At 49.9% G+C, this 125,891-nt stretch overlaps 3 protein-coding genes across 5 annotated transcripts; 2 read left to right on the top strand and 1 right to left on the bottom strand.

The window, feature by feature from the left end:
* Positions 1–21,419: 21,419 nt before the first annotated feature.
* On the top strand, positions 21,420–25,518 carry LOC119861760 (receptor-transporting protein 3-like). Its single transcript, XM_038417274.2, has 2 exons — positions 21,420–21,717; positions 24,381–25,518. The coding sequence occupies exons 1-2, from the start codon at positions 21,560–21,562 to the stop codon at positions 24,934–24,936; spliced, it is 714 nt and encodes a 237-aa protein (XP_038273202.1). The 5' UTR covers positions 21,420–21,559; the 3' UTR covers positions 24,937–25,518.
* A 2,598-nt stretch (positions 25,519–28,116) lies between these two features.
* Positions 28,117–35,586, top strand: LOC119861342 (receptor-transporting protein 2-like). The gene is given in 3 exon segments (XM_043491744.1): positions 28,117–28,416; positions 34,358–34,459; positions 34,461–35,586. Coding segments are annotated over 3 exon segments (702 nt in total). The 5' UTR covers positions 28,117–28,255; the 3' UTR covers positions 34,900–35,586.
* Positions 35,587–44,795: 9,209 nt separating this feature from the next.
* On the bottom strand, positions 44,796–111,287 carry MASP1 (MBL associated serine protease 1). 3 transcript variants are annotated; one of them, XM_038416917.2, is made up of 16 exons: positions 110,872–111,264; positions 104,841–105,066; positions 89,131–89,308; positions 87,097–87,228; positions 86,406–86,602; positions 85,535–85,682; positions 83,776–83,894; positions 82,639–82,717; positions 72,472–72,609; positions 69,158–69,232; positions 54,384–54,518; positions 51,308–51,421; positions 50,616–50,801; positions 49,354–49,421; positions 46,802–46,901; positions 44,796–45,101 (listed from the first exon to the last, which is right to left on the bottom strand). In XM_038416917.2, the coding sequence occupies exons 1-16, from the start codon at positions 110,874–110,876 to the stop codon at positions 44,911–44,913; spliced, it is 2,091 nt and encodes a 696-aa protein (XP_038272845.1). In that variant the 5' UTR covers positions 110,877–111,264; the 3' UTR covers positions 44,796–44,910. The 3 variants fall into 3 exon arrangements, with proteins under 3 accessions (XP_038272845.1, XP_038272844.1, XP_038272847.1); XM_038416916.2 differs by lacking the exons at positions 44,796–45,101; positions 46,802–46,901; positions 49,354–49,421; ... (1 more) ...; positions 51,308–51,421; positions 54,384–54,518 and adding an exon at positions 58,938–61,641 and having other exon boundaries at positions 110,872–111,287; XM_038416919.2 differs by lacking the exons at positions 44,796–45,101; positions 46,802–46,901; positions 49,354–49,421; ... (3 more) ...; positions 69,158–69,232; positions 72,472–72,609 and adding an exon at positions 77,799–77,964 and having other exon boundaries at positions 110,872–111,259.
* Between the last annotated feature and the right edge of the window lie 14,604 nt (positions 111,288–125,891).

The raw sequence follows: 125,891 nt of genomic DNA, 5'->3' as shown, positions 1-125,891 counted from the left end.
TGACCTGCAGCACTGATATTTCAGTCCTTGGGCTCCCCAGTCATGTCAAACGGAGCACAAACCTGCCTCTTTTGACTTCCTGCTGGGTTTGACCCGACTAAGAAATCTTAACATTGGGAGAAATTAGTGAAAGCATGCCACTGGCTGCAGTGTAAAAGGATACTACGAAACAGATTGCAGCTCTGATGGGTTCTAATTGCCATAGGAGCTGCAGCACCCAGCTGAAGTCAGTGGGTCTTCTTGGGTGCAGCAGACTGGAGCAGGTTGCTCCTTCTGTATTATACCGAGCTAGGGGCTTCTCCTAGCTTTGTGTGAGAAGCTGCGTTGCATGTAACTGTTTATTTAAAAAGACTAGTGGGAAATGTACTGTAATGTGTTTTTTCTTTTCTGTAGTTTTTGTCACATATTTGCACTTGAAATTTAAGAGCTCCGGGTGGATGGAGCTGGATTGGCACCAAATCAGGTAGAAATCTGATCAGTGCACGGGCAGAGGACATGGCAAGAATGCCGAGCGATTCTAGTAAGGCACAGAGATTGTGAAGCTCTCAGGAACACCTTACTTCTCGACCAGCCCTGCCGGAATCAATGGGGCTGTTAGAGCAGTAAGGTGTCACTCCTGGGGTTCACAGTCAACCTGGGGGCTTGATCCTGTTGAGTGGGTGCTTTGCCCTTAGCTTCGGCAACAGGGGGATCAGGCCCCAGGAATTTACACTGAAGTGGTCGACGGTCTTTGTGAATAAAAAGAAGCGTTCACTTTACCTTCAGTTTTGTTCCTTGCTTCCGGACTAATAAGTGGTGAGGTAAAGGCTGGAGATTGGGCTGGGGCTGGGGCTGGGGCTGGGGCTGTCTTTTTGTCCTGTGTCTGTACAGCACTTAGGACAAGGGCGTCCGCAAAAAGGGTACAGAAACCAACACTGGAAGACAAAAGATATTCCAAGGAACGGACATGCCTGTGATCTAAACTGACTACACATCGCTAGAAACAGGGGTGGCAGATTTGTATAATTTTTGGTGATGCCCAGAATGGTCCAAGTCCCGCCCCCCTCCCTCCACAGCTGCCCAAGGCTCTGGGAGGGAGTTTGGATGCGGAAGGGGGCTTGGGGTGCAGGCTCTGGGAGGAAGTTTGGTTGTGGGAGGAGTGCGGGCTCTGGGATGGAGTTTGGGTGCTGGGTGAAGGCTCTGGGCTGGGGCAGAGGGTTGGGGTGCAGGAGGAGGAGTGGTGTTTGGGCTCTGGGAGGGAGTTTGGGTGTGGGAGGGGTGCGGGCTCTGGGAGGGAGTTTGGGTGTGGGAGGGGTGCAGGCTCTGGGATGGAGTCTGGGTGCTGGGTGCAGGCTCTGGGCTGGGGCAGAGGGTTGGGGTGCAGGAGGAGGAGCGGGGTGCAGGCTCTGGGAGGGAGTTTGGGTGTGGGACGGATGCGGGCTCTGGGACGGAGTTTGGGTGCTCGGTGCAGGCTCTGGGCTGGGACCGAGGGTTGGGGTGCGGGGCGTGGAGCTGGGCCAGGGATGAGGAGTTTGGAGTGCAGCAGAAAGGCTGCCCTGGGGCTGGGGCAGGGGGCCAGAGAGGAGGACTCCCCCCAGTCTTCTCCCTGCCAGCAGCAGCAAGCTCTGGAGGAGAGGGGGACGGGGGGCCCCCTCCCCGGCACGACACTCACCCAAGCCCCCCCAGGCTGCTGCTCAGGAGGTCCAGTCAGGCTAAGCCCCCCCTCCTTGGAGTCAACTCGGAGTCGCTTGCTGCGGGGGGCGGTGGGGGCTGCCGTGCACCTGCTCCCTTCCTCTCTCTGCAGGCGAAGCAGCCACCTAAGCCTGCCCCTGGCGCAGTGGCCAGCGAGGGAGCGCAGTGCAGAGCTGCAGGGGGCAGCTGCCCGCTGCCCAGGGCAGGCAGGGACGCTCAGGGGAGGCACGCAGGGGCGGCAGGCGGGGCCAGGGGAGAGACCAGACCCTGAACATTGGTGGAGCCGGGCCCCCGGGGCCCTGAATTTCCTGGAGCCCAGGCACCACGGGCCCATATAACTCACTGCGCCTGCCTAGGAAACGATCAGTAATAACCAATCTCTCATGCACACTGAGTGCTGCCCATCGGTTTCTTTTTCTTACCACTGACTGAGTTACCTCATGGAATCTCAAATTCCCAGAGAGGGTTACATCCTACAAATCCTTCGCTCACATGAGTGGCCCTGGAGGGCAGGTTTTGGGATCCACCCAGTGCGGGGTGTCTGTGGATGTGAGGTCTATCAGAACTGGTCAGCTGGTAGGATTAGGGCCACAGAGCCCACTTGGACATTCATCGACTCATAGAAATGTTGGCTGGAAGGGCTCTCGAGAAGTCATCAAATCCAGCTCCCTGTGCCGAGGCAGGACCAAGTAACCCTAGACTGTCCCTGGCAGGGGTTTGTCCGACCTGTTCATAAACACCTCCAACGATGGGGATTCCACAACCTCCCTTGGAAGCTTGTTCTGGAGCTTAACTACCCTGCGGGTTAGAAAGCTTTTCCTAATATCTAACCTACATCTCTCTTGCTGTAGATTAAGCCCAGTATGTCTTATGCGACCTTCAGTGGGCATGGAGAACCATTGATCACAGTCCTCTTTAAAACAGCCCTTAGTATATTTGAAGACTGTTATCAGGTCCCCCCTCAGTCTTCTTTTCTCAAGACTAAACATGCCGTTTTCTTAACCTTTCCTCATACTTCAGCTTTTCTAAATCTTTTATGGTTTTTGTTGCTCTTCTCTGGACTCTCTCCAATTTATCCACATCTTTCTGAAAGTGGGGCACCCAGAAATGGAAACAGTACCCCAGCTGGGACCTCCCCAGTGCTGAGTAGAGCGGGACAATTACCTCCTGTGTCTTAAATACAACACTCCAGTTAATACACCTTAGAATGACATTAGTCTTTTTCACGACTGCATCACACCGTTGACTCATATCCAATCTGTGATCCACTAGAACCCCAGATCCTCTTCTGCAGTACTATCACCTAGCCAGTTATTCCCCGTTTTTAGCTGTGCATTTGCTTTTTCCTTCCTAAGTGAATTCCTTTGCACTTGTCTCCGCTGAATTCCATCTAGTTGAATTCAGACCAATTCTCTAATTTGTCAAGGTCATTTTGACTCCTAAGCCTGTCCTCCAAAGTGCTTGCAACATTGTGCGGTCTGGTCTCAAACCGGACTGAGGACACCTGCGTGTGTGTGAACAACCTCCCTGGAGCCAAGTCGTGAAGGGCTTTTTGCATGAGCTAAGCTCTGTCGCCTCAGACCCGAAGACTGTACAGCAAGTGGGCTGGGGACAAGTCACCAAACTGAAAGAGTTCTGATAAGCATCTGCCATTTGCTTTTAATAGCGAGCCCAGGCGATATTTGCTGAGTGCATCAGAAAAGCACAGAAGACATGGAGGCCGCGGGGGTGGAGTGCTAACTCAGTCAGCAGTTTTGTTTTTCGCTTTCCCGTAAGACCTGACACTTTCTAGATGCAGCCCTGGGACTAGTTCCACTCTTTTTCCACTCTGCCTCCAGAGCAGAGAGAGGAATTGGAGCTTCAGGGTGCTGCTGGCCATGCGGTTGCAGGTCGTGTGCTGTGGTCTGCTGAGCACACACGCGTATTTGTTGATGGACCCTGCCAGGTGCTGGTTTACTTCTCCCTGCGCTTTCCACCTGCCAAGGAAACAAAGTTTGGGGCTGTAGTGTGTGTGTGGGGGGGCAGGGGCCAGGAATAAATGGCCTCCTGGAAAACAAGGGTGTTTGGCAAGGGTAGTTTAAGGAAGTTTGAGACATATTCTGGGCACATGGAATGAAGTGCTAGTATCATGGCTCCCCTGGCACTAAAAGCACAAGTCTCAACCACTTTAGCTAAAGGAGAAACTCCATTAGTAATAGCAGTAGTAGGCTCTTATCCTCTTTACAGACAAGCCACTAGCATGGGACAGGACACAGACACTGGGCTAGTGTGGCTTTCAGCAGTAGCTGAACAGGGGGTTCCTCAGCCAACCTGCTTGCACAGGGCAGGATGGCATAGGACAGCCAGGGAGGTAAAGTCCTGCAGTGCTCCTTGCTGTCGTTCAGAGCAGCGTTCGCTCCTTTCCGGAACCTGCCGCCGGTAACAGCATCTTTGCTGGAGGTCTGGCCCACTTTCTGGCTATGGATAAATGGAGCATTGGGAGGTGCAGAGCCAGATACCCCACCCCACCCCAGGATTCTGCTCTGCCAAAGCCAACGGTATAATTCCCAGTGATGTCACAGGCAGCACGGGGGTTAAACCCGTGGGTTCTTCGTTGTCCCTGCTCTGTGCCATTGCCCTGGGTAGGGGTGGGGAAGGGTCTTTCCCCCCATTTTTGCCCCATCACACCTGTAGGAGGCTGGCCAGGATTTTGCCCATCAGCTGGGCACCACCTTCTTGCTGAGGAAGGGCGGATGCAGCGGGGGGTGGGGGCATGGCAGGCAGCGGCATTGGGAGCCAGGTGTCAGCAAACGATGCACGTCCTAGCAGTGCCTCTGAAACAGTTCCCAGCGGGCCGGGCCCAGCGGGGTGTGGCATGGAGAGGAGGGAGCCCCCCGTGAGGCTGCAAAACAATGAACAGATAGGGGAAGCAGAGAGGAGGGGACAGACCATGCGTGGGGAGTGCACAAAGAACTTTCCCCTCTTGTGCCCCCAATACCGGAGCCAGGCACAATTGCAGCCCTGAGCTCAGGGAATGGTCCTTCTTAGTGGGGGAAGGAGCCAGGTCTGTCCAGCACCCGGCATAACATGGCCGCCCATCCCAACTGGCACCCAGAAGTGCCACAGTCATAGAAATAGGAAAACATAAGGAAAGGGCAGGGAAGAGGCAAGACCACGGGCCCCTCCCATCCGCACCAGCCAGCAGAGCCTACAGGATGTGCTGTGGAGAGCAGGTGGGGTCCTCCTCAAGGCGCATTGGTGGGTGAGCTCATGGCGTGTCAGGAGGGACACCAGCGGGGTAATCTCTCCTAGAGCTCCCTTGGGCCGGTGCGGCTCTGCGTCCAACGCAGGCCACAATCTGATCCTCTTCCTTCACCCAGACTTGCTCTCCACTCAGGCTGAGCGCGGGCGTGCGTTGAGCGTATAATCTTTCTTCCCAGACCATGGGCTGCGACCGCCGTTGGGCGTTGAGGCTGTGAAGGAAACAAGAGAAAGAGGAAGGGAAGGAAGGGCTGAGGCGGTGGAAGGGGATTGTGGGGATGGGGCTTTGCTCATTCTCAGAACAGGAGCAGGCCCCCTCGTTGGCTCCCCCTCCAGCAGGAGATCATGGAGAGGATGTTAGTGCAGGCAGCTCCAGTTCCACTTCACACAAAACCAAGAAAATCAGTGCACAGTGTAGGTTCAGGCACATTGTCATTTTCCACACGGGCTCCCCAGGGCCAGGGGCCATTCGCCTGCAGAGCTGCTGGTCGTTCAGCAGGAGGTTCCACAACAAACATCTCTCTGGAGAGCCTGCCAGTGCAGCACAGGTGGGGCACCCGAAAGACAAGGAGCTTGGCCTCCCTCCCACAGAACTCTGCCGATGCTCCTCAGCACCCCCTGCTGGACCAATCCTGGCCCTCTCCAGCTCTGCCCTGGCCCGATGGGCCAGCAGCCCCCAGTGCTATCGCAGTCCTGTGGTCCCCTGCACACAGCTCTGCTGACATCCTCACGCCTGACCTGCAGCGCCCTTGCTGCTCCAGTTCCGCAGGTCTTTAGAGGACAGGCTGGCAACGGTATTGAATTGCCAGGTAAGAGTTGCAGTGTCCACCCTGCAATAAGCTGAACCCCAACAAACTCATTTTCACTTATGATCCTAAGGCAAGCTTGGTCGTGGATCCTCCAGAGGGGAAAGGCTAATGCTGCAAGGACACCTCCCCACCCCCGTTTATCAGCTTGGCTTTCCCAGCGGACAGAAGTTGCCTACAGGCCATGCAAAGGTCGAAGATGCCAGAAGGCTGCAGTTTGGTCGCAGGGAGAGCTCTGCAGGAACGTTCACTTTGCTAAACTGGCTGGTTGGTCTTTCTAGGAACAGAGATAAGACAGGGTGGGCTCTGTGGTTTTGGTGGGATTAGGTTTCGGCTGTGGAGAAAGAGTTTTGCCTCTAGAATGACTAACCTGAGTCACCACTGCACCGACCTCCAGCTCTGTGAGGTGTCACCGCCCAGATTGCAGCGGCGTTACAGCCGGGCCTGAGGCTGGCCTCACTGCGGCTTTACTGCAGTGTGGCTGCACTGCCTCCGGAGGAGTTACGCCCGATTCACGCTGCTGTAAGTGAGAGGAGACTCGGGCTCACCAACATTAAATGACAGGGAGCAATAGTGCAGAGGATTTGACTGTCCATTGTGCTAGTGTAAGAGTTCTCAAAGTTCATTGCTCCGCAACCCACTTCTGATAACAAAAATCACAGCGCGCCTGAGGCAACCCAAGCCCTGCCGCCCCGGGTAGGGGGGCCAAGGCCAACGCTTGAGCCCCTCTGCCCCGGGTAGGGGGGCCCAAAGCTGAAGCCTAAAGGCTTCGGCCCCAGGTAAGGGGCCTGTAACCTGAGCCCGCCACCCAGAGTTGACGCTCTTGGTAGGGAGGGATAACTCGGTGGTTTGAGCATTGGCCTGCTAAACCCAGAGTTGTGAGTTCAATCCCTGAGGGGGCCATTTAGGGATTAGAGGCAAAAATTGGGGATTGGTCCTGCTTTGAGCCGGGGGTTGGACTAGATGACCTCCTGAGGTCCCTTCCAACCCTGATATTCTATGATTCAGCTTTGGCCCTGGGTGGTGGGGGTTGGGCTTCAGCGCCGGGCCCCAGCAAGCCTAATAGCAGCCCTGGCAACCCCATTAAAATGGGGTTGTGACCTACTTTGAGGTCCTGACCCACAGTTTGAGAACCGCTGCCACTAGTGCCTTGGGTCAACATTTATACCTGGCACAGTCCAGTGTCTACCTCTGAGCCTGACAGTTCATAGCCCCGGCACCTCTGGGCTCGCCGTGTCAGTTATGAAAGTAAAACAATTGCTTGAGCCCCGGCAGCTCTTTCATGACAAATTAAGCGCTGCTCCTGGCAGTATGTTCTCCAGTGCTTGGCACAGGAGCAGATGGGATTCCACCACTTCCCAAGAGAGACCATGGCACAGTCTAATAACACAGTAGATCTCACTGCTGGGAAATGTTTCCTGATATTCCCACACTTGGACGTGCAGACACACACACATACTATTCTCTGAAACTCTCACAGCCAAACTCAGTGGAGAGAAGGCTGCTGGTGTCCCTGTGCTGGAGAGCGCGCCACTGGAGCTATCCGTGGCTACTCGTGTTTCTCCCATACTCCACATATGGACATGACAGGCTTGGGTCTTCCTCTCGCTGATTGCCACACAGGCCTGCTACAAGTGAATGGTTTGCATCAGTGTGGTAAGTGTGGTCTCCAGAGCAGTTCTCCTTTTCCTGTGTACTTTGGGCTGTCAGTTAGAGCAACCACTTCCGACCACCAATACCTGGAGCCGCTCTGACAACTGGGCCAGGTCCAGGCACACTCAGTCTTGCTGCGTCATTCTCCCACCAGCTGGGGTAAACACTTTCCCCCAGCTAGGGCTGAACTCACTGGTTCACTGCAATGAAGTCCCCTTGAACCAGGGCTTTGGAGCGGAGCCCGGAGCTGAAGCATGGAGCAGCTCCGGAGCAGTGGAGCTGCAGGTTTTTGCTTGGAGCTGAAGCGGAGCCGGAGCACAGCTTCAAAGCCCTGCCTTGAACCTCCCTCTACTCCTTGGCCAAACATGAGCTGAGACTTTGTTAAGAGACTTCCCCCCGCACCGCCAACCTTCCCAACATGACCCCAGTCTCCTCCCCCATTTCCGCCACCTTCAGTTTTGCCTACATTGGTAGGTCTCAGGAGGAGCCATCACACCCATCTCCAGCATAGGGGGTCTCCTCCAGGGGTGACCAAATTGCCTGCTCCCTTCCTTTGGCTCTTGTTTGAATGGGTGACCCGTCTCTGACTTCAGTGGAGTTACTCCAGATTAGAGGTGTCTGACACCAGGGGATTTTGGTTTGTTTAGAAGTTTCCGTGTTTTCCAAATTTGCTTTCATCCCAATTGGGAATATGCTGCCATGTGCCAGTGAACAGGGGTGATCATGAGATGTCCCTGCTCAAGTGGGTACTGTGAGACTTCATTAATGTTTCTAAAGGGGCTTTGAGATCCGTGGATGGAAGGTGCTGCTACAGAAGGACAAAGCAGGCACCCTGGGACCATTTGGATCCAGAGCTGGGCCTGTCCCTAGGTGGCTAAGCATGAGCCATGGACTGGAGGCTCTCACTGGGATAATGGCTGATGGCCACTCTGGGGCTTATGCTGATGACCTAGAGTTGAGAAATAAGGCTTCCATCCCTGCATCCGGACAAGCAGTAAACTGGAAGGCCCTATTCAGTAATAATCAGTGGATCTATGGATACGTTCATAAACACCTGCATGCTGTCAGCTGGCACCTCCTAATCCAGGGGTCGGCAACCTATGGCACGCGTGCCAAAGACGGCACACGAGCCGATTTTTAATGGCACGCTGTGCCTGTCGGGTCCCAGCCACCGGCCCCGCTCAGCCCGCTGCCGAACCTAGGCCGGGACCCCGGCAGGCAGCAGCGAGCCATTAATAATCCTGCCCGCCCCGGCCCGCTCTACCCCATCTCTCCACCCCCTCCCCACCGTGGGGGCAGGGTGAAGAAGCTTGGCCCTGCCGGCTGCTGTTGCAGGGCAGGCAAGGTCCCCCCCCGCCTCTTCCCCCGCCATACTGTTCCTGCCCCTCCTCCTCTCCCTCCTTGCCACCGATCAGCTGATGGCCCTTGCCAGGGAGGGGGAGAAGCGGAGCCGCAGCGCGCTCGCTGCTCCGGGGAGGAGGGGGAGAAGAGGTGGGGTCGGGGCCTTGGGGAAGGGGGGAGGGGAAAATCAGGGCATATCCCCTCCAGCCCCCTGCGTGAGCCGCTCTGGGCAGGGGACTGGGAGCACCCCCATGACCCTAGCCCACACCCACATCCCCAGCCCTCTGCCCTGACCCCCCCCACCCCAGCCCCCTGCCCTGACCTCTGCACCTCCTCCACGACCCCAGCCCTCTGCTCTGACTCCTGCATCCCCCACACATACCCAGCCCCCCATGCCCTGACTCCTGCACACCCCACACAGCCCAGCCCTCTGCCCTGATTCCTGCATCCCTCTCATACACCCCCAGCCCTCTGCCCTGACATCTGCACCTCCCCACAACCCCAGCCTTGACTCCAGCACCCCCCCACACCCCATGCCCTGACTCTTGCATCCCCCACATTCTCACCCCCACCCTGAATACCAAAAGGGAGCTCCTGCACACCCCCCCCCATTCCTGCCTGCACCCCTCGCACCAAATGGGAGCTTTCCAGGTAAGCACTCCACACCCAAACCTCCTGCCCCAACCCTGAGCCCCCTCGCTCATTCTAGCTCCTGGCCAGACCCTACACCCCAACCCTCAGCCTGCTCCTTCACCCCCAGCCCTGTGCTCAGTGCACTCCCACCCTCAGCTCAGCGCAGAGAGAGGAAGAGAATGGGCTAGAACCAGGGAGAAGGTAGGTACCCACTCTATGTGGGCAGGGCCGGGATCCCAGACCAGCAGCGGGCTGAGCAGGGCTGGCAGCCGGGACCCGGGCTGGCAGGAGCCGGCGGACGGAACCCCAGACTGGCAGCGGGTTGAGTGTCAGCGGGCTGAGCCGCTCAGCCCACTGCCGGTCTGGGGTCCTAGCCACCAGCACCGCTCAGCCCACTGCCGGTCTGGGGTTCTGGCTGCCGGCCCCTTGCCAGCCAGGGTCCTGGCCGCAGGCCCCACTCAGCCTGTTGCCGGCCTAAGTGAATGGAACCCCAGGCTGGCAGCGGGCTGAGCTGGCCAGCGGCGTAAAATCAGCATTTTAATTTAATTTTAAATGACGCTTCTTAAACATTTTGAAAATCTTGTTTACTTTACATATGACAATAGTTTAGTTATATACTATAAAGACTTATACAGAGAGACCTTCTAAAAAATGTTAAAATGTATTACTGGCACTCGAAACCTTAAATTAAAGTGAATAAATGAAGACTCGGCACACCACTTCTGAAAGATTGTCGACTCCTGTCCTAACTAGTTTCTCTCTCTCAAATTTCCCTCTGTCAGAAAGTCTCCTCCATCTTCCTCCACTTGAGAACTTTGGCTGCCTTTCACTGAGCAAGCTTCAGGGCTATATTCAATCTGCATTTCCTCCCTGTTGACTAGTTTTGCTTTCTCTAGTTTTGCTTTGAGTTTGCTCTGGCATCTCGTTGTTCTGTGGCTTCCTTCTTTCCTTCCTAAGTACTGAGGAATCAGCCCTGCACGTGGCTGGATTGAACTGGCTCAGCAGTATCCTGTCCTGGAAATACACCAGCTTCCAGGGGTTGGAAAGGAAGCACGTCTCAGTGGGGTGTCCTCCAGGGAGGGAGCATCTCACTGGGGTGCTGCCATTCAGAGAACAGCCAGATCCCTACTTTCCTAGAGGAGGCGCCGATGTTTGTCTTTGTGGGTATCGCTTTTAGGGTTTCCATACCAGCAGTGCACAGCTTTCTATCCCCCCTTGACATCAGTTCCCCCCTTCCCCCCACTTCTGTTTCCCTTCTAGAACCTCAAGGATCCCTGGGCTGACATTTCATCTCTGCAGTTCAGTGAGTGTCTGGGACTAATTTCCATCCCCTACCTCCTTTAGAGTTCAAATCCCACACAGTTTGGGGGAAGTGGATGGCTTACAAGGTTGGCAGAACCTTTCTCCATGGTCACAAATATGAATTTAGCCTAGCTCAGGGGTGAGCTGGTAGCTATTCACTGCTCTACGTTACATGAAGCTGGCGTTCCTGTTCCGGTGTCTACATCCCAGCTGGCACTTCTAGTACCTTACCCAGGAGGACTGAAGGACCATGCAGATCTAGCTACTTAATGGGCCCCCTCTGGGCTCTTCACAGTCACTAACATACTTATCCTCCCGATGCCCCTGGGAGGCGGGGGTGGGGGCAGGGAACCAAGGCACAGAGAGGCTAAAGGACTTGCCCAAGGTCACACAGGCATCAGTGGCAGAGCAGGGAATTGAGCCCAGGCCCCCTTTACCCCAGCCCAGTGCCATCACCACTCGACCAGCCTTCCTCTCAAGTACAGCTACGATTAGGGCAGCATGCAGAGTACAGACACTGCCTGCCCAGCCAGCGTGGGTGGAAATAGCAGTGTAGATGGGGAGGCATTGCATAAGTGGGTAGAGTGCCGTACCTGTCTGAATGCCAGGGTATGTACCCTACCCGGCTCTCTACATGCCCAAGCCGTGCTTTCCATGTCTACGCTGCTATTTTTAGCAGCGTATTGTCCGGTGGTTGCCTCCCCTGTGCCTTTCCCCACTACCGGAGCCTTTCACTGTGGCATGTAGCTACACGAGTACTGCGGGCTCTCTACACCCCCACCATAAGTGTAGACATCGCTTCCGATGGAGACATAGAGGGGGGATCCTTGAAAACTGGATGTGAGGGGTAGCCAGGGGCAGAGGGTGTACGCAGGGAGCCTGCAGTTCATACCACAGCGCCCGAGAGGGTGGGCGGTGTGATCTGTGTGTCTGGGACAGGGAAAAGAGAACGACTGGGTGCTGCAGGGCAGGGGGTGGGTCACTGAGAGAGAGAGGGAGCCGGAGGTGACCCGGAGAGGGGAAGATTGTTGGAGGCCGTGGGCTGCTCTACCCCGCAGCCAAGGGGAGGACAGATAAGAGAGAAGGAAGAAATGGTGGGGTGAGCTGAAGAAGAGAGGCCTAGCTCCACCCAGTCAGCTAGGAAGCCTGCCTCATTAATAGAGATGAGGTTAGATTAACGTGGACGCTTGGTTTAAGCACAAACAGCTCCAGGGGGTGTGAATGAGGCAGGGGAGCTACACACTGGGCTGTGCCTGGTGTTTGCCGCCTTAAAAATCTCTCTTTATTCTGATGAGCAGCCATCACGGAGGTGTCAGCGTGGCATCCTACCAACCAAGGCGCTGGTACTGCAGGGCACGCTTTCGTTTCCACGGTGACTGCTGGGAAGAGGCAGGGTGCCCAGGCAGGGCTGGTAGGTGTGTGTATGTGTTGGACTAGGACGCCAGCGCACTTTCAGCCTCAGGGGCGGTAATGGGAAAGTCCCCTTTAGTAATAGCAAATCAGAGACTTTAATAAAGGGAGCAGAGCCCAGTGATGACTCCGGAGTCTCAGAACTGAGGAGTTGTGATCTGAGTATTGTTACCGTGATACAGTGAGGGCTGATTTCCATGACACTAGCTTTTCTAAGGCGGGGCGCATTTCACATGCTGGGGCTAGAAAGAGATGCTGGTTTACTTTACATCTGCTACAGTCACATTTCTCATAATCGGTTTGGAGATGAGAGGGCGTTCGGGACCAGCTAGCTACCCGAGGGGGAAAATAATAGACTTGATTACCAGGCTCCTTCCTCCATGGCTGTAGCAGATGGTAGGAGGAAAAGCTATTCTGCTTGTACCACAATTGCTCCTGCTGAAGGGGCTGGTTTGTATGGGCACAAGGAAGAAAAGTTACAATGTACTCATGACAGGCTAACTTCACAGATGTTTTACTACCATTCAAACTGGACTGAGATTTTTAGTCCATCCTAGAGGATTTGGGCACATCTGCCATTAAAATAAATGGAAGGTATGTGTCTAAATCCCCTAGCCTTCTCTGAAAATCTCAACCAGTAACGCTGAAGGAAGATGGGCAGGTACCATAACTAAGTGACCACATGCTCTGAGTGCTGGACCCCATGTCCTTATCCATCCTCTCCTCCCGTTAATGACACCAACTCACATCTGCATCGGACACAATGGGGCCCCAAGCCATAATCGGGGTTCCCAGGTGCACTGCTAACATAATAATAACAATAATAATAATATTAATTAAAACAACAATAATAATTAATAATGAATAATAATTAATAAATAATGTTGTGTATAAAGTTAGCCTGCAAGCACTCTGGGGCAGGGACTATGCCTTTGTTCAGCAGTGTCCAGCACACTATACAGCACCATATACACGTTATATAAATAAATACTAATGCTAATCTATAGCAGTCTAAAATCCTGTATGTGACTGATCAGCAAGAGAAATTCAAAGAACAGGTGACTGGTGCTTTAATGTTGCCAGTTTTCTCTTCTCATCCTTATGGGGCCGGGGCTTTCATTCCCCATGATGGGATCGCTTCATGGTTCACTAGGAGACCATTGGCCCATGATTCTGCTACTGGGATCAGGAGTGGAAATTCATGTCCCGGGCTTGACCCTTGCTGAGTTGTGGGTTCTGCTCTGGGCACAACTGAAGGCAGGCTCTGTTCACTAGGAGAGGGGCTCTGTGTGGGGCTTCCACATAGACCATGGATAACCGGCCAGCGCTCTCCCTTCTCCTCATGCAATTTACTACTCATATTCTTATTATTGTACCCTGGGACCCCCAGACCCCACATCCAAATGCCTTTGAGCTAGATAAACCCATCCACCTGCAAAGGCAAGCCCATTCAGTATCTGCTTCCCTGGCACGTTCTCAGCATTAAAACTATGGCCTGGGTATTGCCTGGCTAAGCTCAGGCAGCTTGAGAGTGAGAGGTGACTAAAGTTCTCACCCAGACACAAGGAGTTTTAACTTCAAGAGAACATCAGTTTCCACTGTAGGAGGAAGAAGCGTCTGTCTGGGGCTCACATCCCGGCTGCAAAGGTCACAGTGCTTTGCTGATCAGCCGTGGATCCAGTGGGTAAGCGCTCACTAAGGCAGACACAGCCCATCTTTGCACCCAGTTCAGCATTTGGTAGTGGGGTCTGAGCTCCAATGGAAGAGTCCTCTGGGGGCTTGTGAAAATGACCTATCACCGGCACATCTGGTATTTTACACTCCGCTGTCCGGGCCATGTTCTCATCTCAGTGAAACGAATGTCCTGGTAACTCCAGAGTGATCCATGGAGTCTCCCCAGACCCTCGGGGTGGGGTGGAAGATGGGAATGTCACCCTATGTCATTGTGAATTCAAGGAACAGGCTGAGCAGCGGGAGTGGGGTGGGAGCTGTGTGTGTGTTTTGTCTGGCCTTTAGTGGAAACAAAGGGAGAAAGAAAGCAGCCCACAAACGGCTCTGCCCCTGCTATAAACATGGAAAGTCTGTTTCAGTGCAGCTCCCTCGAAAAACAGCTCAGGAACTAGATGTAACCACATGAAAAGGCTCTGGTAGCAAATGAGTCAGAGCATGGAGAGCTGGCAGCAGCAGATAATTGACACACAGGAGGTTAACAGCCTCTCCCTGAGCAGAGAAAACACTGCAGCTCCCTGCCCCTGCTATGGAGATGGCTAGGCTGATCGCTCAGCCAGGGAGACTGGGGTAGGCACAGGTGGAGCTGGTTACTGATCCCTACGGTGGTTAGCTTTTGCCCCATAGCAGTTGGGAAATGCCCTGAAGGAAGCAGTCTTCTACCGCTTCCCTCACCTTCACCTGAGAGATCCTCCAAAGAAGCCCTACTTCTGTGTCCCATAACAGCTCCCATGCTGCCAGACACAGCAATTTACTCTTATCCCAGGCCTCCAACCCTCAAAACAAAATCTCCAACCTTCTTTTCTTTTCCCCCAAGAACAGGGCGTTTCCCAACACGGAGCTCTCAAGAGAGAGTCAGAGAGGGGAGGGGATGTAGGTACCCCTGTATCATTCATTGGAGGTGGCTATAGCGATCCCAAAGCTGAGCATTAGGCAGGATTGGTCAGATAGTTTACTTGACAAATTCCCTCCACCAGTTTGAGTCAATAATTACTGGTTACAGTTTTTTCACTATGGATAGTTAAACATTATTTGTTGTTGTGATGCATGGCTAGAAAGGGTTACACATCCTGCAAAATAAATAACCCTCAAAAGACACATGGGCAGATAATCTTTGTGTTTTTGTGTATTTACATATGTATGAGTAGGGTTGACAATGTAATCAACAGTCCCTGTCTATGTTGTATTCTGATAATTCAGAGGTCAAAAGAAGATCCTAGCATTTAAATGAATTGTAAACATGGGATGTAAACACAAAGATGGACTACAAGCTGTCAGGAACAGTATTCCCGATAATGTCACGGCAAACCTGGTGGCTGAACTTTGTGACTTTGTCCTCACCCATAACTATTTCACATTTGGGGACAATTTATACCTTCAAATCAGCGGCACTGCGATGGGTACCCGCATGGCCCCATAGTATGCCAACATTTTTATGGCTGACTTAGAACAACGCTTCCTCAGCTCTCGTCCCCTAATGCCCCTACTCTACTTGTGCTACATTGATGACATCTTCATCATCTGGACCATGGAAAAGAAGCCCTTGAGGAATTCCACCAGGATTTCAACAATTTCCATCCCACCATCAACCTCAGCCTGGACCAGTGCACACAAGAGATCCACTTCCTGGACACTACGGTGCTAATAAGCGATGGTCACATAAACACCACCCTATACAGGAAACCTACTGACAGCTAAACTTACCTACATGCCTCCAGCTTTCATCCAGACCACACCACACGATCCATTGTCTACAGCCAAGCTCTACGATACAACCGCATTTGCTTCAACTCCTCAGACAGAGACAAACACCTACAAGATCTCTATCAAGCGTTCTTACAACTATAATACTCACCTGCTGAAGTGAAGAACCAGATTGATAGAGCCAGAAGAGTACCCAGAAGTCACCTACTACAGGACAGGCCCAACAAAGAAAATAACAGAACGCCACTAGCCATCACCTTCAGCCCCCAACTAAAACCTCTCCAGCACATCATCAAGGATCTACAGCCCATCCTGAAGGACGACCCATCACTCTCACAGATCTTGGGAGACAGGCCAGTCCTTGCTTACAGACAGCCCTTCAACCTGAAGCAAATACTCACCAGCAACCACACACCACACAACAAAAACACTAACCCAGGAACCTATCCTTGCAACAAAGCCCGTTGCCAACTGTGTTCACATATCTATTCAGGGGACACCATCATAGGGCCTTATCACATCAGCCACACTATCAGAGGCTCGTTCACCTGCGCATCTACCAATGTGATATATGCCATCATGTGCCAGCGATGCCCCTCTGCCATGTAAATTGGCCAAACCGGACAGTCTCTACGTAAAAGAATAAATGGACACAAATCAGACGTCAAGAATTACAACATTCAAAAACCAGTCGGAGAACACTTCAATCTCTCTGGTCACTCAGTTACAGACCTAAAAGTTGCACATCTTCAACAAAAAAACTTCAAAAACAGACTCCAATGAGAGACTGCTGAATTGGAATTAATTTGCAAACTAGACACCATTAAATTAGGCTTGAATAAAGACTGGGAGTGGATGTGTCATTACACAAAGTAAAACTATTTCCCCATGTTTATTCCCCCCCGCTCCCCACTGTTCCTCACATGTCCTTGTCAACTGCTGGAAATGGCCCCCCTTGATTATCACTACAAAAGGTTTTTTTTTCTCTCCTGCTGGTAATAGCTCACCTTACCTGATCACTCTCTTTAAAGTGTGTATGGTAACACCCATTGTTTCATGTTCTCTGTGTATACAAAATCTCTGCCCTGTATTTTCTACTGCATGCATCCGATGAAGTGAGCTGTAGCTCACGAAATCTTATGCTCAAATAAATTTGTTGGTCTCTAAGGTGCCACAAGTACTCCTTTTCTTACTACAGCTGAAATCACTGATAATCAGGACTAAGTGCTTAGATCTGCTGTGGGACAGTGTTTCTGTGGAAGAGATGGCCCTGCCTGCACTAGCAGTGAGATTCCCCCACTGAGAGCTCCATTGAAATCACTGAGAGCTGGGTAGAACTTCAAGAGACCAACTCACGGAAGTCACAGCGGCAGGTGGCAGCAGAAGGTGATGGTGCAGGGCCTTTGGCAACAGAGCGATGGAGTGAACAGTGGCACAATGAACAACAGTGGCCAGAGCGAACAGTGATCAGCTGGAGGAACGAGCAAAATGCCTTCTTGCTCCCGACCTGGGAGGTGAACCCATGTGAAAGCACTTCTAAACTCTGAGTCTCCACTGACCAAGGACAACACCGGTGAGTGTTAATGAGGCTGTTAAGAATGCTGGAGACACAACACAGTTCATGAGAACAAACATGGTTGTGGCATCATACTTTCTATTTAAGCAAGAGATACCACACACTACAAACTGGAGGCCAATGTTAAGTGCACTGTCACTTGTTCATCCTGAAGTTGAACACTGGTTCTGAACAAGACCAACAAATGCTCACTATCTTTCTGCAAGAAACTCAGCTGGCTGGCTAGAAGCATGTGGTGCAACAGTGAAAGACTCAACAATTGAAAAAGTGAAGAACTCTCTCACCACATTCAAAAAATGTGTATACATGGCTGATGAATGCACCGATGCAAATGGGCATCAAGTATTGTCACTGTGTACATTATCTTGATGTCAGTGGTAGGCCAGTAGATGCATTTCTAGATGTTCAAGTTATAGAAGACACATTGGCTGCATCTGTGACAACCCACATCTTAGAAGAGTTAAGTGCTTGTCAGTTGGACCCCAAAGAGATGGCTGCTTGTGCATCTGATGGAGCTGCAAACTTCTCTGGAAGACATGGTAGAGCACAAGCTTTGCTCAGAGAAAAGCGTAACCCTCGTCTCTCCTATACACACTGCAGAGGCCATCTTCTCCAACTAGCGCTAGTACGAGCTGCAGACTCTTCAAAAGACATTAAAAATCTATACATTTAGTGTCTTCATTATATTCTTTTTTCAGCAAGTGTCCAAAAAGACTGAAATATCTTGGAAAATATTGAAGATACACTGGGACTGAAGTTCAAATTAGTCCAACCTGGGAAAACCCTCTGGCTTTCTCATGAGCGATCCTTGGCTATCTTAAAATTACTCCAGCCATTATTACTGGCTTCGGAAAGTATCTACCAAGATGGGATGGATCTAAGTAGTGAGGCTGGTGGATTACTTTTACTACTATGTTCAGAGAAGACTATTGCCCTTCTCTCATGTAAGTCTACTGTTGACACCATTTGGGTCACTAAACAATGCCGTCCAGGCATCTGCTACAACAGTGGTAGATCTTTGTCCAGCAATAGAAGCTACATTTGGCTCAATCAGAGAGCTATCCATTGAAAAAGTACTGGAAGAAGCAAAGACTTCAGTCCAGAAGTTGACTAATGAAGGCATTTATATTGAATCCTTAAGTGAAGAGGACAAGAAGTGTTTGTTAAGACAACTGAAAAAGTACACAGACTTGATTCTTAAAAATCTACAACAGCAGCTTCTAGATTCTACTCAACCTCTGCGTAGCTTTTACAGATCCCTGTCCTATAAAACACCGACAATAGAGTGGAGTGAGGCACTACCAGCAATGGGGCTGCCATGTGCTCAGGACAGAATAGAGGATTTGAACACAGAGTGGAATATCATACGACGAATGAATGAAGATTTGACTTCAACTTCTTTTTTATCATTACTGGCTCAACCCGATCTTTGTGTCTATTTCCTGGGATGAAAGAAATAAGAATTCATCACTTGCTACTCCCAGTCACAACAGCTACAGCTGAGTGTTCTTTTTCATCATTGAATAGAATTTTGTGTTCTGAAAGAAGTCACCTTCTGCCTGATCATGTGAATGAACTAATGAGCATATCAATTGAAGGAATGGAAGTACCGGACACATGAGAAGCCACTGAAGATGAACACATTGCAGTCAAGAAGTGCATTTACAGAGATGTGCAAAATTATAACAAGAAACCAAGAAGGATGTAGACGTCGTGCTTCATAGAAGGCTTGAGTAGCCAACTTTAATTTGTGTGATGATTTTAAAACATGAGTTAAATCTAATAAAATAGTCATGAAACATTTTTCAGTTTTTACTATGGTGCCATACAGCCTCCCTTCGCCCTCACGGTCTCACCCCTCATCGGCCCTGACCTCACCCCCTGTAAAGTCAAACACCCCCCCTAATTTCAATTCCTTGGGAAAACACTGCTGAGATGTGAAGTCACAAGCAGTGGCGGATGTAGAGTAGCGGGGCCCTGTTCGCAGCTTCATTTTTGCCCCCCGCCCCCCGGGACCCAGCCAAGAAAAAAAAACATTCTCTCTTATCTCCCCCCCCACCCATTTTTCATTCTTTTTTTCTTCATCCTCCTCCTATATTATAAGTAATAGGAAGTAAATGACAATAAAGTGAGGTACCTTGATTGGGGCAGGGGGTTGGGGTGCAGGAGGGAGTGCGGGGATCAGACTCTGGGAGGGAGTTTGGGTGCTGGGTGCAAGCTTTGGGCTGAGGCAAAGGGTTGGCACTTACCTTGTGGGGCACAGCTCCCAAAGAGACTGGCACACCCCTCTGGCAGTGGCTCCTAGGTGGGGCGGGGGGGGGGCACGGGTTCTCTGCCCGCTGCTGCCCGCAGGCATCACTCCTGCAACTCCCATTGGTCGCAGTTCCTGACCAGTTCCCAGAACAGGGTTAGCAAAGGGCTTTGTGAGCAGCTGCATCTTCCTTCCATAGCACTACCATAGGCTGTTAAGAGCTGGTTGAATAATAAAGGAAGAATTAATTCACAAAGACTTGGGCTGGTGGCAAATCTTCCCCCTAAATGATTATTCAAAGGGAAATGGCTTTTTGGATCAAATGGAAATTTTCATGAAAAACAGCTGGTTTTTCAAAAAACTCTGGGGGTTTTCCCCCAAAGCCCCAAACGGAAAATGTTTTGGTTTTTCAACATTCCCTCAAAATTTTTCATGGGGAGGGAGTTCCCGGCCAATGGGAGCTGCAGAGTCAGGGCGGGGGCAACACACGGAGAGACACACACACACACATAAACACCCCCGGGGGCCGCAGGGACATGCCAGCTGCTTCCAGGAGCGGTGTGCAGGGAGGGAGGCAACGTGGGCAGGGAGCTGCCTTAGTCCTGCTGCTGGCCTGTCTCTGTGTGCCCCTTGTGGGGAGGGGGACAGTGGGTCTCCATAAGCTGTCTGAGGCGGGGACAGCGCATGGAGCTGCCTCCCCCGCCCCAGGGGTACGCAGAGACGTTCCAGCAGCTGGCCGCTTCTGGGAGCGGCGTGGGGCCACCAGCCACGGAGCCCTGCTGCACCGCTGGCCGGGACTCAGGGACAGGTTGTCAGATGAGATTTGTCCTGCATTTTGGGGGCCCCCTGTCATTCAGGGACCCGTGCCACTGCACGGTTTGTTATATGGTAAATCCGCCGCTGGTCACAAGTTGCAGTGGGGGAGGTTTAGGTTGGATATTAGGAAAAAACTTTTTCACTAGGAGGGTGGTGAAACACTAGAATGGGTTACCTAGGGAAGTGGTGGAATCTCCTTCCTTAGAGGTTTTTAAGGTCAAGCTTGACAAAGCCCTGGCTGGGATGATTTAGTTGGGGATTGGTCCTGCTTTGAGCAGGGGGTTGGACTAGATGACCTCCTGAGGTCCCTTCCAACCCTGATATTTTATGATTCTATGAAGAGTTTACAACCTAAGAAACAATCTGGCTCAAGATGGCCATAACTGAGCAGGGGTAAGGGAATTCTCTCCTCTGTAACTAAAGGAGGCATTGCTTGGTTTACTGCCTTGCTTTAAGCTGCCTTGGCTGGCTAAGAGATGGGCAAGATCAAAACTGTGGCATGGGGAGGAGAGGGGCTGGTGAAATGAACATGAGATGCAAACAACATTCTTATAAGAAACTTTGCAATGCATTTTTGGTGGGCATGGGACAAGATCCTAAGAAGCTGTGGGAGGAAGACTGTGGATATAGGGAGCGGAGGTCATAGGGGGAAGTGGTGAGAGATGGACCCAAATGGCTAGTATTTGCCTATGGACACACTATAAACCCTAGCTTGGGGTGAACAAATACATAGGAACTGGGTTAAAGCAAAATGAAAATAGCAAGGAATGCGGTAAATTGTGTTTCCTGAGTCCTCCCGTGTGTTGCCTATCTAGACTGCAAACGCTTTGGAGCAGAGAACTGTCTTTGCTATATGTTTGGGAGGCAGCCAGCTTCTTTGTGTGTGTGTGTGGGGGGGCTAGAAACATTCTGATATTAGAAACATCCTGATACTAGTTTAATCATTATCATTTGAACTCCCCAAATGACAACACTCCCTAGGACACTTCCCAAGCACACCCAGACTGGCCGGAGTGCTGGGTTGGCATGGGAGATGCACAGAGACACGGACAGACAGAGCACCAGCATTTTTGCACTGCCACTAATTTACCCCCCTACAGGTACAAAAACAGCAGGCTCCTTTGGGAGAGCTGCTCTGTATTGTGTTGTGGCCAAATTCTGCCCTGGCTGGCACCACATGGAGCGCCAGCAGTGTCAGCAAAATCATTCTGGGTGTGACTCAGTGCAGGGACTTTGTCTGGAAGCAAAGTCCCACCTTTGCAAACACAAAACTTGGTTCTGTGCCATGGGGAAAGGAAAAACAACCCACAAAGGTCTCCTCCCCCACCACAGAGATGGAAGTCATAAGTCAGGAGACTCAAATTTCAGTCCGGATCCCTTCAGCAGATCACGGTCACAGTCCAGAAACAAAACCAGCTCCAAAGGCAGATGATTGGGACCATGGAGATATGGCAGCAAATATTTTCTCAGAAGATTGGGCAGATGAAACCAGGAGACACATGGACTCTGAAGGCGGATTATAACCTTCAGTCCAATGACCTGGATCCTGGATGGAAGCAATTCCTTCAACAACATGCGTTTGCCAGGTGAGGGGTAGGTAGCAGAAGAACACGGTTAGCAAAGGGCTTTGTGAGCAGCTGCATCTTCCTTCCATAGCACTACCATAGGCTGTTAAGAGCTGATTGGATAGTAAAGGAAGAATTAATTCACAAAGACTCGGGCTGGTGGCAAATCTTCCCCCTAAATGATTATTCGAAGGGAAACAGCTTTTTGGATCAAATGGAAATTTTCATGAAAAACAGCTGTTTTTTCAAAAAACTTTGGGGGTTTTCCCCCAAAGCCCCAAACGGAAAATGTTTTGGTTTTTCGACATTCCCTCAAAAATTTTCATGGGGAGGGAGGACAGGAGGAATCACTTATCGGCTCTAACAAAGAGATGTTTACTGACAAATTTTGTGGATTTTTTGCGCTATTTTTGGTGACATTTTTGAACTTTCAGGCAAGCTCTATTCACTAATATTCTTGTGAATACAGACTCCAAGTTCTGTTTCCTGTGATAAGTGAGATCATATTATTCTATATTTGTACATGTCTGCACTGCTAGTGGGCATTTGTCAAAATGTTTGCGAAACCCAGGAGTTTCACGAAATGTAGCAGCAGAGATTGATTCATTGCCTGAAAATTCACACCTGAACTCCATCGTTTGTTATCCTCTGCTTTAGAATGCTCCTCATCCAATCAGGGAGCAGAAGCAATACCATGTGGCTCAGGTGACTAGTTAAAGAGCCAGCTTGGCAACAACAGAAGAAGGTGAAGGCTATTAGCCCAAAGTACTTGGTGAATCCTTACAAATTGCAAGCCCATGAACAAATGTAGGATCAGTTTATGAATGATTCACTAACCAGAAAATAGGGCTCAATCATTGCAAATAATCTTAAGGAATAATTTGACCAGTTCTAACAATGTCTAGTTACCTGAATATTTGCAGTGTGACCATCATTGCAGTATCTGGGTGCTGAATTTTTATGATAATAATCTAGTGCTCTGGAGCACGCTAGACCTGTCACAGACCACAGAAAGCCATGGGCGGGGAGGGAGAAGTGGCTGGAAAGTACCAGCAGGGAGGGAGAAGGTGACAGAGGGGAGGGCTAAGAAGGGGCAGAGGAAGAGCGGGTGGGGAGAGACCAAGAGGCTGACCTGGAAAGAGGGAGATGAGAAGGCCGAGGGGTAGAATGGGGGTGGGTGAGTGAGGCCAGGCAATGCAGGGGTGGCAGAGGGCTGGCTCAGGCACATGGACGGGGCTGGAGGAAGCAGTGAATTACACCCACCTCGACTCTTCTAGACATTGTCAGTGTCATCTCAAAATCTGACCCAGCCTACTCATTCTGCTGATTTTCATCCCCTTCATTTCCCCCTCCCCAGGGCTTCAGGTCTGAAGCTTTATTGCTGCTGAATTATGCTGAGCTCACTCTCCTTGTATGTGCCTATGGAGCCACCAAGCCCAAACTGGGTCAGCTTTGCTGCTGCGCTTTACTTCTCTAGGGTCACCTCTTTGTTCCTTGCCTGCATTTCCAGGCAGCGGGGCCCATCCTGGCTTGAGAAGGAGAGGAAGATTCTAAGGGTCAGCCTGGATCCATATAACAATGGAAAGATCAGCTGGAGCCAGGGGCTGGTTGCTGTGGACAGGCATCAGCCTAAGAGTGGCTTGCAGAAGGGATTCTGGGAGCAAATATGGATGCACGAGCAGCTAAATCTATACCTTGTTCTACTGAATGCTTGGATCATAGTTATATGTTACTTATGTAGCACTATGGGGCTGTACAATACAACGAAAGTGAGATTCCTGCCCCAAAGAGCTTACAATCTCAATTAAGGAGGAGAAGGAGGAACTGGGAAAGGGAGAGAAGAGGGAGAGGACATTATGAGCGTGTGGTCACTTGGGATGCTAACACATGCGATGTACAGTTATTTGTATGGTGATAAGACCCAAAGGCCTCTGTCAGCTTGCTCTTCCTTGGGCTAGGCATTCTCAGCCATATAGCAATGAATCTCTGCCCCTAGAAAGCTTAAACTCTCAATAGATGGGGCTAAAGAGGATTTTTATGACCACGACCATTATTATTTTTAAACCTCTGAGGGGCTACAGCTCCGAAGCCTTCTTGAAGCAGTAGGTTTGGAGGAGGGGTGTGAAGGTGACCAAGGGGAGCTGTGGTCTAAGATGCAGTGAGGGCATGACATGCAGGGGAGCTGGTAACGGACTGCTCTTTATTTCCTGGCCCTAGTCACCACACATGGGTCACTGCTTCAAAAATCTGTGTGTTGCGTCAGTATCCGATAGCTGCTGCTCCAGATCAGGAAGGAATTCTAGGCATCGGGGAAGCATGAGAGATGGTCTGGAGGCCACTAGAGTCCATAACTATTTGAATGTCAAACATCTGTAGCCAAAACCAGGTCTCAATATCCATCATACAGAGGAGCAGAAGCATCCTGTTTAGAGTGGACTCATGCTGGAAACCATTTGGAAGGCATAACGATGACAGCTGTATTGAACCTACTAACTAATAAACAGTGCTATACAATCCTCAGTGCTAGTAGATAGCGCTCCTTACACTGCTCGATCAACCCTTCCTGTGTACAGTGCTCCAGAATCCATCCTGCGGGACAGAGGCTGAGTTCTCAGATTAGCAGTTGCAGCTGGTTCAGGGCTTTGAATCTGGGTTAAGTTTTGTCTCCTGCTTTCTCCTGTTAGGTTTCAGTGCTCACAGTGCTGGCACATCTGGCACTCAGCTCAAGTGAACATTCTCTTCCACATGCACCTGGACCGGAAGCAGAGACGGGGCCAGGCGAAGATGAAAATCTTCAGACAGGAGTGCAAGAAGTGTCTCGTGCCGAAACTGGAACTGCCTGAATTCAGCCAGGAGAACGTCGAGAGAGTCCTGGAGAACCTGATGCTGAAGATTCGCGGGAAATGCTACAGAGAGGCCATCAGTCCCAACAACCTGTCCAAGATCATCGTGGAAGCTCAGATAATGGGGCCACATGACAGCTCCCACTGTGAAGCCTGCCGGCTGGGTATCTGTTACGTGAAATATGAAGTCCAAGCACCAGCCAACACCTTCTTTAGGACTGCTTCTCTATTTCCACGAAGCTTTCCTGCCCATGAGGAATGGAGCGAAGCAGAGATGGGGAGCAGCCGCAACGTGGGGAGCCGCTGTGACTGGCGGTGCTGCTGTTGCTACATTTGTTGTTTGGTCATTTTTTTGGCTGTGCTCATTTTTGTTTTGCTTTATCTCAAAACCAAGTAGTGGAAATTCGACACTCATACTTGTAATATAACTGAACTGTAATAACCTGAGTAATAATTGGGCTTGGAAAGATTACATTTTTATCTGCAAATGTCAGTGAATGTCAATTTCCACCACACACACATAAACCAATACAAAATATTTCCATCAGTAATTGAAATTTACCGATCAACAAAGTAAGACAAGTGCTGTTGGGGCCTTGTTAGCATTTGATCTCAGGATATTTACTTGGTATATTTTGACAGGTGATGTTGACAGTTTGCGCTTTAACGGTTATAAAGTGTTAATTTTTTGAATTGCAGCATTGTCTATCATGAAGTAATTATTGTCTGACCCCCCCCCGACTGCCTCATAATTTCCCACAATTATGAAAATTTAAATCAATAAACGTTTGGGGGGGAAAAAAGCCTAAGCCATTAGGTTTTGCAGCTATGAAAATTTACAAAGATAAAAATAAAATAAAAAAATGCTTAAAAATAACCGTGGATATTTCCTGCCAAAATTATATAATCAAATTCTGCCAAGCCTAGTAACAATAGATAATGTACCTGTCTATGTAGGGTGAATGCGTGCACTGGGCTGAGAGCTAGAAAAAATATTTTTATTGGCCAGCTGAGCAGATTTCCTCTAGGAGCCATTGAGGGATGGTAGCTAAAGACCCCTAAGTGGTCTTTTTACGTGGTCATTTTTCAGAGTAGAACTGCCCTTTAATTGTCGCATATGTAATCTTTCCCAGGATCCAGCCCTGGAGAAGCCGAGCAATAGAACAGAAAGAGGTACGTCAGGCAAAAGACCTTTGAATTAGCTCACTTGATCCTCAGAAGTTCAAAGGAGTTTTTAGGGCTTCATTGATTCTTGAGCCGGCAGAACCCCTGCCCCTAGATAGGATCTTGGGCATGATTTTCTAAGCTGCCTGAGGGCAGACAGCCTCCTGGTTAAATATCTATGTGGCTGCAATCGAGTCACGAGGCGTTTAGGTACTCTGCGTGGCTCCTGTAACTTCAGTGACTGTCAACACAATGTTTCCCACCCGCAATTGGGAGCTGTTTCACAACTTCAGGCCTTTTGTCTGTCAGGCTACTTGGCCCGGCCTTGAGCCCTTTCAATTCAACAAGGGTTTGATGCGTTCCCATGAAACGTCCTGGAAACTTCCCTGTCCCATGGGCCAGCTGGAAAGTCTGCTGCAACCCCCTGGCAAGTTCTCCTCTGCACCCTTTTCTTTAAAGGGCGATGTTACAAGTGGAACCTCCAAGGAGATGACTTAGATTTCTGGGGCTCGGTCTGCTGGCAGCTCAGGGGGAGGCGCACTGTCCCTGGTAGGGAGTGGGAGCCAAGACAGACTCAGAGTCTGCCTGGCATCAATAGGGAGTGAAAAGCCCTTCCCAGGGAGCTGAGGAAAGGGGAGAAGCCATTTTTGAGGCAGTCTGGAGCCAGCCAGGACAAGGACAGGACTGGCTGTGTGGGGAGCTGGTGAGTCCCAGGTCTGCATGCAGGGTTTCGCCTGAGAACTGGCCTCTAGGGACCTGACAGCAGATCCCTCCGCTGGGCTTTTCCCTCTCCACTGATGACTCCCAGTTTGTAGAGTTTTGCTCAGTGCTGGGTTTACAATGGCTCCAGTGGCTCCATGGAGCCGGGCCCATGCTCAAAAGGGGCCCTGGCCTGCTCTGCTTGCACTGCGCCCCAAGACCCCACATGCATAGCATGTGTCTGCCCATCATGCTCCACCAAACGTTGATCCAGAAACCATCTGCCCCGGCTGCAAGTCCCTCCCCTTTCTCCCTGAAGCAGCACCCCCTGGTGGCAGCAAAGTAGCAGCACCACCCTAGGAAAGGGAGGTAGATGCCTGCAGGAGGGAGTCAGTGCTGCAAAGTCAGCTGGGATACAGCGAGACGCAGAGCCCTGTCCAGGTGGGGAGCCCTGTCCCAATCTGCGGAGCCCTGTCCACGTCGGGTGGCTGTGTGTGCACGAGGGGGCGAGAAAGCTGTGGAGTTCCAGCAGGGATGTGTGGTCCCCTGGCTGAATCTGAAGTTGATTCTTGTGGGCAGGGCAGTCCTGCACAGAGGCAGCTCGTTAGCTCCCCTTTCAGTTTTGTTTCTCACAAGCCCTGAGCTTGGTTCCATACCCAGGGTCCTGAGTCTGTAGCAAGGAGGCAAAGGAGCTCGCCTGTGCGAGGCTGTTCCTCAGAGAGGGAGGGGAAGGTTGCAGACCCGGGAGCCCCCCCCATTCCCCCTTAAATAAGTCACATTCCTGGTTCAGACAATAAATGCTGCTGCTCCAGAGAGGCTGTAAAGGGGAAGGTGAGAACATGAAAGCCTGGCAGCGGATGTTTGATCAGAAGAGGGCCTGGGAGAAGCCAGACGACACCTGGTCTCTCACCGTGCAGGATAACCTCAGTCCTCAAAACCCAGAACGCGGATGGCGCCTATACCAGCAGGGTAAAGCATTTGCCAGGTGAGGGAGAGCGGTCAAACTGGGCAGTGAATGAGGCGCAAAGGCATGTGTGATGAGTGAAACCAGCCTTTGGGGAGGCTAGCCCCCTGTCTGGATCCAGTTTGCAAATTAATTCCAATTCAGCAGAGCAATGCCCCTCTGCCATGTACATTGGTCAAACTGGACAGTCTCTATGTAAAAGAATAAATGGACACAAATCAGACATCAAGAATTATAACATTCAAAAACCAGTCGGAGAACGCTTCAATCTCTCCGGTCACTCAATTACAGACCTGAGGGTGACAATCCTTCAACAAAAAAACTTCAGAAACAGACTCCAATGAGAGACTGCTGAATTGGAATTAATTTGCAAACTGGATACAATTAACTTAGGCTTGAATAGAGACTGGGAATGGATGAGTCATTACACAAAGTAAAACTATTTCCCCATGTTATTTCTCCCCCCCCACCGTTCCTCAGATGTTCTTGTTAACTGCTGGAAATAGCCTACCTTGCTTGTCACCATGAAAGGTTTTCCTCCTCCCCCCCTCCGCTGCTGGTGATGGCTCATCTTAAGTGATCACTCTCCTTACTGTGTGTATGATAAACCCATTGTTTCATGTTCTCTGTGTGTGTATATAAATCTCCCCACTGTATTTTCCACCAAAGGCATCCGATGAAGTGAGCTGTAGCTCACGAAAGCTTATGCTCAAATAAATTTGTTAGTCTCTAAGGTGCCACAAGTACTCCTTTTCTTCTAGTAGGGAAGGAACTCAAATCCCCACCCTGCCGCTCAGCAGGTGATGAGATAGAAGTGGGAAGTAAACAATTGCAACTCCATTTGTAACTCAGCACACTTTAGAGTGTCCCCACATGAACATCAGGAGAGATGGAGAAGCTGAACATGGATTCCTGGAGAGAAATGTTTTATGAGAAGATAGAGGAGGTGAAGCCATGAGACAACTGGGACCTAAAGATGCAACAGAACCTTGATTACAATGACTTTGGACCTGGTTGGAAACAATCACTGCAAGAACATGCATTTGCCTGGTGAGGAGCAGCGGCTGAGAGGGGCTGATACAGCAGCTGATACAACCACCTCCTTAGTCATTGACAAATGATCTATTTTTTGTGAGGGATGCAGTGTGTGTGGGGGGGCGTAGTAGCGTACGTGCAATTGCTTTAATTATGCCTTGGAATTAACTATGCCTTTAAATGCATCCCCCGCTTTCAAAAATGTTTCCTTTTTTTAGAGGCATTTGCTGTTTCAGCCACCACATGCCCCGGTTTCTGCAAAAGCTGCTGCTACTCTTCTTGTTTTAGAAGTTTAGTTTTTTGTTTGGGTTTTATAGTCTCTCTCTCTTACGCTATTTGAAAGTTGTTGGACACAGAGAGAGCACCAGGACAACAACCCATGCCAGTGCTTAATTTGCAATGAAAGAGGTGCTGGGGCTCTGCCTCGGCAAGCCCCAGCGCAAGTTAAGCACTGGTTGGGCGGTTGGAGAGCGGTGGCTGCTGGCCAGGTCCCCAGCTCTGAAGGCAGCGGCGCTGCCAGCAGCAGCGCAGAATAAGGATGGCCTGGCACGGCGTGTTGCCACCCATACTTCTGCACTGCTGCAGGCGGCGGTGCTGCCTTCAGAGCTGGGTGGCTGGAGAGCGTGGCCAGGAGCCCAGAGATGCAGGGGTTACGAATTACCGAGCCTAGAAGCACTGGGGCTCAACCGCAGCAAGGCCCGGCACAAATTAAGGACTGTCCCCAGGGCCTAGTGATGAGGTGCTCCTTCTAATGCTCCAGTAGTTATGGCACTATCAAAAGGTTGGGGGACCCGGGTTCAAGCCCCTGCCTGGCTAAATAGGTCTGAGGATCTGGGCCTTAGCCACTCTGTGCCTCAGTTTCCCATCTGTAAAATGGGGGTGAGAGCACTGCCCTGCCTCACAGTGGTGTCGTGAGTATAAATGCTTTAAATATTGTGAGGTGCCCAGTTACTATGGTGACGAGAGTCAGATAAGTACCTTAGGCCAGTGGTTTTCAAACTTTTTTTCTGGCGACCCAGTTGAAGAAAATTGTTGATGCCTGTGACCCAGCAGAGCTGGGGATGAGGGGTTTGGGGTGAGGGCTGGGGCAAAGGGTTAGAATGCAGCAGTGAGGGCTGCGGGATGGGCCTGGGGATGAGGGTTTGGGGTGCAGGATGGGGCTCTGGGTTTGGGGAGGGCTCAGGGCTGGGGCAGGGCTGCAGGAGGGGGTCAGGGCTCTGGGCTGGAGGTGCAGGCTTCAGGCTGGGGCTGGGGATGAGGGGTTTGGGGTGGAGGAGGGGGCTCTGGGTTTGGGGGTACTCAGGGCTGGGGCAGAGGGTTGGGGTGCAGGAGGGGATCAGGGCTCTGGGATGGGGGTGCAAGCTCTGGGGTGGGGCTGGGGATGAGGGGTTTGGGGTGCAGAAAGGGGCTCCAGGTTTGGGGGGGCTCAGGGCTAGGGCAGGCGATTGGGGCGCAGGTTGGGGCACGGACTTACCTTGGGCGACTCCTGGTCAGCAGCGCAGTGGCCTAAGGCAGGCTTCCTGCCTCTCCTGGCACCGTGGTTTGAAAACCACTGCCTTAGACAGAAATCAGGTTTCATAGTAGCAGCCGTGTTAGTGGAGGACTTGTGGCACCTTAGAGACTAACAAATTTATTAGAGCATAAGCTTTCGTGAGCTACAGCTCACTTCATCGGATGCATTTGGTGGAAAATACAGAGTGGAGATTGATATACACACACAGAGAACATGAAACAATTGGTTTATCATACACACTGTAAGGAGAGTGATCACTTAAGATAAGCCATCACCAGCAGTGGGGGGGGGGAAAGGAGGAAAACCTTTCATGGTGACAAGCAAGGTAGGCTAATTCCAACAGTTAACAAGTATATCTGAGGAACAGTGGGGGGTGGGGGGGGGAGAAATAACATGGGGAAATAGTTTTACTTTTTGTAATGACTCATCCATTCCCAGTCTCTATTCAAGCCTAAGTTAATCGTATCCAGTTTGCAAATTAATTCCAATTCAGCAGTCTCTCGTTGGAGTCTGTTTTTGAAGCTTTTTTGTTGAAGTATAGCCACTCTTAGGTCTGTAATCGAGTGACCAGAGAGATTGAAGTCTTCTCCAACTGGTTTTTAAATGTTATAATTCTGACATCATAATCAAAAAGGCTGACATGGGAGGTGCTGTCGTCATCATGAATAGGTCGGAGTATGAACAAGAGGCTACTAGGCAGCTCTCCAACACCACTTTCTACAAGCCATTACCCTCTGATCCCACTGAGAGTTACCAAAAGAAACTACAGCATTTGCTCAAGAAACTCCCTGAAAAAGCTCAAGAACAAATCCGCACAGACACACCCCTGGAGCCCCGACCTGGGGTATTCTATCTGCTACCCAAGATCCATAAACCTGGAAATCCTGGATGCCCCATCATCTCAGGCATTGGCACCCTGACAGCAGGATTGTCTGGCTATGTAGACTCCCTCTTCAGGCCCTACGTTACCAGCACGCCCAGCTATCTTCGAGACACCACTGACTTCCTGAGGAAACTACAGTCCATTGGTGATCTTCCTAAAAACACCATCCTGGCCACTATGGATGTAGAAGCCTCTACACCGACATTCCACACAAAGATGGACTACAAGCCGTCAGGAACAGTATCCCCGATAATGTCACGGCAAACCTGGTGGCTGAACTTTGTGACTTTGTCCTCACCCATAACTATTTCACATTTGGGGACAATGTATACCTTCAAATCAGCGGCACTGCGATGGGTACCCGCATGGCCCCACAGTATGCCAACATTTTTATGGCTGACTTAGAACAACGCTTCCTCAGCTCTCGTCCCCTAATGCCCCTACTCAACTTGCGCTACATTGATGACATCTTCATCATCTGGACCCATGGAAAAGAAGTCCTTGAGGAATTCCACCAGGATTTCAACAATTTCCATCCCACCATCAACCTCAGCCTGGACCAGTCCACACAAGAGATCCACTTCTTGGACACTACGGTGCTAATAAGTGATGATCACATAAACACCACCCTATATCGGAAACCTACTGACCGCTATTCCTACCTACATGCCTCTAGCTTTCATCCAGATCATACCACTCGATCCATTGTCTACAGCCAAGCGCTACGATATAACCGCATTTGCTCCAACCCCTCAGACAGAGACAAACACCTACAAGATCTCTATCATGCATTTCTACAACTACAATACCCACCTGCTGAAGTGAAGAACCAGATTGACAGAGCCAGAAGAGTACCCAGAAGTCACCTACTACAGGACAGGCCCAACAAAGAAAATAACAGAACGCCACGAGCCATCACCTTCAGCCCCCAAACTAAAACCTCTCCAACGCATCATCAAGGATCTACAACCTATCCTGTAGGACGACCCATCACTCTTACAGATCTTGGGAGACAGGCCAGTCCTTGCTTACAGACAGCCCCCCAATCTGTAGCAAATACTCACCAGCAACCACACACCACAAACAGAACCACTAACCCAGGAACCTATCCTTGCAACAAAGCCCATTGCCAACTCTGTCCACATATCTATTCAGGGGATACCATCATAGGGCCTAATCACATCAGCCACACTATCAGAGGCTCGTTCACCTACGCATCTACCAATGTGATACATGCCATCATGTGCCAGCAATGCCCCTCTACCATGTACATTGGCCAAACTGGACAGTCTCTACATAAAAGAATGAATGGACACAAATCAGACGTCAAGAATTATAACATTCAAAAACCAGTTGGAGAACACTTCAATCTCTCTGGTCACTCGATTACAGACCTAAGAGTGGCTATCCTTCAACAAAAAAGCTTCAAAAACAGACTCCAACGAGAGACTGTGGAATTGGAATTAATTTGCAAACTGGATACAATTAACTTAGGCTTGAATAGAGACTGGGAATGGATAAGTCATTACACAAAGTAAAACTATTTCCCCATGTTATTTCTCCCCCTCACCGACCCCCCACTGTTCCTCAGATGTTCTTGTTAACTGCTGGAAATAGCCTACCTTGCTTGTCACCATGAAAGGTTTTCCTCCTTTCCCCCCCTGCTGCTGGTGATGGCTCATCTTAAGTGATCACTCTCCTTACTGTCAGGTTTCAGAGTAGCAGCGGTGTTAGTCTGTATTCGCAAAAAGAAAAGGAGTACTTGTGGCACCTTAGAGACTAACAAATTTATTAGAGCATAAGCTTTCGTGAGCTACAGCTCACTTCATCGGATGCATCTCCTTACTGTGTGTATGATAAACCCATTGTTTCATGTTCTCTGTGTGTGTATATAAATCTCCCCTCTGTTTTTTCCACCAAATGCATCTGATGAAGTGAGCTGTAGCTCACGAAAGCTTATGCTCTAATAAATTTGTTAGTCTCTAAGGTGCCACAAGTACTCCTTTTCTTTAGACAGAAATCAGTAATTCCAAACACAGTCAGGTCTGATTCCTATCTATGCAGCATTTAGCGCTGCTAGACACAATGTGCAGCACTGACTGACTGTCAAAACCTTGGTGCAATGTTAAAGTTATGGCTTAAACGCCTCCAAGACGAATACATTTCATAGAACCCTGGGTCAATTCTCTCGTCAAATATAGCGAAACAAAGATAACCAGATCCTCAGCTGTTGTAAATCAGAGTAGTTCCTTTGGGTGTCCTGGAACTAGGTCAATTTACACCAGCTGAGGATTCGCTCATCAAGTAGATACAGTATGAATATGGATAGCTATATATCCAGTTGGCTGGCAGTCAGGCCAATACCGCCCCAAGGGTCTGTATTGTGAAAGCCTCTGGTACATTTAGTGCTGGTGGAAGGTGCTGGACTGACATTGATGGTGCTTGATACAAGGTGCTTCTTTGGTTTTACCTCATTGTAAAAAGATTTGGGAGCAGTGGTGGGTAATCTGCTGTATGTGAGCTCCCAGTGTGACACCGAGGCCAAAAGTGCTAATCCGATCCTGGGATGCATAAACAGGAGACTCTCACCTAGGAGCAGAGAGATTATTTCACCTCTGTATTTGGCACTGGTGTGACTGCTGCTGGAATCCTGTGTCCCGTTCTGGTGCCCACAATTCAAGAAGCATGCTGATAAATTGGAGAGGGTTCAAAGAAGAGCCATGAGAATGAATAAAGGATTAGAAACCATGTCTTATAGCGACAGACTGAAAGAGCTCCATCTGTTTAGCTTAACAGAGAGAAGGTTAAGAGATGACTTGATTACAGTCTATACTATCTACATGGGGAACAAATATTTAATAATGGGCTTTCAATCTAGAAGAGAAAGGTCTAAGAGGACCCAATGGCTAGAATTTGAAGCTAGAGAAATTCAGACTAGAAATAAGGTGTAAATTTTTAACTCTGAGAGTAATTAAGCATTGGAACAATTTACCAAGGGTCGTGGTGGATTCTTCCTCAGTGGCCATTTTAAAATCAGGACAGGATGTTTTTCTAAAAGCTCTGCTCTAGGAATTATTTTAGGGCAGTTCTCTGGCCTGAGTTACCCAGGAGGCCAGACAAGATGATAACAATGGTCCCTTTTGGCCTGAGAATCTATGAATCTGTAATTACATTGAAATGCGTTAAAAATAAGGCAAAGCAGTGGCGGACACAGCCCGGTGAGCATTACACCTACTTACACCAGATCCGAGGTTGGCCCCATGGCTTTGATTAGCTTAGAGTTTGGCAGCAGGCGTGCTGGTTGGTTGCTGTAATGGGATCTACAAACCCCATACTGAGCTTAGGAAGGGTGGGGAGTGGACCCTCTCCTGTCTGCAGGCAAGCAGCTCAACCACACCTACAGGCAACTGCTGGAGCTGCCAATCATGGAGACACTTTTTTTGGGGGTGGGGGAGGTAATAGTTGCCTACATAAGACAAAGCCTCTAATATCAGGATGGTCCCAATAATAGTGGGACATCTGGTCACGCTATGCATGCTATATCTCTTTCCTCTTTTTAGCTTCCAGTGCTCATGGTGCCAGCATTTCTGGTCATCAGTTCAAGTGGTTATTCTGTTCCACATGTACCTGGACCAGCACAGGAGAAAAGATTGTGTGAAGATGAGTCTTTAGACAAGAATGTTATGAGTGCTCCGAGGGTAAGTTAGAAGAGCCAAATTTCAAGGAGGAAAGCATCCAGAGGGCCTTGGAGAATGTGGTCATCAGCATTAGGGAGAAATGCTATGGAGAGTACGTGGACCACACCCAGTTATCTGAGGTTAAAGTGATAGGTCAGCACTATGGACCACATCGGAGTGACCATTGTGAGGATTGTTGGTTGGGAATATATCAGAGGCCCAAACACGCGATGTATTATGTAAGACCCAAAGACACAGTGTACCATGGGACATCCAAAGACACAATGCCACCAGTTCAGCTACCATCACACAATTTACCCCAGGATACGATTTGCCATGGTTTCAAGTTTTGCTGTGTTTTCTGTACTATTTGCATTTTGATTTTTATTTATATGAACAGTTGGATACCAAAGCTAGTCAAATAGTGGGGGTAGCCCCCCCAATTCATGAATAATTGCAAATCTAGTCAGCTAGTTTGGTTTGCTCTGATTGGTGCATTTGTATTACTTATTTTACCTGAGTGTGTAGATAATTGCTAGGTACTCAAGAATATTTTTGAAAGTCCCCAAAAACTTCATGAATTCTGGTGGGAGTGATTCTGCGTCTGAAAATTCCAACCAGAGCTACATCATTTATCCCTCTCTTTTCTCTAGTTATTGTTCTCCTGTTTGAAAACTTCCAGTTGGTTAATCAAGGAGCAGAAACACTACCATGTGACTTAGGTGACCAACCACACACCAGGAGTAACAAATGGCTAAAACGAACAATTTGTGAACAGCCCCAGAGACTGAAATTATTTGTCTGGACTATTTGGCAAATCCAAATAACCAACACGTTGGATCCATGAACCCAGAAAGGAGTTACGTTAATAATGAACATGATTTTTGATGACTGATTCAGCTGGCTCTATCTGTTACCTTCCCGCTTTTTAAGGCATTTGACATTGAAAACTGAACAACAGGAGAGAGACTGGATTTAGCAACTGAACTATTTGAGGAAAGATGAGCCAAAGGAGATAAACTAATTCAAAATAGAATCATAGCAATGTCATGCTGGAGGGGAAGTCAAGAGGTCATCTAGTCCACCCCCATCCCCTCTATGCTAAGGCAGGATAAAATAAACCTTGAGCATCGCGGATAGATGTTTGTCAACCCTACTTTTAAAAACCTTCAGTGATGGAGATTCCACAGCCTCACTTGGTAACCTGTTCCAGTGCCTAGCTGACCCTAAAGTTTTTCCTGATATCCAACCTAAATCACCATAGCTGCCAACAAAACCCATTACTTGTTGTCCTACCTTTGGTGAACATGGAGAACAACTGATCACCATCCTCTTGCCTTTGACATAGTTAAAGAGAATTATCACATCTTCCCTCAGTCTCCTCTTCTCTAGACTAAACATGCCCAAAATTGTGGATGCAACTTTTACAAAAATGATATGTATCCCCAATGCAACTCATAACACCGACTGCTTTGCTGCGATGCAGTCAATTACCTTTTGTGTTTGTCACCCTTTTTTCCTCTTGTGCAGGAAATGAATTGTTCCGTCAATAATTTTGTGTCTCTTTAAAAAAAAGTGAGTAACTGAAAAAGCCAAGGTGATGGGAAGCTCAATTGCTGTCTCTTTAAATGCCATAATGCAGGTTGGGTAGTCACAAAGCCACATGTGTAATGTTGTGGTTAACAGTGAAGCAACTCTTCGGTTTGCCCTTGAAACAGGTTGTTCCTGTTGACTAATATATGCTGACTAGCATACTTAAATTGTATGCTGGTAATACTACCCGCAATACATATTCCAAGCATTTAAGCATATATATATTATTAAGCATTAATACAGCAGTTATATAGCCCAGATTGGCCTGTAACTTTATTATGATCCTGTTTACTTATGCTAAGTGTCCCATAACACCTCTCATTAGCTGAAATTAACTTTGGCTTAAGTAGATGCGAAAACTGTCGGGATCAGGACATGTGAGCATTGCCTAATAGCTACGGAGAGGGAGTTTCCCTGACAAGCCTGTTTATCCTGGTACAGGCCTAAAGGGTGTCCTCATGCCGCTTAATACCTGGAATGCATGTGGTCAGAAGAACAAAAGACACACTATGGTACCAGGAACAAACAAGGCGAAAAGCTGATTAATGATATCCAGTTTCAGGTGATGTACATATTAGCTTTTCCTGGTAAATAAGTAGGGTATAAAAAGATGGCTTTAGGGATGTAACTTTGGGGCGCACACCTGGCATGAGGCTGCTCTGCGGAGACTGGTATCATATAGAACCTTTCTCTAGACCATCTTAATAAACCTGAGTGACATTGATTATTTAAAAAGAAAAGGAGTACTTGTGGCACCTTAGAGACTAACACATTTATTAGTGCATAAGCTTTCGTGAGCTACAGCTCACTTCATCGGATGCATATGCTCTAATAAATTTGTTAGTCTCTAAGGTGCCACAAGTACTCCTTTTCTTTTTGCGAATACAGACTAACACGGCTGCTACTCTGAAACCATTGATTATTTAGTCTCTTGAGTATATTTCATAATGAACCAAAGGGTGGTGAAGCAACTGACTAGACAATTTACCCACTATTCTAAGGATTCTTTTGTAGCCTGGGTTCAGTGGTTCCTCTCCCTTGGCTGAGGGGGGCGGGCATAGGCTCACCCATCACCAACTTCTGTACCAAATGAGGTAGGGGCTATCTAGCCTCATTTGCTTCTCAGGCCTGCTTCGTTCTCCGAGAACCACCTGTCTTGTGCACTGAAAGAAGCAGAGGTTCTGGGGAAAATATAGTGCCCGATCATGTAAATTACATTATCGTAATTCATAGGCACAAGGGAGCTGAATTAAAGCTGCACAGGCGACCTTAGCGCTGGCATTTCCGGAGTTCAGGATGTTGCAATCAATATTTTGAAGCTCCCGCTCTGGCCATCTCTCTTGTATCTGAAGTGCAGCGCTGACTCGGCTCAAGGAGGTGGGCATGGATAATCCTCACTTGTAACCATTCCCTGCTACAGGCAATCAGAGATGCTGCTGCATGGCCTTGCTTAGTGCAACTGTACGGCGCTCCCACAACGTGCTCTTCTGGTGAGTTTCCTGCCCTCCCCCTGGCAGGCCCCCATTCCCACCCTCCCACCCCCCTGTTAGGCAGGGTCTGAAAGCTAATCTCTGTCCTGAACCCAGAGGAGAGAGGCATCAACCAAAGTAAAAAAACCGAGGAGTCCTTGTGGCACCTTAGAGACTAACACATTTATTTGGGCATAAGCTTTCGTGGGCTAAAACTTAAAACTAAAGCTTATGCCCAAATAAATGTGTTAGTGTCTAAGGTGCCACAAGGACTTTGTGGTTTTTTTGCTTATACAGACTAACACGGCTGCTACTCTGAAACCTATCAACCAAAGTGTTGCCCTGAGCCTGTGCCTGCAGATGGCGCCCTGCGCCCTTAGCCTGAGATTTTATTCCTCCCAGACAACACTTTAAACCACCTATTGCCTTTGGGCTACGACTGACTCAGGGACACATTTAACCTAAAAAAAGGAGGACTTGTGGCACCTTAGAGACTAACAAATGTATTGAGCATAAGCTTTTGTGAGCTACAGCTCACTTCATCAGATGCATTCACTTATGCTCAAATAAATTTGTTAGTCTCTAAGGTGCCACAAGTCCTTTTCTTTTTGCGGATACAGACTAACTACTCTGTTACTCTGAGACTTAACCTAGAGAGGCCTGGTTCAGTTAAATCTCCATCCAGGGTCTGTGCTGTTGAAGTGCAAGGCAATGAATGTTCCTTCTCTCATCTCAGTTTTGCCCCTTCTGCCTAACTGACCCCTACCAACCAAAGCCAAATCGAAATTAGTAAAATCGAAACAAATGTTAACCCTATCCCTGAGTTTTTACCCTGAAAAGGGAGAAGTGCCATAAAATCCACTATGGACTTTGCTATTGCTATTGATGGTACTTGGAAAGTGATCGCATGCTGCGATGGTGGGCAGTAGTACAAAACTCTATTAGATAGATAGATCCTCAGAAATATTCCTCGGGCCTTGCACAGAATCCAGCCTGAAGCAACCGAGTCTGCTGTTAGTCAAACATATGGCTGGCCTAATGTAAAGGCTGCTGAAATCTCATCGGGGCAACCAGGGTAGAGTCCTGAGCTCCGTGCTCCTCTGTATTTTACGTACTAGCCAGCTAAGGTATTTGAAAATTTCTGCTGGACTCTTTCAGCTGTGAGAAAGTTACTGTGACTGAGAGTTAATTATCCTGCTTGCTTTATACTAAACCCAGTGCACACTGTTGGGAATTCAAACTAAGCTGAATTCTTTTGTGGCTCTATCTTTCAAGCCAAAGTGGCCTTTTGGCTGCTAAAACGTGGCTGGAGACTTCCCACGTTGCCTGTGTTTGTTGACGCTGTTTCTTAGCTATTGAGCTTCAAAAATACACATCCAGTGAAACATAACGGGCCAAAGTAACCCCGATGAAAGGCCACTGGCGCCAATGATTTCAGCTATTCCACTGCAAACAAGAGCACAAGCCAGCTCCATGCTGGCAGTGGGGACTTTTCTGAGGTTTTTTGTTAGGGAGGAGCAGCTATGTTCCTTGTTTCCATGAATAATGTGTTTCCCGTTGCGTTTGTGAGTGTGAATCGATGTCTCCTGAGCCCGTCCTGGTACATATGCACACTCACACAGACACTACCCTCTCTCTCGCACGTGGGCTGATTGTTCATGTACATGCAGATGAGACAGAAATGAAATGACACACTAAGAGCTCTGACGTAGGCCCCAGGCACCTGAGGCCCCTCTGGCTTTAGGAGACTCCCTGGGGTTCCTCAGTGGAAGAAGGGGCTTGGAGCGGGTGCTGATTTCAGCCACACTCATCTTCCATCCCCTCCTTTGCTGCACCAGGCACAGAGGGTGACCAAACACCCCACCACTTGTGCTCGAGTGTTCATTCCCACTGGCGGGTAAAGGCCAGGAAAGCCCCACTCCCCAAACCAGAGGTTTGGCTGCTGGAACAATGTCTGGGACTGAACGGCTCGGGGGGCCAGGCCCGGCCAACCCCCTCGCCCAGAACAATACCGGGTGGTGAGCCTGAGGTGCTCCATTCCAGTCAATAGGAGAGGGACATCCACAGTCCCCAGGCAAAGCAGACCGCCCAGGGTTTTGCTCCAGCTCCGATGTCGTGGGGTTTGTGCTGAATCCCATCCCCACCTTCTGAGGGGGCGGGGGTGGGGGGTGTTTGGTAATGACAGCATTGCCCAGCGCTAGTTGTGATGCTCCTTGTGTCCGTTTGGAACGCCCTGTCTGTTCCAAAGAAACACCCCGACTGTTGGTTTCCATTGTGCACCAGCCCCGAGTCTAATCACACCGTGCCCAATGGCATTCCTGGGATGAATGCTATAGAAACGTACCAAGCCTCATTTTCTTTGCTAAAAAAACGTTTCTTCAAGTAAAAAGGAGATTTAAAAAACCTCCCATTGTTGTAGCTTCTCTGCCACAGGCTCCTGGTGTGACCTTGGCATGTCACTTACTCTCTCTGGGGAAAGGATGAAGATTGTTGCTTTGTCCCACTCTTTGTCTGTCTAGACTGCAAGCTCTTCAGCACAGGGCCTGGCTCTTGCTATGTGTTTGGACAGTTCCTAACACAAACTGGAATACAGATGATTCAATTCTGAACTCAGTGGCAACAGTGGAAACCTAATCAACCCTTGCAGTGGTTTTCTGTCTAATTTAATCGGTCTGTCTGTAGGCATTTTTAGGGCAGTATCTCTGTGCCATTGACTTCATCTGAGTAACTCCGGTTTTATCCTGGTGTCCATGAGATCAGAATCTGGCTCTCAGTCCTTCCAACTCCCACTTTTAAGACTCAACTCCCTTTGGCAAATGTCCCAGGAAAGGAATTTGGTTTCTTTTGAAGTAAAGCTTTCATCCTGTCCTGCTCAAGAATCTCCCTTAGTCATTCGCCTTTCTTCTTCCTTGACTGAGTTTACACAATAATTGATTAGTGAAAGGAAAACTGCAGGGATTCATTGCAGTCTCTGATACTGCCGTTGGATAACGGCTGGCTCACTGACCACTAGGCATTACGAGAAATAGATCCGAGTTTAAAAAATAATACTATTGAGCAGTGCTACAGGGCTTGATATTTTTGGAGCACAGGGCAAGCATTCCTGGTCCGTTGTTACTTCCATTTTGCAGATGGAGAAACTGAGGCCCACAGCGGTGATGTGATATAGCACAGCCAGGCTGGGATTCAGCCTCAATTCTTTGCGGAGGTGGAGATCCAGAGCTGAATTTTGCAGCAGAGCCATGCTGTTACCCAGCTCCTCAGCTATGGCCGAGGAACACAGTTACAGCTCGTGTGTGTGTGTTACTCAGTCAGGGTCAGTCAGTTAGTAACTCAGTCAGTTACTGCCCCTGGAGATCAGCTGGCTATTCCCCCTAGGCCAGCAGCATGGCAGGGTGGGATAGCAAGCGCACACTGAGGTTCTCCTCCTGAGGCTAGGTCTGGAGTAGCCCAGCACAGTGCCCTGTATCCCAGCTTCTCTGGGCCAATATCTCTCTAGCAAGCAGGGGTGCCCCCCAGCAGTTTCTGTGTGGTACGCACAGCTGACCCATTCTCCCTTCCTTGTCCTTGTTGTAGCAGGTCTGGAGGCTGTCACTGAGTGAGTCCAGTGGGCAGAACACAGGGGCCTGCCCATGGTACGCACCGTGCGTAAGGAGAATACAGCTGCGGGTGCCTGACCCTTGTTGGTCGCAGGGTCAGCGAGTGGACATGCTCCATCCCAGTGATCTTGTCCTCGTCCCTGGATGGAGCAGCCAGACTCTGCCTGCCTCGTGCTCTCTGCAGAATCAGCTGGCCTCTGGCTGCAGAACAGGGCTTGTGCGCCGACAGGTCGAGAGGTGCCAGCAAAGGTGGCGTCTGTCATGGCTTTTCCTTTTCTCTTCTGCGCCCTGTTTTCTAGCCCTCCCCTGCAATGATCTGCTGTTTGGTGAACACAGAGGGACCAAAGCCCAGGACAGCACCTCTGTGCATTTAATGAACTAAGGGAAGTGGGCCAGATGGGCTCCATGTCCAGCATCAGTGATTAACTGCAGAGCTATCAAAGGAGAGAGGAAGAAACGTTTCTTGTAGCAGCAATTCATCAGCTCTGGCTGGGTGATAGCTATCCTGGAGCTGTCGAAGTGCAGATCCTGGAGCCCAGGGATTGATGCTACAGGAGCCAGACTTTCATTTTGCCCTTTCCTAAGAAAAAAAGTGTTCCATTTCCTGTGGCCTCCAAACTAAGATTTTTCAAACCTAAACCCTGTGAAATACACTCTGTGGGGCTATAGGCCACTGGCTCTCCTCTGCCCTTGTGTGAATCTGAAGTGACTCCACTGAAATCAGTGCGTTTATTTCAGATCTGGACTAGTGTGTACCTCTGTGTAAAATCTGGGCTCCTCTTGCTAGAGATGAATCTGGATCAACACCCCAGGTCTGGCCCCCTGGATCCAGGCATGGGTTTGGATGCCATTTTTGTAGCTCAAACCTCTCTCAGCAGGCTGAATCCACCCAGCCTGAAGTATGGCAAGGTTTGGGTGTAGACCTGGATTTTGAGCACTCCTCAGGGTCCTCAGGAGCCTTTGCTGCAGGGATTAGGGGAGATATGGGGCCTGATTCTGCTCTTGATCACCCCAGGGGAAAGCCAGTGCCAGTGAGATCAGGGTCAGGGTCGGGACATGTGGCGCCCGACTCAGAGCTCAGACTCAGATGCCTCTTTCCCTGCATCACAGACCCGAGTGGAGTATTGTAAAGGGGCGGGTGGGGGGGTGAGTCTCACCTGGCTTGGGGTTTTGCATGGCTGAGCTGGGATCTCTCACCCCACAACAGGTCACCCCATTCTTCCCTTCCACTGTCTTTTCTGGGAAGTGACCCAATGACCTTCTACTTGCAATTTCCCCCCCGCCCTGATATCTCCCCCATCCTGCCTTCTTCAGGGGAGAAAGACAGCCAGTTAAGGTTGTATCACCAGGGTCTCCCAGAGGTCAATGTCCAGCCCACTCCCCATTCTATGGCAGAGAGCTGACCCCTCAACTCAAGACTTAGCAGGAAAGTAGAGGAAGTGACTGGTTTTCAGCTAGTTTGATGTGAAATGTACTTTTCTGGGATGGTAGCTGCTTGCTACTTGCCCAGCCACAGTGTTAATTTCTGTTATTCTCTCTGTTCTCAGCCTATGTGCAGCTACCTCCCGGCTGGCTGCCGAGTGCTTCTTTAAGGCTGTTTCAAGGTTCTAAATAATCGACGTGCAAGGCGTAAGCCAGAGTCATTTTTAACAAATCCTATTCACGTGCAATCGCAGAGACCTGCTTCCGATCTTCCTTCCTGAGTGATGCTAGAAGAGCAATAGCTAAACGGCCGCCCTTATGGTAGCTCAAAGGCAAGAGAGAATACGAGCCCAAGTATTACACAGATTGCGTGGGAGTGCTGCACAAGCACTGTGTTTCCTATATGTTGCATACATCTTCTGTGTGCATGATATGTTTTTAGCACGTTACATGTTGCATCTTGCAAGAAGCATTGTGTGTTTGAGTTGCATACTGCAGATTGAGTCGACTGGGTCTGGTGGACCTTTCTGACCGTGCAAATGAAGCCAGGAAAAGCAGATGTGGAAGCTGGCAGAGCTGACAGAGTGGCGAGCTTTATTATGCATACTGTCACCATTGCAGCCTTTTGGTACCTGAATGTTGAGCATCACCCAGCAGAAGCAGTGGTGACCTAGGGCCTATTCAAAGCCCACGGAAATGGGTGCCTGTCTATTGAGTTCAGTGGGCTTTGGATCAGTCCTGTGGCTACCGTTTGTCTCAGCCTCACTTTATTTTAAGAGGCTTTAATTAGAGTATCAGACATGGACCGCCTCAAGTGCAAATGCTAAGTGCCACCAGCAGGCCTGTGTATTCCAGCAGGCCTGGGTCTGACCCCGCTGCTGTTCTGCTCAGGGGGAGCTTTGTTACTGATTTCGGGGGGGCAGAATCAGGGCATAGATTTGGACCAAGTTCCGCTTGCTGTAAACCCCTCCTCACCTTTCCTTTGGTATGAATACTGGGTGTGGAAAGAATAACATTGTTTAACCTGTGGGTTACTAAGACGCAGCTGCCTACTAGAGACAGCAAAGGCATTGGGAGAGGGACCGGAGAAGTCACACAGCAATCATTGGTTGTACGCTGCAGGAAGAACTTGAAACATCCAAGGGCAGGACGCTTTGGTCTGCAGATCCTGAATTTGGAGAGGCTGCATGTTTTGAAAGACATTCTTCTGCCTAGGTGAAATTCACCCCTGGGCAGAGCCGGACATGCCACCTAAGTCCCATTTTTGACTTAAATGTGATATAGATCTTGTGCTGGCTTTACACAGAGGGGTGAATTTTAACCACTCTATTCCCAGAGGCAGAGAAAGAGTATCCATCCGATGAAGTGAGCTGTAGCTCACGAAAGCTTATGCTCAAATAATTTGTTAGTCTCTAAGGTGCAACAAGTCCTCCTTTTCTTTTTTGCGAATCCAGACTAACACGGCTGCTACTCTGAAACCTTTTTCAGGCTTGTATGTGTAATTTTCACTCCATGCATCTGAAGAAGTGGTTTTTTTACCCATGAAAGCTTATGCCCAAATAAATCTGTTAGTCTTTAAGGTGCCAACAGACTCCTCATTGTTTTTGTGGATACAGACTAACATGGCTACCCCCTGATACTATCTTTCTCAGAGTTGATCCTGGAAATATTACCGGGCGTCGTACTTTGAATGCTCCCGTTAGCATCACAGTAGGGAATACTTAAGTATTTGCAGCATTGGGCCCTTTGTTTGTATAGCATAGGCTAACAATTAAGTCGAAGCACTTTTACAAATATTCAGTGGCCTTAAAAATAATGATTTGGTTTAAGTAGCAAACATTCCTTTGCCGTGTTTCATAACAGAGATGGTTTGTGAAACCCTGCTTTTTTTTTTTTTTTTTTTAAAGTCTCACGTGTTTTGTAAAATCCCAAACTCTGGCAGGGTTCCCCCTAGTCTAAATCAGCAGTATTGATCATGGCATCAGGTTTATCCTTTGCTTTCCTGGTCAATGAAGTTACAATGGAATTGCAGAATGGTCCATCCGTGGCTCTTGGTGCCTGGAAACCAAGAGGAAATTGGCTTATCCCCGCAGAACTGGCTGCAGAGATGGGCTCAGGTCAGAGGTCATTTTAGGTGGGTGCAGGAATCCAGTCTAGGCCTTTCCTGCCACTGTATCCTGAGGGAATTTATACTCTGAAGCAGGAAAGGCATCTCCCTGAGGTGGCTTTTTTGGCAGAAATTGGAACGACCCATTGATGTATCACCGACTTAATTGTCTGCTGCAGAACTGGCAAACTTGGTACTCCTCCCAGCTGTTCTCACCTAGCCAGGGTTGTGAGCAGGCCAGAGAATTCAATATTCCACCCCAGTGACCTGCTTAATCCAGGCCAAGCTCTTGGGCACACTGGAATACACTCCATACCGATCATTCTGCCCGCATCCATCTCCCCAGGACACTGTGCCAATCAGCTGCCAATGGTTATTCTGGTTGCTTAATGTGACCATGGGCCCCCCTGAATCTCCGCTACAAGCATCTTTTCCTCCTGTGGGAAGAAGAAAAGGGTGGTCATTTCCATGGCGTCCAAGGGACCCAAACGCGCTGCAGACTTTGCAAATTGCTACTCCAACTTTACGGACAGGGTTAGCTACGTGCCCCCACTAAAATGAAGCCAGTTCTGAGTGGAGAATGTGGCAACTCTATACCAGTGCACAGCAAGGCTGAGAAGTGATTTAAGATGGGAAGGGAGGAAGAATTCTGGACCTAGTTGAAACTAAAGGAGAAATAGAGGGAGGCAGAATGACCCAACCTAAAATTTGGCCAGGACACCAGCGTTAACACCCTGGAAAGTGATCATAGAATATCAGGGTTAGAAGGGACCTCAGGAGATCATCTAGTCCAACCCCCTGCTCAAAGCAGGGCCAATCCCCAATTTTTGCTCTAGATCCCTAAGTGGCCCCCTCAAGGATTGAACTCACAACCCTGGGTTTAGCAGGCCAATGCTCAAACCACTGAGCTATCCCTCCCCCCCACTGTACAGCCTTTAGTGACCACATGTGGCCAGGATCTAGGTTTGATGTTTCCTGCAAAGCAGGGTGACCAGATGTTCCGAATTTATAGGGACAGTTCCGATATTTGGGGCTTTGTCTTATATAGACACTTATTACTTCCCACCACCATCCCGATTTTTTACACTTGGTATCTGGTCACCCCAATCCAAAGACATCCAGCACAGGAGAAAAGATGGGTTAACTTCTCAAACTGGTTTCAAGGAGATGTGAAAACCAGATGTTAAGATGTGACCACAGCTTATCAGGAAACCGGGCCTGGCATGGTATAGGCGAATCTATCTGTCCGGAACCAAACCAGAAGCTGTGTCCCCTTTGAATCCCCTGCAGTAGTTGCACGGAGTGAACCTCTCTCCATAAGCCCATCCCCACTGCGGAACTTCCCAGCGTTCATGGCTGTAAGGCCAGACAGTGAGCATCCGTTCTGATGTCCCATCCGACGCAGGCCAGGGAAACTCACCCAGGGATTCCTGACAACAGCCCAATAACTTTTGGTTGCATTAGATCAGATATTTTCAAAGTGTGGGGCATGACCCTGTGGTGGGTGTAAGGACCGGACACGGCTGAGCTGAAGGGCCAGAGTCAGCAGCGGGATCTGTCCGGATGGGAAGCAGGAGGGGCTCTGTGGAGGCAGTCTCGGCTGCCAGGATCAGGCTCCCTCCCCCCACTGCTGCAGCTATGAAGTGGCAGATACCCTCCTCTTCTGGGGAGGCAGACATGGACTCTGAGTGGGGGGCTGCAGGCTGCACCCTGGGAGTACTGCCCTTTCCCTGACAGACTGAGATCCCTGCTGGCCCCAGCCCTTCAGCACAGCCTCAGGGCCCAGAGCCCCATCCACGTCCCCTGATGGATAGAGCCTGTGCAGGGGAAGCAGACGGGGGCTATGCTGAAGGGCCACACCCAGCGGCAGGTCAGCACAAGGGCTGTGCATCTCTTCAATCCACCGTAAGCTCTGCTGGGTGGCGCGTAAGCCTCGTGCTAGCCTCTGCACAAGGTTACGTGCCCCTTGCCCCCTCTTCGCACGAGGAGTTGGTAAAGACCTGTGACCCCCTTAGAATTCACCCCCTAGCCCCTAGACCCCAACCCTGTCTAACAGCATGAGGGTGAGACCTTCCCACTGGGGCGGATGGAAGGACACACTTGCACCAAAGCTGGTGTGGATAGAAGGGAGCTGCACCTTCTTTCTCTCCAGCACAGATCATATCATCCGTCACCTTTTTCTGCAGCCTCGCATAGGCTTCCTGGCACAACGCATGGTCCGTGAGCGGGATCTCAATCTGCAAGATGGGAAAAACACTTCGTTACCAGGTGCCCATTGGCTCGTGGGGGCCCCTGCTGTATCTATGCAGGCTTGGAAGGATCCGATCTGTAGTGGTAAATGTCACTAAATGTCACACACTGTACCCTGTAGACACACAAACTGCACACACACAAACCAACGGAAAAATATTTCTGTCGAGAGCAACTGAAATTCACACATTGCCCAAGTCAGAAGAATGCTGCTTGAGAACCTGTGAGCGTTTGAGTGAGGGGGTGGGGTGGGATGTTGGGCTTGAATGGAGACTGGGAATGGATGAATCATTACACAAAGTAAAACTATTTCCCCATGTTATTTCTCCCCCTCACCCCACCCCACCCCCCACTGTTCCTCAGATATTCTTGTTAACTGCTGGAAATAGCCTACCTTGCTTGTCATCATGAAAGGTTTTCCTCCTTTCCCCCCCCTGCTGCTGCTGATGGCTCATCTTAAGTCATCACTCTCCTTACAGTGTGTATGATAAACCCATTGTTTCATGTTCTCTGTGTGTGTATATCAATCTCCCCTCTGTTTTTTCCACCAAATACATCCGATGAAGTGAGCTGTAGCTCACGAAAGCTTATGCTCTAATAAATTTGTTAGTCTCTAAGGTGCCACAAGTACTCCTTTTCTTTTTGCGAATACAGACTAACACGGCTGCTACTCTGAAACCAGTTAACCTATAGAAATCAGAGATGGAGAAGACCCAGCTCCTTGTGTATACTGAAAGCTTCCTTATCTTGTTCTACTTGAAGAGGGCAGGAGTGGGCGTTCATGCCAAATGCCTTTATGCAAAGGGTCTAATTCTGCCCTCAGACACGTGTCTGCAGTTCCCGTTCACACTCGTGTGTTTGACGACAGAGTCTGGCCCAAAGCGCGATGGAACAGGAAGCCAGCTGGAAAAGCCACCGGCGTGAGTAAATCCAGCGACGGAAGAGACAAACACAGCTTAGGACTAGGAAGAGACACGAGGACACAGCTGCTCTCGCTAAGCAGAGGTGGTGGGATGAAGAGGTGGACATGGGGCTCCTACTTGCCAGGGGGGATGATTATGGGCTCTCCCAATATTTGCCAAAAGGTGTAATCTACCTATTTTTGATTGTCTCCCGCGCTCTTCCTGACTTTGTAGTTTATGTCTACACTGCGATCCCAGGTGTGACTCCAGATCAGGTCCAGATGCTAGCTTTGCCCATGCTAGCCTGGTGAAAAATATCAGTGTAGGTGCAGCGGCGTAGGCTACAGTGTGGGCTGTGTGAGCATGTCAGAAGCCCTGGGGACACGCTCACATTGCTGAATTCAAACTGGAGTTATTTGTGGGACGTCCGAGGGCCCATGTTATACAAGAGGTCTGACTAAGTGATGACAGGGGTTCCTTCAGGCCTTGAAAGCTAATCAATGACTGCACTCAGACCTCCGAGTGCTGTGGAGACATATTGTTAGATTTTAAGCTCTTCAAGGCAAGGATCACATGTTCCTGTGTGTGCGGAGAGCCCTTGACCACATTGTGGGCACTATCATCATCCAGACAAATAATAACTATGCTCTGGGGCTAAACTGGCACCAGGAGATCTGCCTGTAGGTCCCCCAGCACCTCCTGTTGGGGTTTGTCTGGGAAAAGGATAACTAGGACCAGCCATCTGGGCTGACCCGCAAACTAACATCACACTGAAGCAATAGGTGAAACCTTGGTGAGGTCTGGTGGGGCCATGTTCCCATTTGATGCAGCGTTCATGGACAGCCTGTTGTAAAGGGAGAGAAAGCCAAGCCATTTGGATTCCATTAGCACAGCTGATATTACACGTCTCCAGTTGATGCTGAAGGTTTGACCTGCTTCTCCTTTGGACTCTGCTGCTGGCAGCCTCATCCGCAATCGATATATTTCAAAGCCCCCGATGCCTCAGAGCCGAGTGAAGCAGTTGAGCGAAGCGCTCCTATTTGCTCATTGCTCAATGGTTGCATACGTGTCTGTTGGTTTCTCCCAGGTCGCCGGCCGCATGCAGCGATTTTGGAGAAATGATGCTATGCCCGAGAGGTGTGTTTACTCACGTTCAAGGCCCTGGTGGCTGTTTGCCAGCAGCAATGTACATAACAGGCATGGAGTTTGGATCCACTCTGGCTTTAGACAGGTGCATTTTTCTGCGAAGTTTTCCAGGCAAGGCACTACCAGGATTCCAGCAGCCCTTGCTGGCTTTCCTGCTGTGTTTGTGGTGCTGCTCAGCTCCCAGCACCGGACAAACCTGAACTCTCACTTGGCTACCGAGAAGGAGGCCAGAGCCAGCATCCTCATTTTACAGCTGCGGTAGCTGAGGCACAAAGAGGGGAAGTGACATGCCTGAGGTCACAGAGGAGGCTTGTGTCAGAGGCAGGACGCTGGACCCCACCCCTGTGCTCAGGCCCTTAGATCCTGCTATTCTCAGGTTAATAATTCTCACCTCCATCAAGGCTTCAGGGCGTTTTTGCAAGAATTGCTTCCCCCATCCGCTGACAATGACCATGGCATCTGAAAGCAAAATCAAGAAGAGTTTGCTAGCAAAGAGATACTCAGGTGTGGGAAGAGGATTCTGCTATCAACTGGACCCTGCTGAACATGGAAGTGAATCAGTCTATGTGTTAAAAGAAAAGGAGGACTTGTGGCACCTTAGAGACTAACAAATTACGTCCTCCTGTTCTTTTTGCGGATACAGACTAACACGGCTGCTACTCTGAAACCAGTCTACATGTTAGCATCTTTCTAAGCCATTCCTTCACTATCCCAGAATTGGCCTGTCCCCAGGCAACTGTTATCTCCCTTGAAGCAGATTTTGTATCCAACATGCCTGGTTTGTTGTTCAAGAGGAGTCCAGGGCAGGCATATAGATTGGTTTCATGCAGCCAGCTACATCCGTAATTGCCCTTCCACTTAGCTGCTCTGATATTGGTCTGAGGCACTGATCCTAGCTTGTAAGTCCCCTCTTCTGAAACTAGGTGCTGTGAAGATTACAAGCAAAGCAGGTCTTGGGAGGGACGGCTGCCTGGCAAGATGTGAGGCTCACACACATGGCAAGCGGTTCTTGAAAGAGCCTGTGTCTGACTGTCTCAGGCAGAGGAGATGCCTACTGGACCAGTCCTCTGTCCCCTTTGCGTAGAGGCAACGGGATAAAGAACATAGCAGCCAGGAGAACCAGAGAGAGAGAAAAAACTCTGGGGGTTGGATCAAAGAATCACATGGGTCAGAGCTGGGCACCTCTAGGTCATTTAGTCCGTCCTGATCCCAAGTCAAGATTGTCCCTATCGCGTATTTGCTAGCACTTTGTCCAGTGATTGACATGAAGGACCACCCTTGGGGAGATAATGCCATCACCCCATAACAAACTGCTCACAGCTAGGCTGGCTGTCATGAAAATCTTTCTAGCCTTTGGATCAGTTTTGCCCCATGGCCTCTCACTAATAGCCCCCTGAAGCACCATAAGCACTTCCTCTCCACCCTCCTTGGAGTCTCTGTCTTGCACATATCTTTTGGTTACGTATCCACCTTGGTCTGTGTTTAGCCCGGCAGTTGGGCTTTATGGTCTGCTTGCAGTGGGAGCTACCAGCTGATTGGCACCTCTGCAAGATCAGTTCCTGAATCTCAAGAGCTGTAGCCAGATTTGTTGCCCGTTTCAGAGCTGGCCCAGCTCTGTCCCTGGGTGGGCAAGGAGAAAGAGCCAGCTCTTGCCTTGGTGGTGTGAACCATCAGGAAAGCAAATCGGCATCACGTAGTCATTCAGCACCGCCTGCTCAGACAGCTCCACCAGGCCTATGTCATACTCAAAGGTGGCCGCCCTGTAGGAGGGATGGATGATGATGTTCTTCGGCTGCAGCTGCTGCTCAGTGTCATCTTGCTTTAAAGTCCGGTGTTTCCCTGTGAAGGAAGGAGGGCCAGGGAGAGGTGTCTACATGCAGTTATGGGAGGCCATCACCCTGCCTTCCCAAAGGGGCATGAATTCCCATTAAAGTCATTTGGGGGCTTGGAGAAGCAAATAGCTCAGAGCAGGACATGTCCTAGCAAATTTGTGCCTGGCAGACATAACGTATCATCGTGGCACAACTAGCTTGTGGGGCTCCCAGGGCAGGGAACCCAGTTCAGCAGGCAGGGGCAGAGAGGAGCCACAGAGAACATCAGAGACTGTATATTGAAGGGTTCATGGAGGAAGTGGTGAGCCAGTGTGTGAACCAAGGATACACACAGCAATTGCACAGGGGATTGGCATAAAGGGTGCTAGCCTGAGTCCACTTTGCCTTTAATTACCCAGGCCATGGGATCTTGGGAGACCTCTGCCCACCTGGAACGACTTGTAGTCAGTGACCTGTCTCTGCCCCATCACCACCCCTTGAGCCAGTGTGCAGTGCTGATTGCTGGTCACTCACCCAGGATTATTCTGAATGAGGAAGGGCTGAGAACATCCGAGCTGCGGAAAACTGGGTTCTCCAGTTCCAGTTCCTGGTGGAGGCAGTGAGCAGCAGTGACAATCCATTTGGTTCCTAGAACACAAAAGAGTCAGAACATCTGTCCAGTCCAGCTCAGTCCCCATGCATGGGATAGCTCACAACACCCACCCAGCCCTGTCCCCACACACGGGATAGCTCACAACACCCACCCAGCCCTGTCCCCATGCATGGGATAGCTCACAACACTCACCCAGCCCGGTCCCCATGCATGGGATAGCTCACAACACCCACCCAGCCCTGTCCCCACACACGGGATAGCTCACAACACCCACCCAGCTCTGTCCCCATGCATGGGATAGCTCACAATACCCATCCAGCCCAGTTCCCACCAGTGTTCCCTCTAATTTTTGGCAGACCGTCTGCGCAAAAAATTTCTTCTGTGCAAATTTTTGACAGGCCATGTGGGCAAAAAATTTCTTTTGTGCAAATTTTTGTGCACGCAGTGATTCACCATGCGCGCGGGGTTTAGGATCTATGTGTACGCCCACACACGCACAGCTTAGAGGGAACAGTGGTTCCCACCCACGGGATAGTTCACAACACCTGTCCAGCCCAGTTCCCATGCATGGGATAGCTCACAACACCCAACCTCCTCTCTAACAATAACCCTGCTTATAATGTACACGACACCTTTTATCTAAGGATCTGCAGGCACTTTACACAGATCAGTTACATCTCTCAACACCTCTGCTCCATGGGATGCACCACGCTGAGAAAACACTGGATGTCCTCCAGGCCATCTGCTGCTTTCAAAAGGTTTCTTGGTCCCCAGGGCTGGGCAGTTGTGGCACGTGAAATCCTTCCACTGGGGCAGGGTTGGGGGGATCATTCACACCTGTACGTGGGGTCTATACTAGGGCCAGGCACTGCTTACGCCCAAATGGGACCAAGAAACCATGTGCTGGACTCTTGGTTGAACTGGGGCTCACGGGGGGAGGTAGACCTTGTGCTGAATTTCACCCCATGTGCAGAGGGGCTACTCCACAGTCCTGGGGGCCCGGGGCTGAGCACAAGAGAGAGGCCAAAGCTCACTGACCCTAAGGGGAGTCCCAGCTCTCAGGGCCTTTCAGGAGGGGAGCCTTGAGACCCACTACTGGCTGGTCAAAAGAAACCGATGGCAAGAAGGTGGCCAAAGAGCCACTGATCCATCAATACAACCCAGGAGTCATTGTTGCTCAGCAGGAGACTCTCTCCTGTGCCCCACCACCTTGAGGTGGTACCCACCAAACCCAGCCACCCCGCTCCTGTCGGTATTTCATAGGGGGATTGTGAGTTCCATTAGTCTTTGCAAGGAAACCAGCAGGCAGCACTACGTCACTGTGCTCCCCCCGCCACTGGGGACAGAGCCCACGTGTGAGCTCCAGGCAGGGTAAGCAGTAGGCCGAGATTTCTGCACAGAGGGGCTCAGTCCCCCTCCATGCGCAGGCCTTGGCATGCAAGAGCTCAAGGTCTGCACAGGGGCTAGACATAGCGGACATGGTCCGACACTTGGGCATCCGCATGCTAATGTGGCTCAGAGGTGCTCATTCCCCTCCTAGGCCTCCCCACTTTCAGGTGGTAGGAGTGACTGTGCTACGCAGGATCGGGTCCCTGCAGCATAGGTTTAAAGCAGAGCATATCTTTGCTTTAAAAGTAGCATTTTTTTTACACAGCGCACAGTCAACCTGTGGAACTCCATGCCAGAGGATGTTGTGAAGGCCAAGACTATAACAGGGTTCAAAAAAGAACTTGGTAAGTTCATGAAGGATAGGTCCATCAATGGCTATTGGCCAGGATGGGCAGGGATGGTGTCCCTAGCCTCTGTTTGCCAGGGGCTGGGAATGGGTGACAGGGGGCGGATCACTTGATGATTACCTGTTCTGTTCAGTCCTGCTTGGGCACCTGGCGTTGGCCACTGTCGGAGAACAGGATACTGGGCTAGATGGACCTTTGGTCTGACCCAGTATAGCCATTCTTATGTTCTTATATCTCCTTTATAGCCAATCCCCCAGCAGTGTGTGTGATCAGACACCAGGGGCATGGCTCGCTTAACAGTTCTCTTGCCTAGTGGGCCTGTCACTGGTGGGTTCATGTCTTATGTGTGGACTCCAAACCACCCTGTTTCTGATCCAGGGCAGCATGAGTGGGTGTTAGAGATGCCTTTTTGGAATGAGGTATTAAATTGTCCCCTCTGCTGGCTGCCTGGTTGGAAGTTAAAGGTCGTGTTTCACCCACAGAAAAAAATTTGTGGGTGCCACTGGCAGCCAGCTCCCCCTTCTGCCCCCCCAGCGCCTCCCGCCCGCTTGCTGCCGCACCGATCAGAGCCTCCCCGTACCTCCCCCCTCCTAGCACCTATCGCCCGCCGTGATCAGCTGTTTCGTGGCATGCTGGAGGCTCTGGGAGGGAGGGGGAGGAGTGGGGATGGGGCACCCTGGGGGGAGGGGGCGGAACTGGGTGGGAAAGAGGCAGGGCAGGGGCAGGGCAGGGCAGGAAGAGACAGGGCGGGATGGGAGCTGGGGGAAGGGATGGGGTGGGGGAGGGGCCTGGAGCGGAGCGGGGGTGGAAAGAGATGGGACGGGGGTGGGAGCTTGGGGGAAGGGGTTGGGTGGGGGCAGGGCCTGGGGTGGAGTGGGGGGTTGAGCACCCCCCCGGGCCTGGAGGAAGCCGGCACCTATGTCGTGTCTGAAGAGATCAGGGGAGAACCCTTGTGTCTGAGCTGAATTTTCTTCTGGTAAAACAAACTCCGCTCTTCAAGGCTGTATGGGGTCTATTGTACGTAGTGATGGCTTCATAGCCCTCCACGGACACTGAGCATTCAGTGTCTAACTCATGCAATGCACTCCAGTGTCTCTGGATAGCATTGTGTCAAACCAGATTTGATTCCACTCTGCGCCATACGAATTGCCTGTCAACCCGGGCTTGCTCATTTTCCTCCGAATTCTTCGAGCTGTTGAATCAGAGCGTTATCACTCCAGTCATCAGCCCAGATGATGCCGAGTACCAAAGAAATTCTTACCTAGCAAAGAGCCTCCGCAGAAGGGCTGCCGTCCCCTATACAGCATGGCGATCCACGGAGATATTCCTCGCTGGGCATAGCGTCCGTTGGAAATCCGGGCCAGCAAACTCCTGGAAAACTTTGGCTTCCCACACACTGAAACCGCAAGGAGTAAGGTCAGATGCAAGAGAGACATATGCAAAACCCCACCTGAGACACCAAATTTTCTAGCATAGATGGAGGCAAATCCCCAGATCAGTTGTTTACACTGGTTTTATTGGGAATTTGAGTAAAACTGGAGTAAAGATTGCATCAGGACCTCAGGATTCGGCTTAGTCAGATGTTACTACAAGACAGCAACAAGAAATTATCTCCTGTTTAATTCTAAACAGTTCCTAAGACCCTTTCCCCCTCAGTTCACCTCCCCCACATCTGATGTCATTTCTCTAATTATATCCAGTGTAAGTGTGATGGAGTTACCTGGGAATTACTAGATTATCACGGAGCAAAATATGGCCCCTTAGCATCCCTGAGACCCAACCAATGGGGACCCCAAGCCTCCAGAGAGAAAAGGCTCATGGATCAACACACTTTGCAGCCTATATTCCATAGATTTTGAGGTTTTTTTTAAATGTAGCAGCACTTTGGGACAAGTCCCGAGTCCCTTGGCTCAGTTCTTATGCAGGCAAGTTGCCAAGGAAGCCAATGGCAGTAGGCGGTGAGAGTTCCAGAGGTGACCAAGTGACTTAGAAGCACAAATAACACTGAAAGTCAAGGGGACTTACACTCATAAATCATTAAAAGTTAGTCTTACATGGCATTGTAAACCAAGGTCTGTGGGACCCGGGCTTGTGGACTCGGTGTTTCCAAGACTATGCTGGAGTGTCCACACTGCACTGGAAACCTGGGTTTACAATTGCTGGACCTGGGTCTCACAGCCGTGCTAATGTGTCTCTATTGCACCATGCAGACCTTCTGACTCAGGCAAGCAACTCGGCCTGTGTCTGCCCTGCAGCATGACCAGGTGTGGACCTAAGTCATGGCATGACTTGGGTTCTGACCCATCCCGCAACCGGATCTAGGGCCTGGGTCCTGAGTGCTTGTTGACCTGAATCAGGCTGATTTGAGGGTGGACAGAGGAGCGGCTTGGGCTCAAACCAGAGGCCAGGCAGGACTTAGTGCGCAGTTTAGATACTCTGGAAAATCCTCCCTCGAATGAGCAAAATTGAGACAGGACTTTAGGATCTGGCTCTCTTAAAAAAGCTTGAGTAGCTCTTGAAAGAGAACTTGGAGTCATTGTGGGTAGTTCTCTGAAAACATCCACTCAATATGCAGCGGCAGTCAAAAAGTGAACAGAATGCTGGGAATCATTATAAGGAATAGGTAGTAAGACAGAAAATATCATGTTGCTTCTGTATAAATCCACGGTATGCCCATATCTTGAATACTACGTGCAGACGTGGTCGCCCCATCTCAAAAAATGTATATTGGAATTGGAAAAGGTTCAGAAAAGGGTGACAACAATGATTAGGAGTATGGAAAACCTTCCATATAAGGAGAGATTAATAAGACTGTGACTTTTTAGCTTGGAAAAGAGATGATAAGGGGGGGATATGATAGAGGTCTATAAAATCATGACTGATGTGGAGAAAGTAGATAAGGAAGTGTTACTTACTCCTTCTCATAACACAAGACCTAGGGGTCACCAAATGAAATTAACAGGCAGGAGGTTTAAAACAAACAAAAGGAAGTATTTCTTCACACAATGCACAGTCAACCTGTGGAACTCTTTGCCAGAGGATGTTGTGAAGGCCAAGACCATAACAGGGTTCAAAAAATAATTAGATAAATTTATGGAGGATAGGTCCATCAATGGCTATGAGCCAGGATAGGCAGGGATGGTGTCCCTAGCCTCTGTTTGCCAGAGGCTGGGAATGGGCGACAGAGGATAGATCACTTGCTTATTACCTGTTCCGTTCATTCCCTCTGGGGCACCTGGCACTGGCCACTGTTGGAAGACAGGATACTGGGCTGGATGGACTTTTGTCTGACCCAGTGTGGCTGTTCTTATGTTCTTATAGCCTAGCACATTCAGTGTCGCACTGATCATAAATCCTGTATGTGCATGGTCCATGGTCTCCCATGGTATGACTCTGAAGCATGTAGGTTAGTCTTTCTAAAGGAAGGCACTATTCACTGACAATGATGGGATGGGAATCAAAGGCCTGTGTAGTGGGGCAGTCACCCTGCTCCGCCCCTGAAAGGGTTAAAAGCCAGCCGTTGGAGCAGGCTGGGGCTGAAAGCCAAAAAGGAAAGGTTGAGAGGCGGCCAATCAGAGCCAGGCCGGGCCCTATAAAAGAGCTGCAGGGCCAGAAGACACTCAGTCTCTCTCTAGCTTTGGAGTGAGAAGGGCCTAGCTGCCTAGGAGGGCAGGGCAGGGCAGGGCAGGGCAGGGCAGGGCAGGGCAGGGCAGGGCAGGAGGAGGAGCTGGGGAGCTCCAGCCTGGCAACTCCCCAGGCTGAGGCCTTGTTAAAGGCCTAAGGAGGTACTGGGGCTGCAGAGATACAGCCTGGGGATAGGCAGAGGCAGCTGGTCCACCCCCCTTGCCCATGATGAGTGACCATTACAGACTGCAGTCTGCCCTAGAGAAAGGGGGCTAGATGATGACTGGCAGTAACCACTGAGGCAAGGTGGGCCTAGGGGGAGGGGGTTCCCCTGGGAGGGGAGACCCAGAGTGTGGGGGTGTTGCTGTGGGGCAGCACCCCAAAGTAACGGGCACCAGGGTCTGGGAGGGACACGGGGGGGCCAGCGGCAGGCAAGACACTGGCCAGCAGGAGGCGCTCTGAGACTGGAAAGAGCTAATTCCTGGACTGACCAGCAGGAGGCGCCCCAGCGATGAGTGTTTGATCTGCTATAGACTGGCACTGGGGAGGCAGTTGGGGGGCAGGAGGGGTGCCCTGCACTCAAAGAATTAGCCCTGCTGGAAGATGGACCAGCACTCAAAGAGCTAGGACTGGGGTGGTGTAGTGGCCTGGTGCATGCCAGCAGCTGGGGATGATGGGTTGGCATGGCATGAAAAGCTGTCAAACCACTTAAAAACTTTGAAAGCAGCCTTCTAGTTAGCCCCAGGTTTGATACTCTATAGTCCCTCTCTCTCCTTTATTAGAAGGATGTTTGCATGGAAGTATTTGCTTGTTTCATATGCATTCCTCTGCTCCTTCCTCTCTGCCTGAAGACACCTCAAAGATGGTCTTGATGCAGAGGAGCGTGTTCCCTGATTTGCAGTCTTCAGCAAGGAGAGGACACTTGGTCATTAGTAGGTTGAATCCACTGATGCACGCAGGGCTAAACTGATCATGGGTCAGGAAGGAATTCCCCACCCAGGGGCACACTGGCAGGACCCGGGAGTGATGTTTCACTTCCCTTTGGGAGCAGGGATTGTCTGCTGGGATCAAATAGGTGTATCCACATATGGCTAGTTGCCCATGGCCCCAGGGGTTGGATGTTGGTGAGCCTCGCCCTTCCCATTATTCCCCATACTTTGGTGCATTATTTTTGTGATTGGATTAAGAAGAGGAAAAAGCTAGTGGTGCCAGTGCATTGGGAGGGGATGCACATAAAGAAGAAGCCCCAAGTTGTGGAAGTGGGAGGAGCACAACACAGCAGGGTGAATGCAGGGTGCAGGCCCATGAACTTCACTCAGGCTGCAGTCTCCTGGTTAGAACAGTGGATTGCCAGGACACATGCTTTGTTCATACCAGGGCTTTATTTTCTTCCCAGTAAGAATGATACAGACAGTCCATACACAGCGTTCGACAGCTGACAGAATAGAGTACAAAAAATATAATATCTTCTAGCTACGTGGCGTAGTCGGGATTACAGGCCGTAGCATGTGTGTACAATAGACATGTTCCTTTGGTCTCCGGAGGATCTCGCTCCTCTTGCTGCTATCTGCATTGCTTAAATGATTGTGGGTCAAAGCCTGAGGGTCTAGTTCAGTGTTTGCTCACCCCATACCCAGGTAAAACTCCCCAGGTCTGAGTAAAAACAAGCCAGAATAGTAAGGTTCAGCCCAACAGAAGCCACATGCAGGTATCCATCAGAGAGCAGCTACCCTTCCGTGTTTTACTAACCGGCATCACTATGTGAGTGTACGTGGGGGGTTCACAAGTACACAGAGGAGAGAGTTTAAACACCTGGCGAGCTAGACATGCACAGAGTGTGGTTTTTTTGGTTTGTAACAGCCGCTTTCGCTGAAATGCTTTTGCTGTAGATAAACAATACTTTGCTTTAAGGAGGCATCTGGTCACTGGGTACCACCGTCACGCTCCATTGCAGGAGCTGAATGTAATGGGACTGTAGTCCAGACCCAGTCTGAGAGAGGGAGAATCGCATGATTCCACCCTATGCCAGCTGATGACTCGAGGCTTGAGGTTCAGGATGGGGGAGGCACTCAGAGAGACCAGGAGGGGTCAGCAGTGCCGTTTGCCCGGTAGCTGTGACATGCACCATACCCAGAAACAAGTCTCCAGTGAGCCTGGGGTTGACTTCTGCCCAAATCTGGGTCAGTTTATAGAGTCATGCTGAAGGTATCCAAACTCTGAAGCCACATAAAACTCCTATGTGCAACCAAGGGAAACATGGGAGGTTTGACTCAATTTGGCTTTGGGAATCCTCCAACTCAAAGAGAACTCACATGGGGCATACCCCACTGGAAATGAAGTGCAAGGAAAGGATTGCAAATGCCTGCCAAGCCACACGGCTCTGGAAGAGAGGGAAGACTATATTGCAGTGCACGTGCGCGTGTGCGCGTAGCGTGGAAACTCCTTTGCCTGGCTTTATTCTGCTTTATCCTCTGCCCGTCTCACTCTCGGAACAAGCTGGGTTTGCCAGCAAGAGGGATTCGTCCTCTCACCAGGCACTGATGGTGTTAAACTCCAACGCACATGCTGCAAGTCACAGCATCACATGCTCAGCGCGGACAATGTGGCCCATTTAACTCTAGAGCAGGGAAAGGGTCATGCATAGTAAGTGCCCTGAAATGCACCCGGACTCTCCCCATCTGGGATAAAGCTCAGGCCATTGCTTGGCAGTCTGCGCTTTGTAGGGGGAAGAAGGAAAAGCCCGGGCGTAGTGCAGTTCAGAGGTCTCTCAATTGCTGCACCTCCGTGTACTGTGCCAATAGGCTTCTCATGGCACAGGTGTAGCGGGCGTATCCTTATCATTGCTGAAGAACTGATGCTATCCTAGCAAAGGGAACAAGGAAACCTCCTCCCAGACCCCAGCCTAGGGCACCAATGGAAGGGAGCGGGATGGATTTCACACCCTTTGCTCCTGTGCGTCCACACTGAAAAGCCAGCTCCAAGTTTAGCAGCTGTGGAGTCTCAGTGCAGAGAAGATGGAGGCGGGAACAGCTGGGAAAGCATGTACCGGGGCTTTCTTGCTAACCAGTGGGCTCGATTTGGAGCTGATAGTGAACATCAATCCAGGGGTTGCTGAAGTCAATGGAGTGACTCTGGATCTACACCAGTGTAAACGATATCAGGATCTGGCCTCAGAGGACAGAGCTGGGATATCTTGTTTCACTCTGAATTCTGGTCAGTGACCCCCCCCCCCTTGACCCCCAAATACATGTCAGTTAAGGGCCTGATTCCAGATTCTGGTGCCTTGACCTAGCCAGAAGCCCTGGTGGAACCATGGCCTTTATTCTGGGCTGATGTTAGGACACCACCGACTGCCTGGTGCTGAAGGGAGCTTGGTTTGAAGATAAAGCAGGATAAAGAGATCAGCAAGAACCCCCTCCCCTCCCCTGTTATCGCTACCAAGGAGGTGAGCTCTTTGTCTAGAGTCAGAATGAGGGGCTTTGTGGGCCCTGTGTTGCTACAGCTGGGTTTTCCTGTATCTCCCCGCCCCGGGGGAATTTCAGAAGTGGGTGTAGTGCTGGTGGAATGTGCTGGCTTGACAGCCCTGGGTGCTGATGGCCTCTCTGCACAGCGCGGAGTGCGGGGCAGGCAGCAGCAGGGCATGGCTTTCCCCGTGAGGGTACATCAACCCTGACCTGAAGGAACCATCCCCCAGCAAGCGTGAGGGTGCAGGTCAGTCTCCACAGCCCCACCCAGTCCTTGGCCTCTCTGCGCAGACGCCGGCACAGGGGCCAGGTAGCCACGGTGGTATCTTCTGGTTGACGTGGATGCCTGTCCTGCTAAGGAACCTGGCTGAGGTCCACCAGCTCATATCCCATGAGCCGCTGAGCGGACGTTTCCTACGACCGCACATGAAGGAATGTGATGCCAAGCAAACCTTGTGAAATAAGGCTTAGGGGATTGAGTGTTGCTGCTACCGGTTGCAGAAGACCAGAGTTGTGCCTGCTGGCTGGGGCAAGCTCATCTCTTCAGTTCAGGATCCAGGAATGTCCACCTGTGTGAGGATCCCATCTTCTCCCCCACCCAGTCCACGTAGTTAGACACTTTGGTGTACACCCCGTACACTTGCTTGCTTCCACACTCTTCTGGCCCACCCCATGAGACCAGGCCTTGGGCCACCCACCTCTGGGTCCCAGGGTCCTGAATGACAAAGGCTCCTCCGCTGTCTCCCAGGCAGGTGTCCTTCCCCCCTTCGTAATAGCCAGCACAGAACATGTTCTCGGTCACGCTGTAGTTGCCTGAGCGGGACTCGTAGCTGGTCTTGCACTCGGCATGCAGCACCACCGGCAGCTTGACGTACTGCAGGATGTCGGACAGCGTCCTCATCCCCGAGCTGATGATCTCATCCACGGTGATGTTGGGGTTGGAGATGCCCCAGCCGGCCACCAGGCCCAAGGTGTTGGGGTGAGGCCCTTCCAGCTCGTGCTCAAACTGGGGCAGGCAGACAGGCATTACGTAGGCATCCATGGTCACCTTCTCCTTCAGCTTGACCAGGGCGATGTCGTGGTTGTAGTTCTGGATGTCGAATCCCCCGTGCAGGATGATCTCCTCCACCGTCCGGTTGACGGCATCCTTCTTGTTCCTCACGTCATGTAGGCCCAGGTAGACGGTGACGTGCTCCTTGGACACGGGGATGACGGTGTTGTCCCGGCGCTGGGAGCGGAGGACGTGAGCCGCCGTCAGCACCCAGGAGTCAGAGAGGAGGGCCCCGCTGCCGAACCACTTGTCGTTGGGGACCCTGGATGTGTCCTCCACCACGATCAGGGCCTGCCAAGGGAAGAAGCCGGGCTCTGCGTTCCGCCCTCCAATGATGCGCTTGATTATCCCAGGCAGAGGGCGAACTGGCTGGCCACACACTGGTGAGAGAAAGGACAGGACAGTTAATCTAATGGGGTGAGCACTTCCACAGGAAACAGCAGAAAGGCGATTCTCCAGTAGATTATGCCAGTTTGGATTGGTCTCTTAAGAACCAAATACTCTTATTGCTGTCCCCAGGGGCCAATCCTTGTTCTCATGGACATCTGTGCTGGAAAAGACCCAACCCCGTCTGCCTCTGCAGGTTTGGTTCCTACAATATATATATACCAGGGCGTGGAGCAGGATGATTTTAAATGACATGGGCACCCCAATTCCATGTCCTGAATGGGCCGTCTCTGTTATGTCTGGAAAATGGGTACATACATTTTTCTACCTTGTTTGAGTGTCTAAAGATAGTCACTCGCTCCGTAGCTTGGTGGAAGGTGGAATGGCTTGGGTTGGGAAGGACCCCCTAGTGGAGTACCATGGTCCATTACTCTAGTGTTGTGGCAGGGATGATGGTGGTGGTAGTAGTGATAATAACCATAATTGATTAGCCTTATTCTGCTCCTGTTAATGTCAATCAGGGCCTATATGGGCTGCCCCAGAGTCTGCTGAAGACGCTGGGTCTGTCCATTGATTTCAATAGGCTTTGGAGTAGGGCCAGATTACTGAGCAGTCCAGTAGACAGGGCATTGGAATGTGCCTCAGGAGACCTAGGTTCTAGTCCTACCTCTACCATTGATCTCCTGGGTGACCCTGGACAAGTCGGTTTATGCCTCAGTTTTACCTCCCCCTATTTTTCTGTCTGTCTAGTTAGACAGTGAATTAGTGGCAGAGCCAGAATTAGAATCAGGTCTTCTGCCTATGTCCTTCCTCTAGGTCATCCTACTTTCCCTTGGTGACCTCTGTCCTGTGCTGTCACTGATGTATTTAATTAAATGAATTACCAGTGCATGTGTTACCCCTGAAGGTTGCTGGCAGGGTTTCCTCTTGGATTTCTGATCACACATTTTAGGAAGGACGTGCTATAAGAAGGCAATGTGCCATATTATCAGCATCACTTAGGCGGAAAAGATAGGTCCATGGCATAATCTACCAGCAATGATGCATGCATGCTGCCTAGCACCATCCATCATTGCACCTTTGAAGCCCAGAATACCTTCATGGGGAAGGGGGAGGGGGGGAAGAGTTTGATCTCTCTCCGTCCCCCCCCAACACATACACTGAAACGAGGCTGCAAGGGTCCCACCGCCAGTGCACCTCGCCCAGAATTGGAAGATCTTCGGTTCTAGCCTAGGCTGGCAATGAAACAGAACAAAAACAAGTTGCACCATCCCTGCCCCGCCCTGGAGCTGGGATGGAGGGATCCATGGAACTTGACCCCACCCCCGATTTTCCATCAACGTGCTGTGCAAGTAAAGCTGGAATTTAATGCCTGTGTAGATGAAGTTGAATTGATCCCAAGACCTGTGGTTCAGTTTATGGGATGGACTCCCTTATACCCAGGACCCCGTATCCTTTCTTCTGCCCCATCATAGGCCTTGTGGCCATCTTCTCTCCCCACAAGAGACATCACTGCTTTTCTTGCAGGTCTCAAAGGAAAAGCATTTGGTTTCCTAATACATTTTGTATATTACTAGGCTGATGCTGGAAGCACCTCAGAAACCGGGAGCTGAGCCCTATCTCACTGGCACCAATTTTGCACTGATGTAACTCAGCTGATTTAGAAGGAGTTAGGCTCTGATCCAGCAAAGCAACTAAGCCTGTGTGTAACCTTAAGCGTGCAAGGAGTCCGTTGACTTGAATCAGGCCTTGCTCCTGTGTCACTGAGAACAGCATCAGGCCTCAAGTATTTATCAGTGGACCATGTAGGTGGGTATCATCCCACTTATGCTAAGGCCACAAAATACCAGGCCCGGGTTACATGTCTTCTGCAGTGTCCTAGATCTGCAGGGCCATCCCTTGTGTTTCAGTGACAAACTGGGTTGCAATTTAAATGGCCATTCAAAACCAATGCTTTAATCGATGCTATTAACAAGACAGGTGCAAACTGATGCTAAATAAAGACCTGATCCAGCGAAATAAATACAGAAATAAAAGAGAGAAATAATAAATATTAACAACAAGAAACCAAAGGTTTGCTGATCTAGTGGATGGGTGGGGGGAAATAATAGATATGATATATCTTGACTTAAGTGAAACTATAGTAAGGCTTTTGACACAATCCCACATGACATTCTCATAAGCAAACTAGGGAGATATGGTCTAGATGGATGCCCAGGTGGCTGAGAGACCGTGCCCAATGGTTCACCCTCAGACTGGGAGGACGTACCTAGTGGAGTCCTGCAAGGGTCAGTCTTGGGTCTGGTACTGGTCAATATTTTCATTAGTGACTTGGATAGTGGAATAGAGAGTGTGACTTTAAAATCTGCAGATGACACCAAGCTTGGGAGGGGTTGCAAGCACTTTGGAGGCAAGGATCGGACTTTAAAATGACCTTGACAAATTGGAGAATTGGTCTGAAACCAGCCAAATGAAATTCAGTAAAGCAGAGTGCTACACTTAGAAAGGAAAACTCAAAGGTGCAACTACAAAACAGGGAATAACTGGCTAGGTGGTAGCACTACTGAAAAGGATCTGGGGGCTATAGTGGATCACACACGGACTGAGTCTACAATGGGATGCAATTGCGAAAAAGGCTAATGTCATTCTGGGGGGTATTAACAGGAGTGTAATATGTAAATACGGGAGGTAGTTGTCCTGCTCCATGTGGCACTGGTGAGGCCTCCGTTGCAGTACTGCATCCAGTTCTGGGTGCCACCCTTTAGAAAAGATGTGGACAAATTGGAGAGAGTCCAAAGGACAGCAGCAAATATGAGAAAGGGTTTAGAAACCCTGACCTGTGAGGGAAGGTTAAAAAAACGGGGCATATTTAGTGTTGAGAAAAGACGGAGGCCTGACCTGATCAGTCTCCAAATACATGAAGGGCTGGTCTAAAAAGGACGGGGATCAATGGTTCTCCATGGCCACTGAAGGCAGGACAAGAAGTAATGGGCTTAAACTGCAGCAAGGGAGACGTAGGTTAGATATTAGGAAAAGCTTTCTAACTCTACAGGCAGTGAAGCTCTGGACCAGGCTTCCAGGGGAGGTTGTGGAATCCCCGTCAGTGGAGGATTTTAAGAACAGGTGGGACAAACACCTGCTGGGGCTGGTGAAGGTTTACTTGGTCTTGTCTCAGCACAGGGGGCTGGACTAGCCGACCTCTCGAGGTCCCTTCCAGCTTCACACGTCTGATTCCGCGGAAGCCTGACGTTCTTGTGCAATTTCGACTCCGTCCTTACTCATGTGACACCCCCATCCAGCCACTTCCTGCTCTCCGGGAAGCCGGTGGAACTGCAGACTTGCAGCAGCGTAGCTGAACTCCAGCTCTCTCTCAGTGCACCCACTTTGGGTGGAAATGTTCTCACCACTGGCTCAACTCCTTGTCCCAAGGTCTGTTCGATACAAGGGTTTTTTAAGAAAACCCTGCTGCTAGGTCAGCTCTCGCCAGAGCATGGTGTCTGGAGGGTACACAGTGTTCTGGTGCGTCTAGCACAGCTGTCTTCCCTTAATGACTCCACTGGCAGTTATTCCTCTCCAGCCCCTACCACTTTTCTGGCTACCAAACAACCTTCCCCTTTTCCAGGCTCATGCAAGCAAATCAGTTTGGCTGCCAAGCGGCACAGTCTTGGCTTTAAGAGCCTGATCCATAGCCCACTGTAGTCAATAGGCCCCAAATTAGTCTGCCAAGAGCCCTAATATGCTACACACAGGCCTGTGAATTATCCCCTTAACTGTTTATCCAGTTCATTTCACTCCGCTTGGGAAGGAAAGATGCCCGCTAGAGGAAGACAGTTGGCAATTCTGATTTCTAGCCAGGCATTCCGAGGGAGGCTGGCGTGGTGTGGGGCAGAGTGGAGAAAATAAAGGAAAGCAACAGGACAGATTGCTGCGGTTCTGTCTGGTGCCTGAGAAAGTGGGTCACAGAGCAAGCCAGTGACAGATTCAGACACTCACAGACTTCAGTGAGGGGGGCCACATAAGTAGATGATTAGGTTGATTCATGGTTCACAGCTACATGCTCAATCCAGTAGACTGCTCGGCCTCTCCGGGAGAGGGCCCCGGCGATTAAGGAAGTACAATAATGCTGAGCTCCATAATACGGAGCAGGGACGTGAACAGCTTCATTCCTCTGTGCTGCCAATTTTGTTACACCAGCGTGACACTGCTGTGTCTGAAATCTAGCACTGGGGAAAGCTTGACTTGAAAAGCTGAAACCTCCCGGAAATGTGTACATGTGTGTGCATACATGTGTGTATGCATGTGCAATGTGTACGTTTATGTGTGTGTATGATACGTGTGTGTGTACATATGCATGTGTACCTGTGTACGTGTAGGTGTGTGTATATACATATACATCTGTACGTGTATGTGTACATGGGTGTTTACATGTATGTTTGTGTGCATGTATATATCTGCATATGAGTGCACATGTGCATATGTGTACGTGTGTGTGTGTACGTGTGCATGTGTGTGTGTGTGTGTACATGTACATTTACTTATGTGTGTGTGTGTTTAGGTTCCCTGCCATGTCAAATACTGTCAGGAATATAAAATGCACCTAGCCAAACATTTCCTGTATCCCAGCTGTCAGGCTGCCGGGAAGCTGCTTTTCCTCCTAAGGCGATGGGATGTGTTTAGAGGAAGCTCTTCTAGCCAAATATTGATTCTAATAAAAATACATAAGACACACGGAAAGCCCTGGACATGCTTTTGCTAATGGCAGATGGGGGTGCAGAGCAGGGGCTGAGAACGGGAGTTTAGTTGTGGTGGGAAACTGGCTTGAGCCAAAGGGGAAGAGGAATCTAACGACAGCTGAACTGACACAGACATTTGGCAGCTTTCTCCCCACTGTCACGCTTCATTACCCCCGAGTCTCTATGCGCTCCTGGCTGCCCTCGGGGATCAGAAGCTGGAGCACTGGAAGTGGCGCACAAAGGCTGTCTGTATTGATTCCCTAGCCCAACAGAAGCACCAATGACTCACATCCAAATGTTTGTCACCGGTCATGTTATCTGGAGCCGGAGCACAATGGAGGGGGGCAAGAAGCAGCCAGAAAAGGGGAGGTAGCCATAGTCACAACTTAGGGGGTTCTTACACCTTCCTTTGGAGCATCTGGTACAGCCACTGGTAGAAACAGTTTACTGGACTAGATGGGCCACGGGGCTGAACAGGGCTGGCAATTCCCATGTCCTTGGGCGTGGTTAAGAGAGAGTAAATCTGGAGCCACAATATCATTTATTCTCTGGCTTTGGCCCCAACCCTGCAATCAAATCCATGCACCTCTCCAGAGATCTGTCCATGCAGATCCAAGTGCAGGATTGGGGGTCCATAATTGTACTTAAAACACATACACACACACACAGGGTAATCAATCCTCTTCACTCTCCATTGGCCCTGAAACCCTTGAACCTTGGCGGGGGGGGGGGCACATGTTCTGGCTAATTTTATCCTTTTCCATTTAACAATGTAAAAAGAAAATAAGTTTTATGAATGGGGCTGAAATTAACATGGTTGTGTTTGTTTCACCACGAGACTGTGGAGCGTAGCTCAGGGAGAGGAATGGCAATAGGACACGAGGCTCCATTTTCACCTCTAGTCACAGGTCGGACCCTAGCTCAGCTGGTAGTGGACAAAGTGAAGTCACCACCATCTGGCTGCGTTCCAGGATCTGAGGGATCCAAACGTCCCAGACAATGGTGGGTTCCAAATCCAGATGCCGAACCTCGCTTTGCAGCTGGGCTGTCTCTGGATTGAGCGGGTATGGCGTGTTGTTGAAACGTACTACACCTGGACTCTGTTGGTTAGGTGTGATTTGCCAGTGAAGTCCCATGGTATTGTGTCAAGTCCTGCCTGACAAGGGGAGGTTGCAAACACTTCAAAGAGGGGAGTGTGGCTGCAATGGTCACTTTCAGTGAATAACTGTGAGCTTGGCCTTGAAATTCACTGTCCATAAACACTCCTGCCAGCGCATCCTGACCCCACAAAGACTCCTGGGATAAGACCGCTGAAGGAGTGTGGGATTCCTGAACGAGTCCCAGCAAATATTCCCAGAAACCATGTGCTGGGATTTGCCCAGCTCCAGGTCAGATCTAGGTGCATTGTGAGGAGAGGGAAAGGCAGTGGGGGTGTTTCTAAAGGGCAGACAGCTCTGCCCAGCGCTGCATGTGCTGTGAGCAGAGGGGAACATTTGTCTTTTTCATGTCCGCTGAGAGGTATCATTGCTGGCCTGCGGGGTCCCAGGAGATAGCAGCATGCACCATAGGGGGGGCATGTAAGGCAGGGCACGTTTGGCTGGAGTGTAACTGCAGCAACTGTATGCTTGCTAGAGACGAGTGAGCAGTGTGTGCAGATCAGAGGGAGGGCAGGAGTCAGGGTTCTCTCTTTTTGAAAGACAAAGCCGGCCAGTGAGCTGGAGAAGGAGTGAAGGTGGGAGAGGAACAGATACAGGCCTTTCCTCACCCATGACCCAGCTGAGGTTTTGCTTTCTCTCTCTCTGGCTCAGACTCTAGGCTCCAATTGTTCCTAAAATACTGCAGCCTAGGTGCGCATACACAGAGAGAACCTGCATTAACAGCCACTGGCGCAAGGCAATCGGTCACCTAAGCCACAGTCTGAGGTGGTCTGACTACAGGCACGGTACCTAGGAGCCACTGAGCCTAATTCCCTCTTCTGACAATGCCTCTCCCTGCCCCCTGGGGCCGGTCCCTTACCCGCTCAACCTCAGTGTCTCCAGATGTAAAGTGGGGCTAGTTCTCACCCAGGGGCCTAGTGGGGACCAATCAGTAAATGTCTGTGGAGCACTGTGTGCTGTCGGAGTAGACCTCAGTGGGCACAGTATAGCACCCCCCCCCCCAGAGGGGACGCTGTTGGGCCATTATTTAAAGATCCGCCCTGCTGGGTTTCTGATTTTTGCTGGGCTCTTGCGTGGCCGCTTGAGGCAGGTTCTAGGGTGCCGCACATCCTGGGCCACCAGTGCAATTGCGCTGACACCTCCAGTGACCTCCAGAGCAGGATTTGGCCACCTGGCATTAGAGGTGGCCCTGAAGCAGCCCGCTGGAGCTCAACTCCTGTGGACTTTGGAGTGTTCAGAATCCAGCCCCATCTCGGTGACACACGGCTATTGTTCATTGCTCTGCCCTTTATAGCCACAAGACCCCTCATCCCCTGTGTATAGCGCTGCGGATACTCCCTGTCCCTGCCTGCTGCTGAGGTGTTCCTAAGGTGACGTACCTGTGGATCACAGCCTGGGGCACCACTGCATAGTGAAGGCATTGGGCTGCCCCAGCCATGGAGTGAAGTCAGTGGATCTGTGCTGAACAGACTCCAACCTTCCCCAACCTGTACCAATCGCGTCATGCTCTGTTGCCCCTTGGAGAGCGAATGCTGGATTGGCTGACTCGTGGCATACGCAACGCTGCTACGAGACGGCAGCTCGTTTGGTGGTGCATCATGCCAGAGCTCTCTAGGTACCTGGTCGACAAGACGGCAGCTTGGTCCCCAGCTCCTCGCTCTTCCACACCCCCTTAGCATCACAGATATACGTGCCTGGAAGAGAGCAAAACGTTAACTGGGAGCATAGACGCACACCTGCATGACCAGCTGCCTGTTGCTTATCTGAATGCAGGGTTTGCACATGCTGCCGGTGCATGTGCCATTGGCTGCGGCTATGGGTTAGCCACGCATGTTGACATACAGCCTATGGGGTGTTGCCATAAATATATACTAGGGGCCATAGTCTATGCTGGGCTTGTGGAGGTGCCCTGAAGGTGGAATTTGGCTGCCTTGGAGCAGGGTACCTGAAGCAGAGCAGAGCTAGGGGGCAAGAGGAGCTGGGGAGCTCCAGCCTGGCAACTCCCCAGGCTGAGGCCTTGTTAAAGGCCTAAGGAGGTACTGGGGCTGCAGAGATACAGCCTGGGGATAGGCAGAGGCAGCTGGTCCAACCCCCTTGCCCATGATGAGTGACCATTACAGACTGCAGTCTGCCCTAGAGAAAGGGGGCTAGATGATGACTGGCAGTAGCCACCGAGGCAAGGTGGGCCTAGGGGGAGGGGGTTCCCCTGGGAGGGGAGACCCAGAGTGTGGGGGTGCTGATGTGGGCAGAACCCCATAGTAAGGGGCACCGGGGTCTGGGAGGGACATGGGGTGGGGTGTCTGAGGTATGAGAGACACCAGCCAGCAGGAGGTGCTCTGAGTGCTGGAATTGAGCTAATTCCCGGACAACCGGCAGGAGGTGCCATGGCGTTGAGTGCTCGATCTGCTACAGACCTGTTGTCGCTGCAGACCACTCCCCGTGAGGGGGGAGAGTAGCCGAGATGATACCTGACTATCAATGGAAGCAGAGCTCTGTCCGCTGTACAGTAAGGCTATTTCTACACTGCAATCAAAGACCCAAGGCGGAAGCTGCGGCCAGCCCGGGGCAGCTGACTCTGGCTGGGGCGGTGGGGCTATCAAATTGCAGTGTAGATGTTCAGGCTCTGGCTGCAGTCCGGGCTCTGGGTCCCTCCCTTGTGGGGCCTCAGAGCCCAGGAGGCACATGTAAGCAGGGATCCATGGGTTCCTCTCTAAGGAAGCTGCTGAGGAGTGGGGCTGTGTAGGAAGAGGTGCCAGAGTGAAGCTGGAGGGAGACCGGGGCCTGCCAGGGCAGGGAGTGGCTGCTGGGAGTGAGCAGACTCCAGGCAGGGAAGGCCTGGGAGCTCGCAGTGGGACGCTCAGCCTTCACAGGGATTTGAGAACTCTATTTGGGGAATTATTTTGTTAGTGTGAGAAATCCAGGCTCAAGGAGGGGTTTGGCTGAGCTAGCGATGCGTTTGTTTGTGGAGTTCTTAAAGGGCCCTGACGAAGGGAAACAGAGGCAGAACGCCGCAGGTCCATCTCTGGCCATGAGGGGGAGCTCAGGAAGCAACCAAGCCTGTGACAATTTTATTGTCTCTAGGTGATTCCAGGGGCCTGACCTGGAGGGGTGCTAGGCTCCCCCAGCTCCCATTGACTTCATCTGGAGCATTGGCCGCTCGGATCTTCTGTAGATCAGGCCCTGTATCAAATCCATAGGACCAGGAGAGCAGCTAGTCTGACCCTCCTGCATATCACAGGCCATTACATTCCCCCCAGATCTCCTGACACTGAGTTAGTGAGCCCACTAACTTTAGTTAGGCTAAAGCGTTTCAATCCACTGTTGTGAGGAAAAGAATGGTTCTTCAAACTGCCATCCCGGCAAGCACCCCCGCAGATGCGTGCGCCAGGCTGGGGTCAGCCTGGCCTGAGTCACCAATGAGGGCTGGTTCACACACTGCTGCAGCCCTGATTTAACTGAGTCAGTTCAGAAATCCTTTTAGTTCAATCGATGCGATCCTCTTACACGCACACTCTGGGTTTGGCAGCCCAGTGCTTTATACTGATTGGCCTCAATGGACGGACGTTAAATCACTAGGAGTCTCTCTGCATTTGAAATACACCAGGGTTCTGCACCGGTTTAGTGAAATTGGGGCAACTTTTGCACACAGACAAGCCTCGTGTTGCCCTCTGCTACACCCTGGCAGCCTTGCTGCCTTCTCACTCCACTCTGGGATACAGATGTGTGACTCCGTTTTCCACTGAGGGCACCATTGGGCTGTGCGATTGCAATTTAGTGAACACTTGTGTCAAGTAAAATCCAGCTCCTGGAGCTGCACTGGCCCTGTAGGGCTAACAAGAGTGAACAGGCGTAAAGCTATATTTCTGACTGAGCCACACCCAGGGACAGGGCTGCCGAGTAACAAGGGGGCACTTTGCAGAGAACAACTGCACTTTAACTGCCTGCTCTGTCTTTAGCAACAAGATCAAATCTCAATAGCTCTTTCTTCCCCTGATTCTGCAGCGCGCCATGGCAATTTTGACCCTGCCATGACAGAGAGTCAATCTATGTAATATATCAGAGGGGTAGCTGTGTTCGTCTGTATCCACAAAAACAACGAGGAGTCCGGTGGCACCTTAAAGACTAACAGATTTATTTGGGCATAAGCTTTTGTGGGTAAAAAAAAATCCACTTCTTCAGATGCATGGAATGAACATTACAGATACAGGCATAACTATATACTGGCACATGAAGAAAGGGGAGTCACCTTATAAGTGGAGAACCAGTGCTGACAAGGCCAATTCAGTCAGGGTGGATGTGGTCCACTCCCAATAACTGATGAGGAAGTGTCAAGACCAAGAGAGGGAAAATTGCTTTTGTAGTGAGCCAGCCTCTCCCAGTCCCTATTCAAGCCCAGATTAATGGTGTCAAGTTTGCAAATGAATTGTAGCTCTGCAGTTTCTCTTTGAAGTCTGTTTTTGAAGGTTTTTTTTGTTGAGGATGGCTACTTTTAAATCTGTTATTGAATGTCCAGGGAGGTTTTCCCTGCAATTTTCCCTCTCTTGGTCTTGACACCTCCTCATCAATTATTGGGAGTGGACCACATCCACCCTGACTGAATTGGCTTTGTCAGCACTGGTTCTCCACTTGTAAGGTAACTCCCTTCTCCATGTGTCAGTATATTTATGCCTGTATCTGTAATGTTCATTCCATGCATCTGAAGAAGTGGATTTTTTTTACCCACAAAAGCTTATGACCAATATATGTAATAGAGACACTTAGATACCCACTAGATTATTATTTGCACAATCTCTGCAGATACATGCTTATTATTAACACTAGCCTACTGCACATCGACTAGCCCAGCAATGAGCATGCCGCACGCTCTCCCTGTTCAGAGCCCCACCCCCACTTGCGTGGCCACAGCCCTTTCCCCAGTGGCGGATGGCCTCACCAGTGATATTTGGGGCCATCTGATAGTAGGGTCGCTGGCAGGAGTACCGGATCCCTGACCGGTACGTGGTGAGATTGTTCCTTGTGGCGAAGGTGACGGACCCGTGTTCCAGCTCCACTGGCGCTTTGCAGTCGGCAACTAAAAGTCCACGAGGAAAGGAGATTTTAGTAGCATATGTACATATCCCACCTTAGCAGGCTCTGTCCGCTGCCTCTGTCGGGTATTACTGCAGGGCTGGGGGAGTTTGAAAGGGGTTTGTATATCAGCTGGCCTGCCAGTTCTCCCAGAGCTAGGCCGGCAGCAGGTGGGGATGTGTGCGCGTGAGATGGTTTTACCCCTTCAGGCACTGAGGAGAAGTATATCTGTCTTTAGTTCCTTGTCTTTCCCTTTCCTTCCAGCAGGCCCTCTCAGCCCTTTCCCATTGGAATCGCTCCTTCTTCCCCATTGAAGTCCTGGCCCTGTCAAAGTCAATGGGAGTTTTGGCATTGATTTCAACAGGCCGTGATTTCACGCTTTAGCCTCACCGTGCAATGCCTTGCAATATGCCCCAAACCAACCCTTCCCTTTGTGAGTTTGCCTACGCCATCCCTATGCAGGACAATGGTTTCCTGTGATAAACCGTAACTCCGGTCAGTCTGTGAGCAGAGATGACTCTATCTTACCAAATCCAGTCCAGGTCACTGATGCAATGAACCAGCCAGTGTGTATGTTCACCCTTGTGTTGCACTGAATGGAACCAGGATTGCTCAGCTGTGTGTCATAGGCATTATACTGCTAATAGCTAAGGGAAATTCTCTTTTGGCTCCAGTGGTAGGGCCTGGCCTTTGGGATGAGGAGAATGTGAGCTCTAGCCTTGCTATTGCTGTGAAAGTCTGAGCCATTGTGGTGTGTATTGTAGTATTAACCAAAATCACTAGGCAGCTATGGATTTGTTACCATAAAATCCCTCGATATTATTGGTTAGGGAATGAATGCTGCACAGGTGAGTAGGTGCTATCAGGTCAGATACGCGTGTCAAAGCGGTTCCGATGGCTTCACGGGAACGCTGGGAACGGAGTGTGAAGGGCTCATGCTATTGCTGGACTGAGTACTGCATGTGGAACCCGGACCCTGGGCTGGAGTTGGGGTCTCAAAAGATTTGACCAGCTTTTAGACACTCAGTTATTACACTTTGCCTTGCTTCCTGGTGAGTGTTCATTCCCATCAGAGCCTGGAAAAGGCAGGCATTGGTGTAATCATGACCAGCCTGGCCCAGACGAGGGGGGATCCCATGATAAACACGTCAGTAGCTTTGTCTGGCTACACAGTTGCTGGTAGACAAATACCTAGAATTGTCAGGCAACAAATTAATCACTAGAAGGCGCAATGCAGCCCCAGGAACGTTTCAGCCGGCACAAGAGCAAACTAATGATATAAACACAAGGGCGAGGTGTTCAAAGGGCAGGCCCTGCTTATACTAACCCCTACAACTGCCTTTTTCATAGGACAGACGGCCTATGAAAAAGGCCACTTGATCTTTAAAGATCCTATGGCAACTTGGTGCAGTACACAGGGTGTGCTGTGAATTCAGATCCTCTCAATGGGCTATTTATTATTTCAGCAGCACCTACTGCCACCTTAGCCTGCACTGTGCTTGGCACTGTACAAGCACAGGGTGAGAGACGCTGCCTGCCCCGATGAGCTTACACTCTGAATAGAAGAAGGACAGACACGGAGGGAGGTGAAGAGAGACAGGAAACACCTGGTACAAAGTCATTCAGTAAGTCAGGTCAGAGACAGGAAGAGAACCCACGTGTCCTGGATCCCAGCCCAGTGCTCTGTCCATTGACTCACATGCTGCTTAGATTGATGCTTTTGCTTAAACGTGGGCTTTTGTTGTTCCCCATCCCTCACTTTGTCTAGAGCTCAGCCCTGCAAACACTACCGGAAACCAACAGAACTACTCCCCTAGCAAGCACCACGCCAGCTAGGAAGTGTTTGAAGGATCAGAGACTTAGGTTTTGTCTCCACTGCAACCATTAGCACCGGTTACCACACTGAAGTTATGAGCTAGCTTAAAGAAAAGGAGTACTTGTGGCACCTTAGAGACTAACAAATTTATTAGAGCATAAGCTTTCGTGAGCTACAGCTCACTTCATCGGATGCATTTGGTGGAAAAAACAGAGGAGAGATTTATATACACACACACAGAGAACATGAAACAATGGGTTTATCATACACACTGTAAGGAGAGTGATCACTTAAGATAAGCCATCACCAGCAGGGGGGGGGGGGGGAAGGAGGAAAACCTTTCATGGTGACAAGCAAGGTAGGCTAATTCCAACAGTTAACAAGAATATCAGAGGAACAGTGGGGGGTGGGGTGGGAGGGAGAAATACCATGGGGAAATAGTTTTACTTTGTGTAATGACTCATCCATTCCCAGTCTCTATTCAAGCCTAAGTTAATTGTATCCAGTTTGCAAATTAATTCCAATTCAGCAGTCTCTCGTTGGAGTCTGTTTTTGAAGCTTTTTTGTTGAAGTATAGCCACTCTTAGGTCTAGCTTAGTGTGAGTGAGTGCGGCCATGCAGCAAAATAACACTGGAGCGACACAGCTTTATTGGGTCAGCCGCTGATGAGTTGTGTTAACACCGGCTGTAGTCCCATGCCTACTGCATTATTAGATGGGGCAGCAGTAGGATTTGAGCTTCCACCACCCCTGAAATGTGTCAGCTAGCTCTGGTTTAAAGCCTCACTGAACTTAAACTAGAGATTTGTGTGTGTGGATGGAGTCAGGTCGGCAACACTCAAGTTATACTTTGAGCTAACACGCCAGTTAAGACAAGCCCTGCAAATTCTTCTACAAATTGAGAAGACTGCCCATTCTTCTGGACAAGGACGTCATATTTGTCTCTGAGCTACACAGCGCATTGTTGGCACAGTCTTTACAGCAGCAGCTGGTGTTGGTGAACAAAAAATCAAGTCTAGTGCTGGCAGGCACCAGAGAGACAGCCCTGGAGACTGGACAGGTCCAGCATGGGCAACAACAGGGCTGACTTCCCCCTGTTACCCCACCAGTGTCCTTGGACCCTGTCCCGAAGGGACCATCTTAAGTTTATACTCCCATGGCCCATCCAAACTTTGGCCTCTTTGCTGAGATTGGAGGCACGGGGGCTGGTCAGTGCCTGCCACGGTGACTCTGCGTTGTGTGGTACCTTGTCCCACTCAGACCTGGACTGTGAGTCCTCCCCACCACTTGCCCTCCTTTCACCTCTCCCGCCCCACTCCAGATCCTTGTTTTCTCTCTGCAATGCTCCGACCTGGGGAGAAGACACACCGTGCTTAGGGATGTGGGTTAGCCACTGACTGCAAACAGCCCACCTATAGCTGATCTCCGCCTGTAATTCCTTCCATCCAGACCAGGCTGCACCACCGGCTGCTGGAGCTAGTGCACTGGGTGGGTTTGTACTGAGGCAGCTAGTTGTAGGCATGGCCAGTGCTACCCCCGGCTACACGGCTCTTTTTAAGCGCACTAGCTGGAGCAGAGCTAGCGAGGGCCATCTCCGTGTGCTGGGGAGCACCCTCCCAGCTGCAGTGCAGACCTACGCTGAGGAGCAGATGATGTCATGCTCTGGGAGACCTCAGGGCCATCCTGCATGTGTCCCCTGCCCTCCAGGGCTTTGTGAACGGATTCAGTCCAAGCTGCTCAGAGAATGAACCACAAACCCGTGTCCGTTTGCATTTAAGCTACTAAGAGATTCACGCTGCTGAGACTGGAGGGAGGAGCCCCACTCTCTGGTGCCTTGCCTGGGTCTGGATGGGACACAGGACTGTGTCCCCTAGTGACGGAGGTCCCTCCTCGGGCCCATTTTCTGACACTGGCCCCTGGCCCCGCTCTCAGCTGGGCCTGGTGCTGCAGCCACTCCCTGCTCTTGGATCCCCAGCGTTCACTCGTCCTGGGTACCAGCATCTCCACGCTGCTAGATCCTCTCTTCCTGTTCTTCTGGGTCAGCTCTTCCCTCTCTGTCTCCACAGCCTCACGCTCAGTATCTCCCTCTCGGCTGCTAGCCCCACTCCCCTCTCCACTGCCCGGCCCCTCTCTGCCTCGTGCCGGCCCTTCTCTTCGCCCACGTTTTATTTCAGGGCCCTGCTGCACTGTGCTCGACACCTCCAGTCCCCATTTGCAGCTGCCCACCCCCTGCCAGGCCTGGCCTTCTCCTCGCCAGCCCCTCTCTTTCTTTTCCCCTCTCTGCGTCAGCTGTGAGCTCCTCCCCTCTGCTGCTTTTTGGGTGCTGCTGACTCACAGACTCTTTCGGCATCCAGCCCTGGGAGCCCCCACTCTGATCTCTCTCCTTCTGCAAGGTCTGGCTCCTGCCCGAGCCCGGCTCTCTATGGGCCTGAGCCAAGATTTCCAGCAACTTCAAGGGACTTTGGCTGGCTCTGTGTACGTGGTCCCATAGCTCTCAAGAGCCCATCTTCATCCACTCTCCCCACTCACTCCCACCGCGGCCCATCATTTCCCCTGCCCATGCACTGTCACGACCACCTAGCTCTTCCCCCGCTTCTCTGCTCCTTTCCCTGGCTTGCTCTGTTTTCTTTCCCCTTTCTGTCCCCAAGAGCATGATAGCAGCCCTTGCCACAATTCCTTCCAGCTGGTGCTCTCTGGCCCTGGAGGTCTCTGCTAGATCTGGGATGGGTGGAAAGGAGACGGAACCCTCAATATGGAGCCATGAGGCATCCAGTCATGTCAGGGCTTTGGGCAGGCAAAAGCAGGTTGAAGAGACTTGTGATCACAGACTGCTTCCTTGTGGATTTATCTTGAAAGCACCTTTTAGTCCCAAAGAGCTGGGGGTGGGGGGTTGAAATGCACTGGAACATGCTGGCCTAGCCTGGCTTTTTTTGCCCCATGTTATTTAGCTAGAGGGAAGAACGTTTCTTTTTCATTACACTGGAACAGATCCCCAGATTTACCCAGAGAGACCAGGCAGCAAAGAGTTAAATTAAACCAAACAAACCAAACAAGCACAGACGAAGCCGCCAGCCTGTGCAGAACGACTTTCATTGTGGTGGGGCGCAGGGCTGGGATGGAGTGGGAGGAGAGGCCGTGTCCATGAAGAGCACCAGGATGCGAGCTCCCTGGCCTGTGTTATGTCTCTCAGCAGCCTACAGGGTTATTTGTTTTTCCGGCAGGGTCCTGAGCATTTGAATTCGTTTCAGTTTTGTTTTTCTTTCCCTGTCTGGAGACCCAGTGGGAGTTAAGCGTGTGCCTGGCAGAAAGGGGTTAACAGAGCACGGGCCCCATACATACAGCAGTGATGGATTCCATTGTGTCCCATACAGATCAGGAAGGGTGATGGGGGTGGGGATGCCCCGCTGGAGCCCTAATGACTCCCCTGACACGTCTAAGAGACACTGGCCACTCTAACGGGTGTGGCTTGATGGCACCCAGGCTCATGCTGTCGCTTGGTCCAACTCGGCTCCTCTCTCTGGCCTGGGGTCGGTTGTTTCTGCAGCTGCGCGGAAAGCAGAGGAGAAAGGGGGAAAGAGGAAAGCAGAGAGAGAGAAAGCAGAATCAGTGGCCGAGCAGAGAAAGTTCATGCAGGAAACACAGCCCAATAACACCAGAAATAGTTAATGATACACGGGAGCAATTCAGCAAGCGTGAAAGGCAGCTTGAGTTATACACACTGACCGTGCTGTGCACAGAGATCCATCTCTATTAAAAATCTATAGGCAGTGTAGTGCAATGGAGCCCGCTCAAAGGGAAACCTGCCTTAGCGGAGTAAATGTCCTCTGTTGCGTCAGTGGCTTTCTCATTCCACGTGTCCTCCTTGGCCTTACTGTGCTCAGTTCCCCAGTGGGATGCAGCCCGCGCCAGCCCAGTTCCAATGAAACTTTCCTCACTGGGCCCAAGTCAGCTCCCCCATCAATGTTTATTAGTGCTCGTTCCAAAACACATGTATTTACCGCCAAATGTTTTGGGGGGAAAAATTTCATTTTTGTGCAACTTTTTCATCGATTATTTCTTTGGAGGGATTTTAATTGACAACAGCCCCTCCCCCCATTTTTTGACAGCCCAAACTGTCAGTTGGGGGGCGGGGGAGGGTTCAATTTTTCAATGACTCCTCAACAAGATTTGGATGACAATTTCTCTTTGGTCCAAAAGCTGGTGGGGAAAAAAGTCCAACCAGTTCTAGTTTTTATTCAGTCTCTGCACAATCAGAGCTCCAAATGAAATCTGTGGAAGACTGGTATAGTATGAGGGAATTGGAACCTCAAGGTTTGATTGAATTAGGAGGATTCCTCTGTATTTTACAGTAATAATTATGCCACATGCTTCAAAGGCAATATTGTAAGATATGATCATATTTAGCAATTCTAGCCGCATCACGCTTCCCATCCTCAGCGAGATTTGCAAACCAAAATGTACCCTTACAAAGACCACTGTGCAGTGGGTTTTGTAGGTGCCTATAGTATTATTATTTTCAAATAAAGATTCCTCCCGCAATGATATTTGCAAGGGGAGGTTGTGGATCAGGAAAACTCCAGCCAGCAACACTGCTGGGTCCTCATAGCTGTCCCCCGTTCCCAGGTGTCACCGATACAAGAGAGGAATGAGATCCAAAATGTGCATCTTAGCTCAGAGCAACTGCATGGATTAGCAGAGAGTGGAATCATAGGAGCCTACCCTGGATATACATTTGGTGTGTGGAGAGAGAGTAGATGGTGTGTGGAGAGAGAGTAGATGGGGGACAGGCAATGTTTCCTCACAGCTACAGAAGGGTCCAAGCCAGAGGATTTGGATCCATTATTCCACATGGGTGTTTGGATTTATCAGCTGAATGGGTCCCAAGACTCCAAAGATTGAATCGGGATCCAGGTCCAAGGTCCACCAAATTTCAAAGGCTGGTAGTGAGCTTCCTGGGCTTGTATGGGATCAGAGGTGGAAATCATAGAATCCTAGACTATCTGGGTTGGAAAGAACCTCAGGAGGTCATCTAGTCCAACCCCCTGCTCAAAGCAGGACCAACCCCAACTAAATCATCCCAGCACGCCCAGCCTAGCCACAGGCTGGATGTACTGAAAACCTTAGGACAGAGTCCATGTCCACGAGATTGCAACTGTGATTTTGAAGCAAAAAAGCTCAGGTCAACCTTCAAAATGCAGGGGCCTTCTTTGAGCTGCACTACTTCCCAGAGCCTTCTGAAGCTCCTCCATCCATAACCAACAAAACCTAACTCAGTCCTCTGGTCAGCCACCAGAGTGTTTCTTCACACAACACACTGTCAACCTGTGGAACTCTTTGCCAGAGGATGTTTTGAAGGCCAAGACTATAACAGGGTTCAAAAAAGAACCAAATAAATTCATGGATGATACGTCCATCAATGGCTATTAGCCAGGGTGGGCAGGGATGGTATCCCTAGCCTCTGTTTGTCAGAAGCTGGGAATGAGCAACAGGGGATGGATCACTTGATGATTACCTGTTCTGTTCATTGCCCATGGGGCACCTGGCACTGGCCACTATCGGAAGACAGGATACTGGGCTAGATGGACCTTTGGTCTGACCCAGAGTGGTCATTCTTATGTTCTCTCCTCAAGTGTGTGCTTGGTTGGTAGATGGTGATAGGGGCTAAGGGTCAAGGTTCAAAGAGTCCCACAGGGTTTTCAGGCCAGGCTGCCGTTGCTCTCAGTGTGAGTAGAACATTGTGCAATGGCAGGAAACGTAACCCCTTATCTTCTTTTACAGGACTCTTCGAGACTTCCTGGGTGGTCATTGCCAAGTGAGGGAGACCGGCTGACATTCCCCACCCTTCCCTCTGCTCTCTTCTGCTCTGAAATAGGTGGCAGCAAGTTCAATGCTTCAGAACATATAGGAAACTGTCAGTGTTTGAGGACTGGTACTTTGTTTTCGTAGAGGAGTTAAACTGGACGGTTCTGAATGTACTGCCCTGGAGGCTGAAGTCCTCCCTTTGTCACAGATCAACTCCAGCTTGGTGCGTGTTTCCCCCACACTGCTCCATGTGCCTCCACGCTGACCAGGCCGGGCCAGTGTGACGGAGGGTGGAAACCCTGCACCGGACTGGAAGGGATGGTGGAGTGGTTATGGGCTCACCCTGCCCTGCCCCGCCATACTTGCATGGCCTGTCAGGAGAGGTGTGAGAGCTCAGCAGGAGGCTACTCTGGGGCGAGGACAGATCTCAAGTCTCCAGCTCCCAGGGAGAGGCCTGATGGAAGGCAGGGGCTGCTCCCATGACCACAGACTGTCCAGGCCCGAGAGGAGAGCCAGGCTATAAACAATCACCTCAAGAACCTTTTCTGGTGGCTGAGCAGAGGACATTGAGATGGACTGTGGCTAGCCCAAGACTGCCTGAAGGAAGAGAGGCTGGGGGCTCGTCTGGGACTCGTTTGTTTTATTTTTTCTCTCTGCCTGTAACCTCGATGGGGGTGAACTCCAGAGGTGCTTAGCTGGAGGGCTGGGTTTCCATCTTTGGGCCGGTGATGTTAACATCCACGACCTGCACGATGAGAGCCCAAATGAGGACGTGACCCTGGTGCACCCCAAAGGGGAGCTGCAGAGGGACCAGGCCCCTGACAGACCACCTAGAGGGGACAGAGGGGAGTTCACTCTCCACGCTGACACTGCCAACATTAGGGTGCTAGCTACTGCCAACTGGGGTGGTGTTTTTCTTAATGCACACACTTCTCTGCTAGGAACTGGGTGGACCAGTGGTGTGCCCTCTGCATGTGGAACACATGCCCCAGGACTGGCTGTGCACTTCTGTCTGGTCCCTGAGTGTGCACAGAGGATGCTATTTCCTAGAAGAAAATGGTGTTCTCCACACAGCCTGATCTTGCATGTGCTGAAGGTGCAAGGTTGTGCTGCATGGAGGACGCCATTTTGCATGCAAGTGTAGAACTGCGCGCCTGTCTAAATGTGTCACTGCATGCCACTGGGGTGGACTCTGCCAGTTCATTTAACACTGGCCACTGTCAGATGATAATGCCTTTCGGTTACTTCTGACCTGGGCTGGATCAGAACCGATGACCTTGAAGTCAAAGGCTCCTTACCTTGGCATTAGTTTTTTAATCTGGAGCATTTCACTCAGCTGATCATTCGGAGGCACATTACCGTTCCTTTCTAGCTTCATCTGCAGCACAAGAGTGAGCCTGGACTGCCTGCCTGGTACCACCCAGCGTTCTAAAACCCTGGGATGCAGCGATTCCTGTTCTGTAAGATCCAACTGTGGATGGCATGAGAGCAGGGACATTTGGGTTTAAGCAATCTATACATTCCTGACATGGAAACCAGTAAGCTAATTCAAAAGGCAGACATTAGTGATGAGAGCCATAGCTGTGCATGCTGGAGAAAAGAAGTCAGTGGTTTGCAGGAAAAAATTGATTGTGATGAAGGTGTAAATAGTGCATTTCATTCGCTTGATTTCAGAGACAGGGGGACTGGGTCAGAAGACAGAGAAGCCCTGGATTTGGACACCCCAAAACTGGCAAGAAATTCAGATCCATATTCAGATTTTACAAACGGCACTTATGTCTATAATGGGCAGAGTTACCACATCCATCCGCCCAGCTCCAGACATCCCCCAGACTTGGACAAGTCCAGATTCACACCAGAACTCGGCAGCTGGCTCCCCGCAGCCGTGAGTTGACATGAAGGAGCGGAACGATCACAACAAAGACTGTCTGGTGAGAGCTCAACCCAGATTTTGTGGATGAAAGAAGTTCTGAGAAGGTCTTAATTGGCACCTGAACCTTTCCATATCCCCCACCCATTGCTAGTAGCTTTTGGGCTTGATCCAGCTCCCAGCAAAGTTAACTGGAGCCTTCCCACAGATGTCAACGGGCATTGGATCAGGCCCTTAATGACTGGCTGAAGATTTTCACAGATGAGCCAGGCTAGGGCTTGCTTGGCCATCTGAGATGTGAGAAGGTCAAACAGCTTGGAAATCCAATTACATTAGTAAGTCACTCAAGGAAAAAAATAAACAGCCAACCTGTGGCATTGAGCACAAACCCTGTTCCATTTAGAAGAAAGAGCCAACCTGTTTTTGCAGAGGTATAATTAATAGCCACCCTGACTGGTGAGGTGCCTCTGAGCGGCAGATTGCACTCTGTGAGCCTGGCATAGTAGTTCCATATAGCGTTCAGTGGTCGGGGTGAGGGTTTCTTACTTTTGCAGATGGGGATCTTGTTGCTCCATGTTCCGTCCTTCAGACACTCGATCTGGAAAGAGTCGCTCTCCACGTTATCCTGGGCAGAAGGGACAAGTGAAAACCATTATCCACGCAGCCAAAGGACCTCCCACTCCCACTGCAAAGACTCATCTTCCCAATGGCCTGACCGGGCCAACTATCCACCGTAAAGAGACGCTGCTCACTGGGCAAGCCAGTAACAAAGAGAGTTTCCTCTTCATTAAGAACCCCTCCGTTTATTGAGTTTGAAAGAAAATTAGAAAACAAATGTGTTTTTTTCCCCCAAATATGACGGCAGTGGGCGCAGTATTAGAACCTAGCCAGAAGGATGGAGCAGCCTATCATAGAGTATTAGTGTACTGGGACATAGGGGTGATGCTAGAGATGGATTTATATAAAGAGAGAGGTCATTTTATGAAGCCCCAGGGATGGGGTAGGTAGAGCCGAGGATGGCTCAGTACTGATTCAGAGGTAAGAGTTCCATCTACTGATTCATCACCATTTCCTTTAGTTACCAGCAGCTCCGTGAAGGTCACCTACCAAAGGACCAGCCCTGCTTGGTTTGGGAGAGTGTAGCAGGAAATCACAGACAGAGCAGCACCCCAGGTGCCTCCGTCTCTTGGGGAGACGCCAAGCTTTGCGTCTGGCTTATTTGCAAGTAGCTAGTTTGCTGGCGTGGGCGAGAGGTTTAGCTGGTGGTTGGGGGACGTGCTGTATTTTCTCTCCTCCCACTTCTTTAGTGGCTAGTTTCTGGCTCTAAGTGTATTGGGCCCTTGTGGATAGTTCTTGCTCTGGGAGAGTTGGACGGGTTTTTGTTGGATTAATTTCTCCAGAGCACGGCTGCAGCCTCCTGGGGCAATGACGCCCATCCTGGGATAGTTTCAGAGCATTTAGGGCTGAAGGGACCATCCGATCATCTAGCCTGACTTCCTGTGCCCGGGTTTTGGCTCATTACCATACAACATTGTAGGCCTCCTTAAATACGAACATGCCTCTGGCTCAAATGCCAGACACGTGGAGTGCCCCTCACTGGTCCCAGGTTTCCTCTGGTGGAGGAGAGGAGAGAATCTGGCCCACCGCCCCGAACGCTCACATCAAAGCCAGTGGCCCTGGTACCTTTAGCACGTTGTAGCCGGGGTTGCAGCTGATGACCACCTGGTCCTTAAAAGTGTACTTGGCTTGCGAGGGCTCGATTTTCCCGTTGATTGGTGGCTGCACCAGTGGGCACGGGTTCCCTTCGAGGGGGGGAGAGGGGAACAAAGAAAGACCATGCTGACCGACTGGTGAGGGTGTGTGAGGGTGGCGCCCCAACCAATGGAGGCTGCTCTGAATTCCAGGACCCACAGCTGTTTATTAGGGTAATAGTTCCCACCAATTCTCACTGGGCCAGACCTGCAGGCAGAGGGGCATGTCACGGGGGGCATGGAGACTGTTGCTTCCTAGGGGGTTGCCTTTGGAATCCCCCCCGAGCTGTCTTGCCTGCTCACTGGCCTGGCTATTTTCGAACACAGCCGTGTATTTTGGATGAAATGAGGACCGATGACTGCACACTCAGCATAAACATCCTGTTCCTCCCAAGGGCCCAATGCCTGGCACCACTGCTGTGAGTGGCAGGTACATCAAGGTGGTTTCCAAGTGGCAAAAATATTTGATGGCGAGGCCGGTCGGCCAGTGAGGTCACCCCTGCAGCTAAGCTGATGCCCAGGGTGAGCTGGCAATCTGTGCTGTGCCGGCAATGTGACTGGCGCATCGGGTACCAAGCTGTGACTGATCCATCCAGCTGGGAGGTCAGGGCAAGCCAATGGGGGAAGCAAGGAACCCAGCTGTGGAGTGGCGTGACACAAGCACTGATTGGGACGGGCTCAGTGACCTCTCCTGGGCAGCACCGTGCAGAGGAGGAGGGATAGGGTGGGGGGTGAAGGCTGGGGAAGAGCTGGTGCTGGAGAAACCTTCCTCATTGCCAAAGCCTGAGTCCCGGAGTGGAGGGAGCAGGGAATTCCCCAGCGGGAGCTGTGCAGCGAGACAGGCTTTGGCGCTGCCCAGCAAACACTCCCTCGCCGCTAGCCTAGCAGAGCTGCTGCCTTTACAACCCCTCGGAGACACACCCAAGGTCAGGTCCCCCAGTGGGCCACCCCGTGCAAGGCTGTGCCCCTGGGTGGGGTGCCAGTAGCAGAGACTGACCCTGGGAACCTCTGGATCCAAAAGCATAAGCCTCTCCTAAGCTCAGACCACTACCCAGCTGTATTAGCCCAGGCTGCCGCTACCTCTTTTTGCGGGCCTGCCACTGCTAGAGGGGGACAGAGCACTGCGTGGAATGTGGACGGGTTACACCTACAGGCCAGCAGGCTCCTGCGTGCCAGTCCAGGCTGCGCTGCCGGGCAGGCTGCACACAGACTCCAAACTGTTACCCAGGCCTGGCTCAATACCACTGTGGCAATGGCACAGAGCAGCATTATTAAGGGAGGGCATGCTGTGAAATTAAAAAGGCAGCCCATTTAGCCTGCAGAGTTAACCTGTGGAACTCGCTGCTGCAGGATGTTAGTGAGGTAAATAAAGAGCTTGGTAAGATTCAAAAAAAGAGGGGGTGATGCTTGTCTGAATAGCAGTAGCATGTGCAGTGACACTGGTTAATGAGGATCATGGGAGATCCCTGTCCCCATGTTTGAGGGCACAGCCACGCTCAGGGAGAAGTTCCCGTCCAAAGAACAGGATTGCTCAGTTAAATTAATTATGCAAGATCTATCCCATCTCTTGCCTGAAGTCTCTGGCCTTGGCCATTGTCAGAGACAGGATTCTAGACCAGGTGGAGCCTTGGTCTGTATGTGCAGGGTCCAGCCCCCCATGCACGGTGAAGGGAAGAAGCCAGAGCAGTTACCGATTGCTGTGTAGGATAACTTCCACCCTTGGTTCTCTCCTGAGCTGTCGCTGTGGAACAGGATCTGAACGCTGTTGCTTTGGGTTTCTAGACGTCCTGGGGATTTTTCCCCACAGAAAGGGCCAAACTGCTTCCAACCGGCTTTAATCTGCCAGAGCAACAAGAGGAGATGGTGCAGAGAGTTAGGATCCACTGGGGGCTCACTATGCACTGAGGCTGGCGTGTGGGTCTCTCTATGCCCAGGGACTGGCGCGTGGGTCTCTCTATGCCTGGGGCTGGCGCGTGGGTCTCTCTACGCCCTGAGGCCTTGCAAATATAAATATGTCTTAGACCCTCTATGAAATGCTTTGGGGGAGGGGGACAAGGAGGGGCACTCTCACTGGTCTCCAATGAATGTTTGCCCAAATCTCAAAGGCTTCGCAAAGTCACACACAGGCTGGGATCGCCATGAGATGCTCAGGACTGAACCAGCCATGGTGCTACATGACAGCTCAGGAATGGGATGCACTGGCAAAGCTGGGGGTGCGAGGAGGGCACCAGTGCTGGACTAGCAGGGGATGCTGCAAATAGGGGGTGAGCTGGGGCTTTGTTCGTACTCAGGGAATGGCACAAGGAAGTTTGCCTGAGTAAAACCTGAGCAAATCTTCAGTGGTGAGCTTTTAGTTTTGCAGGCATGGCTTAAATTCAGCTGGAGCTGTCCGGAGTGGAGCTGCGGTAAATATTCAGCCCTGCTGTAAGCAGGCTGTGCTCCCACTGGCTGTACTCACTAGGGTCTGGGTCGCGGGTGGTCCGATGAGGTAGGAGTTGAGGTAACATAGGGGGAATCACGCCCAGAGATCTCCCAGAGCTGGGGCCAGCCCAGCCAGCTCACCTTGATGTAATCATAGGGGCAGGACACCTCCGGGTGGTCCTCAATGTCAAAGCTGTCTTCGAACTGCAGGCTGATAAGGAAACCTTCCTCCAACTCAATGCGGTACAGGCAGTCAGAGCTCTTGGGATAGGAGCTGGGGAAGTCGGCGCTGGTGATCACCCCACTTCTCTGGGTGAAGAGGTTGCTGCTGCACTCCACTGAAAGGCACACGGGAACCCTGAGCAACTGGCCTCTCTGGGCTAGACCCTGGGTCCCGGAAGGAGCCCCGGGTTAAAATCTGGCTTGCTGCCCCGACAGAGAAACTGATGCTCCTGTGGTCCCAGCGTTGTCTCCTATTCCTAGCCCTGGGCAATCTCCCCTCAGAACACCTCCACCTAACCTAGCTGACAAGGAACCTCTGGACCAGATCCTATTCTCACGCACACCTGCACCCACCAGGAGTGGGGCCACCGATGCCAGTGGAGTTATACTGGTGCCAGCCAGAGGGGAATCGGGTGCAACGCTGCTGAGAGGACAAGTGCTGGATGCAGGGGAGATCCACTGGGATCCGGGGAAGGACATCTCCATCCCCAGGCTGCTCTGCTGTTACAGCCCCCATCGGGCCTAAAGGGCTAAAGATCCAAGTGTGGCAGAGAGCACAGCATGATCTGTCCCAGCTGCCTGATGTGCAGAGCCCGGAGCTGGGCCATACCTTTGCAGGTCCTGTTGTCAGAGTGCAGGATGTAGCCAAATCGGCAGGAGCAGTAGTACCCCCCGATGTAATTGTGGCAGTTGTGGTCGCAGGCCAGCTCCTCATCGCTCTTTTCCAGGCACTCGTCCACATCTGCAGGGGAGCAAGAGTTGAGCAGAGCCTTAGAAAGACAGGCACCAAGACAGGAGCATCCCCCACTCCTCCCGGCACTGCTCCCGAGGGGGCGTTTAGACACAGGCAACAAGGAGGAGCTAGGATGCACTCGGACCAAATGGCGACGAAGTTTCGGTCCATATTTCATGGCTCATCCATAATGGGCTGAAGCAAAAGCCCACATCTGACCATCCCATGATGGGCTAACATGGGGCTGACTGGTGTGAGAAAAGGAGGAGCTGTCCTGCCATGGCAATTGGTACACCTGCCCCACCGCGTAGGGGGTGGGGGGTGTAGAGTTATGATCCTACAGCCTTACACACCCAACCGTCCAGCAGCAAGCGAGTGTTTTGTTTGTAACAGCTCACTGTCTACCAATGGAGTGCCCCCGCAGGGCAGGAATTCGACTGCTGGGACTGGGGCCCTAGGGTTGTGTTTTCATGTGCGTTACAAAGGTCATGCTTAGTCTGTTCCCTCCGTCTCCCAGTGCTCAGATCACTTTTTGTTGCCTTCTAAACACTTAGGGCCAGATTCTGCTCTCAGCTACACTGGCATCATTCTGGAGTAACTGCATGATGTCACCCTGGTGTAAGAATCTCTCAAAGCAGCAATAAATGGTAGATGGAACAGTTTCCCTTAAAAGTCCTCTCCGCCTCACCAAAATGGCAGCTGAGATGCAAGGGTGGATTAAGGGGTCTGAAGCCTGGTCCCCAAAATTGAGGGCTGAGGGCATGATAATCTCACTGGGGATTCCTTAGAGTATGAGAGGGAAAGATGATGCTGGGCCAGTCTTGGGGTATAGGAGCTGGGCTGGTATATCAGCCTGAAGCCCCGATTCCCAGAATCTGGGGGCACTTTGGGGAGTGACAGACACCGACCTGACAATCTGCAGTTACTCTGTAGCAACCTGCCTGGAACTTGGAGGGAGAAGTAGAGGTTGCAGTGGGGGAAGAGTTAGAAAGAGACACCAGCAAGTCAGTCTGTGTGCACATGGCTGGAATGCTAGCTGCAGTTGGAGCATCTCTGTAAATAGTTCTCCTATTAAAGAGCCAGGTTAGGTTTAGAAACATGAAGTCCTCTCATGTTATTACCCAGCCCATGGTGCACGCAACAGACTTTGCCACTGCAGGGGTCAAGACTAAATCAGAAGAGAATAAATAAGAGAGAATGATGGAGAGCTAGGGTGGGAGGAGAGAGAACTGGCATGCTGTCCAGCAGGGGCTCTCAAGCTTGTTCATAGTGCGCACCACATCTTAATACAGAGATTGTCTCCTGGATACCTCTCCTCTCATTTGCAAACTCCCAGACCACCTCACCTGCCATTCACAGCGTGGTAACATCTCTGCAGAAAGTGTTCTCATTGAAAGCAACATGGGGAAAAAATGTGAGTGTCTTTAACGGGCTTTGATGCAATTCAGTGGCTGGGAACAGGGAGGAGAAGCCAGCACCATGTGCCCAGCCAACTCTCCACATGCCACCAGCAAGTGCCCTGCAGACCACAGTTTAGGCAGCCTCTGCTGGGTGCCAACATGTCATGGCAGTGGGCATCATGCATCCTTCTGCACCCCCCTGAAAATGTCTCAATTTGCAAGCACTCCTTTGGGATTAATTGAGCTCCAGTGGAAGTCACCCCCAGCTCTGCTAATACTCAGCACTTTCCATGGTGACCATAGGCCCTGCACTGCTAACAGCTGTTGGAAATTCTCTTTGTTCAAGAAGCAGCGGCCTGTGCGTTTGGAGCGGAAGGATCTGAACTCTACCCATCTCGAGCCATGAAGTTCTGCATCATCCTCAGAGCCTTGGAGTCCTAAGGGGCTATAGGTTTGTAGCAATATCATAGTGTACCTGTGTCTGCTACTTCACTGCAAAGGAGCTACTTACCCACTGCTGTGTAATGGGCGTCAAAGCCGGTGAAGCGCTCCTCATTGGAGAAGTCGGATCTGAACGTGAGGCCCATGTAAGAACCTGGAGACAAGACCACCTGCTGTCCGGGGGCCTGCTCTGTGTCTGTTGTCTCCCTGCCACAGAAAGTTGCCAAGACTTGGTCTTCAGCCTCAACCTATTAAAAGCCGAAGAAAGACTCTGTTAACACAAGGCATGGCTGGAGACGCACTAGTCTGCTCAGCTACTCAGCCAGCATGGTGCACGGTATTCACAATTGACACTCTACTCATAGGAAAAGGCTCAGGCCACCAAAGGGATCAACAAGGAGACTGACTTGGTGTGGAAGAGCTTCCAGTGAAGTCTCTAGTCAATCTTGTATCATGGCAAGTTAGATTTCTTCCTAAACCACCCATTTAATAGACACTCAGACCCAAAGGTCCCACCATGATCAGCCAGTGAGACCCCCTGCCCTACACAGCACAAGCCACAGGACTTCACCCAGTAATTTCTGTAGTGAAGATAATTTTTCTCCCCAGCTGGGTGAGTAAACACCGCTGAACCCAATAACGTGCAGTTGAACATTGAGTAAGGCATCTCCAAGTGATGAAGACCCAATGAGTTTGGAATCTCCAATGCTGGCATCTTTGCAACAGCTCTTGGTAGCTTGCTCCATTGCCCAGGCCTATCTTGCAGTGACATAAAGTCGCCCTTCCTATTTAACTTACATTCTGTTTGCTGCAGCTTAGGCTGCGAGTCAAGTGCCATCTATTATGTGACCACTTGAAATGGTTCAGCAGGTTGTCTTAATTACCAGTGCTTAGGAACAGCTGAGGAATGACTCTCTCATGAGGTATGAAAAAAAGTTTCCAGAGGGTTATGATTTTTATTTAAAAAGATATATCTGTATTTTAGCTGATAAAGAGCTAGCGAGAAATGTCAGATTGACACTGCTGGAGACTGAAGCTTCCTCTTTATCTGCACAGCGTTTGGATGAACTTCCATTCACCCCCAACCCTGCTAGTGTACCAGAGAACAGAGAGAGAGCCCACTCCCCACAATCCATTTGATTCTAACCTCTCTGCTGAGCCTGACAACTGGATACCACTTACACATTTATGCTGGAGGCACCTACTCACTTAGAAGCAGACGGAGAAACCAACACTCCTTTCTCGATGGCTGCCAAAGAGCCACCAGATTGAAAGGTGCCAGATTTACATCCCTGAAGACTGAAGTCTTCTGCTTAACCACCTACCAAGCCCTGTGCTGGCAAGGATGCTTCAGACTTCCCCCATTCACTGTCCCACCCATAGAGATCATGGCCATGCATCTTTCATGACATCATTGCAGCAAAAGCCAGCTGCCTGGGGGTAAGAAGAAGATTCCTCTATGCGAGGTTGTTCTGTAAGTGTCCCGTATGGATGTTTGAAACCTCAGCTGGTGCTGGCCACTCTCACGGACAGCAGTAGCTGGGCCATTGATCTGATGCAATGTGGTAATTCCTCTGTCCCTAAGACGCAACATCGAAGCGACATAACGCAACATCAGCTTGACATACACATGCAGGGTCAGGGACACTGCTGTGTGTTCTATTCCTGGACAGAAATCAGGGGTTTTTTTCCATGTCTTCCGAGCGAAAGCTTGTCTCTCTCACCCACAGCAGTTGGCCCGCTAAAGATATTACCTCACCCACCTGGTCAGGCAGAAGGAGACATCCAAAAGACCTGGTAATATCAGCTACACATAACAGAGAAAAGGGGAGGTGAGTCTGCTTTGGGAGGGGGGGAATCAGGACAGACTGTGGAGGAGAGAATGTGAAGGTTAACTTAGAGCCAAGGTGTGCAATTTATATTCACAGCTTTTGCCTCTGGAAGGTTCCCCCCGCCCATCTCCTGTCTCCATGCTGATCAACTCCACAGGCACAGCCTAATCTTCCTCTGCACTTAGTACTGGAAGCCTCTTCAGAACCCCAGGAGATCGCCAGTGACTATTAAACAGGCAGAGTAACAGGGCGACAAGGGAACTCCAATCGCAAATTCGAGGAGGCCATCAAGGAGAGGGAGGCCCAGCATTTAGATTTTGTTAAAAAAAACAAACCAACCCAAACATTTCTACAGGCTTATTTTTAAAGATTGAATTGAGAAGCGTTTGGGGCGTTGTTGGGATGTCCGTTCCCCTGCAGTGCTGGAGACCCAAACGCAACTGGTTTTGTCCTATGAAGGAGATCCAGAAAGTGAAACTGACTAGGAACTAAAGTGAAATTGACCAGCCTAGTTTTATATCCTCAGCTGAGCAAAGTGTGATAAGTAACTGAATTGCATCAGGAGCCTGTGGAATTGCATTCAGTTTTTACATCCGAAAGAAAGATTAGGAACAGGGCAGGGAGATTTTTTAAATAATCAGATGGGACCAAGTATCTCCCCCCCCCCCAGCCCAGTCTCCAATCTTTCCCCTCTGAATTAGCGTCCCTGTGTTTTTGCATGCTAACCTCCTGGGACCTATGTGGTATGCACAGAGATGATTAGAACCGTCAGCAATAGGACAATTCCATTTCACAACTACTCCTGGGGTTTCGAAATTTGTTTTCATTACACATCAGAACAAAACCAAAACTCTTTGAACATTTTTCGCGAAATGGAATTGTGTCAGAATGGCACTTGCCCCCTCTCTCTCTGCTCAGAAATAAACCAAGAACATCGGACCTCAAAACCATTCTACTGAAAACATCATTGGAACCCATATGTCTCTCCAAAACATTTCAGCTTTGATGAAACAGACTATTTCAGTGAAATTTCATTTAGCTGAATATGTTCAGCCAGCTCTATTTCATATTTAAGTGATTATTACTATTATTATTCATTCATAGTGTGGTAGCATATAGGCACCCCAGTCCTTGACTAGGACCCCACTGTGCAAGGTGCGGTACAAACACAGAACAGAAATGACCCGCCCTGCCTCGCAGAGCTGACAGCCTAAGTATACTGATGGATACAGGCAGAGAGGTGTGACCAAGGCCACAGTGCAACAATACTGGTCAATGTCAGAGGGAGTGATCTCAGTCCACCAGCTGCCTAACTGCTGAGAGGTTTTTTGTAGGTGTCATGGCAAAGGAGAGATGACTCTTGTGTTCTGCTCTAGCTCTGCCTCTGGCCTCGGGTAAATCGCTCTGTGCCTCTTCGTCTCGCTCTATAAAATGGAACTAATTCCTGACTCCCAGTGGGACAGGGAGGCTAAATTCATTTATGTTTGCTAAAGGCACAGGGGTCAAGTTTTCTAATGCACCTGAAATGACTTCGGAGCCTGGTTCCCAATTTCAAAAGGCTTAGATGCCCAAGTCCCACTGAAAGTCCTGCAGGTGACTTTTGAAAATGGAACTTTGGATGCTTTTGAAAACGTTCCCCTTTGTGATCTCTCCACAGAAGGGGGACAAATGAATCATTTTAAATGATTGTCAGTTCATAGAATCATAGAATCATAGAATCATAGAATATCAGGGTTGGAAGGGACCCCAGAAGGTCATCTAGTCCAACCCCCTGCTCAAAGCAGGACCAAGTCCCAGTTAAATCATCCCAGCCAGGGCTTTGTCAAGCCTGACCTTAAAAACCTCTAAGGAAGGAGATTCTACCACCTCCCTAGGTAACGCATTCCAGTGTTTCACCACCCTCTTAGTGAAAAAGTTTTTCCTAATATCCAATCTAAACCTCCCCCATTGCAACTTGAGACCATTACTCCTCGTTCTGTCATCTGCTACCATTGAGAACAGTCTAGAGCCATCCTCTTTGAAACCCCCTTTCAGGTAGTTGAAAGCAGCTATCAAATCCCCCCTCATTCTTCTCTTCTGCAGACTAAACAATCCCAGCTCCCTCAGCCTCTCCTCATAAGTCATGTGCTCTAGACCCCTAATCATTTTCGTTGCCCTTCGTTGTACTCTTTCCAATTTATCCACATCCTTCCTGTAGTGTGGGGCCCAAAACTGGACACAGTACTCCAGATGAGGCCTCACCAGTGTCGAATAGAGGGGAACGATCACGTCCCTCGATCTGCTCGCTATGCCCCTACTTATACATCCCAAAATGCCATTGGCCTTCTTGGCAACAAGGGCACACTGCTGACTCATATCCAGATGTCAGTAGGCTGGTATTGTTTAATTACCCCAGGGATCAGCATCTGAATAAGGTCTCATACGCCCTTGCTGGAGTTCACTGGCACTGGAGGTACAATTTTCATCTTGGGCAGACATCCGCATGTGAGCTCCGATGGAGCTGGTGCACAGGCTGCGGGAAGGGGCTAGCCACCCTGAGTATGTCCCTAGGATCTTGGCTGCCCATGCAGATCAGGCCTACACTGCTATTTTTAGCATGCTAGCTCCATCAGGCCGATGGGAGTACGTGTACCCATGCTGGGAATGACGCTGCCAGACCCTCAGTGAAAACCAGCGTGGGTGCAGATTGCCGGCTGTACAGAGCAGAGGGAGACCCCAGATAAATGCTGCTGCAGTAAACCCATCTTGGCCCGTTGCTGTGGTGTTGTGTTGTCAGCTTGTCCCCTCCCTCGGCTTCTAGCTCCATGCTGGCCTGGGCATTGTAACCTCCTCCAGCTGCTGTTCACAGCACCCTGCCTGCGTTCCTATGAGGAGATTTGAATAGGAAGAGCCCCCCTGCTTTCCCCCACTGGGGGAGGGGGTGGTGGAGGAATGTTGCTTTCCAAGTTCGTGACAGCCCTGCTCCTTTTCATGCCAAGTGAATTCTATTAAGGGGAGGACTAAAGAAGCCATCCCCCATTGCCAGAGGATGGATCAGCACTGTGGCTGCCCTGATCTTCCCATCTCCCTCCCTCTGGAGGGCTCTCTGGTCTTGCGATTTGGAACAGCTGGCTCCCCATGCCCCACAAAGGAGAGGGCTCTGCATGCCAGTGGGTCTGGATGATCTGGACTGGCCTGGGAATGTGAGGATGGGCGGCCAAGTGACTGAGCTCCTGTTTCTGTTGGGATATGGACAGGGGTGCATGTGGCACAGGGGCCTGCACCAACAAAATGAAGAGGTCTGAGAGTGTGATAGGTGTGAGAGAGAGGCGAGTGAGTGTGCGAGGAGTATGTGTGTGCGAGGGAGGGGAATGAGTGTGTGCAGCAATTGTGTGTGTTTGCAGACGTCAGGGGAATGGGCATGTGGGGGGTTGTGAGTTGGACAGGGCTGTGTTTGTATGAGTGAGGGGTGTGTGTGTGGAAACTGTGAGCATGACAGGCAGGAGCTTTCAAGGTGTTCCTAACGCTCTCGCTAGCATGCAGAGCTGCAAAATCTTTCCTCCTTACCTAGTGCCAGGCCTGCAACCCAGCGCCTGGGCGAGGTGCCAGGCTCAGAGTGGCGGCTGGGTGGCGAGCTTGGCTTGGCATCCATTCCCCTGACAGCTCTGCCTGGTCATTTCTGTTGCCTCAAGGCAGCAGCAGCCCTGGGGACTCGTGCGATCCCCCTTCCTGGGCTGGAGGATTTCACTCTGGTGCTCCCCTGGCCTCAGCCTCACTTCTTGGAGCCCATGTCTAGCTCCTCCCCTCCAAATCCTGGGGTGCAGGGAGCCCCTGTGTCATCCTGTCTCTTGGCTCACTGGGAACGTAGGCCCCCACGTACAGCCCACCCTTTCTGCCATGCAGTGGCACTGGTTCAGTTGGGCAAGAGGCCCCAGAGAAAGGGGGCAGCATTTGGACCGTAACAGTTTTAGAATTTGGATTAAATGAAGGACAAATATGTAAAGGTGGAGCCGATCTACAACCCTGGCTTGATTTAACCCAGACTCCAGGCACAGACCCCCTGCTCACAGCACCAGGGCACATATCGTATCACATTACGGTGAGCAGTTCTCCGCTGGCGTTGGTGTCCGACGGATCCAATGCAAACGCCAGCTGCAGATAGGGCCAGCCGCACAAAGCAGAAAGCCATCTGCATGCTCCCTGTATGGTGCCTACAAGGCAGAGGCAGCATATGGAGAATGAAAGCTCCTGGAAAAAGCTCCGGCTGGTACAAAACGCAGCAGCCCATCTGCTTGTGGACACAAGTGACTGTGAAGGCATCAGCTGGGCACTTTGCTCTCTGCTCTGCCTCACCAGGCTCTGCCCCAATACTCAGAGCCATCTGTGGGATTGACTGTAGCTACCTGAGAGACACCACGCCCTCTGCAACTGTGATCTCCCACCACAGCTCCCTTGTACTGGAACAACGAATCTATCCACCAGCAGGGGTAGGGTCACAAGCGTCGGAGACAGGAACCTTCCCAGGAGTTGAACGTAGACTGGGGAACTCCCTCCCACAAGGAGATGAGAACACCAGCTGAAATGTCAACTCAACACCTCCCCTCCCAACCGCCAGATTTAAACTGTGACTGAAGGTAGATCTCCACCATTGGTTCTCAGCCCCAACTTTCCTCAAAGCTTTGAGAGGTGTAGATCCACTGTTCTGGTCCTGATGCAGAGGAGAACCTGTCCTACATCCTTCAGATCTCACTTTCTGCTGAGACCGAGGGGGCTTGGGTCTTTTGTCCCCACTTGGCCTCATCTCTAATAATAAGAATCATCTTTGGTAATGTTGTGAGGACCCCACGGAACGTGTGACTTATTTCATATGAGAAGGCTGTACATGTTAAAAGCAGAGAAGCTCTGCAGACGCTATTGAATGTCCCTCTCCAACCTGTTGGTATCTCCTCTCCTGCTGTCATGTTCCCAGAGGGCCTTCAGCCCTGCCCTAGGATTGCTCTGCCTAATGAGCCATTTATATACATTACAAGTGGTATGTTTTGCTCTCCTCTGTCCAATTAGTGCATTCCTGGGAGGGCAAAGGAAGCGGTGATGGCTGCATTTCTTGACTGCCTGCTTTGTGCTGTTTTCCTGCAGCAGATATTTCCAGTGCTGAGCGGAAAGACTAAATTCCATTTGGAGCTTACAAAATTCCGTTAACTTGGGGATTTCAAAACAGATCTGCAAGGTGTCATTGCCCTGGTTATCCTTCCGCTGGTGCCATATGAAGTGCAGGCTCTGTGCTCAACAAAACCGTTGTAGTTCTGGCTAAGTCAAAGGAGCTACGGTGATAGAAACCAGCTGAGGATCTGGCCTTGAATATGAAATCTGATGGAGCAGGGGCTGCATCTCTTGCTTCAGTGTGTGCCCAGGGAGACCTCATTTCTTTTGGACCCCTCAGCAATTGTCCAAGGAGAAAGGCCAGAGTAGGCTCATAAATCATTACCCTCCTGATTGATCTGGGTGCAAATGGCTTTGAACTAAGGACGCGAGGTTGACTGACTTGGAAAAGATAGTAAAGGCCAATGGCATTTGTTGTCCAACTTTTAAGAGGATTTAACATGCAATAGAGAGAATGCTGCTGTTTTTTAAACCAGGATTAAGTTCAGCATATTCTTGCAGTGATTTTCTCCACTGCAATTGATGTTTCCCGAAGGGACACATCTTCTCTAGTGAAAATGTTGACATAATGACCCCGGACAGGGAGACTCCAAACAAACAGCCAAGATTTAATTACCAGCCGGCTCTCTGGATGCAAATGATCTATGAAAAAGTACACAGTCCTCAGCAGCAGCATCAAATATGAGCCAGGGAGGGTGACCTTTCTGTTTATTTTACTGACAGAGGCCTGTCACCGCGCCATGTGCTGGAGGGGATGGAGTCCATCGCAGATAAAGCGTCGCAGATACCTTCAGCGAGGACGCTGGTCTTTTCTGCGAGCCCGGCTCTGCAGCTCTTACTCATGTTGAGTACGTGGGACTCATCCTGTGAGAAAATGCCATCGCCCAGAAGGGTTCCAGATTCTGGCTCGATGTTTGTGTCTCTGTCCATAGAATCCTAGAAATGTCGGGCTGGAAGGGAGCTCGAGAGGTCATCTGGTTCAGTCCTGGGCACTGAGGCAGGATCAAGCATACCTAGACCATCCCTGACAGGTGTTTGTCCAGCCCGTTCCTGAAAACCTCCCCTAATGGGGATTCTACAGCCTTCCTGGATCACCTGTTCCAGGACTTACCTACCCTAAGAGTTAGGAAGTGTTTAGCTGCTGCTTAATGCATTTGCTCACAGTTGTGATATCTCCTGCTCCTGCTTTGCCTGACTCCACGCTGACCCTCGGTTCCAATTCCTAGCTTCTGACTTTGGCGCTGACCCTGGGCTTTCACATCTGGCCTCTCACTCCAGCTCTGAGCCTGGGCTCTGACTCCTGACTCCTGCTCTAGCCACTGGGCATGACCACCCACATCCCAGTCACTGACATAAGAACGGCCATATTGGGTCAGACCAATAGTCCATCTAGCCCAGTATCCTATCTTCTGACAGTGGCTGGTGCCCCAGAGGGAATGAACAGAACAGGGCAATTATCGAGTGATCCATCCCCTGTCGTCCACTCCCAGCCTCTGGCAGTTGGAGGTTTAGGGACACCCAAAGCATGGGGCTGTGTGCCTGGCCATCTTGGCTAAGGGCCATTGATGGACCTACCTTCCATGAACTCATCTATTCTTTTCTGAACCCACTTATGCTTTTGGTCTTCACAACATTCCCTGGCAATGAGTCCCACAGATTAACTGTGTGTTGTGTGAAGAAATACTTCCTTATATTTATTTTAAACATGCTGCCCGTTAATTTCATTGGGTGACCCCTAGTTCTTGTCTTATGTGAATGGGGTAAATAACACTTCCTTGTTCACTTTTCTCCACACCAGTCATTATTTTATAGACCTCTGTCATATCCCCCCTTAGTCGTCTCTTTTCCAAGCTGAACAGACCCAGTCTTATTAATTTCTCTCATATGGAAGCTGTTCCACACTCCCAAACATTGTTGTTGCCCTTCTTTGTACGTTTTGCAATTCTAATATATCTTTTCTGAGATGGGAGTGATCAGGACTGCACGCAGTATTCAAGGTGTGGGCGTACCATGGATTTATACAGAGTCATTATGATATTTTCTGTCTTATTATCTGTCCCTTTCCTGTTGGTTCCTAACATTCTGTTCACTTTTTTACCAGCCACTGCTCGCTGAGCAGAGGTTTTCAGAGAACTCTCCCTGATGACTCCAAGATCCCTTTATTGACACTCATACTGTTAAATCTGGAGTTTCCTGGTGAGCTGGCCAGAGATCACAGCTGTTCCACTAGCCCAGCAGGTGGGTTGAATGAAGATTCTAGGTGCATGTACATCTTATGGGCCACATTTTCTAAATTGTTCTTGAAAATATGTGTGTGATTGTGCAAAGCCGGTACTTATAGGCACTTTAGCTTGCAAATGTGCACATACAAATTAGGCAGTTAGGGACAAATCCACCATTAATGTGGAAGGACCCAATTCCATGTCACCAGCAGTTTATTTAGCCCAGTTTAGGAAACATTAAAAAGTACTCTGGGTCTCCCTCTATATACAGACCCAGGTTCTCTGGACTGGCTGATCTGTGCTCGTTGCAAGCCCAGGCTGGCAGGAATGGAGAATGGGATGAGGGCAAAGATTTCCAAACCTGGAGCCAGTAATAAAGACAGAGCAACTCTGTCTTACCTTGGCTGCTAAGGGTCTCAAGGGGTCATTCTGGCAGGGAGGGATCAATCCAATGTAGTGGTGTCCTGGCCATCCTCTTGGCTGTACACTTAAGCTGGTGGCCTACATGAATAGGGGTGAGTGACACAGGACAGTGACTTTATGTCACTAGAGGATATTCCCAGGCTATGGGAATTTCCACTAGCTGGATTGGCCAGGAATACGGCCTTTTTGAATGTCATGTATCTGACCATACATTGCAGTAAAGCTTCTCTAGGAATGTTGTCGATTACATCATCCAGTATATCCAGACGTTCCTTTGCAGCACTGTGGTCCAAGCACTGAGCGGAGGAATCCGTACGTAGGACTCTCCAAACGCCATGCACAGTGCAGGGCCAGGGAAACAACCGCTGATAAAGGCAAATCTGCGGGGACCCTTTTATGGCAGCAAGTCGCAGTCCCATGGAAATGTGGAAAATGTGCACAGGACAGAGGCACTCATGATGCTCTCAAGAGGGCATTGTGCGGCTTGAGCCGTAGCACAAGATGTATCCACTCTGCAGTGTTATACACACTTCTAAAACCATGCAACTGGGGCACCATTTGGCCTTTCCACGGTCCAGCCTGGTCTGTGGTCTTGCAATATACTTCACTGCAGACATCTCTCAAGAGCAGGGTCTCCACCAGTTCCTTCCTCTCCTTATGGGCTAGGGATGGCAAACCCAGGGCCTGTAGCATAGTGCCTCAAACAGCATGAGGCTGACCCTTTGCAGCCCACGCCCTGAATGCAGCTGCAGTCCTCAGGGGGATCACGTCAGTATCACAACACAATGATTTTCCCTCCTGGGATTTATGTAAATATTGGCTTCTTTCATGATGCCCCCTATTGAGCAGCTTTCCTGATCCAATGTGACTAACCACCTCTGTTTTCTCCTCCAGCTGCTCGTAAAAGCTCCCTTTTTTGGCTTGGCCTTTCTTGGCTAATCAGCCTCTCCTGCCTCTGCAACTAGTTGTGAATGCAAAATCTGCAGCCACTCAAGACACGGCTGATCTCAACAATGAAGTCTCCTGACTTTACCTTACAGTCTCGCCCTTCCCTCTGTCGGTCAGTGTGACAGCACCACCCAGAAGTTTAGAGCTCCATTGTGTTGGGTGCTGCATGAACACACAGTATGGGCTTGTCTACATGGGGAAATTGATCAGAATAGCTCTCGCAGAATAAATTTGGTGAGTGCACTAGTTATTCCTAATCCAGAGTGATTTTTATTCTGGAATAGAGTGTTCACATGGGGAGCAATTCCAAAATAGCTAGACAAGCCCTCAGAGTCTCTCCTTGTCCTGTCTACATTTATACAAGATGCAACATGTGGGGGTTGCAAACTGAGCCCCTAATTCCAGAAAGCATTTAAGCACATGCTAAAATCTCACTGATATCAATGGGCCTTAAGTACTAGCTTAAGTGATTTCCTGAATCAGTGCTGATGCAAAGACCGGGGAATGGAGGATGTGGGTTACATAGGCTCATGATGTGAGAGTGCAATGCAACTGACTCATTCAAAGGGTTGACTCTTAATTATAATAAAAAAATTACCAGATTAAAATCAATGCCAGGAATGTTTAACCTCAGCCCTGATCCTGCTATTAAATCTGCCGGGCTGACTCCTATGACAGAGATCCCTGCTGCGGGCATAAAACTGCAGGAACATGGGGCCTTAGGCTGAAATTTTCAAATCCAGGTAGGGGCTTTTGGCAGAATCCCTCCCTTGAAAAGTATGGAAGTTGTGGGTCTAGATCCCCGAGTTAGATTTGAAAACCTCAGCCCAGCACAGTAAGCTCCTTGGGGATGAGGCTGTTTCTTCCCAATTTGCCCGTAAAGAGCCTTGAGGTGACATAAACAAAGAATATCATTGACTCTCATTCCAGTTTCATAGTAGCAGCCGTGTTAGTCTGTATTTGCAAAAAGAGGCTGCTACTATGAAACCTGTCATTATGCAAGGCACTGAATTTAGCCGTATAGAGTGGAAATCTGTTAGTCTCTAAGGTGCCACAAGTACTCCTTTTCTTTTCTCGTTCCAGTGAATCTCAAGCTGCCCTGCCTCCAGATCTATTATCCTGAGCTGAGTGAAGCTGCTAGGTCTGGTTCGCAGGAGATCATGCCAACCTATTGTTATTTCAGAGTCACATCCCTGGGAGCTCCACTTTGATTTTCTGGGTCTGAGAGAGGTGAGAAATTCCACTGAAGTTGAGGCATTTCGCTTAGGGCTTGTCTACACTTACTGGGGGATCGATGTGCGGCGATTGATGCATCGGAAGTCGATTTAGCAGGTCTTGACCCACTACATCGAACGCAGATCACTCTCCCGTCGACTCCTGTACTTACTCCACCTGAACGAGAGGCGGAAGCGGAGTCGACGGGAGAGCGTCTCCCGTCAATGTCACATAGTGTGGACCCCGTGGTAAATAGATCTAAGTATGTTGACTTCAGCTACATTATTCACATAGCTGAAGTTGTGTAACTTAGATTGACCCCCCCCCCCATAGTGTAGACAAGGCCTAAGTCTCAGGTGGAACTGTGCACAAAACCACCACTGATTGGCGCTGGTTCACCTGGAACTGAGCCAGATTTTCCCAGGAGGACCACATTCCAATAACCGCGTTCCCACTAGGCAGTACCTAGGCCTTACTCTAAAAAAAAGAACAGGAGTACTTGTGGCACCTTAGAGACTAACAAATTGATGTAATCTGTAAGGTGCCACAAGTACTCCTGTTCTTTTTGTGGATACAGACTAACACGGCTGCTACTCTGAAACTAGGCTTTACTCTGTGATTAGTCCCAGTGTGATGGAGGAAGCTATCTGACTCGAATGCAGGGGGGAGAAGAGGTAGACCTGGGGCAGGAGAGCTTGGGACAGGACAGACCTGGGGTGAATCAGGATTTTGTAGGGCAGGAGACTGTTGTCGGAAGGACTTCTGCCTCATCCATTGCAGAAGCTGGAAGGCGTGCAGCAAACAAGGCTGGGGCCGGTTGGAAGAGAAGGGACAGATTCATGCTGAACGCTGTGCTGGAGAATTGGAGTCTGTCCCTGCCTCTGCCATAGAGTCCCTGTGTGATACTGGGCAAGTCACTTAAACCAGCCTTTTCACAGGTGGCCATAGCTGTGGGTTCCTCATTTTCTTGGTGCCTGACTTGAGAGGCTGTGGCCTGATTTATAGAAGCGCTGGGCACTCACAGCTACAACTGAAGTCAATGCTGTGAACATATAAAGTGCAGTATAACGCTAAGTACTCTGAAAACTCAGGTCCTAAGAGGCTCAAATCGGCCATCCCAAATTAGTGAACATCTGTGACCTTAATGTCCCTGTGCACCACAGCTCCCCATCTGTAAAATGAGGATAATAGCACTGCCCTCTCTCATAGTCAGGCTGGGAGAATAAACCCATTAATATCTGTGAAGCACTTTGATATAAGCACCATGGAAAAACCCACAAGGAAATGAATTACAGAGCAGAGTTGGAAAGGGGGCAGTAAATAAGGGCTGGGGCCACCCACTGAACAATGAGGATAAAAGAAAAGATAGAGTGAGCATCATCCATCCTGGGCACTGATTAAGGCAGGGATCCTCTGCAAAGAATAGTACGTACTCATACAATTAAAGATGGTTTCATAATGCATATGTACAAGGGGGGCCGAATGAAGATTGCACAGGAGACCTTAATTCTGGTATCTCCTAGCTTCTGAGGGCTCCCTTAACATTCCTGTCATGCTGTTGTGTGTGTGTGTGTGTGTAATTTCTTGTATTTTTCTCCTGGCCCCTCTGATACATCTCCTTGCTAAAATGAACAAGCCCAATCTATTCAATCTCTCTTTGTAGGAGGAATTCTTTGTGCCCTTGACTAGACTCATCACAGTCCCCAAGTCTAATTTGCCAATTCCTTGCGAGGGAGCAAGTTCTTTCTTTATGGTTTTTACAATTATTGTTTTAAACGCGGAATGGATTTAGAGCTCCGGAAAAGTTATTATTCACCTCTGACGAGCCAGTCAGGAAGCTGAGATTTGGACATGTTCTCTGATGTGGACACGCCTCAAAGGTGATTCATCCTTTGCCCTGAATTCAGCAGCTGTCAGTCAGGACTCATGTCGGCTTATTGGCTAATATGACTCTTGGCCTCACTCGTGTTGACCTCTGGGAAACAGAGGCACATGGCCGACGCATCACATGACCTTTACTCTTCCTGTCCCAAGCCAGGATTTTCTTCTGTGTTGCAATGATGGTCACAATGGATTAGCCCAGGTGTTTGTGCAGTGGTGATGTTGTAGAGTGCCTTGAACAGTGCCTTATTGACTGATCCAAAATCCATCAAAACCAATGGAGAGTCTCCCACTCAGTTCGATGGGTCTTTAGAGTGTATGCCCCCTTCATAAAATCCACCGATATTAACAAAAGCTGGGGAGATGAACCAAGGCTGGAAATCTCCATAGATTCGCACAGCCACTTGGACATTCTCCTAACTTTTTCTAGCCTGGTCACTTGGCTCAGAACTTTGTAATTATTTCATCTAAATAATACGGATAGTTTTCAGGTCACCATCAAAACAGCCAGATGGATGTTTCTGAGCGTTTCACAGCAAGAATGTAATTCCCTGGCTGAGGCTTTGCAGGATAAATTTCAGCCTGGAGCAAATTTATACAGCTGAGATCTAAAGCCCTGTAAAAAATACCAGCCTCTTATGGAAACCCAGGAGCAAGAGGAGTTCTGCTGCCAAATGGCACCAGGTGCAAATAAAAGGGATTGTTATGATGAGAACGTGAGGGTTGGGGGAGGGAGTGAAGGGTAATGCTTGAAATTGGGGAGTTTCCAATGAATTCTATCTTCAAGCTCATTGCTTTTTTGTAAAGTTATATATATATGTATGTGTCTGTGACCTTTGTTCTTGGAGGAAAGCCAGGAAAAGCAGAAAGGACTAATCAAATAGCAGCGAGCGCTGTTAGTAAGGGACACGGTGCCAGCACGTTCAAACAACAACTAAAGCAGGAAAAATAAAATACAAACATTTTTGCTTTGTTTTCTCAAAGCAGAAATCTAAATGAACTGGAAACAAGCGGTGAGGGCTAAGGCGTGAAATTCAGCTCCAGATCCATGCTCCTCCCATCTCAATGATCCGCAGGGTTTGGGACTGGAGGTTGGATTTGAACTCGTCTCTACTGACAACCTTCGGTAATGGTAACGTATGTCCAGTCCTATAGGCCACTGTCAGCACAGAAAGGGGGAGCTAGCTACCAATGTCTTGCCTTGTCTGTACTGGCTGCTCCAGTGGGTGGCGCTCCATGGCAGCACTGATCTCTTTGCCCCAGGACGGTAGTAAGGAAATGCGGTGTGGCTGGAGATGCTATCTTTCAGAGGAGGTGTCAGCCTGAAATCTTGGATTGCTCAGGATTGATACAGCTCCCACAGAGGGATGTCAACCAGAAAGTCCTACCTACCATGTGGGTGACTGTAAAAGACAGCCTGGAAGTCTGGACCCAAACTTTAACAGCCAATCCCTGCTCCTGTAATGGACCAGACAAAACCTTTGGGTCTGATGACCTTTGGGAAAGTCTGGGAACAGATCCAAATGTAGTGGCTCAAGCCCATAGCTAGTGACTTGAACTGGATACAGTTTGAATTAGATACAGGATTCTTCTTCACTAGAGGGTAAGGCAGAGCCTGCAAGGATCATTTAGCATTCAAAATGTGAGGCATGGCACATGAAAAAGCCTTTCCAAATTAAAAGCATCTTCTATGCATGCTCCTGGCCATGGCATCATGCCTCTATTATCTTTGCCACCTGCCATGATCCTGGCACATTTGCCACCACAGGTTCTCCTTAGTGAGCATCACGGTGTGCTGGCATTTGGGTTCAGGTTCACACTCTGGGTCTAAGCCCTGTATCTGAACATCCTGCCTGTCCCTCTTCACAACATATTCCTTAATCCATTAAAGAACATCACCTGATCTGCCTTTGTCCCTTTTGCCATTGGCTGATAAACGCCAACTCAGCTTCCTCTTAGTTTTCTACTTGGCAAGGCAACGCTTGTGCCCTGTGAATGAAAAAAGCTCCTCGCCCACGCTGCTGCTACACTAAGCTCTCCAACACGGCCAAGCTGCATGCCCTCCTGGCTTTTGGGTTGACACACTACAGCAACGGCACAGAGCAGTGTGGGCATCTCACCTTCACGTAGTCATATTCACAGAGGTAGGACGATTCCAGATCAAAATGCATGAAGTAGAGCTTGATTCTAAATCCATCCGGCACAGAAATATTCCAAGTCACTTCTGAGTCACTGGGGTAGGAATCTGGGAAGTTAGGGGACTGGATCTCCCCAAACATGTCTGTTAACTCAATGGCAGCTGCACTACCAAATAGGAAGGCACAAAGGGACCAGGCCAGAAGGTACCTGCAAAACACACATGAAGATCAAATTAATGTTTCCCCAGGCTGAAACTCATCGAGGACACAATCTATTTGGTTTGTCCCATGTTCCAGGGTGGTTCTACTTTGACAAGTGCCTGGGACCGGTACACTATGGCTTCAGGATGGCAAGCGAGGAGGGTCTTTTCACCTTCCTCTGCAGCACAGGATGTGTTTCACTTGCCAAAATCACCTGGGCATGTCTCACTTAACAATTCCCTGCCAGTGCAAGGGCCTTAGCGACACCTCGGTCCCTCCTGGCAGCATGCAGTTTAGTCTCCTGCGAGAGTCCAACTGGCAGTCTGGCTCATGGGATGATTCCATCCAGTGCCTGAATAGATTCATAGATTCATAGATACTAAGGTCAGAAGGGACCATTCTGACCATCTAGTCCGACCTCCTGCACAACGCAGGCCACAGAATCTCACCCACCCACTCCTACGAAAATCCTCACCTATGTCTGAGTTATTGAAGTCCTCAAATCGTGGTTTAAAGACTTCAAGGAGCAGAGAAGCCTCCCTCAAGTCAACCATGCCCCATGCTACAGAGGAAGGCGAAAAACCTCCAGGGCCTCTCCAATCTGCCCTGGAGGAAAATTCCTTCCCGACCCAAAATATGGCGATCAGCTAAACCCTGAGCATATGGGCAAGATTCACCAGCCAGATACTACAGAAAATTCTTTCCTGGGTAACTCAGATCCCATCCATCTAATATCCCATCTCAGGGGATTAGGCCTATTTACCCTGAATATTTAAAGATCAATTACTTACCAAAATCCCATTATCCCATCATACCATCTCCTCCATAAACTTATCGAGTAGAATCTTAAAACCAGATAGATCTTTTGCCCCCACTGCTTCCCTTGGAAGGTTATTCCAAAACTTCACTCCGCTGATGGTTAGAAACCTTCGTCTAATTTCAAGTCTAAACTTCCTGGTGGCCAGTTTATACCATTTGTTCTTGTGTCCACATTGGTGCTGAGCTGAAATAATTCCTCTCCCTCTCCTGTATTTATCCCTCTGATATATTTATAGAGAGCAATCATATCTCCCCTCAACCTTCTTTTAGTTAGGCTAAACAAGCCAAGCTCCTTAAGTCTCCTTTCATAAGACAAGTTTTCCATTCCTCGGATCGTCCTAGTAGCCCTTCTCTGAACCGGCTCCAGTTTGAATTCATCCTTTTTAAACATGGGAGACCAGAACTGCACACAGTATTCTAGGTGAGGTCTCATCAGTGCCTTGTATAATGGTACTAAAACCTCCTTATCCCTACTGGAAATACCTCTCCTGATGCATCCCAAAACCGCATTAGCTTTTTTCACAGCCATATCACATTGGCAGCTCATAGTCATCCTATGATCAATCAATACTCCAAGGTCCTTCTCCTCTTCCGTTACGTCTAATTGATGCGTCCCCAACTTATAACTAAAATTCTCATTATTAATCCCTAAATGCATAACCTTACACTTCTCACTATTAAATTTCATCCTATTACTATTACTCCAGTTTACAAGGTCATCCAGATCCTCCTGTATAATATCCCAATCCTTCTCTGAATTGGCAATACCTCCCAGCTTTGTATCATCTGCAAACTTTATGAGCACACTCCCACTTTTTGTGCCAAGGTCAGTAATAAAAAGATTAAATAAGATTGGTCCCAAAACCGATCCCTGAGGAACTCCACTGGTAACCTCCTTCCAGCCTGACAGTTCGCCTTTCAGTAGGACCCGTTGCAGTCTCCCCTTTAACCAATTCCTTATCCACCTTTTGATGTTTATATTGATCCCCATCTTTTCCAATTTAACCAATAATTCCCCATGTGGCACGGTATCAAACGCCTTACTGAAATCTAGGTAAATTAGATCCACTGCATTTCCTTTATCTAAAAAATCTGTTACTTTTTCAAAGAAAGAGATCAGGTTGGTTTGGCACGATCTACCTTTTGTAAAACCATGTTGTATTTTGTCCCATTTACCATTGACTTCAATGTCCTTAACTAATTTCTCCTTCAAAATTTTTTCCAGGACCTTGCATACTACAGATGTCAAACTAACTGGCCTGTAGTTACCCGGATCACTTTTTTTTCCTTTCTTAAAAATAGGAACTATATTAGCAATTCTCCAATCATTAGGTACAACTCCTGAGTTTACAGATTCATTAAAAATTCTTGCTAATGGGCTTGCAATTTCAGGTGCCAATTCCTTTAATATTCTTGGATGAAGGTTATCTGGGCCCCCCGATTTAGTCCCATTAAGCTGTTTGAGTTTCGCTTCTACCTCAGATAAGGTAATATCTACCTCCATATCCTCATTCCCATTTGTCATGCTACCATTATCCCTAAGATCCTCTTTAGCCTTATTAAAGACTGAGGCAAAATATTTGTTTAGATATTGGGCCATGCCTAGATTATCTTTAACCTCCACTCCATCCTCAGTGTTTAGCGGCCCCACTTCTTCTTTCTTAGTTTTCTTCTTATTTATATGGCTATAGAACCTTTTACTTCCCTTTGCAAGGTCCAACTCTACTCGACTTTTAGCCTGTCTCACTTTATCCCTACATGTTCTGACCTCAATTAGGTAGCTTTCCTTGCTGATCCCTCCCATCTTCCACTCCCTGTATGCTTTCTGCTTCTTCTTAATCACCTCTCTAAGATGCTTGCTTATCCAGCTTGGTCTACAACTCCTGCCTATGAATTTTTTCCCCTTTCTTGGGATACAGGCTTCCGATAGCTTCTGCATCTTTGATTTAAAGTAATCCCAGGCCTCCTGTACCTTTAAATCCATAAATTCTTCAATCCAATCCACTTCCCTAACTCATTTCCTTAATTTTTGAAAGTCAGCCCTTTTGAAATCAAAAACTCTAGTTGCAGATTTATTTTTGTTAGTCCTTCTGTTCAGTTTGAACTGAATTAGCTCATGATCACTTGAGCCAAGATTATCCCCTACAACCATTTCTTCTATGAGGTCCTCGCTACTCACCAAAATTAAATCTAAAATGGCATCCCCTTTAGTCGGTTCAGCAACTACTTGATGAATGTGTCTGCCCCCCAGCAGACCTGCTCTACAAAAATGGCATCCCGGAGCGGTGCGACCTTCCATGTACTGTACGTGCGAGGTCACGCCTCATGAAGGCCGCCATTTTGTAGAGCACATATTTTTGTATGTGGCCCACAGCGGTGCCCTGCACAACTAGCATCCAGCCCATGGCACTGGAAAGCTTGACTTGCCCTTTGATCTTAAGATGGGGTAGCTGGGTGGGATTTAACAGTCTATGCTGGGCAGGAGGTGAGACAAGATGACCTGATGGTACCTTCTGGCCTTGAACTCTTTGAAACCCGGAATGGCTCCCCCATGGGGGGATTTCCTTAAGCAGATTGTAATGACTCCAAATGGGAATTTGGTGAGATACTGGGGCAAATAATCTGACTCTGATGAGAAATGTTTAAGATTGTTAATGAACCCAAGTGGTCGGGACCTCATCTCATCCAGCCCATGGGCGCTCAAGCATCACAGTGTCCTCTATCCCCATGTTGGGGGGTGGGTATCAGTGCTGACTCAAAGGATATACTAGGGAATCAAGTCTCTTTGAACGATATAGTGCACAGGTGCAATCTACAGCTTAGTATTTCCTATCTCTGCACACGGCCTCCTCGCAAACCCAGGGTATCTAACACTTTCTGAGAAACAGACAGGGGGCAGCAAAGTATCCTGCTAACTAATGCATCCGATGAAGTGAGCTGTAGCTCACGAAAGCTTATGCTCTAATAAATTTGTTAGTCTCTAAGGTGCCACAAGTCCTCCTTTTCTTTTTTGCGAATACAGACTAACACGGCTGCTACTCTGAAACCTGCTAACTAATGTGGCTTTGTTCAGGAAATGATAATTTAATGGAAGAATAAATATGCGAAAGTTTAATAAACTAAAGGAGCTTTTTAAATAGACTTAATGAAAGAATCAAGAGTATAACAGCTAAGCCTTATTATTGTTACTTACCTTCATCTCACTAAACTTGGATCACTGAGGATTTGTAGACACTACCTACATTGCCATGATGGGTTCTCTCATCAGCATAGGTAATCCAGAGGCAGACACTAACTAGGTCAATGGAAGGATTCTGCCATTGACCTAGTGCTGTCTACACCGGGGGTTAGATCAACATAACTACATCGCTCAGAGGTGTGGATTTCTCATGCCCTTGAGAGACGTAGCTAGGCCAATGTAAGTTCCCAGTGTAGACGAGTGCTGACTCTCCAAGTGTCTATATCTCCATAACTGCACTACAACAGACATACTGTGTATGTTATGTAAGGAGAGGCTAAAGTTATTTTTTTATCTATTTCCCTCTTTTCTGTTTGTGAGTCTTCTTTCTTTCTTTCTCTTGGGAGTAGGTATTAACCCCATTTTACAGATGGGGAAACTGAGGCCCAGAGAGGTTAAGGCCCAGATCTTCAAAGGCAGGTAGGCTCCTAATTTCTACTGAAATCACTGGAAGTGAGCACCCATTTCTCAGGCTTTCTGTCTGGTTCTGGGCCTCAGTGATTTGCCCAAAGTCACAACAGAGTTTGGATTCTACGCCTGTCTCAGGTCCCAAGAAATTAATGCTGATAATCCAGCCATTCTGATGCCCAGTCTAGTGTATTTTTCTGGCACAAAAATCTAATATAATTAAGTATTTTTTTTAACAAAACCAGTGAAAACAGGAGGTCTGCTTGGCATGAGACATTCGGCTTGAAACTGACCAGACCTAAGCAGTTTAATTCCATTATCCAAGTGAAAAAAGTGCAACAATAAAGGGACTGTGTAAAAAGTCAAATCCATTAAAAATATGATTTCAGTTTTCAAAACTAGACACTCAGGCCTTGACTTTCAGAAGCCATTAAAGCCAACAGAACTATTTATCCACAAAGCCTGGATAAATGTTTGCAAGATCAGAGTCTGAGTTAGCTATGCCAATGAAGAAATTAAAACTATATCTATGAATTATTTTTAACCTGATGGAGACCTTTTAAAAGCAGGGCAGTGGTTTTGTGTACCACAGTCACTTTCCTCAGCTTTTGCTGAGAAGCAGAGAAAGTTAACGAGAACTGAGAAATTTGGATCAATTTTTTTTCAATGCAAGTGAGTTTTAACATGCAACTTTCTGATGGCTTCTTTGAAACCACAAAAATGTGTGGAGGGAAAATCTGTTTCTCTTCTGGTTGAAATACATCTATGGGGCCAGATCTGTAGCTGGTGTAAACCATATAAGCCTCCTTGACTTTGACGGAGCTATGCGAATTTGCACCAGCTAAAGATTTGGCCTGTTATGTCTTTGCTTTGCTTTCTCGGTAACAGAGGAGGAAAAATAAGATCAAACTTCTCTGCCATGCCAGGAAATTCTTATCCTCAGGAAAGGGAGAAAAATGACTTTGGTCTGAACAGAGAAACAGAAACACGTACAGTACGTAACGCCCCTGCTGAAACTCACACTTTTCAGAATCCCTGCGAATGTTGTGTAAATAAAGCACTCAGCGGCAATGATATCACGCGCTTTCTTTGCAACTCAAGAAAGCCAGCCTGCATGGCGAGTCGTCCCCCAGGAAGCTAGAATTCCTGGGGACTCTGGCATGCAATCCCAACACTGGCATGGAGTCGAGATGCGGGCAATGTTTTATTTGTTGCTTGCCTCACAGACTAAGCAATAAAAAAAAAAGCAATCATCAAAGTAAAGTATTTTCCAGAGGCAAATCCCCTCCCCAACCCTGCCCAAATAGCACGGGAATCCCCTTGTCAGTTTCCCAGATGGGTACTTACCTCATTTTGCTGCTGTTTGTGTTTTCTGATCTGCTTGGATTGAGGGTGTTTTTGGTATCGGCTGTCTTGTCCCAAATGCTCCTCTGTCTGCCTTATCTTTGTTCAACACAGATTTGTGTGTGTGTGTGTGTGTGTGTGTGTGTCTGGAGTTGTCTGGCATTCTCCATGCAGGTCACGCCTTCCTCTGCCTGCTACAGTTCTACACACAAACCTGACTGTGCTGAAACTGTCCTCCACTCAGCCAGGCGGTTCTCGCAGTCCCTCCTCTCACTCCACAGGGATGTCTCCTGGACTTCAACAAAAGCCATAGGGCTCAGCTAGGTTTTTGTCTCTAAATCTGTGAGGGTATGTGTGTGTGTGTTTGTGTTGTAAGTTTTTTTTCCAGCCTGCTGTGCCAGATGGCTAAAATTTGCTTCTCAACAGGGTGCGCTGCAGAGACACCAGCACAAGATGAGCCGGGAATGTATGAAACACAAAATTGTCCAACATAAATAACTGAAATTAGATTTGGGCCCGGGCGCTGGAATTCAGATATGGGTTTTTGGGACCAGATTTCAGCCTCTCCCCACCACAGCTCCAAAGTTCAGAGTTTGGGGTTCCACTCTGGTTTCAGAGAAAGATTCTAATCACGACAGTCAGATCTAGGCTCAGATCCAGGTTTCCAACCCCCGCAAAGCTCAGAACGGGTTGGATTCAGGATTCTCATTCTGGGATTAACAGCAACATTCAGATCTGGATTTGGTTCTGGATTTAGAGCCCCTTAAAGCTCAGGGGTGCAGGCTTTTGATTCAGACACATCTCTAAAAGGAATAGCTAAAACCATGAATGCTTTCCTACCCTAAATAGATTCATTTCCCCCTTTCTCTGAACAAAAGGAATGACTTGCCTGTAACACATACTGGGAACAAAATCTATATGGGCTGCAAACAAGGGGACTGTCAGCCAGGAATCAAAGGGAGCACCCACTCTTCTGCCAGACAAGATGCTCTTTGAGAGTTTCAGAGTAAAATTTTAATACCTGTTTGCCGATGTCTGCTTAATCCGGTTAATGTAAATCCTGCAGACACCCAGAGGCAGGCCTGGGTACATATGCAGCATGTTAAACACACACCCAGGCAAGGAAAGCAACCAGGCAGGGAAATGAAGATGTGTTGGCACAACTTATTCTAAACAGCATGTTTCTAAAACCTTCCAGGACTTCACCAGCTCTCTGTTGCAGGGCTGGGGCTCTGCAATCAGAGGGCACCTGTTGATTTAAGACCTGTATTTCTGGTGGAAAGGCCTTCATCTTCTATAACTCCTTGAGACCTCCAAGATGATTATAAATGAAGGAAGGAAACTATTTCGCTCTGCTTTTGTCCATATTTCCTGTCAGCAGCTGGTATGTTGTCAGTTTCACTGCTGCCCTCTGTTGTTTGTGTGGGACTTCTCTTCAGCCACAGGGGAAGAAATAACATGTGTTTCTTTTAAAATAGGAAAATGTTATTGTAAACCCACAAAAACCCGGCTAGGGGCTCTGAGGGAGGAGCTGTTGCTGCTATTTACCCCCTAATATCTGTTTATTTAGGAAGTTTTAACAGGTCATTTTGACACAAGCACCAGAATTCTGTCTTTACTTATAAGCCCACCCAAACCCTCCCATCTTGCCGGATCCTAGAGCCAGGGCCCCTTAGCCCGAGCCCCGTGAGCCCAAGTCAGCTGGCACGGGCCAGTTGCGGTGTCTAACTGCAGTGTGGACCTATCCCAGAGTACGTTTCCCAGACCTGAAGAGGAGCTCTGTGGAAGCCTGCCAGCTTGTCTCTCTCACTACCAGAAGTTGGTCCAATAAAAGATATGACCTCACTATGAGCTGCAATACAGACCAGTGTGGGGGTTGTGTCACCACCTGCCCTTCAGCCTGGGTGCCTCATGATGCCTTGCTGCTGTAGCTTCCACCTGGGCCACTCACAACAGCCTGCCAGCAGGCAGGTCACCCCCTGAGTATCCGTGTATAGCTGTAGCCCGGAGCCAGCAACTCTGTCCCCAGCAGCCTGTCAGAAACATGCCAGCCACATTCTGCCTTCCACCAGCCTGGGTTACTGCCTGCAGAGTGACCTCAACACACTCCCACTCCTGAATTTCCCCCAGAGCATGTGTTCTGTGCTTTCCTGGACTCATGATCTGCTGCCTCTGTAATGGGTCAATGTTCAACAGTTTGCTACTCTAGTTGGAATTCCCAAACAGTTCTCCTTAAACACAGCACTGGATTGGTTTAGGTTAAAAATAAAACAAGTTTGCTGAACCGCAAAGAGGTAGGTTTTAAGTGAGTACAAGTACAAGATATTAATGTCAGCAATGGTTACAAGGAAAATCAAGATGAAACACTTCTTAGTAGCTAAAACTTAACAAACTATATACTTGGTTCAAGGTAAAATCCTTATCACCAGTTCCCAGCAACATGGCTGACCCATTCTCAGGCTAGAATCTCCTCCCAGAGTCAAAGGGCTGGTACCTTTGTCTTCTTAGGTGAAAGAGAGATGAACTGGGGTATTTTGCCCCTCACTTTTATAGTCCAGTCATCCTTTGAAATGCATTTTCCTGAGGGTTCCCTCAAATAAAGTTCATTCCAGCTGTGAGGAAGGAGACATGGAGTCTCGTAGTGAAAGAGGTTCCATATTGTTTGCTAAAACGCAACTCGATCTGTTCCTGCCCCCCTTCCTTACCAAAGAATGGCCATTGACAGGTGATTGCCAATCAACTTTGATGACACCTGGCTAGAGGTGTCAACTTGTCCTTTGTCTTTGAAAAGCATGTTTACCTCTTTCCCCAGACTTGTCTGGTAAACACACTTCAGTCATGATTTCAGCTTATATTCATAACTCTTAATACACCTTTTGAACATACATTACATGACAATATTATGAGCAGTGTGTTGGTAGTTTTCAAATGATACCTCCCCAGGCATATTTTGTACAAAGATTATTACAGGTATGTGATCCACACTCCACCCACCTTGTCTCTGATCTCCTGGGACCAACGTGACTACAACAACACTGCACCCAACCAAAATTTTGGCAGGGATATTAACCCTGCTTCAGGGTTTAAGCCAATCTGTAACTGCTAGGAATTAGGATGAGACCAAATGTCAGGGGCAAATTATCCTACATCTGCCTACTGTGAGCTTTCTTACACCTTCAGCATGGATAAGGCCTCAGCTGGAGTATTGTGACCAGTTTGGGAAAGATGTAAAGAAACTGGAGAAAGTCCAGCGGAGAGCAAGAAAAAAAAAGATTAACGTGTCTAGAAAACATGATTTACGAGGAAAGATTGAAAAAAATGGGTTTGTTTAGTCTGCCAGACAGAATACCGAGGGGGGACATAGTAACAGTCTTCATGTACGTAAAAGGTTGTTACAAAGAGCAGGGTGATAAACTGTTTTTCTTAGCCACTGAAGACAGGAAAAGAAGCAATGGGCTTAACTTGCAGCAAGGGAGGTTTAGGTTGGACATTAAGAAAAACTTCCTAACTATAAGGGTAGTTAAGCACTGGAACAAATGACCTAGAGAGGTTGTGGAATCTCTGTTACTGGAAGTTTTTAACACCAGGTTAGACAAATGCCTGGTAGGGATGGTTTAAATAATACTTAGTCCTGCCCCTTCCAGTCCTACATTTTTACAATTCCTATGAATTATCTGGTGCTGGGCACTGTCAGAAACAGGATATTAGGATAGATGGACCTCAGGTCTGGTCCAGTCAGATAATTCTTGTTTCTAATTTGGCCATTTTTTATTAAATATCTTAGAAATACCAGAAATATGGAGTCTTATTGTCCTTGTCTTGCTGGAGGACACAGATGTATTTTAGCAGCTGTCTCAGCCCTTAATGGCCTGGATGACTCTTTAATAGAGTTTTTTTCCTAAGAGTTGATTGGACATTTGAGTTAAATGACAGTAATAAAAAAGGAGCACTTGGAACAGCCTGAATATAAATCACTCCCTGTCTCAATCAGACCCTATTTCACTTCCTTGGCACCTGGCATGTCATAATCCTACTAGTTTCCCAATCCTCCTTTGGGTCTGCTTGAATAAACAAGATAGGTGCATTTCTCGTGTAAAAAACCATGTAGATGCCTCCACACATAGGTTTTAAACCATCCAGGCCTTCATCACCCACTGTAAAGAAAGACCAAAATGCACAGGGCCAATTCCCACCACCCCATCCCTTTGTGGTCTCCTTTTTCAATTGCTGTTTAAGCAACATGTCTGAGAGCAGGAGCTGTTCTTGAGATTCCTTCGGCAGCTCACATGCCTGTGAAAAGTTCCAAGCTGGATGCAAGCTTTTGAATTGACTCAGCTGTTCCACTGTAGAAAAGCCCCGATGATGCGTCACTCCTGTGTGTAGTTAAAAGCTCATTACCCCATGACTCTGGCCTGTGGCACTTGATTCATTTAAAAGGGCATCGCAGTTTGCAGCTCTAAGTGCATACTGTTGAGTAAATCCAGCTGTTCTTCACAGGCGTTTCTTTAACTTCTGGGGCCTGATTTCTCCCTCCCTGACAATGGTGTAAATTAGGCGCAACATCACTGTGGGCACTGAGCAAACCTGCTCCGAGAGGAGAACAAAGTCCTCCGAATAAGAAGAGCCTTGGGACAGATCCTCAGCTGACTTCAACCGACACCAGCTGTGGCCCTGCCCCTTTCCCTCTGCTTGTTCCCTGCTGCATCCTGGCAGGAAGGAGAGTGTGAGTGTTCTTCTGATTGTATAGAGGGGAAAAATGAGTCACATGCCCTGATTGTTTAGACCAGGTGGGGCTAACGAGGCCACAGAACCAAAGTGTGTGAAACTTTCCTTATGCAGCCCCCGCACGAATCCCATTTCCCTGCGCTGGTGTGGGCTCCGTAATAGACTCGTTGACCTCTGTATGTCCAGAGAATCTGGGAGTGGCTTCATGTCATCAGGGTGCTGATATCACTGAAGGGGTGGCCAAGTTCTGGGGTGGGGGTCGGGGGGTCCAGCTGGGATACTCTCTGCCCCGTTGCTGTGCCGGCGCCTGGCTCCACACCCAGGAGATCCTGCTTTGCACCCCTAGTCCAATCAGGATGCCCCTGGGGCCCCAGGAAAGGGCTGGCCCTGTCTGGGCTTGGCAGCTGGTGCAGAGTATTAGCGTGATGTGCTCTCACCCAGCTGGCGGCCCACGGGTCAGACCAAGGTGGAGCAGATTGCAGCCGTCCATCTGGGTGGTGACCAGCACGTTGATCTCCGTGGATAGGTGGCATTGGAGAGGGGAGGGTGCAGCTTGCCCAGCCTTGGAGATGGGGGAAAGCCTTGCTGACCAGGGATGCCCTCTGCTTGTCTATGAGCAGTGAAGAGTTCAAGGGGATCCTTGGGCATGGCCTGCCCTGGGCTGTGTGGGGTGAGTTCCCCTCTGCCTGCTGGCATCATCATTTCTCCTCCTGGACTAAGCCTGACCTTGATGTTTTCCACCCTGGTGCCCCTTTCCCCTGGCACTGATACAGCGCCGTCCGTGCTCCCGGAGCCACAGGGCAGGGTCATCGATGCATTGCCCAGCGGAGCTCTTGATCTCTCCCAGCCACGGCTTGGAGGTCCCTGCAAGACGGCGCTCGGGAGGGGCCTCTGCATGTCACAGCCCTTGGAGGAGGGAGCGAAGCCAGCCAATGTGACTCCCAAGGCACTGGGACCCCCTAGCACCTCTACGAGCAGCACCGATCCTGCCTGCACACGGCACTGATTAAACTCCCACAGCCCTGGCCCGGCACACCCTGGGCTCAGTGCAAAACCTCCTCGTGTGCTGTCGCTTCGCTGGTTGGTCCAAAGTCCTGATCAGGACGGGCCTCGTCGCGAACAGTGTCAAAGGCAGCCGGCAGATCTAACAATATTAGCATGAGCATTCGACTGCCATCCACAGCCCTCCGTCAGAATGGCCAGCACAGCCTCCGTGTTGTGACCCTGGTGAGCACAAGTAGCCCGGGTGAGTGTCATGGGGGCAGGATTCCAGCTCTAGCCTCTTTTTCTTGTATTATGAGAGTGAGGAAGGGTAGCCTAGTGATTAGAGCGCCAGAGTAGGTATTGGGTTCAAGTCCTTGCTTTGTCCCGGGCTTCCTAGGTGAGCTGGGGCAGGTCACAAAGGCCTTGTCTTCACAGCTAACAGCTGCGTCTTTCGTAAGCGAACGCGCAAAACCACGGGGAAGAAAATGCAGCATTGGTGGGCAAATAGCGCGGACCTCGCCTTGTTCACCTCGTGGCCGAACGAAAGGGGCCTGCCGCCTGTGAGTGTTTACCTCAGGCATGCATTTCCCTGGGGTAAAACGGCACCTTTTTCAGCAGCACAGACAAGGCCGGTGTCTCGCCGTAGCGTGGGGAGAACCCCCGACCTCGCAGGCGTGCGTGAGGCTACACACATTGAAGACTGCAAGGTGCTCGGGTCCTCTGGGAAAGGGGGCCAGAGTAGTGTGGTAGGCAGAGGCACCCAAACTACCTTCTCGGCACAAGTCTCTCTTTATTCAGCCCCATCGCTCTGGGATTCAAGCCCCCAGGGCTGTCTAGCCAGCCCCTTTCACCAGACTGTTCAGGTAGGAAAAGCAACCTCTTGTGTTTGCTACCATCTCTTCTGACTGTCTGCAGATGAGGGGCCACGGACGTCACCTGTTTTCTCTCTGTTTGTAACTTGTCTTTGTCACTGTGGTGGGTGCTAGGCCCTCGCCGCTTTTAAAAATACCAGGAACAAGAACAGCGGCAAGGCCGCTATTGACATGAGGCAGTGAATTTTTTGCGGTGGTGCAGGGGCTTCTTTTGCCCACTAGATGGCACTTTAGTCTCTCTTTAGCAGAGCCAGGGTGTCTTCACCTCCCTACGCACTAGGAAAGTGAACGTCTCACCCTGACCCATCCCGGCTAAGGGCTGCTCCACGTTCCCCCATTTCATGTGCTTTCTAATTGGATGGTGAAAACATTCTCAGGGCCAAAACTCACCAATGTCACCCCGCTTTGGTCTGGGCTCCGGTCGGATTTCCCAGGCTGAGTAGAGATGACACTGGTCGGTGTTTGGATGGGAGAGCCGTGGGAAAAACGGTGGGGCTGGTGAACTATTCCCCAGTATGGGCCTAGGGATGTGGTGGTGTTGGACTTGTCTCTTGCTAGGGCAATGTAAATCTGAGGGTCACAGCACCTGAGGTCGTTGGGTCAGAGTGGGGGTGTTCGCATGGCTGCATTTCCGTATGAGTCATTCTATTCTGTCTCCCTTGGTTCCCCTGTGGCCTCAGCTGGAATGTGCACCCTTCACTTCCAGTCCTTAACTGTTGCGCAGCATTACGGGGCAGCTGTTCACAGCTGCCACTTTCCACCCCAGAGGTGGCTGCATTCCCATGATGGGCCTAATGATTCTTACATGGGTGTTTTGTAAAGCAGTTTGGGATCCTTGGGGGTGAAAGGTAGCATTCATTACCATCTGGATGGATTGGATTGTATGACATAAGAGTCTGGGATTATCTGCTCAATGGGGAACTTTTGAGCTCAGATAGGCTTTACCAAGAGCAAAACACCTCAAGCTTTGTAAAAAACCACAAATCTTTAGCTTTGAAAACACAGGGCTCTCTCCAGGAACTGCAAATCCTCATAGCTCAGTGGGTGGAAGGCAATTGTAACTCTTGATTTATTCTAGCCAGTAGGAGGTGCTGTAGCACATATGTAAACATACCTAGGCCAGCATCATAGAGGGGCTGCAATTACACACCGTGCCTTGCCCTGAAGACACCAGTGGCATAACTCAGTGTCACAGCTCCCCATGCCATGATAGCTTCGCCCTGCAGGAGGAATTCAGACAGGTAAGGGTGACAGATGGCGTGGTAAAAACTGCAGGGCGCTACTGCACCTTTAAAGCCTGGAACATCCTGTGTGGCAGAATTCAACAGGGCAACCCTGTGGGAAGCTTGCGTTGAGCCTGCCCTGGGCTTAGTACTGGCTGCTGCAGAAATCCCTCCACAGCTCTCCATTAATTCACACAGCAATGATCAAAATCCATTCCAGCTCTTTGCCCTGCTCTTGGCCTTCTGAGCCTGGGGAGAGTCTAACCCAGCTCCTGGGTTCATGCCCTGTGCCCTGTTAGCTGGGCAGAGAACATGATGAACCCTAGAAGGAGAACTGTTTGCAGAATCAGTATAATTATCCACTGAGACATCACAAGGAGCCACTCAGTCTGGTAACCTGCGTCTGACCGTGTTGCATTGGAAAGCCCACATCTCAACTGAGCAATATTGGAGCATAGGTGAAATTTCTTCCTGACCCCAGCTTATGCCCTGAAGCATGAGAATCGATCTGCCTGGTAGCATTTATTCTTGTGAATGTAACGACAGAGGCTTTTCTCATTCACAGATGTGATTGAAATGTACTGCGTGAACTGTCTCACTTTCTAATGTTGTTTGCAGTGCTGCTGTAGCCGTGTTGGTCACAGGAAATGAGAGAGACAAAGTGGGTGAGGAAACATCTTTTACTGGACCGACTTCTGATGGTGAAAGAGAGAAGCTTGCAAGCTCCACAGAGCTCTTCTGGCTGGAAGAACAGCTGGTCCACTAAAAGCTGTTTCCTCTCCCACCTGGTCTCTCTCACTTTCTAATGGTGGATGTTAGGCAGACGCGCGGGGTCGGATTGCTGAGTGCTGTGGTGTGAGGCCGAACTGCTTTCTCTGATGAAGATGCCAGCGCCTGGATGGGTTTTTGCTTGGTGCAAAGGGCCCCATGAGTCATTCCACCAGGGGGACTCATCAACCTGGAATTTTAAAGGACTGATTGCTAGGGACTCGCGAGATGTATGTGCCCCTCCCATAACCTGGCAACCCACCAAGACAACTACACAGCCCTGCATCTTCCATGCAAATAGCCCCAGGGCGAGATGCTACCCAGTGCCCTTTAAACCAGTGACGCTTTGAGGCAACACACAGCATTGATTAGATGGCCCCTATTTCATATCTTGCTAACAGTCCACAAGACCCCAGGAGTTATTCCTAACACATCTAGGCTTAGTTTGGCTGTAAAAGATCATTAGCTCTGTCAGGCTAAGGGTGTAAATCTGCAATCCTTCCTTTCCCCCTCGCAGCTCCTTTGCCCTACTCTGGTCTTTCTCAGTCAGCAGAGAAGGGACATCAAAGCTGACACACTTGCCTTTGGAACTGGCAGAGGGCAGTCAGGAGTGAGCCAGGCGGAAAACCCAGCTGGCATTGTTCACCTGGCTTCGGCACTGTAGTGACAGGCCTGGCCGTGCCTGCTAGTTCATCAGCGTGAGTTTGTGGAGTGGCTAAGGATCGGGATGGGACGGGGCCACCTGAAAGGAAGCCTTGGAAAAGTGGTGTGTCATGTTTTGATAAAGCAGAGGATCACATGTGGTGCATTCACAGGCGTGACTATGTCTCCCTTTGGCAGCTGACCCCAGAGATTCCGGCAGCCTGCTACCTGCCACTGAGCACAAAGGACCCGTTCCTTTGTGCCAATATTTAAGCCAGGTGTTATCCCTCTTCTGGAAGGATGATTATAACAAGCAGGTCTTACCATCGGAGAGGACCCCAGCTACCGGCCTTATCCTGTCCAGATTTAAATCCTTTCATAACCATGAGATTTTTCGAGAGGATGGAGATCTGGCCATATTTCTGTAGATTGGGTGAAGTGTTGTTGAGGTTGTGGGCACTGCCCTCTGTTTATAATAGCTGGAGGAGATAAGGCACCCCCTAAAACAAAGGCATATGGGAGGAGGAATTCGCCCAGGAATTTGAATTATGTGGGAGGAGGGCTTTGACAAGGCATTGCAAGAGAAGGAGGAGCTAGCAAACAGAGAGACCGAGAACGAGACAGACTTAACCTGGACAAGCATGGTGTGTGGTCCTGGGAGAAGCCCGGAGAGGGGGCTTCTGGTGGTGGTGCTGTGAGCAAGGAAACTTTCTCCTGTTGTTTGGTTCCTCCTGTGTTCAGGGAAATGGAACTTCCTATGGTCCTTGTAAATATATAAGATAGCAACGAAGAAAATACCTCATTCCATTGTCAATTTCTCCTCCAAGGTGGAACAACCTGCAACACCTGGAGTTTGGCAAACTGCTCAGGTCAGCTGGGGTAAGAATAGACACATAAGTTGTACGTACATCTGCGCTTTCTCAATCCCTTCCTTGCCAGGAGTATAGAGGGAGTTCTTTAGCCATACCTACACCACCTAGCTCTGATTTTGCAGACGTGAGAAGCCCAGTGAAGGAAAGAGGCAATTTCAAACCCTCCAAACTCTTTCTAAATGAGTGCTTTGGTAAAATACCATCTGCAGCAAAACCGTGTTGGTAGGGGGCCCAGCATGGAGCTTTTCTCACCTATGTGTGTCATAGGCCCTGCACTGGTAAGAGTCGAAAGGGATTCTCCTTCACCACAAATGGCAGCAACCTGTGATTTGGAGCAGGGGGAGCTGAATTATTCCGGCTGCCATTGTGCAATACCCTGTGGCTGTGGGGGGAAGAAGACACACCGAATGCTAGGTCCTGGGGGCCAAAGATTTGTTATGGTTTGTACCTACTGAGAAGAATCTTAATGGAGCTAATTCTGGGGTGGAAGGTGGTAGCGGCTTAACAGCGCAATGCCACATGATGGTTTAGGCCAGGAAGTGAATGAGATGATGGCATTCCGGGAGCAAGGAGGCAGCCACCTCTTAGTTAAGTTTGGTCAAACACCTGGCTAACGCCCCTGTCTTTCTACAGTACATGCCATCAGAGTATCTAATGGTCTTCAGTGTACTAGCAACCCCATTGTACAGAGGGGAAACTGAGGCAGAGACGGGCTATGTGATTTGCCTCAGGTCACACAGGAAGTCTTTAGCAGAGCAGGGAATTGAACCCAGTCACCTAAGTCATAGGCTAGTGTTGTAACCACTAGGCAATCCTGGGTTGTGACACATGAGTTCCCTCCCTCTCCTCTAGTGCAACACATGGGGCAGGCTCAAAGCTTCCCAACCAGATCCTTTCTCTTCCCTGCCATGCACTCAGATGAATGGTGCCTTGTCTGCATTGAAAGTGTATTACCGTGGAGTGCTGGGCTTGGCCGGGGGCCAGAGCGAGCGCCCCTTCTCCACACAGCCCCATCCCCACCCACATCTACATCCCTTTAAAGAGAAGCGCCAAGTGCCTTAATACTTTAAGAGAAGCCCAAATCATAACGATTTCCCCCAGCTTAGGAGCCGTGAAATTGCGGCAGTGGAAGAGCATGGTGTGACCGATGTGATTACTCGGGTGTCAGGGGATGATAGCAAAGCCGCAGCAAGGGACTGACTTCCAGCTGCAGATCATGCTGATGCTAGTCAAACCCCTCTCTCTATTTAGATCAACAGTTTGTTTGCCCTGCCTTTCCTTTGGCTAAGCCAGAGGCTTCAAGGGGACTGGTTCAGCCTCCCACCACGGGAGGGCCTGCCATTCTGAAGCTGCTTGTGTGCATAACTGACGCCACCTGTGTCCTCTCTGGGGCCTGAACCCTCGACCTTCAGGATGGAAAGAACAGGCCTCTGCTAATGCTTGACTTGAAGGAGTAACTCGTGTCGCTGGTGGCTGTAGCAGACTTTTATCCTCGAAGGGCAGCCACCAGAGAAGGACAAAGACGCCCATTCTCCGACTATGAGTTATGCCACAGAGGCTTAGAGAGACCCCATGGAGGCTGGGCAACGAACAGACGAGGGAACCCTCCCATCTTGTCCATGTGCAGTGGCATGGCTGCTGACAGCGTGAGCTGTTACACACTTGACTGGACCCCCAAGGGAAGTGCTGGGAGCCCCACTCATTGGGACATTTGAAATGTAACTGGACGAAGCCCTGGAGAACACATGGCAGAAATCCCTCCTGGAACATGGTGAGGTTGGGCTGGGCTGGGTGGGTCTTTACTCTCCACGACTGGGGACCATACCGCCGCAGTGGGGGGCATGCTGCAAAGTGACATTTGATCCATCTCTGGGTCTGTGATACATGGCTGCTTGGGGGAGCTGTCTGATGGCTCCAGATAGGGAGAGGTGCTGGGAAAACATCACAGGTAAAGATTAGAATCCAGCTGTCATGTTTGGATCTTAGAAGCACGAAGGGAGACATTGATCCCCATTGAAATCAACAGGGTTCCAGCGATGCTGGGTGGGTCTGTGTGGCTTTCACACTGGCCTCAGTGGCTCATTTGCTGTTAGTCCTCAGGCACCTGGGACCTGATTACAAGCCTGCTCTGACAGGACTGGTGCTGGTGCAGGTCCTTGTTTGTGGTTTTGATGGGCAGCATATAAAACAATTGGTGGCATTTCCGAATGGCGTAAGCGCCTCTGAGCAAAGTGGCCTGTATGGAAAAAGACATAAAGGGGGCCGGGCACATGCCGAAATGTCACCGTGACATGTGGCTTCAGATTCAGGAGATGGAACTTGGAGGCAAACTCCCGGCACCTGAATGGTTCAGTGTTCAATCAGCCCTGCCTTTGACTCCCCCTTTGGAGACATGAGCATCACTGTCAGCATAAGTTACTCTTAACTGAGACCGGGAAGGAAAGCCTTGCTGCTACAGCGACAGTCATGACCGCCACATGTGCAGGACCTTCCATTCATGAGTGCTTCACAAGCCCTACTCGGAGGAATCATGTCCCGCTCGCTTCTGAAATGCTGCCACCTCTGGGGTGGAACGGGGATGCTGTTGAAGTGCAATGCAACGTGGCAGCTTAAGACAGGAAGTTAATAAGAATACTGTGTCCTGTTGAAACTGCAGGGGGAGAACGTAGCTCAGCGAAGTCACTAGCACTAGCCCTATGTCCACCAGCACCGGCACACCGCAGTGCCCTGGGGTTAGGAATGGCCACACATGGGCAGGACCGTGGCTTCCTGTCTCACCTGAAAGGCTGCCCCTCGGAGAGAACAGCCCAGTTCCTTAGCCACATGCCGAGGCCCTGGCTTGGCTGATTTGGAGAGCTGCTGAGTCAGGGATGGGAGACCCTCTGTAGGTTCGGTTCTCACTGTTCAGGCATGTGTCCAAAACGTCTCCAGCCTAGAAATTCGGCTGGGTCCCTTGTAAGCGCTTTACTCCTCCCTAATGCACCAGGACCCCCTGAGCGCCAACACCCGTAATCAGCAGCGACATTCCTTGCCACAAGCTCCCGAGAGTTGAGCTGCAGGAGTAATGCCGTTAGCTGTGCCCAGGTAGCAGGAGCTTAGCCTTAGCTGGGGCCAGCCACAAAGAGGCGATAAGATCACACACCCCTTAGCAGCATTCATGCAGACATCAGCAGGGATTGAACCCGGTTCTTCCATCCCCTCGGAGCTGAAACCAGCCGCCCGTAGGGGACACGATAGCGCCTGCTGAGGAAGGGCTCAGAGGCATTGACGCAAGTTGATGCAACTGTGGCTTTGACGGAAGGACCCTACACCTAATGCTCCCCTGCCGTGTCTGTTCCCTTCCTGGGCAGAAGCTCAGCAGAGGCTTGCGAAAGCCGATGTGTTTTCAAAGCGGATCTGCCGTCGGTGGGACTTAACGAGGTTCACGGCCTTGCATGTGCCAGCGTTAGCGTCAGCAGCACAAACTCAAGAGTCATGGAACTTTCAAAGGGGGGACCACAAAACCAGTCAGCGTGGGCCAGGCCTTGGGTTTTGAAGCCAGGGAGTGAAGCCAGTAGTATTTATTCCCCCATCTTGCCCGTCACTCATCTTCCCCTTCCCAGGAGGAGCCAGCCGTGGCAGGGGGTGTCAATTACCACTCAAGAACTAATGAGTTCTGCTAATTTTCTCACTAAGCCAAATTCTAGCAAAGCTGTAAAACAATCCTGACTCCCTGGCTTGTTCATTACCTGTTGGAAGATGATTAATAGCAGGGGACATGGAAGTCACGTGTCCAATCCGAGACCATATTGCCAATCCAGGGGAGATCACGTGTCCCCTGTCATGTGACACAGCCATCACCTCTGAAGCGAGGAGAGAGGTTCATATAATCAGAGGGCTGGCCTGGACCCCAGAGTGCATGAGTCTTATTATCTCCATGTACAGGTGCTGAAACATCTCCGGCTCTTCAGACACTCCTGTCTACTGCCTTTGCTTGCGTAGCAGCTGCAGGACAGAGGGTCGCCCCGTACCCTGGGGAATCAGGCGCCAGGGCAGGAGGTTCCTGGCCGTTCGTGTCTTGCTCAGGTTCCTGCTGTCTCTGTGGAGCACTCGCTGGTCTCCTCATTGGCATTCTCAGCAGAGATGCCATGGTTGCAGTTGGCCAGGCAGCCCTTGACGGGGAGGATGGTCCGGGGGTCCTAGTGCTTGAGAGATTGGGGCATCACCCCTGGCGCTGCTGCAGATTTTGTGTGAGACCCTGGATAAGCCACCGAGAGCCAGGCAGGTAGAGGGGTTTTCCAGAATGCCAGTCTGCACCTTTAGGTGAAAATCTGGCCCTAGTTCTCTCTGTGCTTCTGAGCCCCAGCTGTACCATGGGAATGGGAGCCCTGGCCTGCCTGCCGGGGGGTTGTGAGGATAAATACGTTAAGGATTGTGAGGTGCTGAGGTCATGGGGGCCTGTGTACGTACCTTAGATAGACAGACTGTACCCCCGGGATCAATAGGCCTGGTCCCTTTAGAATAGGGATGAGGTACATGGATGGGGGAAAATTCCCAGCTCTGCCAGTCACCGGGCAACCTTTCCTCTCTGGCTGGGCCTCCTGGCCCCCAATTTGAAATAGCAGTGCTCACCCTGCTGTGAGATCTATGGCCCAAACAGCCTGGTTAAGGGCTAAGAATCTCCGTTCCAGTTTTAAATTCTTCATGTGCAAACTCTGACGATGCATCATAACCCTTCCGTGGAACTACTCGTCCTAATCTACCTCCCCAGGCTGCTCTGACCCCACCCCTCCTCAGCCTGTGCCCGGAAACATGCTTAGCAGCTTCCTCCAGCCTCACTCTTTAAAGTTTCCCTTTTTCAAATGTCAAACTTTCTTCCAGTCCTGTCTTCAGAGTGTTTCTCATGTGCACTTTATTTGCTCTTTACTACAGATCCTTAGGCACCAAATTGGCCAGGA

Source organism: Dermochelys coriacea, chromosome 9 (genome assembly GCF_009764565.3).
Source record: "Dermochelys coriacea isolate rDerCor1 chromosome 9, rDerCor1.pri.v4, whole genome shotgun sequence".
Lineage (NCBI taxonomy): Eukaryota > Metazoa > Chordata > Testudines > Dermochelyidae > Dermochelys > Dermochelys coriacea.
This window is presented reverse-complemented; position numbering and strand designations above follow the sequence as displayed.

What these genes read in the sequence shown, in the direction of transcription:
- LOC119861760 (XM_038417274.2), top strand. Translation starts at nt 21,560, where the DNA reads ATGATTGGGACCATGGAGATATGGCAGCAAATATTTTCTCAGAAGATT. An exon ending in CAACAACATGCGTTTGCCAG is followed by an intron (nt 21,718 to 24,380) that starts GTGAGGGGTAGG and finishes TTCTCCTGTTAG; the next exon opens with GTTTCAGTGCTCACAGTGCT.
- MASP1 (XM_038416916.2), bottom strand. An exon ending in CAAGATCCCCATCTGCAAAA is followed by an intron (nt 72,610 to 82,638) that starts GTAAGAAACCCT and finishes GTGGACTTTTAG; the next exon opens with TTGCCGACTGCAAAGCGCCA. An exon ending in GCTGCCGTCTTGTCGACCAG is followed by an intron (nt 61,642 to 69,157) that starts GTACCTAGAGAG and finishes TTCTCTCACCAG; the next exon opens with TGTGTGGCCAGCCAGTTCGC.